This window comes from Corvus hawaiiensis, chromosome 2 (assembly GCF_020740725.1).
Source record: "Corvus hawaiiensis isolate bCorHaw1 chromosome 2, bCorHaw1.pri.cur, whole genome shotgun sequence".
Classification (NCBI taxonomy): Eukaryota; Metazoa; Chordata; class Aves; order Passeriformes; family Corvidae; genus Corvus; species Corvus hawaiiensis.
In genome coordinates, this window is record NC_063214.1 from 23,720,490 (window position 1) to 23,863,149 (window position 142,660).

General features: G+C 39.8%; 6 protein-coding genes across 20 annotated transcripts; 3 read left to right on the forward strand and 3 right to left on the reverse strand.

The window, feature by feature from the left end:
* Positions 1 to 447: 447 nt before the first annotated feature.
* LOC125321257 (PEST proteolytic signal containing nuclear protein) lies at positions 448 to 12,711 on the reverse strand. Its single transcript, XM_048293802.1, has 5 exons — positions 12,613 to 12,711; positions 8,888 to 9,108; positions 6,898 to 6,972; positions 6,350 to 6,405; positions 448 to 4,997 (listed from the first exon to the last, which is right to left on the reverse strand). Exons 1-5 carry the CDS (start codon positions 12,665 to 12,667, stop codon positions 4,868 to 4,870), a joined length of 537 nt encoding a protein of 178 aa, XP_048149759.1. The 5' UTR covers positions 12,668 to 12,711; the 3' UTR covers positions 448 to 4,867.
* Positions 12,712 to 14,552: 1,841 nt separating this feature from the next.
* Positions 14,553 to 18,298, reverse strand: TRMT10C (tRNA methyltransferase 10C, mitochondrial RNase P subunit). 3 transcript variants are annotated; one of them, XM_048293804.1, is made up of 3 exons: positions 18,222 to 18,298; positions 16,298 to 16,440; positions 14,553 to 16,112 (listed from the first exon to the last, which is right to left on the reverse strand). In XM_048293804.1, the coding sequence occupies exon 3, from the start codon at positions 16,079 to 16,081 to the stop codon at positions 14,828 to 14,830; it is 1,254 nt and encodes a 417-aa protein (XP_048149761.1). In that variant the 5' UTR covers positions 16,082 to 16,112; positions 16,298 to 16,440; positions 18,222 to 18,298; the 3' UTR covers positions 14,553 to 14,827. The 3 variants fall into 3 exon arrangements, with proteins under 3 accessions (XP_048149761.1, XP_048149763.1, XP_048149762.1); XM_048293806.1 differs by lacking the exon at positions 18,222 to 18,298 and adding an exon at positions 17,969 to 18,061; XM_048293805.1 differs by lacking the exon at positions 18,222 to 18,298 and adding an exon at positions 17,819 to 17,940.
* Positions 18,299 to 18,317: 19 nt separating this feature from the next.
* TXNL4B (thioredoxin like 4B) lies at positions 18,318 to 20,174 on the forward strand. The gene is made up of 4 exons (XM_048293808.1): positions 18,318 to 18,419; positions 18,720 to 18,885; positions 19,222 to 19,373; positions 19,815 to 20,174. The coding sequence occupies exons 2-4, from the start codon at positions 18,754 to 18,756 to the stop codon at positions 19,978 to 19,980; spliced, it is 450 nt and encodes a 149-aa protein (XP_048149765.1). The 5' UTR covers positions 18,318 to 18,419; positions 18,720 to 18,753; the 3' UTR covers positions 19,981 to 20,174.
* Positions 20,175 to 21,222: 1,048 nt separating this feature from the next.
* Positions 21,223 to 22,530, reverse strand: LOC125338174 (putative protein FAM172B; the record flags this gene model as incomplete). The annotated part of the gene is given in 3 exon segments (XM_048328563.1): positions 21,223 to 21,965; positions 21,968 to 22,285; positions 22,288 to 22,530. Coding segments are annotated over 3 exon segments (729 nt in total), but the record flags the coding sequence as incomplete, so codon positions are not given.
* A 3,362-nt stretch (positions 22,531 to 25,892) lies between these two features.
* On the forward strand, positions 25,893 to 70,849 carry SENP7 (SUMO specific peptidase 7). 9 transcript variants are annotated; one of them, XM_048293810.1, is made up of 25 exons: positions 25,928 to 25,965; positions 27,370 to 27,416; positions 27,938 to 28,000; positions 30,376 to 30,483; positions 32,712 to 32,806; positions 41,120 to 41,317; positions 42,975 to 43,172; positions 46,434 to 46,549; positions 47,289 to 47,458; positions 48,428 to 48,779; positions 49,342 to 49,514; positions 50,455 to 50,601; positions 51,995 to 52,028; positions 52,819 to 52,986; positions 55,236 to 55,498; positions 56,501 to 56,634; positions 57,333 to 57,449; positions 58,966 to 59,085; positions 61,589 to 61,681; positions 62,496 to 62,692; positions 63,112 to 63,164; positions 63,481 to 63,518; positions 63,742 to 63,810; positions 66,392 to 66,542; positions 68,664 to 70,849. In XM_048293810.1, exons 3-25 carry the CDS (start codon positions 27,971 to 27,973, stop codon positions 68,799 to 68,801), a joined length of 3,162 nt encoding a protein of 1,053 aa, XP_048149767.1. In that variant the 5' UTR covers positions 25,928 to 25,965; positions 27,370 to 27,416; positions 27,938 to 27,970; the 3' UTR covers positions 68,802 to 70,849. The 9 variants fall into 9 exon arrangements, with proteins under 9 accessions (XP_048149766.1, XP_048149768.1, XP_048149773.1 ...); XM_048293809.1 differs by lacking the exon at positions 27,938 to 28,000 and having other exon boundaries at positions 25,893 to 25,965; XM_048293811.1 differs by lacking the exon at positions 27,938 to 28,000 and having other exon boundaries at positions 25,893 to 25,965; positions 48,428 to 48,749.
* A 3,968-nt stretch (positions 70,850 to 74,817) lies between these two features.
* Positions 74,818 to 130,662, forward strand: IMPG2 (interphotoreceptor matrix proteoglycan 2). 5 transcript variants are annotated; one of them, XM_048295160.1, is made up of 22 exons: positions 74,818 to 75,163; positions 76,518 to 76,778; positions 86,967 to 87,133; positions 96,676 to 96,707; positions 96,797 to 96,820; positions 101,622 to 101,651; positions 106,548 to 106,594; positions 107,053 to 107,144; positions 109,668 to 109,829; positions 110,873 to 110,931; positions 112,262 to 112,279; positions 114,263 to 114,507; positions 115,150 to 115,232; positions 118,891 to 119,203; positions 119,682 to 119,846; positions 120,252 to 121,336; positions 122,229 to 122,448; positions 123,650 to 123,860; positions 126,004 to 126,192; positions 126,378 to 126,576; positions 127,472 to 127,551; positions 128,442 to 130,662. In XM_048295160.1, the coding sequence occupies exons 1-22, from the start codon at positions 75,091 to 75,093 to the stop codon at positions 128,452 to 128,454; spliced, it is 3,768 nt and encodes a 1,255-aa protein (XP_048151117.1). In that variant the 5' UTR covers positions 74,818 to 75,090; the 3' UTR covers positions 128,455 to 130,662. The 5 variants fall into 5 exon arrangements, 4 of the variants coding, with proteins under 4 accessions (XP_048151117.1, XP_048151114.1, XP_048151115.1 ...); XM_048295157.1 differs by having other exon boundaries at positions 119,682 to 121,336; XM_048295158.1 differs by having other exon boundaries at positions 76,521 to 76,778; positions 119,682 to 121,336.
* Positions 130,663 to 142,660: the final 11,998 nt, after the last annotated feature.

Genomic DNA, 142,660 nt, shown 5'->3' on the forward strand with positions numbered 1-142,660 from the left:
GGTCACTGTTGTCACCCTCAAGTGCAGGGCTGTTGGGGAACATCCTTACAAGTCTCGTGTGACCTTTAAAAGACTTTGCAGAAAGAAGGTTTTTCTTGTTCCCCTAGGAAAAATTTTGTCCTGCAGGCTTTGTCTCTTGTCAGGGGTCACGTGCCCTGCCTTACAGCTTTGCTGACTTAAGTGGTGCTTTTAGATGTGGAGTAGTGCAAGCTCTTGTCCTGGCTTTAAATTTCACGTGTGAACAGGATTGTTACACAAGCACCTGAGTAACAAAACTAAAGCACTCCCTTAGGCCTTCGTTCCACCGTTACCTGTTCAGTGCCTGCAGCTGTAGAGAGCTACACTTCTGTCATCACGGCACTGCTATGGTTCTGTAATGAGCTACTGAGCATCAGCAAACACCTTATATGCAACTACCATGTTTACAAATTAGGGGAAGCTGGGGGAGAAAAGGAAAGACAATTACATTTTTATTATAACTTGCATTACCTTTAGGTTAATAGCTTGGCATCAATAAACATCAATATGGACTCATAATTTCACGTTTCAGTGGAGCTCTTGCTACCATAAACACTTTCTGTGTATCCATCTCATCAGGAGATCCAGTCCCAAGAAACAAATTTAAGAACTGAGCCACACGCCAAGCAGAGGTTTTCCAGATGTTGCTCCATGCCACTTCATCAGGAAGTTCATGCTCTGATTACCAGCCATGACGTCGCTGCCACTCCTCCCTCCTCCTTACCCAGCCTGAGGGGCAGCTGGCATTGGAGTGTACAGACCTCAAAAAGCTGCAGAGTTGAAAGGTTTGGGCAGTAAATCTTGGGCTCCCACCACTGCAGATTACTAAATGTGAACTGGCAAACATGAATTGAACATGCTGTGTCCAGAGTTCAAGTGTAACAGCTGATGTTCTGTGCTTTTGAGTCCATGGATAACTACACACCTACCCCCAGGCAACGGCTCCACATTATTAGACATGAACAGCTTTCCTAAGCACTACATAAAATGCCAATATTTCAAAATTAGACAACAATAGGAGATCTTTTTGCTAATGAAACCAGAAGAAATAAGGGATGTGTTAACAGGATAAAGTAACCAATTCGTTAATTGTCCAATACTTACGGTGTTCTAGTGTCTCATGCCAGAGACACAAGACAACCAATTCTGGTGAGTTTAGAACATAACCTTCCCTTTTGTAGCCTAAGGGCAGAACTACTCAGCATTCCTCAGCTTGTAGTTTTATAAGGAATTCAAAAAACCCCAACCTCTTTGCAGAACACCCTTTAAGGCTACCAACTACACAAACAATAAACCTTCTTGAAACTCTGCTGCTTCTCCAAACAGATTTATCTTATCTTACAGCAGCCCAGAAAGAGTTGTAGTGACACCAGTGAATTCCAATAGTTTAAAACCCGTTTGCCCCCTCAGGAACCAGAATTTGCCATTTTCTCAAAAGCTGACTTCTCCTCCCAAGTCTCTTTGGAAAGCCAGCTTTGGTAAAGCCACTGCAGCACACAGAACTCAGCAGAGCCCTGTGAGTTCTGACAAAGGGCTGCTCTGCAAACCTGGCAGCCGTGGAGATGAAGCTCAGTGGGCCTGACGGCAGCTGTGGCTGCTGCCATGGGGCTGCCGGGAGGACCACAGTTGGCTTTGCCAAAGTTCAATGAATACCATGATTGGGTCATGTCTGATACGGCACAAGCTGTGAAACAGCACCCCTCAGTTACCTTAGAGACAGGCTGGGGACTCCTTCCTGCTGATAAAAATCTTCATTCTGAGAATCTGGATGATGCACCTCCCATACTCTAAAGGAACGAAATTAGGTAAGGGGCTACACCCAGCACTGCCTGAAACACTGCCACCAGTAGTTCACCACACTGTTTGGTGGGACTGTTTTGTTTTGGGTTTTTGGGGGGCGAGGAGGGGGGCCTTCTTGCCTTTTGTTTCCTTTTTTTTGTGGGGGGGTTGTTAGGCTTTTTTATTATTTTAATACAGTTAGATGAGTTTGGATCCATTTACAAGGCAGCAGGCTCAGAAGAGCCCAGCTGCAGGGTAGCACAGCGAAGGTTACTGGGTAACTACTCACATCTTCACCTTACGTCACCAGTGTTCTGCAGGCTGCTCAGGTGCCAATTCCTGCTAAGCAAGCATGAGCTCCCTGGGAAAAAACTACACAAACTGGCATTTAAACCACTGACAGGCACACACATCTTGCTGTACTAAGCAGTTCAAGGTCTCAAAATACCTCCTGGAAGCACTTCAACATACCTAAATCACATAGTTTATCATGAGTTTCAGGATTCTTGAACATCCTTTGAAAAAAAAAGCCAAACCAACCAACAAAAAAAAAATCACACCAAGAACAAACAAACAAACAAACAAAAAGGCTCTGCATGCAAAAACCATGACTACTCTTAACCAGAGCCTACAGCTTCAAGTTAGTCCCAGCTAACATTTGCCATGATGCTATTGTTCAGGTCAGTCAGTTTGTCCTGCAAGCGTCAGACATTAAACACCAGCAGACACCTCGGAGCAACAAAACCCAGCTTGTTTGGCACTCAGTCCTGAGGCCATCCTGATGGATTTCCTTCCATGAAGAAGGAAGAGAACACTTACATTGGGTGAGGCAGGATCACTGCTCACCTTCAGCTGAGATTTAGAAGTTTCTGCAGTCTCTCACAAGGTCTAGGACTATTTATTGACCGTGGAAGTAAGAAGATAAATATAACTTTTCCTCTCTCAGTTGCATGGAAGGCATTCCATAGCATGTCTGCTCTTCTGCCTAGCAATTTCCTAAATGATTTTGAAGTACAAGGAAATTCTGGGTATGAATAGCTACTTGAGTCAAAGATGCGGAAGACAGTGGTGGTAGGTTAAGGTTAACTAAAACAAGGAATAAATTTCCAAGTCATTCTCTTATTTGAAGTTCTGTTTTTCTTTGTTCCTATACAAGTGACTAATATAGTATGAACCACCTACTGAGGAGCACGAGAAAATAGCTATTCAGTATGAATTACCACTATCTTAAAGGGATTTATTCAGACAAACATAACCACATGTGATGAAAATAAGTGAAAAGTTTGTCTTGCCTAGTTCCAGTAATGCCCAAATTGCTTTTGGAAGTCCTGAAAGTCAGTTTTGAAAGTGTGTTTTGTTTTAAATAAACCAAATATTTCTGCTATGGAAAAAAAAATAATGTATACATTTTTATGTTAAGTTTGTAACAAGGCTTTTAAAAGAAAACAGTTACAGGTATTCAACTGCATCAGACTTCAAAGAAAAAAGATTACACATACAATACAAAAATACAAAAAAATATTTTTAGAACTTACAAACTCAAAAGTCTAAGTGGTCAGAGCTTTCCTAAAATAATAATAATAATCATCATAATAATAATCATAATAATAAAAAAATACATTACAAGATGCACTTTCCTTTCTGTACTTGCAAGTTCAACTTTAGCAAGAAGACGCTTTTAGAGGCAGGATGAAAGCAATTAATGTATTGAATTCTACAACCAGTTCCCAGAAATTAATTTAGTGGTTGACACTATCAGGTATTTGAGTTTAAAAAGAACCTTATGTTTGTTTGGGGTAGGGGAGGTGTTGCTCTTGGGACAGGTGGTGGTGTTGCTGTTGATAATGTTCTATTTTACCTGTTCTGTTAGTAAAATGTTTTACAAATATGCAATCTAAATTAGAGTGAAATTTAGATGGTCACTACTAGCACTGAAATCCTACAGCACTGTTCTGCAGTATGAAAGCTAAGAAATAAACTGACCAGATTTATGTCACTGCTGAAAATCACTGCAAAAGGAAGACAGGCAGGAAAAGGTCAAGTTTTATTTCTGAAGCTGACACTTGTTAGAAACATCAGGACTGCAGATACAGCATTCTTTGACCTGATAGTGTCCACTGAGGTCACAGGTATCAAGGCATTTTGTCTTAAATGGCAAGACAGGGAAAGTGCATCTTAGATTTTTCATACTAAGCAGTGAGTTACCAATTTTTGGTGTGGCTTTTATTCCTTCTAGGCATCGTAAAGAAAAATATTCAACCAAAGGTGAAGCTTAATGTACATTAGCTTGTATTTTTGGTGGTGGCTTTTGTGTACCACTAGGAAATGCTAACAAGCACTACTCAAGGCTAATGATTTAAAAGGAGCACACTGAAAATACTGATTTACCTTTGTAGTGAATATTCTTTACAGACTGTATCTAATATACAGACAAGGCCCATTTCCTTAGGACAGAACAGGCCACTGAAGGTTACACATCCTACATGAAATTTTAAACAAAATCAGAGCTAAGTTACCAGAGCCACTCAGAGCAACGTAATTCCTAGTTTGCAGAGACTTAACAAAAGGTGACTGCAGGGAGAAAAAAATACAGGTTCTTATTTTTTCCTGTGTAAGATTATACTCAAATTAATAGTCCAGTAACCCCTCTAGCACAAGACAATGCTCACTCCTAGGAGTCAACTGTTTCTCCTGTTATGAAGAGGGAGCCAGAAGTGAGAATGCAAGAGCATTCAATTTTGACCTTATTAAAGAGACAGTAACCTTTTTCATCCACCTTATTTAATCACTGACAAAAAAAAAATTATCTTAAAAAGGTACCACTCCAATTTCTTTATTATCTGTAACCTTTTGAAACTAATCACATGAACTACAAAATTAGCAAATGCCTTGAAATCTGTATACAAAACATAAATTACCTCTAATTTCAAACTCATTTATTAGTGTACCACTCAAAATCTTAAAAAAGTGGCTCCAAAGATAGTCTCATACCATTCTTAAAAAAGGAAACTGTTCCTTTAATGTTACACCCTCCCCTCCCCCCAAACACCCAACTTGTAATCCACATCATTTAGTTATTTTCTTGGTCATGGACGTTTCCAAGATGAGATTTTATATTTCGTTCCCATAGCTTCTGGTTGTCAGAAAATCCATGCTTTCCTTTATTGAAGGAATTTGGTCCTGCTGAGGTTGGTGTATCCCTGTGAGAAGTAAAACAAGAGCAGTTGAGAAAGTCAGCTCACCTACAGTAGTCCGTGCCATGTGACACTGAGAATGCCAATTACAAGCCAAATCTGCCCCAGAAACTACCACACATTTCCTTCTGTTACATCAGGAGCCCTCACTATTAGCAAATGTAAGCTGGCCACAGACCTGATCTCTCCACAGTACACCAAAACAGAGCTGGGGCAGGAGGGGAGGTGGCAGTGGCAGTAACTGCTGCCAGCTGCGAAGAATTTGTTGCAAGGATTAAGAAACTGAGGATCCAAATTTGCTACTGGAGAAAAAAGAAAAACCACCAAACTAGAGAACTTCCAGAGTGACTGACTTTAAAAGCAGTCTATCATAATAAACATTTCTAAAATACAAATTTTCAAAATTCATCCCCAGTTTAAGTGAAGCCTCCTCTGAAAAGGTCCCTACTTATTTTAGGACTGGTCTTCTACCCTCTCACATCTGTGGCAAGCAGAAGAATTACATAATTTATTATAAAATAAAGAATTCTTTGTCTTTCTGAAAGATGATTCTCATCTTCCCCTTGCACATGAGTTTAAAAACGTGACCAGACTACCTACTTCAAGGCAATTTATAAAACTGAAAACTAGAAAAATACAAAGTAGAGACAAGCAGAATTCCTACCTATTACCTTTACAAGAAAAAAAAAAAGAGCTTCTGTTTAATGCAGACTCAATTTCTTCCTCAAAAAAAGGCAAGCATGAGTCAAAGTTCAAATGCAAATGTACTACTTTTAACCTGTAGATGAAACATTTGAAAATCCTGTTTCTGGAGAAATGCTTCTTTAACCTCTTCTATTGATGCCTTAGGTTTTAACTTTTCTATTTTTCAAATCCTGTACTGCCTGGTGTGTAACTCTGAAGTTCCTTGTGGCCTGTTAGCTGCTGTTCTCTCATGCTGGTTGGACATAACAAGACTCTCTAGGTTTCCACCTCAAGGACACCAGGCCTTAAAATGTGTAAACTAAAAGCCTCTAAAGAGGGGAACCCACTTGGGGTAATTACATAATGAACTGAAGTTATAATTGGAGAATTAACCCTGATATGCAAACGGACCAAACTTATAAAAGTATGAAGAACCCGTGACCCAGAGTCCATCCTGGGTGGATTCTTTGGCCTGCCCATGGTGTACCTTTGAAGGCCTTCAAATAAATACCTCCTTTTGTTCTCTTATTCTTGTCTAGCCTCTGTGTTTTAGGTGGCCACTCCAGGCATCACTTTCTCCTCGTATTCTTAAGCCATCTGCAAGACCTGCCCTGAGCTGGGGAGGTACTTCACACGCTCACCCTTCCCCAAAGCCCAGTTCAAAGCTGCCCTACCTTCCGATGTTCTTCATGCGCATCTTTGCTTCTGGGGGCATCTCCTCTGGTTCGCTCTGCAGGGACAAAGGAGGTCAGAGCAGGGCTGGGCACTAGCTTTTGAACACTTCAAATGCCTGACAAGATAAAGGCCAGACTACAGCCCTACAGGACAGCAAAGTGACTTTGGACACAGTGGAGGTCCTACAAGGTTATAGAACAAAATACAAATTCCTTTGTTCGCCTCTATGTAAAAAGGAGCAGTAAAATGGTAACAAAATATTTAGCAAACCAGAAGCACAAGTTTCCTTTGCCTCCCCTTAATCAAGCCTAGAGAAAGCAACTATTAATTCAAATTATGCTGTGCATCTTATTTTCACGGAGAAGTTACCAACATTTTAATGATTTCTTGAACCAACACAAAGCTATGAAATTGTACATTCTTAATCAGAATCAAGAGATGCTTCTAGGTTGAAAATTCCTGACAGTTATGTAAAGAACCATAAATAACCCACTCTCTGCCTACCACACCAATGGTATTTTGTGTTTGTCACTGGTTTATTACTCACATCTTCATCTTCATTGAATGCTGCTGCTACAGAAAGGGTTTTTGGAGCCAGGGTTGGAACAGGCTCTTTAGGCTTCTGAAAAAGATAAAATTCACAAGTAAAGTAAGTCTACTAACTCAAAAAAAACTACCCTTGGCTTTTTAAGCATTTTGGTAAAATTAAGTCAAGTCAAACATCTTCACTGAAATGGGCAAGCAGGGGGAAACATTTTTGTCTAAATCAAGCACATAAAGGATTCTCTAATGAAAAACGAAAATGACTGCTCATTTATGTGTGATCACTCCGAGCAGCAAGCTGAACCCTCTCATATTACAGCTCCCCACATGCAGGTCTTAACTTTCTAGCACACTGCAGGGGTACTCAGCCACTGGTGCATGACATGAACAATTAAAACAGAACCTGAATAACTTGTGGTAGCTCAAAATTTTACTGCGTCACTATTTCCATTATTCTTTTGGGATATTCTTATCCATCAATGTCAGAAAAAACGAATATATTTATTTTCTTCTATTTTAACAACGTGACAGCTTTCTGGCTTAAAACAATTCAATGCTTTTAAACTACTACCAGTGTGTATCACACAGTCCAATTAATACAAAGTTCCTTTAAAGAGTATGTTTTTTATTTCCAATTTTTTATTCCTCTATCTAAAGTGTAGGAAGCTGTCAACTCACAACTGTTCCATGTAATACAACAGTGGCACCAAAAGTTACTTCAACACCACTGAGAAAAAACAAGTTACTAGTAACAGTTTGCTACTATAGTACTAAATCAATCCTGTACAGTGCTTTCCCCATTTTGCCTTTACTGGCAATTCTTTAATACACACTCCCAGAAGCTGGTACTGCAGCAGAGCCCTTATGCAACTGCCTACAGCTGTTCTTCACCAATACTGTACAACACATAAATACCATTTTTAAAGCATCTGCACCCAAGGAATGGGTAACGTACTAGGGGAATAAAAATGACTGAAAAGAAACAGGGCAAGTTTCAGCACTGTCCCATCTGGTGCACTGTCAGTCACCCATTAAATTCAGTGAACCAGAAATCCTGAGCCAAATTTATTGCCACTTTGGACATGAGAAACTGAAGAATGCTAGAAGCTCAGAGACGTCAGCTTTGTCTATTTTTCCAAAGTCTGAGCTGCCCTGATTGCATTTATATCCTAGAATGCTGCCAGCCCACATCTCCCATCTTAAAATAAGAGAGATGTCTAAAATGCTGGCATTGCGGGTGCAAGGCTTTCACGATTAGAGTTTGAATTTAGTGCAGACAGCTATTCAGAATGTATCCATCACAGTGATACGTGGGAAATGTAAATGAACTGTATTAAATAGAGAGGCAGCCCCTGGCTTGCCCTTGGCCAAGCCAGCAGAGGACTCGGAGAGCTATCAGATTCACATGGAAACAAGCACAAGGATACCTTGTGCTGGACAATCAAGGAGATCAGAATTCTTAGAAACCTTTGTAACGAAGCCTCATCTCTTGCATGTAACACAAGTAAATCACAGTGACCTTGCAAAGAACACGCAAAGACATGGAAATACACTGCAATTCCTCATGCTAAAATAAGATCTTTGGCATGGAAGACAACCTATTAGGCCATCTAGATGCTTTCTTCCAACTTTAAGCTCCTATGCAATGAAGCTTCCAGCACTCATTTCAAAGTAGCCTGAATAGCTTAACAAGTCTGCTTATTTCCCTCAGGAAATTACTGCAGACTTACCAAATCTCATTACAAAATTATTCTGTATGTTTAAAGATCTACAGTTCATTTCAATCAAGTCTTATGCTTCTTGAGACTACTGACCTGTTATTAATCACCTTGAAGTACTTACACATGCATGACTAGCTGGCCCTGCAATGTCTGCTTAAACTTTACCCACGTTACCCTCATGGGATTCAAGGTTTCCTTCTGCAAGGAAGCCTCCCCAAAGTATTTCCCTTTTCCCTAAGATTCCCTAACATGAAAAGTCCTCAGTAAACTTACATTTGCTCCCAGTTTGATGGATATTGCAGATGCCTTCTTTGTTGTCTGACTGCCTATGGAAAATCCAAACTTGGACATTTTGGCAGGAGCAGGCTTTGTGGTGAAGTCTTCAGCTTCTTCATTAGCTGCCCGTTTCTCTGCGCTGCGACTCGAACTTTCTCCTCCATTACTGGAAGAAACAGTCTTAGTTTTCACAGGTTTTTCTGCCTCTTCTTCAGGTCCTGGTGAAGTCGAAACAACTTACCAAGATGAGCTACTTTTACTGAGCAGATTGATGGGAGCAGCAACCTCAAAAAGCATTATACTTTGGGTGCAATAGGTAAGATGTTTTTAGTGACAGCAGTTTCCACCAACGTATATTTAGTGGACAGCAAAACACAAAGAGGAGAAGAAACTGCAAGCACTCCACTACTTGTAAAGAACTTCTTGTATGAGCCAGGAAAACAATCTTGAAGCATCATCTCTTTATTTAGTATGGAAGTCAAAGTTCATGTAGTAAATTAAATGTAGATGACTAAATCTTTTTAAGTTTTTAAGTTGCCACAGATAAGCTTTCATAATTGGAATCCCAATTCCAAATCTAGAGTAGATAATCTAAGTTAAAATTAATTCTACTAAATTCCTACAAAATCATGTCCATGCCAGTCTCTAGGCTTGTCTGGCACAACTCTAAAATCATGGGAGTGACTACAGTGAGGCCAGCTGTCTCAATCATGCTTCAAGTCACTGCTTGTCCGCATCTCATCTGTAATAAATCTGCCAAGCTCTGCTTGAGGAAGGAATCAGCACTAAAAAAACATATATATAGATTTCATCTTTTCTGCTTTTGTATAGTCATGGAAAACAGAGCAGCTGAACAGTGATCCACAGAGAAAAAACATTCAAGTAACATTTTCATTCCTATAAAATCAGTTTCTTCAGCTACACCAAGAGACAAAGGTGTCCTTGGAAAACTCACACTGAACAGAGTAAATGCTTCAGCAAAAAGACGCTTCCCTGCTGCTGCAATAAGCAAACCACTGCAGTAGCAGAAGGGGGGAAAACCGACACATTAGGGAATGGACAGGCAAGTGCTCTCAGTAGCAGTTTAAAACAACTGGAGCTAGCACAAGTTCCTCATCACATCAAGTGGAGAACAGCACCTTCCATGCACAGCAAATTCAGACCATCAGGGAATAAAGTTCTTTGCACTGCTAGTGCAAAAAACTACTATGCAAGATGAAGTAATGGGAGAGAAGAAAGTCTGAACTGGGGGTCAACAAGATTGTAGCTCTGAGAAAAAAAAAAGAAGCAAACAATATCAGGAAAGAGAAAAACTAGGGACTCAATCTATATATATATGTTTGTCTGCTATTTCCCAAATCATAAGCAGCAGAATATACCACTTCTACCCCACTCTTCCAGGTATCAAGATAGTACGTGATTGAAACCAAAATGAATTTATCATTCACCTTCAGAAATATGGCAGATCACAAAAAAACCTGTCACTTTAATCAGTTTCATCATATTTAAAAAATGGTACTGCAAATTTGATCCAGAAAACATAGATATAAAAATGAAAAACAAAGGAGGAAAGAGAAACAATCAAAATTTACACAAGTGACCTTGGGTACTGGTAGTGGTCTTAGCACAGTTTACCAAAAAGCAATCTGCAAAGACTATGAGAACATCCTTACAGCTAATCCATGAAATCACATTAAATAAAATATTCCAAGTCCAGCCTAGGTACACTAGAGACTGTGATTCAAGGGTAGGTAGAAGACTCACTGGCATTAAAAGTGCTGGAACCATAGAGCTAAGTCTTCTTATTCATAACATACAAAACCCATAGCAGCCCAAAATTCAGGACACAAGGAACCAGTCTGGGTTCCTAAACTAGGGCTAGCTTGAAGGTTAGGACACTACAGCTTGCTTCTTTTAAGTGCAAATTCTCAAATACTGCTGAGCACAAGGTGAAGCCTAATACAATCTACCCATGTCTGTTTTCTCACCAAATCTTAAAGAGCATCTCTCTCAGAATTAGTTCCTATCAGCACTGCATTCTGAGTGCTATTTCTACTGGGCTCGCCATGGGATGAACTCCAGACTGCTGAAAGAAACACTCTTACTTGATGAGAGAGCTGTAAGGGGCACTGGACAATTGGGGAAGGTGGGGAAGGAGCCATTGTGCTGTTTAATTTCTGCAAGAAACAAAAATGCAGACATTTTTATTAACTATTAAACAGGTCTCTACTATCTCCCATGCCAGTCCATAAATATATTCCAAGATATGAAGACTTCTTTATTATTTCCTGGTGGTCACACTTCACCTTACAGAAAGCACCTATTTCCAAACTAGACTAGCTAGTGTCCTTTTCATGGATTACAGAAATAAAAAGTTGTCCTACTTCACAGTGGCTTCACTCGTGTGTATCAACAAACCACACGAGTGGACAACTTCCCCTGTCCAGGTGGCTGAAGTGACAAGACTGACAGTTCCAGCTGCACAGCATTTCAGGATCTGTTGTCCCTGGGAGTGTGACCACTGGGACATGTGGGAACAAACCAGTCACAACTAAGTTAATTTTAAGATAAACCCCACTATCTTGGCAAAAACTAAAGACTGCAAATTGCCTTCAAAAATCATCAGGGAACAACTATTCATCCTTAGGGCCAACCAACACTCCTTAACTCACTCAGATCATGTTTCAGCACACCAAAGAGTACACAAGACAGTGTGAATTTCTGATGTACTGATGCTGTCCAGTTACTGTATAACCAATACAAAAAAACCCAATACCATCACCAAAAAATGAAAACCAAAACGCCACCAAAGCCCAACAGAGAACCAAGAGTCAAGGAACTACCTAAAATCAAGTAAAACTGTTCAAATGTCAGCAATTATCAGAAATAACATTCACTGTTGAGGCTATCCTGATTGGTTTCCTGATTTAATTTTTCAACAGATCTAAGAAGTGCCCTTTCCCTTACAGATACATTGAAACAAAAAAAAAAAACCAAAAAAAAAAAAAAAAAAAAAAAACCCAAAAAAAACAAACCACCACCAAAAACCACATCAAAACCTAACTAAAACAAAAAAAGAAACACACCAGGAAAGAAAAGCTTTATCTTTGAAAAGACAGTGTCCTTTCAAGTTTAAGTTAAGGGAAGAAAGAAGAAAAGAAACATCCAATTAAAATCTTCGAACCAAACAGTGCAGAAATGACAGGAATATCCAGTCATAATATAAATACTGTAAGACCAAAAAGCAAACTTACAGATTGCTGCAAAGCAAAAAACCCCCAAATGCTTAAAACAGCAATTAAAGAATATTCACTGTACCCATTTATAAATAACTTATACCATAACTGTTGAAAGTTAATCTTTAAGGCTCTGTCTTCATCCTTGCAGACAGCAACAGTCATATTTCTCTCAAAACACGGTGTAAGTATTCCGTGTATTTTTAAAGGAGAGAAATAGCGCATTTGCGCCAACAAGGAGAAGCTGGTGTAATTTTACAAAAGCGCCTGTAAAGCTGAGGACAGCAGGCCCAACTCGGCCTCTCCTCCAGCGCAGCCCCCTCAGGCCCGGGCCACCCCCTCTCCCCGCAGGGCCGGGCACCGCACGGCCCAGCCCGGGCAACTCACGGCCGGGTGAGGCACACCTGGACCCCCCCACCCCCGCTGGACCAGCCCGGACCCCGTTCCCACCCCACAGCTCCCCGGCGAGAGGCGCTACATGTTCACCTCCTGCGGGCTGCGGCCGCTTCGCCTTCTCCCCGTCGGCTCTGCCGTCCGCCATTTTCCCCCGCCTCCGCCGCCTCACGCGCCGCGCACGCGCGTGCCTCGGGCCCGCCCCCGCGAGGCCCCGCTGGCGGCCGCCCGGCCCCGCCCCTGCGGCGCGCGGCGATGCGGGGCGGGAACAGCTCCGCACGTGGGCACGGCTCCCCTTCCCTTCCCTTCTTCCCTTCCCTTCGGAAAGCGGCGTATCGGAGTCACCCCCGGCATCGCACACTGAGCCGCTGCATCACGGGGCTGCGGAGGAACCACGTCCGCTGCCGCGCCCTCCTCAGGGCGCGTGGTTTAACGATTCCGTTTAACCTTCCGTGATTCACAAATAATCATTACCTCATTACCTCCTCGGTGTGTATAGGTATCTAAAGTGTGTGGAGCGAGTGCGCCAAGAAGATGGATCCAGGCCCTTCTCCGTGGTGCCAAGCAATGGGACAAGAGGCGATGGGTAGAAACTGATGCACAGGAAGTTCCACCTGAACAGGAGGAAGAACTTCACTGTGCAGTGACCGAGCACTGGAACAGGTTGCCCAGAGAGGCTGTGGAGTCTCCCTCACTGGAGATATTCAAGAACCATCCGGATGCAATCCTGTGCCATGTGCTCTGGGATGACCCTGTTTTAGTCGGGAGGTGGGAGAGGTGATGCGCTGAGGTCCCTTCCAACCTCACCCAATCTGTGATTCTGTAACACGAGTTCAAGTGAGCAGTGACACCACCTTCCCCCGCCCCAGTGTGCAAGCCAGTCTGCAAATCAGAAGAGGCTGTTTGTATGGAGGAACAGCAAATGACAGAAGGGACATGGTACCCAGCCCACAGCAGATGGTTGGAACTAGATAAGACCCCTTCCAGTCCAACCCATTCCATGGTTCTATGACACTCAGCAGCATGTAGTTCCACTGTTGTCTCTTCCTCCCCTGAGGAAAAAGAGTCTGCCTGAGGTACACACACTCACACAGCCAGTCCTTGCACTTCAGGGCTTCCCAGGCAGCTCTCAAGCATCACCTGAAACACCACCCTAGGGTAAAGCTTTGTGTACTTCCCAACCACACACAACTGAGAGGAACCAGGTCTTTCCCTCTACCAGAGGTTATCCATGCCTGGAGGCCCCTGCACCTCACAACAGACAGTGAAGAGCAGTATTGGGTAGTGAATCTTCTGCCTTCCAACCCCCACCTTGCAACAGCATGTAGGAAGAGGTCACCAGGGAGTGGGTCACCACCAATTCCTGGTATACCTGTGTGAAATTATACTCCCTGCTCCTAGTCTTTGAATTTTCAGGACCCAACTCATCATCTGCCATCACTGACTTTAAGCATCACCCATAGGGAAAAGCCCTCCTTGCCCTACAGACAAGACAGCAGAACTGTATTTAACAATACGCCCATGGCAGCTCTGCAGCCTGAACACAGACTTTCAGAGACATCAATGTATTCTGAGTTGTGAGAAAAAAGGCTCTCTGCTCCTCTAAGTATTTACTAATAGGACTGTTTACCATCTCAGAAGTTCCAGCACTTTGGGAAATCTACATTACATGGCCTGAAAACACAGGCACTCTGGGATAAAAGTCTTACACAGAAGTATGTAAGATTATTTTTTTAGCACAGTCAAGAAATTTGCCTTATTCCTTCCAAACAGGGACTTGATTTGTGCCAGACAGAACACCCAGAAGTACATGGTGCAGCTCCCCAAACTCATGCAAGGTTTTAACCATTTGTTTTCAGTTCAGCTATCAAAGGTCAATTCGTCTGCACACGAAAGGATTCAGGAAGTAATGGGAGAGGTCTCTTCTACTTCATCTTAGCGATCTTTTAGAATAAAACTTAGACAGCCTCCAAAGCAGTGAGCTCTGAAGAACAACCTCTGCATTCAGTAATCATCACCCTTGTCCAGCACAGTTCAATTGAACACACTGATATTCTTTGTGTAGAGTTATTTTTTTTAGAACAGATGATCTCATTTCTCTTACATAATTTCAACATGTGAATAAATTTTAACAGCTGGACTACTAAAGTAATTTTAAAAACCCAACTCTTAACAATGGTCATTTCAAATGTAAGCAACAAAACATGTTGTGAGATTAAGAGCTGAACAGAGTTCCAGATGTACAGAGAAGCCAGAGCATTAAAGGACACAGTTTGCATGTAAAAAATTCATTCTCCTCCCCATTACTCTACTTTTGCTTTAGTTTATACTTCTTGGGGTAGCTTTTGGCAAATTGCTTTTGTACTTCTTCCCGTCCCTTTCCATGTTTAAGTATGTTGATCAGGTCTAAGGTTTTCTTCAGTTCCTTTACAGGTTTGCTTACAAAGCCACAGTATTTCCTTTTTGGAACAAATTCCAGAGCCTTCTTCCAGTCAGCAGTATCTTTCAAGGTTAATAAAATATGCATCATTTGATCCAGTGTGAGGTTTTTGGCACCAGTACTCCAGAGCAAATACTTGTCCAGTGGAAGGGCTGCAGTCTCCAATCCTAATCGCTTTGCCCGTGCTAAAGAGACTCCTGTTTTTATGCTCTTGTCAACCATTGACCCAACAATATAGATCTTATCATGATCAAATGTTTTCATCACTTTGGGAGAATCAGCTGTCAGATAGATGAGCTTATCCTTTGGAAAGATTTCTGTGTAGCACTGGTCTGTCACAGTGATAAGCAGCTTGCCCCATGCCTCTCTATACTGCTTGATAAATTCCCTATGATAGAGGCTATCATCTTTGAAGTTACAGAAGTGGATGTGGAACGGGTCCACAGATCTCCGATTGCAGCTCTCACTCAGTACTATCTGTCTCACTGTATTTGTGACTTCTCGGACAGACATTTCTTTTTCATAAGACATGTCAAATACTAGAGGTTGGCCAAAGATCATGGACTGAGCAGCCCTCCAATTGTATGCTTTATCCATAGTGCTGGACCACATACATACAAATGAACTCTTTTTGGTCTCATCCATTTTTGAAGCTTGATTTTGTGCTTCCAGCCTCCTTTCCCTTTTCTCATCCATCTTTCTTTTGTCATTTTTCTTTTGAAGTTCTTTGAGATGCAAATATTTTAAATACTTCTTTTTGGCTGACTTAGAAGGGCACTCCATGAAAGTCTTTAGCTCTTCTTCACAGATATTTTCTGGAACCGCTCTGCCAGCTAGCCTCCACATCTCCAAGGTCTCACGTGCAGCAGCCAAACTGGAAAGCTCCTTAGGCTCTGAGACCGTCTCACTGGCCTCTTCTTGCAACCCAGATTTCATTACCTTTTTCCACTCATCTAAATCTAATTTTTCTGAGGGTTCACATGACTTGTCCTGCTTCAGACAAAGTGATAAACTGAGAGCTCTACTGAGTGGAAACAAATCCTTTTGCATCCTATGTTGTGCAGCAAATGGAAGGACAGAACTTCTCACAGTTTTTCTCAGAAGCATGTTAGCAGATTGCATACTTAGAGACGTGCTGTGTTCCAACACTTATCTATAAAACACCAATAAGATGGGAAAAAAACTTGTCAGAAATCACAAAGAAAACACTTGCAGATTTTTATTCTTAGTAATGCTGACAGAAAATAGGTTACTTCTTGGAGGATGCTAGAAATTCCTCCTTCCACTATGAATTTTTCTGTTTCCTGAATGAAAACAGCTTAAACCAGCTATACTTACTGCAATTCAAAATGTAGGCAAACAACCTCCAAGAATTGTCCAAGATCTGTTTAAGTTATCTGTATCATATGACAAGCCTTCACAACCAAAGTCAGTGAAATGCTGCATGGAAACCAGAAGTATTTTTATGTAATTTATCTATCCTGTGAAAAAAGAAGAGATGGAAGAATAACAACTCGTCCAGAAAAAGACCAAAGACCATCTTTTTTTGTTTTTGCTAAATTGTCTGTGAAGTTGGCATTTGCACATAAATCTGAGGACCTAAACCCCCCCAGTCCCATTAATTTTATCCACATTTGTATTTAAATATGAAAGAAAAACACCCAAGAACATTTAGTATTTTCCTTGGCCTATGCACACTACTGAACTAAGCATCAGTGAAGCTTCAATGCTTGAGGAAACACGATTTGGACAAAACTAGAATTAGTTCCTAATTTTTAAATCAAAATTCACAATCTTCCTAATAAACTGAAAATAATGTGATATATAGAACCAGAAGTTAAATCTAAGGTTTGTAAGTATGTACCTGCTCATACAGAGGCACAGAAGGAGCAGTGTATTATTTAGAAATGTTATATAACCTGGCATGTGTTTCACTATACAGTAATTGGTCAAATTGGTGGCTGACCTCTCATGTTCTACCGTTATTAAGATAAAAGTATCAAGAACAACCAAGCAACCCAACAATGCGAAAATTTGTAAGTGTTACAATAGAGGTATCCCTAATTTTACAATGAAGCGTTAAACCTACTGGCAAAAGTAATAATCAAAAAAATACATTGTCTAGCATGGAGAAATCAAGGGATCGGGTCCTCAATTAACTTACATTACTGGAGCTCCAATTAAGTCAATATTGAACACCAGATTTACACCATCAGAATACTTGATGACAGCTTTTGATAGAGCCAAATTACCTTCCAGTGTGTCATTCACACTAACACCACTACTGCACGAATTAGTCTCTGAAGAACCTAGATGCGTAGCACTGAAAGTATTTTTCTTGTTTTTTTTCTTTAGCATGACTTCACTGAAACTCATCTCAGTAACAGAAAGGCTCTTCACTGATACTTCAGAGACTGAACAACTTGCCTTACTTCCCCAGCACAGCTGCCCACTCAGAATCACGGAATCACATAATAAGTAAGGCTGGAAGAGCCCACAGTGGATCATGTGGTCCAACCTCCCTGCTCAGGCAGGGTCATCCCAGAGCACAGGGCACAGGATTGTATCCAGAGAGGTCTGGAATATCTCCAGTGAGGGAGACTCCACAGCCTCTCTGGGCAACCTGTTCAGTGCACGGTCATCTGCACAGTAAAGAAGTTCTTCCTCATGTTCAGGTGGAACTTCTGTGCAGCAGTTTCTGCCCGTTGCCTCTTGTCCTATGGCTTGGCACCACGGGGAAGAGACTGGATCCATCTTATTGGCACTCCCTTCAGACACCCTCACTGATGAGGCCGGCTGCAGGGGAGCGGCACTGCACATGCACGCTGCTTAACAATTTTTAAACCAGCCCACGAGTACCCGAGCCGCTGAGCGCCAGGTCACACCCGACACATCCGCGCTGTGCTCCACAGCCCTCCCGGGGACACCGGCGCGCCCGCTCCCCCAGCTGCGGCGGGGCCCGCGAGGACCGCGGCCTCCGAGCACCGCGCCGCGGGTGGCGAGAAGCACCTGCCCGATCTCCGGCCGCGCTCCCGCCCGTCGGCGCTCGGGCGGGGCGGGGCGGGCCGGGGACGGGGCCGGGCGGACCCCGAGCCACGCCGCGCTCGGCCCCGGCCCCGGCCCCGGCCCCGGTCCCGGCCCCGGCCCCGGCCCCGGCCCCGGCCCCGGCCCCGGCCCCGGTCCCGGTCCCGGTCCCGGCCCCGGCCCCGGCCCCGGCCCCGGCCCCGGCCCCGGCTCCGACCGCGCCGCCACCGCCGCTCACCTCGCGGAGCCGCTGCGCCTGCGCGGGGCGGGCCCGCCCGGGCGCGGTACGTCCCCTCGGCCGTCCCCGGCGCTCCGCGGCCGCACCGCCAGTGTTCCGGGCTTTCTGCGCCCCCACGACGGCACCTGCGGCGGGCGGCGATCCGAACTCTTCCATATTCCGTTCCCGGGAGGCCCCCGGGCACTGAGGGGGCTGCCGGTGGGTCCTGCCGCCGGCCCTGGTGCGGGGCAGCGTCTGGCCCCGCCGCCGCGCTGCGCTGGGGCGTGAGGCAATCGCTGGGGCTGAGGGTTTTGTCAGCCCGGCCTGGTGACCTGTGATGTCTCTCTCCCCGCTTCCCTTTCTGCCTCTCTTCCTCCCTCGCTCTCTTCTCCTCCCTCCGCCCCCGCCTTTTTCTTCCTTTTTAAAAAATTTAATAGCACAGAGAAGTTTCGCTTATTTTTGGCATGCTGGTTGTTGTTGTTTGATGGTGCGTTGTTTTGTTGGTTTTTTCCCTATCAGGTGGGGATTTTAGTGGAGACCGTGATCTGTCGCGATGAGTTTTCTGCTGCCCAAACTGACCTGTAAGAAGGAAGTGGATCAGGCAATAAAAAGCGTGGCTGAGAAGGTTTTGGTTCTCCGTTTTGGAAGAGATAATGATGCTGTTTGTCTGCAGCTCGATGATATTGTAAGACCAATTTTTTTTTTTTTTTTTAAGAACTATACAAGTATACTTGTTGCATAAAAGAGAAGAGAATGTTGCTTTTGGCTAATATGGGGAGTCATGAAAAACTTGGTGACAGATATAGAATGAAGTGCTACTCTATTTATAAAAAGGTTTGAAAAGTAAGCATTGATGTTATTATTGTAGTGGCTGAGCAAAGTGCTTGAGGTAGACAAGATGTGATATTCTAAGCCCTGCTTAAGCTGGTAACACATAAGAGAAACAGGCTTTATAAAGCTTGCCACCCTTTTTTCCTCATGTCTCAATCTAATTGTCATCTACCTTTCTCACTCTTTCCAGCTTGCAAAAACAGCTCATGACCTAAGTAAAATGGCAGTCATTTACCTGGTGGATGTGAACAACGTCCCCGTGTACACCCAGTATTTTGACATCAGTTATATTCCCTCTACTGTATTTTTCTTCAATGGACAACACATGAAGGTTGATTATGGGTAAGTCATCCTACCATTGCCTATGATGTCTGTAAGAACTATCAGTCTTTCTCTATGTTACTGTGTCTGGGGAAGGTAACATTTGAAAACTATCATGTTGTTACCAGCATCTGCATTGAGAATTCTGTAGGAAGCCAGAAGGATGTAAATTAGAGAAGTATTTTGAAATATGCTCTGATGCAATAAGTAGGAGAAAGATGTCTGACTCTGCAAAAAACAGTAAGAAATCATTAAAGTCTTAGACATGATGCTGCACCTGTTTGACCTTTGGAGGTCACAGCATATTCCTGACTTGGTTATGCCATTACAAAGTTAGTGCATTCTTTCAGAATGACCAGATCAGAACCCCTTATCTCATGTGCATCTTTTCATGTTTTTAGGTGTTTTTTCTCTGAATACTTTAATGTTACAATTCTACCTTTGTCTTATGCTTATATTTAGGTCTCCAGATCACACCAAATTTGTAGGAAGCTTCAAAACAAAGCAAGACTTTATAGATCTGATTGAAGTGATCTACCGCGGAGCAATGCGGGGAAAGCTCATTGTGAGAAGTCCCATTGATCCCAATAACATTCCTAAATACGACCTTCTCTACCAAGGAATTTAATGGGTTCACCGGAGATGATAAGAATTACACAAATGGACGATGTTCCAGATCCCTTTTCCTTTGAGCACTTTTCCTCCTCTGACACTGTGGGGCAGTTTGAGCATTTATCCTGAAGGATCATATTGGTCTCCTTCTGAAGACAGACATTCTGTCACCTCATGCTTTGCTCATAAATAAAGCTACATGTTCATGCACAAGTGACTATTCTTTGAGTTGTGTGCTGACCCCTACAAAACAGGCAGGCTGTGGGCATCCTCAGCTATGGGATCTCCAGTGCAACCTTCTTCATGGAACCAAGGCACTCTGTTATTTGTCTATTTAGTACCACTTTCATTCAGATTTAAGAACAGTAAACCTGACATAAATAAAAAAAACTATGCTTGCTCTCACGAGCATTCAACTGAATGTGCCTTTCCAATAGAATTTTACACTTTTACCCATTGCTGCTTAATAGGAAAGAAGTTTCTTCTGAGGGAGTGATAACTGAAATCTGAAATGGATATAAACACAAAGTTGATGCTCTCATCTCTCTGATACCCATTATTACTGTTAATGGCTTTTTTGACTGAGAGTGGAATGTTCTACACTTGTAGGAGAAGGTTTTGTCAGCCTTCTGAAGGATGCTTTTTTGCAGCCATTGAACACTTTTGATTCCCATGGGCTTGAACTGGAAATTAAGAATAATAACTCTTTTGTTTACATTCACTTTAAAGATTGTTTGAACTTCTGCTTGTACACATTGCATGCCTCGAGTATGTACATTTATAAATTGTGTTTCCCACCTCTGTCAAACAGCTGAGAGGAAACAGCTATGTCATTCCTTTGCATCAGTTTGGTAACTGCAGGTTGCTAGACTATTGTATTTCTACAGCAGCACATGTCCAGTATTCTCATTGGCTTAGTTGGCCTTAAGATGGAAATCACTTTACCTTCATGTGTCATGTTTGGGGCACACCGACTCTGACTGGAGGGAAGGTAGTAGTATATACTTCCCTGATGCATTATTCGGCTTAACAGTAAATGTTTCAAGGAAGAAGGTGGATGTTCCAGCTCTTGAAAGACTTTAAACAATATACGGTACATAGAAAGGAGGAAACAGATTGTTTACATGCTTCTTCTATTCCAGATTTGGCTTCTAATGCAGCTAAGCACTTAAGCAAATGTTTTCCTGATAGTTTAGTCTGATTATAGAGCCATAACTATAGAATGTTTATTATAGAAAATGATACTGCTGAGAGTTGATGTACCTTAACATCTTTAATTCAACTTTAAATTTCACAGCTAGCAAAAGGATTGTGGCTTAAGGCTTTCAACAATACATTTCTTTCCTAATAGTTAAGTTTTGTGGTTTTTTCTCAAAACAAACAAACTGGTTTCAAACCTAGAACTGTAAATTGCTCCGCAGTGAGATGAAGGTTCTTAGGTGATGGAAAGGTACAGAGGAAGTTACAAAAGGAAGAGACCACTATCAAGAACAAACCAGTTGTACCTTTATTTATTGCCTCTCTTCTTACTTGTTCTGCTTCTGGTTGCAACAGGTGAATTCCTAAAGGCTGTCGTGGTCTTGGCTCTCAGCATGCTCTTCAAGTACTTAAAGACGGCTTGTAAGCAGCAGGAGGGTGCTAAGCCATACTTTTCTGTTCGAGCAGAGAAAGTAGGACAACTTATTCTCATGAGAAAGCCCACAGTTTTATTTAGAGGTTTACTGTTTGACACCCATTCCCAGCAGTATTTGTGTATCCCTTCCTGTATTTCTGGATCGTGTCTGCTCTGGTGCTGCATGCTGTGCGTGGAGTCGATGAACGCCAGAGTACACTTTATTCATTCGTCACCTCATGTTTTCTCTGCACCAGCTGATCAGCAAACACCAACCCACCATAGCCATGGGCAATGAAGGCCACATTCCTGGCTGCACTCTTTGCAATGAAATGATCCCATACATACATGGTATGCTCCTCGGGGCTGCTGCTGCCCCTCTTGGGGATCCACCAGACAGGCTGCGTAAAAGGAAGTGCTTCTTCCCTGGCAGAAAATCTCTCCTTTTCAGTGTCCAGATCGGTGTGAAGTTGTCATTGGGGTTCAGTACAATCACTTCCCAGTGGCTTTGCAGGGCCATTTTGATGAATGGTATTTGTGTTCCATGTCTCAGGCCCTCACTGACAATTATCCTACACCCCCACTGTCCAGCACAGAAAACTCCATGGTCTTGAAGAAGGATAATTAGGCTAGAGGAACTTGTTAGTGCATTCTTGCTCATGAAAGAGAAACTTCTTGGTTCATCCTCTGTAGCATCAGTAGGAATATATAAACCTTCTGCAGTATGCAGACTCTTTCCAGGAGCTCATAAACATACTGGGTAATAAAATGTCCCAGAACTTCATAGCGTTTATGACTCTACTCATGTCCATTCTTGTAATAACTGAAAACAAAGGACTCATTTGTATCCAGGTGCCTCAGTTCCCCTTTTATATTGAAGTCATATTTTAGTTCCTCTTCATACTCCGAACCCTCTGTTAGTTTCCTCAAACTGAGGTCACGCTGTATTTGTAACCATTACAAATTAAGAAGGCTATTATGTCAAAGTAGTGATAGACCTCCACACAACACCTGCCTACCCACACCCCCATTGCATTAGAATTTAGATTTAAAAGCTGTTACAGATGAAATACTTGTTGATCCAGAGTATTTAGTGGTGATGTATAGTAAACCAGCTGCTTCTAAAAAAGTCTCTTAGAGATTTCAGTTGCAAAGTTCCAACAGCAGTAACTCATCTGCCTTTATTATGCCTTATTTCAGTTTGATAGTTAAAAATTTGTATGCTATCATGTTTATTTAAAGATCTGTTTAAGGTAGTTTGAATTAAAGGCTTTAAGAAGGAGGCATATGTACATGGTTCATTGTTCACTTGAACAACTTTTGTTGTGCTGTCTCCTAGCCATTATCTTGAAACACCACTGAGTTTCAAGGGTGCCTTTGAAATACAGGCTTTGGCAGCTGGAAATAGTCCATGTGTTATACTGGATCCTGAGTTTTTAAAGAAAATCAAGCTGCGCTTACTAAGGACTTCAACCTTCCCGTAGCTTGTGTACCAGCATACTCTCCATGTTCTACCTTCAACTGCACTAGAACAGATAATACATGTATGTGTTTGCTTTCTACTAATCACTCCAGTTAGTCATTCATCCTTGAAAGCACTTGCCACATGGAAATACAGGAATGGATGACAGAATAAACTAGCCACTGTGATCCAGGAGCAGGAGAAAAGAAAGTCCATGCAGCAAACTATCATGAGGTTGGATTGAGGTCTCCAGTTTCAGATTATCTCTAACGACTGATATGAATTATACCAGGAAGAGATTTTTGTGCAGCTGAAAAATTAAGCTTAGCAGAACCTTCTATTTTCCTAGTAACTCTTCAATCTACTACTGACTGTTACTGGCCGTAGAATGGCAAACAGGATATAACCTTTGGCGTGGTCAGAATCCTATCTTTACAGGAATTTAGTCCTAACACAGTCCTTATTTTTTTTCTGTAAATGGTCTGAATCAAGTTATATTCGGCAAGTTATACTATATACCTTTAAGTTTTTCTTGCTAAACTAAAATAAGTTTTTCAAAACACAGTAAATCACATTCTATGTTAAAAGTCACTATACCATCTGATAAAGCCAATTACTAGGACAAAAAGTGATCTGAATATTTTCATGTAAGCAACTTGAGCTGGAACCCAACTCCTTCAAGGAATGCAAGTTTCCTTGAGGTAAGGTGCTCAGCAGATTAAAAATTATTTCTTACACTCCCAAATTAAAAAACCTCAAAACCCAAACAAACACATTTTTGCTTTTCAGCACAGCAACACCACATGTATTTTCCTTTTGAGTAATCTCCACTGGGCTAGTGTTATTAAGTCCTCTCTTCAGAGTCATTCCTGTCTTCTGATTAATAGAGAGCAGGCTAGAAAATGTTACTTTCTCCTTTTTTATCTCATATAATCAGTACACATAGAAAAGGGGAAAAATCATATGCTATGATATATAATCCATTTACTGTCTTGCCAGTTTCTTGAAATGGAAACAGCACAAAGAAACTGCAAGGGCACCCATTCATCTACGATTTTTTCATTCTGCAGGAAGGCACAAAAGACACAAAGGATATGGGAGAAGAGTCTGTTATACTACTGAAATACGGGCAATTAATGCAAAAGAGATAATATTTAGTAGGAAAGAAGCTACCCATATTCCTGTCATTGTTCCCATGAGATGAAGTGGGAGAAAAATGGACATATTTTAAGGAAAGATGTGTATGAAGAAAGGTGCAGCTTTCTGTAAGAATTAGGAATAGGTAGATGCAGTTTCCTCAGAGTGGTATGCTGTGGAGCACCTCTCAGTCGTTTTCTCTCCTCACCCCTAAAAGACTGGAGAGACTAATTTCCCAACATACTCTGAATCGGAAGTTACCATTCTCTTACTTCAGCTACTAACAGCAACGTTGCTTCTTCAGTTCCAAAACACGGATATGTGATTCCAAATTAAACCCTGAACACCTACTTTACAAAGCATTGTGAAAGGTTTCTGAAGATTTCAGGAGGCAGAAACAAACAAACACAGTTTTACACGGGGTGCACGTATGACTTTCCTTCCTAAAATTGCCTTCAAGATGCGAAATGAAAAGTTTTGAGGCAAATTGTAATAGGTTATCACTTAAGAGTTCACTTAAATAGCAGCTTAGAATTATATACTTATTAGTCCAGAGGACTGATTTTATTGTTGTAACACAATCAATTATAGAATTAAAAAGTAGCAATTCTAGATTGTTCTAGATATAGCTGCATAACGCATGTATTTTTTTGTGGTAAGTCTGCATTCTAAATCAGTGTTGATTGCTGTTTGTACTTCATTGTCTGTATGCAATGTTTAAGGCAGTATATGCTAGCAGCCTTTACAATTGCTACCTTAATTTTAAAAAATCGCCTTTGGGGCAAAATAATCCCTCTTTCCCTTCTTCTCACTTTTCTGTTCGGATTCTAAAATGTTTCAGGTGTAACTTCGGCTGGTGCTTTTTACAGCATTTGGCATATTCTAAACACTACTGCAGTATAAGTACTATATAAGATCCATAAAGATTACTTTGTTTTCCATTTAAAACCACCTTATTCTAGTAAAGCCCAATATTACTGTATGCTCTCCTGTAAAATCTGTAATCATCATAGACGGAAATCTTTTTCACTCTGGGAGTGTAGACAAGTCCTCTGCATGAAAAAAATAAACCCAACCATGGTTTCAGTTTTCATTACTTTACGTACTGGGGTGTATATTTATAAAACCTATCAGTAGCTGATAGTTGCGGCCATCTAAAGTGCTCCAGATAGTTCCAAGTTACAAACTAACCTCTCATGTTTTTAATTTACATCTCACAGTAGGTTTAAGCTAAACCTCGAGTATGAAACTAAGCATTTGTCCACACCAGTTTTAATTCCCACTAACAAGAAAAAAGTAAAACAGAAAGCTCCATACAAAACTTACAATTCTGAAGCCGCCCTGAAAAAATACACAAAGCAAAAAAACCCCAGCCAACAAATCTTCGTCTCCTCCTGGCTGTAGAAGGATTTCTAAGGGCATCAGCTGCAAAACACAGCCAGCCTGGGTTATGAGGGCGCTGCCCGGCTGTGCATCCCCCTGTCGGGGGAATAACCTGGCGGGGTCTGGCTGTCAGCTGAGGGAAACGCCATTAGCAAGGTGCAACTTAAACCTGGGTCGGGTTGGGTTCACTATTGCTTCTTCAGAAGCAGTGCGGTTTCCTCGATTCTTTCCCCAAACGGGTCAGTACGGAGCTCTAGCCGAGCAAGTTAAAGCAGGGAAGGCCTGAGGGGCAGCGCCGCGGGCGGGCGCTGGCTCCGGCGGGGCGGTGCCGTGCCCGGCCCGGAAGTACCCGGGGAAGCTGCGCGGGCGGCGGCGGCGGGGCCGGGTAAACAGCTCCGGCTGTGTCGGTGAGTGCTGTGTGCTGCCGCCGGGGCCGCTCGCTCCCCCCCGCTCCCGGCCCTTCGGCGGGGGAGGGGGCAGGAAGGCAGAGCTGCAGCCGGCCCGTGGCGTCTCAGGGGGGCCTGTGCGGCCGCTGTCCCCACGGGGCGGCCGCGGTGTCTGTCGCGAACGAGCGAAGCCGTCAGGGCGGTTGAACGGAGGGCACCGAGGCAGGGCTGGTGGCGGCGTTGCTGCTCCGCTGGGAGAAGGCTGAGGGGAGAGTGTGAAAAGGTGGAATTGCTGGCTCAGGCCGCCGGATCTGCGCGTTTGTCAGAGGGAAACTGTTCTCCTTCTAGCGGGAGAAGCCGGGGCCGGGGCTGCGGGGCCGGGGCTGCGGGGCCCGGGCAGCCCTGTGTCAGGGCCGGGCTCATGCGGTGACAGCTCGGGCGCTGCCGCCCCTGGGTGGTGCGTGTTCTCCCCGAGCTGTCAGGCGGCCCCGTTTGTCGGCTTTTCCTCGTCACAGGCGTCGGAACTGGCAGTATTTTGGCTTTTCTTTATCGGTCTGTAGCTGTTGCTGTTGCCCACACCGGGGGACTATGGCTCTAAGTTAAAAAAGCGCCGAGATAAGTAAAAAGTCCCCGAACTTGGCTTCTTGAGAGACTCCAAACCAGCTGTAAACTTTGAAGGTCTTATGCCAGAATCATATAGAATATGTATAAAGAGAACACCTATAAATGCTGGAAGCTCTGAGGCTGTGTTCTTCCAGTGATGAAGTTTATGGATTTAACAGGAATCTTTGAATATTATTTATTCTTGGAGCCCTTGCAGTGGCCCTTTGTAACTCCTTTCCCCTCTATAGTCCAAGTGTGAACTGCTCATTAGTTGTGTGATTGCAGTGAGGAGTTAATCAGTAAATGTCTTAGCTGAGGATAAATTCTAGGACAGTTTCATTAACAGTTCTGTCTATGCTGACAATCTAGAGCCTTTCGCGAGTGTGTGGCTGTCAATTGCTTTTTTCCAAGGCCTATAGTGACAGGACAAGAGAAAATGACCATAAATTGAAAGAGGGTCAGTGTAGATTGGACATGAGGAAGAAATATTTTTTACAATAAGGATGGTGAGACTGGAACAGATTGCACGGAGAAGCACTGGATGCCCCATCCCTGGGAGCGTTCAAGGTCAGGCTGAATAGGCTTTGAGCAACCTGATCAAGTGAAAGGTGTCCCTGCCCATGGCAGGAGAGCTGGAATATAAGATCTTTTAAAATCCGTATCCAACCCAAGCCATTTTATGAATGTGTTTTCTTTGTTCTAGTTTGCTCAAAAATTATCTTCTTCTTTCGTAGTACCTGCTACTGTGGTCCTGCTTCCCTCTTAATCAATAAACCAGAAATTGTTAAGTTTGTTTCTTTTTTTGTTGTTGTTTTTTTCCAGTAGAGAAAACCATGTCAGGAAGAACATCATCTTCAAGTCATGTCAGTGTAAGTGTTCCCAAAATTTCCAACAATTTCTTTTGAGGCTGTGGGTGTCCTAGGCTGTTCTGATGTGTTTGTACAACCAAATTCATTCTTCACTGATCTAACTTTTGCTTTCTTGGGAAACTGTTTATTATGGTAGCAGTCAATACTAATGTCTATTGTTGAACATCTATTGATACATGATAGCATTTGATTACACATAAACAGGGTGTTTTCCAAGTTATTTTAAGACCTAGACTAACCTCTAAAATTTTAGAGTAAGTTGAAGTAAGTAGAACAGCTGCAAAACTGTGTAAAACTTGGTATCTGCAGAGATGTACTCAGAGGCTTCTTATGCTGTGTATATTTTTTCCTGAAATATCCCTATTAGCAGTAGTTTCTAGCAGTGGGAGTACTGGTGAGAACAAATGGTAGACACGGCAATCACTGGTGTGATTGGGTAAGGTCTAGGAGGTCTAGTGGTTTAGAAATAAGCTGTTCCCAGCACTGTGTTTATGCACTTTCTCTGGCCCTTCCTCCTACAGGTGGAAACCTTCAGGAAAGTATTGCTGGTTTAGATGAGGAGTCTGCTGAGTGCGTATGCACATGTATGTGTAGAGTTAGTCACTTTTTGTTTGGGAAAAGCTGAGACAGCTGCATACCTTGTGTTTAGCATAGATTCAGACCTGTCTTTCCTCTTGACTTTGTGCTTGTTCTCTAAGTTAATAGTGGACACTGTAAACCAACATCTTCTTAATGAGTGCAAGCATTGGGAAGATGCTGTATGGTGAGCTGGAAGTGTTGCTGGTTAATGTATCTTGTGCTTTTTATCCCTTTCTGTCAGTTGTCTCTTCTTGTTTACTGTGTCTGACTTTATGTGTACTTTAATGTTGTCTGTTATGTCATTACAGAGGTTACCAGAATCTCTTTAATTTTAAATGTATGTTAAAATTCTAGATAACTATGTGTTCTTAGGAATCTCATAGCAGAAGCTGCTAGTCTGGCAGCAGGTGGAGGTCTGAAGTAAGAAGTCTGTTCCTAGCCATTACAGCGCAGATCATTAAACATGCATTCTGACTGATAAACGTGTTTATAGGCCACCTCTAATACAAAACCAAACAAATTTGGAACAACCTACTTGTAGAAGTTTCCGAATAAGAAAATATCTTGTTTCAATCCTTACATGTTGATTGAAAAAGAAGGGAGGTACTTGTATGGGAAGTTGTTGCCTCTGTGTAACATTTGCTTCCTTTAGACTTTGAGAAATCTGTTATTAAAGGCGTATTTGTTACAATGTTTTACCAGCAAAAGCAACTTGAGGTGCTGTATAGAAATTCAGGTCTAATTACAAAAAACTTTAATCTTACTTTCACAGAAGTGTAGAGAAGGAGTTAGAGCACTCATGATTCAGACTGAAGGATTGAAATATTATCTCCTTATGGTGCAGCATGCTTCGTTGTGGTCTGTCTGAAGGACTACCTGCTGAGCTAATTAATGCAGTTGTGGTGTTAGTAATTAAGTTGTTAGCGTCACTGTTCTGGAATCCCTGCTTGTAATTTCATGTTACAATGCAAGGCAACTGGTGGCTTGCAAATCAAGTTCATAGGATACTTTACAGTGTCCATTGATGCCTTAGGTTTTAACTGTTGTATTTTTCAGATCCTGTATGTAACTCTGTATGTATGTAACATACAGGGTATGTATGTAACTCTGACACTTCATATAGCCTGTTAGCTACTGTTCCCTCGTACTGGTTGGACATAACAAACCATCTCTTGTCCTTGCATCTCAAGGACACCTTGTTGTCCCAGGCCCCAAAATATGTAAACTAAAGCCTCTGAACAGGGGGGAGCAAACTTGGGGTAATTACTTCATTGCCTGAGATTGTAATTGGAGAATTAACCCTGATATGCAAATGGACCAAACTTATAAAAGTGTGAAAAAAGTGTGACCCAGGGTCCATCTTGGGTGTAGCCTCTTGACTGCCCAAGGTGTACCTTTGAAGGCCCTTCAAATAAATACCTGCTTTTATTCTCTTAATCTTGTGTAGCCTCTGTTTTCAGGTAGCCACCTCAATCATATGGAGTGACTTCAGCTTTTTCCTGGCTGATCTAGACTCAGTTTGTCTGAAAGATGTAAATGTTGCATTGCCTCTCTGATACATTCTCATCTGGTTGTATCTGCAGTGTCAGGTTTTGCTTCTCAGGATGCCTGGAGCAATAGCAATGCTTACACTTTTATTCTTTCAGTTGATAGTATTTTAACTGGTTTAATTAACTGATAGGAAGTATGATCCTGTTTCCTTGTCTTGATGAATTAGTACAAATTTAGTTTGATCATTTTTGGTTTGATTTTCAATGAACAAACCTTTTTTCCTATATATTTTTTTCTGAATTGGTGAATTTCTGTGAATTACTGCTTTCTCTTTCAATAATTACTTTCAAAATGCTGGTTCCATTTCTGTGAGAGTTGGCAAGGACAATAGCTGATACCATTTTGAGTACATGAAAATCTGTTTGATGCTAAGTTATCATACCAAAATACTTGTACTATTATAAGATGTAATTGTTCTTCATCCTGAATTTTTTCTTTTGAGAAAGCAAACCTGGTCCATGACATTCAGCTATTTTGTTTTCTCTTTATCATTCTCTAAGCTGAGACAGAGTGTAAACAAATCGGATTGAAATAAGAAAACTGTGCCAGTAGATTGGCTGTCACCTTTTTGTCACGTCTGAAGATGTAAAGTTAATGAAATAGAGCTTTTTAGATGGTTCATGTGTTAAAACTAGCTCATCATATGGTATGACACATGATTTGGGATCACGCATTAATGAGGAATGCATTTAAAGTAAAGGCACAGGTCAGGGCTTCCCTTACAACTTTATTTTGTCCAGTTAAAAAAAACTTTGTACATGGCTGTATGGCAGCTCGTAGCAACAGTGGCTAATTTAGTTTTACCATGTGTAACATCATCTATTTTCAGTTTCATATACCAAAGAAGAAAACAAATGCCAAGTCAGAGGATGTCCAAGTTCAGTCCCCTTTGGCAAGGCTCCCAGGTTCCCACCATTGTGACTACCCTTTAAAAGAGGTAAAGAGTTCTTCAGAGTGTAAAGTGTGTAGGAGAATGTTACATGAGGCTTTGTTTTGGAGGCTGGGTTTTTTCAACACCAAGTGCTGCCTTGTGATAAGAACTAATCCAGGTTGTCTTGAGAGAGACAAGTGTGTAGGTCTGAAATCTGCTTGCAAGCATACATTTACAGAATTGGGAGTCTTAGTGCCATGCTTCCAGCCTAAATCATTGAAAATAAGAGTTTGTCCTCAGGTGTAGTTTGAAACTATCTTGAAAATCATTAATTTCAAGGTAAATATTATACTATTTTTTCAGTTGATTGTCTTCTGACTCCTGAACTTTTAGGTTGTATTTGAATCACTTACCAAACTTCTTGTTATGATATGGACATAACTTTTACATTGAGTTTTCAGTTATCCAAGAGCTTAAACTTTTAAGAGAATATATGAAGTACTGTATGACTCTTGACAGAATTTTAGGTGCTCATACAGAAATAACTGTATTAAGACCAAAAGACTGTAAGAGTCTTATGGCATCTATTGTGAGTGAGTGTCTGGATCATCTCAGTCACATATAGAGGCAAATATTTGCCTCTATAAATCTGTTTCAAATTTAGTAAGCATTTCAAATGTCAAGTGTTGGAAACATGTTTTGCTATGCTTGTTTCCTTCAGCTCAGCATCCAGAGTTTGTTGCTGGCTTTAGTGCTTTCAGAATCATGGGCCTGGACAAACAGGCTCCCCCTCAGAGGAGGTTTAAAGATGTAGTGAGGGAAAGTAGGAGTTTTTTTTGACTTACAGTAGTGGTGGTAATGTGACCCAGGTCTCTTGGTAGGCCAGGTCATTTGAGAATGCTGCAGCAGAGGCTCACTGTGGGGTTGTGTTCTATACTGGTAATGCTTTCAGTGAGCAGAGCATCCAGTTGCAGTCAGGTTTTGAAATGGGAGGTAATGTCTCCTATGGCTACAAGCAGCAACCTCTCAGGCAGATCCAGACAGCACTTGAATGGAGTTCTTCCTGTATTTCTCTCTGCCTGTATAAAAATCATTATTAGACTGGGTGAATTGTAAAATACTTTATTTCCTTGTCATTTCCTGGATGTTGTCTAATTTTCCATTTCTTATTTTTCCTACCTATGTCTATATATTTTGAACTTTTCCATGTAGTGGGGGATTTCATATGCTTTAAACACTGACTAGTTTTTATGTTCCACTTAAAAAAAAAACTTGCCTGTGAGTTGTCAGAGCTTGCACCATGTTGTTTGAGAAACTTTGTGCAGTTTTTAGTGATTTGGATGTATAGGTCTTTCCTGTGCTTGAACACCAGTGGTACAAGGTGAACTGGGTGGTGTTTGAAGGCAGCAAGAGGGGAGAGCACCTTCAAGGCAATTTCTTGCTGCTAACTTTAATAATGGGGGTATTTTCCATTGGAGTTAGTCCCCATGGTAGGGAAAAGTTTGATTTGGGAATGCCCTTTCAGACTTCACTAAAGCTTGTAAAATACATGTGGGCATGAACTTTTCAAATGCCTTTTCAAACCACACTTAGAAATGAAGATAAGTTTGTCTGCTTTCAGCCTGAGTGGCATAATTTTCAAGCATCTCTTGTGTTTATTATATTTTGAATTTTAAGAAATGAGGATTAGGAGGAGGTAATGGCAGAGGGCAGGAGGTTTCTGGAATTGCAGGAATAACTGTGTTTTGGTAGGGCTTCATTTATTTAATTTGAAAATATAAATACTTTCTGGTAAGAGAATTTGGAAAAAATGAAGTCTTGCTGTTTTGGAGTTTCCCACCTAAGTGCCAAACCTTCAAATTGCGTTTCCTTCTCAGGATTTTATATCTTTTATATCCATATTGTAACCTGCATAGTTTGCCTAAATGCATGGAGTTAGCCTCTACTTTCTGCATCCTGCATCCTGTGTATTTGTGGTTATATGGAGCAGGCCTAATATTTAAGTCCGTGTTTGGTATAGTCCCCCTTGAAATAGGGAAACAATGGAATTGTCCTGTATTTACATATTTCTTCAGGAGAAAAACATTCTATTCAAAGATCAGGTGGTATGTGGCCACTTTAAACCACGCAAATTAATTCTTTGCAAAATTGCTGTATGTGCTCTGCATGGCTTTGATATAATTGGTCAGTTGCATTGTTTCAGTGTCTGGCATTGTCTCATTTTTCCAGTGCATTATCCATTATGACATATTCATGTCTGTTGAAATCTGCCAATTTGATTTGTTTTGTTTCAGTGGAGGTCAAGTGCCAACAACAGAAAGCCTTCAACGAAAGGAAAACGGCAAAAGGAGTGCCACAGACACAGCTCTAATGATGAAGAATCAATTGGGTAAGAAGTCATCTCAAAATTAGTTTATCTCTGTATATTCAGAGTTTCACAGTCTTTCTTGAGGATGGGTGTCTCTGGTCTCTAGCTAATTATTTGTGTCATGCAGAGATGGTTTTCAAGCTCACCTTGAGAGAATCATGCTTCAGTGGTCTAATGGCAACTGTAACCCTTCCTTTGGGTAATCCCAACACAAGACATTAGAATGAGAGTGCAGCACTTACTAGAGGAATTACTGCTTGTTAACCTGCTTGGAGTCCTAAAAGGTGTTCATTACTTTCTAAGTGTAAATTGTCCTTCTAGTCCTAGGTATTTTTAGATATTTAAGAAGCTTCCCAGAATTCTTTTTCTTATCCCTTTTTGTTCTGTAGTCCACACTCATTAACCTAAGCTTTATCAGCTCTTACAAACAGTTAAAAAAACCCTTAAGCAATATGGTGATTAGTAGTGGAAGGAAGTAAAAAAATGAGACCTTTTTCACCTCTGTGTTTGTCAAGGCACTTAAGTAATTAAGACTGTTGATGTGCCACTTGTTTATTTTCTGTTGCCAAGAGCAAATACATTGGTTTCTTTGAGATTATGGCACATTATTTTATATGATAAAATCATCTTCTGCAGAGTTGTCAGCTAGGTAATTGTTTTATCCAAGAAAATTTTGAAGCTGTAATTCCTGTAGTTGACAAATGGAAACAAAAATGTAAAACTCAATTTATTAGCAGCAGCTAGGAAACATAATGGCTTTGTGACAAAATGAATATGTTTGTCTTAATGAAACAGTTGTTATTTCCCAAATCACTTAATTCTAAATAAATGAAAAAGCATTCTCTGCCCTATTTTCTGACTGCAACTAAACTTGCCCATAAGTGGTTTCTTATCAGGAGAGGCTGTTAAAAATAAAGTGCACAGGTAATGAAAATGAAGGTGATTTTGACACTGCTGAGTTCTGTGGGTTTGAGATATATGAATAGTCATTGTTTAGCCTGGTCTGTATATTCAGAATGCTTCAAAGTGTTGCAGGGAAGAGCTGAAATTATAAAAGATGCTGAATTTATTTTTCATACCTCCTCAGAGGCATAGCTGTCAATTTACATGTACTTAGCTCAAAAAGCTTCTGTCAGTAACTTTTAACTGAGGAAGCAGCTCACAGGGTCAGCCTTACAGAATTTAATTGCAGTTTTCTGAATTTTATTTGTGTTGTGACATAGTTGATATCTGATATCAATCTCTAAAGGTCTTTCAGTAAACTTTGAACTGATTTTTGACATTGAGGAGTTTGGTTTCTTTAAAGCTAACTTTAGATCTGGTGTGTTTTAATTTTCTGTTATATATGTTTTTTTCAATATGTGAATAGCATTTATAGGTGTTCCATAATTTTTACCCAAATTGTTATCAGCCCAATTTTCTCATGATAGTGAGAAATTATTTAGACTACAAAGACAGCAAATATTCAGATATTAAACATGTGCATTTTTCAGTTCCTTGAAAAAAGATGTGCGTCTAGAGAGTAGCTGGAGGCTCTCTGTAAAATAAATTTACTCTCCTATCTGCAACGGAGGTTGTACTAAGTGTTCCATTTGGATACTCAGTGCTTCTCAGAAAGTCAAAATCAACATGGTGACCTCATTGCATAAGTGGAAAGAGCACACATGTTCTAAAGGGGTGGTTTTTGTTGAGCAAGAGTCTGAGAACTGACAAAATTCAGAAGAGGAAACAGTGAGGTTGTGTGCTGCAAGTCTTTCTGATGCAATAGTTTTTATTCCCAGTGAGGATTTTTTTTATTTGCATTGCAAAGCAGGAAATAAGTCTTAATGACAAACTCCTATTAGCTTCTAGTATTTTAAAAACAGTCTACTTTATTGATAGGAGCCAATCTCAGATGTTTAGGGAGGCATGTTTCATCTAAAGTGTTGCTTCAGGATTGTTATTGCCACTTAATTTTAGTCAGAAAGGACAAAGTAGATATATTAGCACAAATCTACCTTCACATGGGTGGGGGTTTTTTAACTTAAATTCTGGATTCCAAAATTTGGTAGTTGGTTGTGCTGTGATGTGAGACCAGGGGGGTTTGTAGCAGCAACTGCAGCTGCTCTCACTTGTACAGGTCTGCTCCTGGGCTTGTGAAAGGTGACTGTCAGGGGATTTGTCTGTGATCTCAGAGACGGCTCCTGGGGCAGGTTAGTTCCCTAGTTAGGGGGGAGGGTGGAAGGAGTACTTAAATAAGATGTGTGCAATTCTTTCAGGTCAGCAATTTAAATGTTCAGTGAAATACATGTCACAGCTGAATCAAGTACTGGCCCCGTAGCAGTCAGGTTTTTGTTTATATAGCAGTCAGGCAATCATTTACATACTGGTCCCCCTTGCTCTGACAAGTGCATTTGGTCAGTAATAACCACCTAGTCCAGCAAAGCAAGGAGGTTCATAGGGATGTTGATGCTTGCTGTTTGTTGGTCACTGACTTCTCATCAGCTGCTGGAAGGTCAGGACCTTGAATCTGGGACAATCAGAAGCTTTCCTCACAACCGGGTGTAGCCAGTAAATGTATCAATCAGAGTTTCCCATTAATGATAGTGTATCACATTGTTCTTTTGGGCTCTGAAAGGTCAAGGAGCTCCTGGGCTGTGCATCTGCTGCAGAAGCTCAGATAGCTGAATACACGTCAAGTCTATCAGTGGCTTTATTCTGTAAACACAGGACAGATCCTCAGCTTGTGTGAGAGCTGAGGCAACAACCCTCAAATGGTATGTGACATCCCACTGCCAAAATATTTATTTCCCAAAACTTGGGTTTACTAGTAAAAGAATATAGGCATGAAGATGGTGGTGTATACAGTTAATAGTAATTTAGTCCCAAATGAGTCAGTAGCCTCCTGGTCTTATTTTGATCACTTTCTAATACAAATTTGAATGAATTGGAGACAGCAGGTACAGCACTGGTGAGTATATGTGTGTACGCAATATGATCATTGAGTAAGGAACCATATCAAGCAGCTGTGACTATTGTGTGAAATAGAGGTCAGACATTTTCCCCAAAGAGATATAAACAACTAATAGCTTTTGTTCCTGTGGTTTATAAGGTAGGATAATTCCTTTTTTGCCTGTGAAAAGCAATATGAGACTTGCTGGGAGCAGCTAACAGCATTTTTCATAATATGTTTTTTGCTTATTCCATCATTACATGCATAAGTATGTTTTCATTACCTTTGCTTTTGTATTTTTTTCAGTTTTGGGGAGGTAAATGAGAGACTATGGTAGGTACTTGTAGAAACAGAAATAATTGCCTTTGGTTTTCTTTCACCAAGATGCCTCCAGTTTTACTGTTGTACAAATTACTTGCTGGGTCTGCTGGTGGGACTTGCTTTTAGTGTATACTTTGCTTTTTTCTGCTTGGCACTTACTTTAGTCTTTTGAAGTGTCTTTTGCTTGAGTTGCTCACTTTATTCTGGGGACAATTTCAGCAGATAATTTAGGGATCTGTGTCCCAACCATTGTTTACAGATGTACAGGCTGGCTTAAGTTTAGGTGTTTCCCTGAATCTTTATACTTCCAGTCTTAATGCCATGATTTTCAAGAAACACTGCCAGAGGCCATTCCCCTTTCAGAAAGGGAAGCCATTGAAAGCTCTTATGCTACTCTTCTGCTCTGAAGGTTAGGTCATAACCAGTTCAAGAACTTCAGTCCAAACCTGGCACCAGATAAGAAGTGATGCCTTGGCCTGGCACTGATCAATGTATACTATTGACTTCCTTGTTTGTTGAAGGTTCCTCTCCTTTGCATAGATTTCCAGAGCCAAACTTGCTTCAGGGTATGTGTGTGTGCTTGAAATTATAAGATCATTTTTGCAAAAGTACTTGCCTGAAATCTGTAAACCCCATTTAAATTAAAGGAACGCAAAACATTACAAATTCAGTGCCAAATAACAATCAGTAAACCAAATTACAGAGGAGCCTGGAGCCTGTTAAGGTCTAGCCTGATGTGAGTGTGAGCAAAGGATGTCAGACCTGAATTTTCAAGGTGGCCAACAAAATATAGGTAGTGAAATTACCTCCTGCTGTGGACTTTTTTGTCATTATGTTGTTTAAACACTCAGTGTTGGAATATTTTCTGTTACATTTACAAGTCTTGATCATACATGGTCACAGAGTCTTTATTTTAATTGTGTGTTCCCACTGGACTAATTACCTTGCTGTTTGAGCCTAAATTTAGTAAAATTTCATTATGATAGCATGTGTTTGAGAAATAAAAAGAAAAATATCTGGCATTTCTGTGAGGTGGAACAATGAAGACTGAAAGAATTGAGATCTGGGAAATTGATAGGCTTGGCTTGTTTTTAGTCAGGACAGCTGAAGTGTTCCATGGAGAACAGCACATTTATGTTGTCTCATGATCCCCTGCAATAATGATTTTAAAGCATTTGTTTTTAAGAAGCAGCAATTTTCTGGATCACATCCATAGTGCTAGGGCCTACTTCTACAACTTTTTTCTATTTGGAGGAAAAAACACCATTTAGTTACTTCAAGATTTGATTTTTAATTTTTAGTCCTGTTAGAAGAGGAGGAGGGGAAATATCTGGCTTAATCTGGATTAATCTTTCATTACATCATCTCTTCTGGCATCCCAAGAGCTGAAGTGACTTCAGTTCTTTAGTCTTCAGTAACTGGCCATCAAAAGTAGTTTGGGTGTTTCTTGTCTCTTAAGGAGGAAATTTAAAGTGCAAGAGTGAATTTCCAGTTTTATAAGATAACTTGTCCAAATTTACTTGATGACTTTTGCCTTGAAATTTTCTTTAACTGCTTCAGTAGTTGTGAATTTTCTTAACAGTCCAATAGATTCTTGTGAAGCTGAATTTTTAATTGGTCACATTTCTTAAATATATATATTCTCTATTTCCTTAGGTATTGCTTATTTATTTCTTATTTCTAATATACATTACAGTGGACAAACAATAAATGATGTAGAAGTCTGGTTGCTATAAGCTCTTCTTAATGGTGATCTTACAGATGTATTAAACTGTGGCTCATATGTGAGCTCAGTGTATGAGAAGTCCAGAGGAAAGCCAGAACTTCTGATTCAGTGGGGACTTCTGTAGGAAAATAAGTCTCTTGCTTCCTGTACTGAATCAAGAACTTGCCAGACTTGGGATGTGCTCACTTAAGCTGCTACAGTTGAGCTCCACTATTTAAGACATTAATGTTAATAGACTGACTCTCAGGACCTGTGTTCACTTTCTAAGCTTTTCAGTAATTAAAGCATATCTTGAGATGAATTCCAATCTCTGGATCCTCAGAGTGTTGCAGAAGCCTCTATTACATCTACAATATTTGAGGCACATACTCGGAACACTTTTTTGCATTAACATTCATAGGCTATATACAGAACTAGTGAAAGAACAAATGTCCACCTGCCTTTTCCAGACTGCATAAAACATTCTGGAGCGCTACTGTGCTTTAGGTTGGTCTTCAAATGAGACTGTCTTTGCCCATGTGACTTTTTATTCCCTCCACAGAGCCAGTGTCTCAACTGAGAAACCCTGGATTGTTTTTCCAATAGCTAATTAGAACCAATCTGTTACATAACGCTTTGTCTTGGGTCCGTGTCCTTGGCATCAGAGTGCCTTAAGTGGGTTTTGGGGTTCTTTTTTATTGGTGCCCTTTTTTTTGTCTTTTGAGATGAAACTTTAGCTCTTTACGACCAGTTTTCCTTTGGGAAACTTCTAAGAGAAGTTCAGAGAGTGAAGGAAACTGCCTTCACTTGAGCTTAAGTTACTTAGTTTTGAAAGGGAGCCATTTAGATTTATTGTGCATTGTCTAGACAGACAACCACAAAGTGTACACAGCACAAAGTGTGGTGTGTACAAGACAGTTCACTGGAGTACAGGAAGGAAGTCTTGTTGTATAATTACTAAATATTTATATTGTCTTTCTTGTATTCCTTTTAAACTTACTATTTGTGTGTTTTATAGTCATAGAATTGAGGTTGGAAAAGACGTTTAAGATCAACTTGTCACTAGTACATCTCTGTAGATTTTAATTAAATCAACTTTGTAGAAGGTACATACTCAAACTACTTACTGCTGATAGGGCTGTGTGATTAAAACATTTTAGAGACCGCTGGTCTGGGAAAGGCGTAGCAGAGCTCTAGGAGAAAGCGGCTCATGGCATACACATTATGGCATTCAGGGGTGCAGAGATCTCATCAGGCTGACTGCCATTCCCAGCCTATAGGCAGCTTGTCCAAGCTGTGTGTAGGAACATTTGTCTTTTCAGGTTCAGTGAGGGGTTATGTATCTTGTCAATATGGTAAGTAACTAGGGAGAGAAGTCTCAAAGTGAAGTAACGATTGAAAGAGCAAAATAAAAGGCTTATATAAAACATCTGCCCCAAGTTTGTTGTGTTTCACTAGCATGGCAGTTCCAGATCTTTTTTTAGGTTCAAGCATGTCTGTCCTTCAGCCACAAAAGTTTTCATGCCCTACCTGTGTTGATTTGCCACTCGGTGCTATGTAACCAGGCTGCTGATCTGAATGCAGCATGTCAGTGGGACAATTAAAATTGCTGGCAGAGTTGTAAACCCACTGAGGAATGGCAGCCCTTTGCTTAAGAAATGTTACTGTAGCATGTGTGTAACAGCTAGTAAGTTTTTTTCCTAGCTATTAAAAGGATACTTGCTCTACAGCGAGAACAATTTTTTTTGTTGTTATTCAAGACATGCAGTAGAAAAAAAACCCAATTCTCACCTCAGTAATCTTTTAAAACCAACATATTAGCCTGAACTGCAGTGTCTTCGTAGGACCAGCCCTTGGAAAACAAGTCCAGTTCTCAGAGGTTTGAAAATAAAGTAAATCCTGACAAATTTTCTATGATTTATAATGCTTATCAGCTTATAAATTCAATAAGCTGAAGTTGGGTCCTGCCATTGGGTCACAACCACCTTATGCAGCACTACAGGCTAGGGAAAGAGTGGCTGGAAAGATGCCTGGTGGAAAAGGCCTTGGTTGTGCTGGTCAACAGCAGGTGAACATGAGCCAAAGTGTACCCAGTGGCACCTGGCCTGTGTCAGCAGTAGTGTGGCCAGCAGGATCAGGGCAGTGATTGCCCCCCTGTACTCAGCACTGGTGAAGCCACACCTCGAGTGCTGTGTCCAGTTCTGGGCCTCTCATTATAAGAAGCCTTTGAAGTGTTGGAGCGAGTCTGGAGAAGGCAATGGAGCTGGTGAAAGATCTGGAGCATAATTCCTGTGAGGAGTAGCTGGTCTTGTTCAGTCTGGAGAAAAGAAGGCTGAAGGAAGACCTTATCACTCTCTAAAACTACCTGAAAAGAGGTTGTGGCAAGGTAGGAGCTGGTCTCTTCTCTCAGACAACCAGTGACAGGACAAGGGGACACGTACTTGAGTTGTGCTGGGGGAGGTTCAGGTTGGATATTAGGAAAAATTTATTCACTGAAAGAGTGGTTAAGCAATGGAATAACCTGCCCAGGGAGGTGGTGGAGTTACCATCCCTGAAAGTGTTCAAAAACAAGTAGACATGGCAGTTTGCAATATCATTTAGTGGCATGGTGGTATTCAGTTGAGGACTTGTTGATCTTGGAGATCTTTTCCAACCCTTACATTTCTGTAAGAAAACTGTTTAAATTTCTGGCCATATTGCAGAATTAATTCTTCATGTGAAGACTCAGTACCAATCTAGCAGAATTACCAAAGTATAGATACTTCTTTAAAGAACTTTAGTAGGGCATTTTTACTGACTTTGTAATTCATAATTCTAAGTGATCTGTTTTAGTGAAAATGAATAGAAATAGTTGGAGCTTCAGAACTGGGAGATTTGTACTAACTTCTTGACCTTTTTCCCCCCAGCAAGATCATGATTAATCTGCTATATGGGAACACATAATATTCATGGTTTTGAAATAAGGTGCCATGAAATGAGTACTTGTTTTCATATCCTGCAAATAGTCAAGTGTACACTTTCAGAATAGCTTGTAAGGCTGTAGTAACACCACTTCCAACATTTTGTGATAACAAGATGCACCAAAATTTCCATTTCAGTGCTTTTTGCACTGAAAGTTTACCTTTTCAGAATTGCATATTGATATGTTAGTCATTCATGCCAGAAGAAGAAACCTTGAAAGGTTGTCCTGATGAAAAGATGAGTTTGTGGTTGCTCTTCTCCAAAGAGAACTACTTAGTAAATTGTCAGGGCAGTGACCTTAATTCTAGAAGATATGATGCAGAGACAGTGAACTCATGGAATATCTTTATTGAATTCATGTGACTTAAAAAGTTCTCAGCACCCTATTATTAATGTATTGTTATATGTATGGCAGGCAACCCAAAGTTATCTTGACGAATGTCCTGAGGATGAAAATAGGAAGAAAATATTCGCAGGCGCAACCTAAAACTGGTGTTAATTTTTCTGATGCTGGCAAGCTGCAGTCAGATCAAGCACCCTCATCATCTGCTGCCAGCGTAAAGATATGGCAGATTTTAAACCCTACTCTCCAAAGTCTTTTTCTGTCTAAAAGGTATGTTGTCTTTGCCTCATGTCACTAAACAAAGTAATTTTCCTTGCAGTTATTTCTTCATGAGAAAGTGTTCTTTATTGTACCACCCTGTTAATGAACTGTATTTTATCTCACTTCACTGAGTTCACTTGTACCTGGTTCCTTTAGATAATCATTGAGAGAGATGCTGCCAGGCATGCAGTAGTGTTTTTTTCTGACCAAGTGGCTTCTAGATGGTCCTGTACTGTCAAGACCAATTAATTCTAATTTAGCCATTGGTTTCTCAAAATGTTTTTGGTTTTTGTTTTTTTGTTTTTTTGTTTTTTTGTTTTTTTGTTTTTTTTATTTTAATGAAAAGAATACACTTGAATTTAACTGCATCCGTTTTCTCAGAGAAGATATTGAGGTGTATTTTCACTGTTAGTGCTTTAGACTACTCATGAAAATGGGAAAACTGGCATAAATGGTCAGAATAAAAGCATATCAAGTCTAGTGTCTTCTTTGCACCCCTGCAAGCAATGGTGAATTGTAGATATTGAGGGAAAAGTATGGCTAGAGTGAATGCTTTATTCTCTGGGTTTTCTCTCTGAGCTTCTGATGACCGACAGTTTAGGGGTTTCCTTTATTGGAGGTTACATCCAGTCTACATGTTTTTCAGTATTAAACTTTTCCTCTTTAAGTTGTATCTCTTTGATTGTTTGTCCCCTGTGGATCTCTACAATCTTACCTGGAAGGTGGTCTCCTGATTAAAAGCAAATTTATTTACATCTTGGTGCAAGAGGAGATCTGAGTGCTCTCCAGGCATCATGTAGTCTGTGCTGGAGTGTGCTCTGTGGATGAATACAGACAACAGGAGAATTATGCAGTCAATACCTAAAAGGCAGTGTTGTTCAAAACAGATTTTAAAAGGCCATAGCCTTACAACCTAATCCAAAATAAATTGCAATGGAAGTGGTAAAATTAAAATCCCAGTGTGAGAAAGGAAGTGGATAAATCATGGTCTATACAACAGGCTGGCTGCAGTGGCATTGTTTGAAGCAAGTTGCATTGCTCTTACGCATCGTATGTGTTCAAGTGGGAATTGCATCTTCATATTTCTGCTTGGCTTATTTTTGATGCTTGTCTGTTTTAACACCCAGGGGTATTTTTCTGAGCCTTGCTATACTGTAGAGTGCCACCTCATAGTTGAGAAGTGAAATAAAATCTAATGCTACCTTTTGTGTACGTGCTACTTTTCTACCTGTTCACTAAATGCTTTAGAAAATTTACTCTGTTTTACTGGAGGCTTCTTGTTCACAGGAAAATCAAGATTGTTTGTTCCAGAGTTCTGAGAAATGTGTACAGATACTGCGTGAAAGCTTTTTAGAGATAAATATTTACCAGTTTTTAAAAAATACTACATGATACGTTAGAGGCAATGCAGTGTGCGTTGTATCTGGCTAAGGTAAAATCACGTGGCTAGTTTTTCTTACCCTGGTTGTCTTTTGTGTTTATCTGCTTTCCCTGTATTTTAAGTTTCTTAATGAGATTTTGGTTTTGTTGGTTTTTTTTTTGGCTATAGGGGACTAAAAATACTGATGTTCGATTATCAAGACCCTAGGATACATGAATTTAACAAGAAGTTTGTTCCTCTAGAGTTCAGTGCAGTACTTATGATTTACTGTTATATGTATGGCAGGCAACCCAAAGTTATCTTGACGAACGTCCTGAGTACGAAAATTGGAAGAAAGTACATAGACAGCCACGTAATAATTGATGCAAATTTACCAGCTGCTGACAAATTGCAATCGGGCCAACTACCCTCATCAGCTGTTGCCAGCCTACAGACATGTCAAATATTAAGTTCTCCTCATGAAAGTTCTTTTCCTTCTGAAAGGTATGTTACTGCTGATTTTGCCAGTCTTCCTGAAATGACATAACTTCACAATGGAAAAGAATTTCCCTGAAACAGCTTTTGTTCTACTCTTTCCTTGAATCAAGGGGTCAGTTTCCTGAGTGCAAACTAACATGCTTCTCCAATGGGCCATTTTAACATTACATTTGTTCTGGTTTGCTGGACCTGGTGTTAAAGGGCTACTTTCCTTTCTTAGAAGGAATTTCTGTTTGCAATAGATCACTGTTTTGATTTGGGAAGATGCACAAGTAATTCAAACACATCTAAGTTGGTTCTGTGTCCAGAACCAAAATCTTGCTTTTCTGTGGGTGTTAGTATGTTCTAGCATGATTTCAAATAACTACTTTTGCAAAGTATCTTCAAATTCCTCTCTGTGATAATAAATTTCTTTTCACATTAACCCACTGGTGGTCTCAGTATTCCTAACAGGGTGGCTTTGGTTAAGGGCTATGTGTGTCCTCTTACCACTTAATATCTACTTTTCATCTTTTCTTCCTATATTTAGGTTGACTGAGCATCACAGTAATATTTGGCATATAAAACTAGCAGAAATCAGATATTAAAATTAAATAACATCTGTTTTGGTCTAAGATGGAAGTTGCATTCGAAGTAAGCTGTCTCCTTTTGTCTGTCATGGCTACATCTTTGCTCAACAGCAAATTTTCCACAGGAGAAAATAGCAGGAAATTCTGAGGAAGACAATGGAAAGACGAAGAAGAGAAGAATGATGTGGGGGTTTTTTTAAGGCAGGAGTAATTAACAATTCCCAGGTTAAAGTTGAGAAAAGTCAGTCATATTCCTTATTCTGATACATCAGCAGCTTAGAGAACTGAAATTAATAGCAATTCCTTTTTTTTTTTTTTTCCTATTGTGTTACCCATTGCTGCTTAAATTAACCTGACAAAGTTGCAATTTAAATGAGATATTTAGAGAGAACAGTTTAATAGGCTGTCTCATTTTAAAGCATCATATATGTTGCTAATTGTTTTCTGTAACTTAAGGCATACTAAAGTTTGGGGTGTTTGTTTGGATTCTTGTGAGTTTAGGGGTTTTGGTGGTTTTTTGGTTTTGTTTTTGTTTTATTGCAAAATCTTTAAGATCAATTTTCTAGTATCTGATTTTTTCACTTTGTAAAGTTTTGGATGATGGGGGTAGTGGATTTATAGAGAGGAAAGCATGATTTCTTGTATTTAGCTCTCTAAATCTGAGGGTGCATCTTGTGTATTGTTTCCAGCTCATATCTGGAGCACAGTATCATATATTAAGCACAAGAATGGTTTGAGCTAGTAATTTTTTTTAGTAGTTGTGAACTCAACTTGCTTTAGATTTGGAGTGGTTCATTGTTTGAGTGATTAATATTCTGTTCCTGTTACATGGTTTTCTAACGCATTGTGTAAAAGGCATGTTATCAGGAACCAACATTAGGATGATTTTTCACCCTTCCCTAGTGACCAGCACTTTAGTGCAATTTGTAATAGATACCATATGGGAAATGGAGAATTTAGGAATGATTTCAACAAAGTCATGGCTTGATCCTGGTCACCTCACTGTAAGTAAAGTCACTGCATTACACACACTTGGCACTGATTTTTTTGGGGTCTCTTCTTTGGAGGAGACTAATAAAAGCTCCCCCCTTGTAAGTGTTATGCATCTATATGCACATGGTCATACAGAGAGTCTTTTGTACCATCAGAGTAGCTAGAATGCATGCTTTGTATTGCTGAAAATTGTGCTACTTTTGTACTGTGGAAATTTCAGATCAAGTCAGAATTGTGTGTCCTCAGAACAGGGTGGTAATAAGTCAACTTATCTCTACCAGCTAGATCTTACTGCCAGCTCCCTCTCCATTCTTGCTCTTGGTATTACAGAATTGGTGGATTTTTGTTGCTTTTCTGCAACCCAGTGTGAAATGCATTTATTTAACTGAGCACTGGCCTGTCGGTATAACTAATGAATTTGAGGTGGGTTTTAAAGTGTTTAAAGTACTTGTTTCTCATGGTTGTTAAGAACACTTTACAAAATACATTGTAAATATATACTTATACCTTCATAGGTGATGCATATATTGGTTAATGGGTGCATTTAAAACTGAATTATCAGCAAAGCTGGAATGAATTGAAAATAAAATGTGCAGAATTTATGTACAAAGCAAATATGTTTAGGAAAATCTATTGGCTGAAACAACCCTATTCAGGTGCTTTCTATTGTTAAAATGCCCGAAAGTTGAGAGAGGTGTGGGTTCCAAAATAAAGTTTTCTGTAGTCGGCTGCCCAGTGTATGGAAGACTCTTGTTCCATATACAGAATTAGCAATAGCACTTACTGAAAACTACTACTGTATGTGGTAAAATTCATTATTCTTTGTGAATGGAAAGATAATCAGTAATTTTTTCACAGCATTCATCACTGTAGTATCAGAACCCTCTGGAAATCTTTGTCTTTGCAGAATTCCCAAAGAGCACTGATACTGCAATCTACAGATACATCACTAAAGATCAGGCATCTGTTCAGAAAGTGTCCAACAGTTTTGGTCTAGTTAGAGATGTCAAGAATGTTTTTTTGATGTGGCGGGTGATGACTTTTATGAGTTGAAGCTTGGCTGTCAGTGATGTCAGACACTGTGATGATCACTTAGCTCTTTGAAAATTTGAGACTGAAACATTCTGAGTTAACCACATTATAAAACTATGAACACAAAATCTATTTGGATTAAGTACTGTAATCCTTTTCTGTTTCTTTTTTTTCTTTCTTTCTTTCTATGTCCCATCCCTCTCCACCTCCTTTAAAGTTACTGTTTCAGGCCCTTTTGAGCAGGAATTTCTATTTCAAATAATTTCGCATTGCAGGATCTTACTCAATGGATTCTACTAGCAGTTCTGAATCTAAATTAAAAATATACTACATTCCCACCATATTCATTACAAAGGCAAGGATAGTTAACTGACTGGTTTTTTTTTAATGTGTTCTTGTTGCTTTTTTACAGCAAAATAATGTTTCAGTGTCTGATCTCAAGCATGTCAGATTCTCATACTGTGCTTTTTAGAAGTGTCTGTTTAATTAATAATATTGGAGTCTCTGTGTAGTTCCACAACTGGACTGAATTAATTTGTGTTTCATTTGCCAAGGTCCACATGTTTATGGGAGAGGCAGAAGTTTGTAGTCTGACCGACTCTTGTTTCTGTTGGGATTCTTATTCAGTATTTTTACAAAATTAAAGATAAGTCATAGTTAATATTATTTACAGGTCTGAACGTTGCCTGAGAAAGACAGATGATGAACTGTGTAAATTGACCAAGACTTCTAAGGAACCAGAAAAAACTAATGCTGTCACTTTTAGAAGACGAGAACTGCAGAGGAAAGGTTTGTAGTGAGCAGTCATCTGGCAGTTTTTGGAGAGTGTTGGGACATTTTCCTTTTATACTCTACTATTATGAGAAGAGCACAGAAATAAATTAGGTTGTTGCTCACAGCGTATGTGTTTCTTCAAAATGCAGTTTTTTACAGGTACAGGAATAATACATCAAATGCCCGGTTTTAAACAGGGATAAAGCTATGGTGAACCAAATCTGTGGAAGAAAAATGAAACTGAGTGCAGCCTCACTGCACTGTTATAATCTTGATTTTTCTAAAAAGTCTTATAATAAAGGATGTAATCTGTTAAGAATGCTCAATGGTTTGTGAACCCTGCTAAAATGTTCATGCTAGACAATATTTGATTTCACTGCTGAAGAATTATGACCCCTATGCTCAGTCTTCAGGCATAATGTGCTGTCTTTTTATACTAGTTACTAATATTTGCAGATTAGAACAGGAAGTTGAGAATATTGCATTTGGCAGAAGATTGAAGAAAGACTGTGGAGTATAAAGTGCTAATTCTTGCTTGGAAGGGAGCTATGAATTTGGTTATATCCTTAACTAATTATGCAAAAATAATAGTAATTTTAGGGAATATGTTTTGGCAGCCACATACAATTAAAAAAGGAAAGAACTTACTGTGGAGGATACTTGCTTCCATGCATTTTATATAAGACATAAATGATGTGAAGAAATGTATAGGTTTTTAAGGACAATACATTACTTTTTTTTTTTCTTTACACAGAAAACAAGCACTGTGGTGAACTGGAGAAGAGGAGCAGACACATGAATAGCACTACTCTGAGTCAGAAGGAATCAGGTTCTTTTGATCCTGAGAAAAGGAAAAGAAGATATAGTGGCCATATTTCTGATGATTGTAATGCACACATTCCAGAAAAGTCACTTGTACTCTCTGTAAGTTGCACTTAATTTTAAAGTATGTGTTTGTGTGCACACCTTCACACACACTTCAGTAGCAGCAGTAGCAACATCCCAAATAAAAGGATTATGCTAATAAACAGGGTTTATTATACAGGTATATTAGCAGGTATTGCCTGTTGAGGGAGAGTAGTTCAGTGATGCACCACAAAAAGTGAGTAAATATGCTTCTGTCTCCATCATCACAATATGCTTATTGTAGCAGAAAGGTTGTGAAAGATGAATGACAGTGTTTCCTTCAGACAGGAGCATGGATTAAAACAATTTTGAAAATAAGGCATTTAGCTACGTAAGTAAAGCTTCTTTCACAGATGTTCTAGAATTAGGGACTTTAATAGCAAAACTGCAAAGTATACCTGAGATTATTGAAATCTTGCAGATGTCATCTTTTTCATTCCTCCTTAGTCTATTGTACTTTTCCCTAAAGTTTTCTTCTTATCCATCATTAGTATTTGAAAAAAACCCCAACACATAAAAGACTGAGGGAATCAGTCAAGTACAAAGTGTGATTTATATTCAAGCATTTGAATACAGTAAAGGCATCTCTGTAACCTTCTGATTTAAACCCTACAGAGACAGGCAGTTACTGAACCTGCTAAACTTAGCTGACCAAGCCACACTTCTGTAAAGTAAAGAAGAGAACACTGATTACTGGTCTCTCCATGTCTGACACTGACAGAGCTGCTAAAAATCAGAAATAGTTCCTTATTCAATTTGAATGGGGGTCATTCTAGCCTTTTAAAGGTTGTCCCTCGTGCCTTTATGTAATAATAATGTTTGGAATATGAGGAGGGAGAAACTATCCTGAATTGAGCATTAAATGTCACTGTGTTAAGCTATAATTATTTTTTCTAGCACGCACCTAGATATCAGTGATCACTGATCTGAACCGTCTGGAAATGTCAAGAAATAAACTTATATCCTGTCTCTGATTCCTGTTTCTAGGAAGAACAAAGTTTGGGTTCAACTCAGTCTCCTGGCAGCAGAATACCCTGTGAGGATGGACAAGATCACAGATCTAATACTATTCTGGTGCCAGATTGTCCAGCAGAGAGAGACTCTAAAGATACTTCCACCCACAACCACTTAAGGGCTCCTCACAGCTGCACAGAGGAATCTGGCTCTGAGTCTCCTCTGAGAAATTCGTCAAAGAAGCAGCTTTCTGCCACCAGTGAGGATGTGATTTCAGCACAAATTAGTACGATCAGGAAATTAAAGATGGACAAATCTGAGCACCTGAGCAAGCTGCGGAACAGAATCTGCAGGGGTAATCAGCAACTTGTTTCCATTGACCCAAGTATGTACTATGTCTGTGCTGATGACAATTACTGGTGGTACACTTAGGCACTAGGAGAACTCGAGTGTAACTGGCTAGTTGAGACAAATGCAACAAAAGATTGAAGACTGGCATCATGTTGCTTCTAATGCATTGTACAGGTTAGAGAACAGTGGCTGCTGTCAGGGTCTTGTACCTGGGAAACAGGATAGACAGCAAGATTCTCAAATTTCAATCCTCTTTTTTCAGCTGATTTTGTGGCTATGGAAAAACTGAGCTTTTACTTTTTAATGATGCTAAAACTGAGAAAAATTATTCTCTTCTTTGAAGCAGCTGTGCTGTGTCCTGTTTCATTTAGTAGCCAAATAATTTTGAGGATCTGGGATAAAAGGTGTTCATAAAGATGCAAAGCAGTGCTTGTTGCCTACAATTCCATGGACGCAGATCTTGGCTGTTTTGAGCAGTGTACTTTAATATCACATACTGCAAGAGAGAATTCTTTACTTGTCTGAAATCCACAGGGAATGAAATACTCTCCTGTCTTTAATTTGTAGTATATGTCTCCTTGTTTTTTCCTTTTTAGTCGTCCTTTCCAGTGATGATGAAGATGGACCTCCTGAACCACAATGCACAGAGCTGATGCAGGATAACATCACTGAATTATTTATCACTGAAAATAAAGAAACAGGCCAGCAGTCTGACTTCTGTTTCTCAGGCAAGCAATTAGAAGACAAGATGAAAAGTCACACAGAGCAGGTACTCCAGTTTTTGGCCTATGTATTGTTATGCCAAGCCTTTAATTTACTTCTGTAATGTGTGTTATAGAAAATGATTGTTTATTATGGTCCCAGCCACAAGCAGAAGTTGCAGTAATTTATTTCAGAGATAGAATTCTGGACGTCTTCAGAGAATATCTGTGGTTGTGAAGCTTGGGTGTTTTTGCAACACACAGTGTATTTCCTATTTTAAAAATAAACTTTTGGAAGTGTTTAATATCAGAAAACAGGAAGGATCAAATAGTAATGTGAGCTAGAAACAGACATGATGAAGATACATCTGTGGAAAAATTTGTTTTCACACCATGTTTTACGTTGATCATAGGTTTTTTTGTCATCCAATCCTCTGTTGTAATTCAGTGCATATAGACGTTCAAGGATCTTTGTTGACTGCAGACAGAGATAGGGTAAAGCTCCCTTTCCTGTCTGGCTAGCTATAGAACTTGAATCTAAAAGTAGCCATAAAGGTTGTTGCCCCATTTTGGATTTGATTAGATTTTGGCTGCTTGCTTTGACCTGGATCTGGGTTATCTCTGTAATCCTGAAACAAGTCAGAAGAGCCATTGCTGCCTCTTCTCATAGGTGAATTAATTCAATCATAAGCATTGAATTGGATCCTGAAGCTTTGATATGAAAAGAAGGGTATTATTTTGTTGCTCTGTTGTTTGAGTTTTTACTAATTTAGAACCAAGTCAAGAGCACAGATCATGTCTTGGTAATGGAGGTGTAGCAAGGTACTGTTAGACCCTTAAAGAAATTGTCAGTAATGGATGTAATAACACTTAGAGCTTTTCCATATGCATTCTTTATGTGGAAGCTGGCTTTGGGAGTCAGTTCTTACAAGCATGAAGAAAAATATTCCTGAGGTTACAGGAGGGGTGTATCTAACTAGTCCCGTAGCAAATACATTTTTTTTCCAGTTTTTAACAGAGTCAGTTGAAGATAAATGTCCTCTCAGCTTGCCTTCGGGAAGCACACCTAGAAAGCAGATGAACCTGGCGGTGGATGTTGAATTTGATAGACTACACATTGGGAAATTTAAGTGTTTATCAACAGGTCCTGCTAGGGTAAGTTGTTCTATTATGATATTTTGTGAATATTTAAAAATTCTAGTTAAACAAAGTCAGTGGTACTTAGTGTGGAAGCACAGAGTTTTTATTATTGTTGCATTGAATTCCTTTGGCTAAACAATGGAGTGTGTGGTCTATTGCCTTGTACATTTGGATTGCTGTCAGTAGAAAAGCTAACTGTGATTTGCTGTGGCCTCAGTTTTCATGTGTAAAGGTTCTGCATAAATGCTGTACTGTAACACAAGTCATACCGAGAACGTTTTTATTGAATTCTAACAGAAAAAAATGGCCATGTTAGTGGCCAATTAACTTCACTTAAAGACTAATTACTTTTCTCAGAAATAGTAACCATGTTCTAATAAAGTAGTCCATAATGACCAGAGTTAAGATATATACCATGCTTTTGCCTTTAAACAGAAAATTGCTTACTTTGTGGCTTCAAAGAGCATAAAAACAATACTAAAAGCATTAGTGTATAGACAATGTGCTACTCACAGGGTGTAGAAACATAAGTGAAGATGTGCTTTAAATGGAGCACCAGCTCCCAGGAGTTTCAACAGGTTTTTGACCAGGTTCATTCTCTATATATTGCAACTGAAAAAGAAATGTTTGAACCTATCTTCTTTTGCCTTCAGCAAGACATTTTGAAGTCTTGGATTGTAATAACAATTTCAGCTTCTCACAAAACAGCAGTTCCAAAAACATTTCATGGAAATTTCCTAAATTAATAGGCAAAAATAATTTGAAAGATGAGTTGAAATAATTTTAGGATCAATGCTCTTAGGTGTAAAGTAGAAATTTTCCTTAGTGGTAACACAGGGGAAACCTCCTGTGTTAATGTATATAACCTTTTGTCAAAGTGACAATAAAGCTCTCTTTGTTTAGCAAAATCTCTTTAACATAGCAGCAGTGCAAGTGGAATCTTGAAAGGCTTTTAATTCGAAGGTTGATGTAAAGTAGCACCCCAGTGTTGAACCATTTCTATCATGTCCTGACTTCATGCAGTGCATCTGATGGCTTCTCAGAGGTTGCTTTAGCTCCTTCTGTCCTGAGTGCTCATCTTTTCTCTCCTTTTTAAGGAGCCTGTAGGCAGTTCTGCAGCTTTGTGCTTATTTCTCAGTACATTGCATCTCTGAAAGTTACTTGCTGTCCTTTAGGTTCTGCAATGTCTTTAGGAATGTTGTTTTAGGTGAAATAGGCAATATGAAGTCTCAAGCTAAGCATATTTGACTTGAGCTTAATGGTGTTCTCCAACCTGAATGATTCTACTATGTTATTTTCAGTTTATTTCACTATAAGGAAAGATGTGCAGATATTTAAAAATCCATATATTGTTTTACTCAATTTGTAAAATGCAAACTAATGTATATATTTTTTAATCTTATTTCAGTTTACAATGAAGAATATTGTGATCCCATTTCAGGGTAAGAGAATTTTCTTTTCTTTAGCCTTCTCTTAACTGTATCTGTAAAGTATGGCATTAGAATGCTAAGTATGTATTTCTGTTATGAATAATTTATAATCTTACTTCACAAAGACATTAGATAGTTTTTAATTATTTATGTTTTTCAATAAATAAAAGTTCTAGTGTCTATAGTGTAAGCATTAATAACTTAGCAGCTTCTTGTACTTTTAACATGAATTGTCATTTTAATGGCTTGCCTCCCATGGTGTTGAACTGTAGTAGATATGACTATGCATGTTTTTGAGGTGAAATATTCAGCTTTTCAGATTAGGGTTTTAGATCCTTAGGTTTACAAAAATGTATGAATAGACTAAAGCTAAGAGGAATATAACTACAGATTTGCATTCAGTTGATTCCCAAAGATGATGTGTGGTAGGAAAGGGTTTGAGCAGTTCTGAGTTGAGTTGACTGAAAGCAAATAGGAATTAATGATTTGTAGTATTCTTTTTTCCATATTTGTAGGTACTAACTGTGGTTATTTTGAGGAAAAAACCCAACTTTTTTCAGGAGGAATCCTGCATGCAGGTGTTTAGATTTTTGTGTTACAATTTGGTGACTTTGTTTTACACAGTTTGATGTAACTGACTTTAATATTGAATTCTCAGTATTTTATGCAATGCAAGGAATAAAATCTATAAGTACTATGTTAACACACTCTGTCATACCTCTCAGCATGTAATTACTGTAACATGTATGACTTTATCTATGGCTGTTAAGAGTATGGTTCTTTTGAATTCTGTTTTCTATAGTGTCGCTTAAGAACATTCAGCTGACAGTGAATACCCTAGATCTAAGAAGATTTGGCTGGTGGAAAACTGATGGTGGCTGTTCTTCAACGATTATTTTTCTTTGGTTGTCTGAGGATTATGTAGAAAAGATTGAAACCCAGTTGGGAAAATTAGTTATCAGCAAGCCATGTGAGTAATTGAGTGCAATGAAAAGATCTAATATATGGCATGTCAGTAAAGTGGTTGTTTTATGGCTGTGTTTTTTGAGTGCAGAGGAAAGCCTATAGCATTTTAAAGATCACAGAATCAGAAAATAAGCTGAGTTCGAAGGATCATCAAGTCCAACTCCCAGCCCTGCACAGCACCACTCCCAAGAATCACACCATATGCCTGACAGCATTGTCCAAATGCTCCTTGAGCTCTTCCAGGCTTGGTGCTGTGACCACTTCCTGGGGAGCCTGTTCCAGTGCCCAACCACCCTCTGGGGGAAGAACCTTTTCCTAATATCCAACCTAAATCTCCCCTGGCTCAGCTTCAGGCCATTCCCTCAGGTCCTGCCACTGGTCATGACAGAGGAAAGACCAATGCCTGCCCCTCTGCTTCCCCTCATGAGGAAGTTGTAGACTGCAATGAGTTCTCCCCTCAGTTTCCTCTTCTCCAGATGAAACAAGCCAAGTGACCTCAGCTGCTTCTTGTATGACTTCCCCTCAAGGCCCTTCACCATCTTTGTGGTCCTCCTCTGGATGCTCTCTAATAGCTTAATGTCTTTTTTATATTGTGGTGCCCAAAACTGCACACGTATACTCAAGGTGGGGCTATACCAGTGTAGATAAGTTGGTTACTTTTGCATTTCTAAAATGCCTCACTGTACTTATATTTGGAAGAAAGAAACCTAATATGGTGTGATTCAAAACCACTGCTATTTGATAAAAAATCCTCAAAACACAATTTAATTGTAGTCCCTGTCAGAAGGCCTTCTGAAACTAGACTTGTGTACAAAGCATCTTTCATATCAACATATATGGATGTTGTAAATATCCTTACTCTTGAGCATGGTATATGCTTGGCAAGTGAAGATTGAGTTGACCTTTGACAAGACTGCAGTGGGCCACTGCGTTATTATTGAAGAAAATTTCCACTAAAGGCCAAATGGGCTATTTAGTCTTAGGGTATTATGGACTCACTGTATTTGATTTTCTAGCACGAAGCTCTGTAAAACAGTGCATAATTTTGGCTCATATATTCAGAGTGGCACAATCATACAAGGTTTTTACATAAGCAAAATTGTTGCAAGTAGCATCTACTAAAAAGGTGATTGTCAGCATTGTCTGTGTGATGTTTAATAGTATCTATTCCCTGTACAGTCTCCACCTGTATGAAGAAAAATTATAAGTAATGGTACCTTTACATAAGGAGTACAAGTAGTTTGAAGCAAAATACTGAATGAAATTTTAGCAGAGAGCTACCTTTAGTTGATGCAAGTTATTGAAGTTACTGGTACCTTCTGTAGACATAGTTCCCAGTGAAACGAGTGGAATGAGTATGAAGATGCAAGGACTCTTTTAATCTTAGGTTTATTTGCCTTGGTTACATTCTCGTTGGAGAAACCTTTAGGAGTTTTTATTAAATTTCTATCTTTGACTGTTCTACACCTTCTAATTTTACCTAGTAATGTAAATGTTTTGACATGTTTTTAGAGACATTGAAAAAATCAGTGATGGTTTTGCAGATTGTGGAAATGGTTACTATGATTCTGCTCTGCTGCCTTGGTGTGTTAATATTAGAAGAAAATATATAATGATGGATCTGACAGCCTGAGAGGGGTCAGAGGAGTTCCTCAGTGGGGAGAGTTAGAAAGGACTTTAATAAGAAGACAGGATAGGCTGTGCTTGTACATGCTCATGGCATGGCCAGATAAGTGCATTGACCAGCAAAGTACTTAGATGTGACTGGTCCTTCTTATGCCCTTAGCCCTCTCTTTTTCCCACACTACTTCTTCCCTGAATTATCTGAATGCCTCTCTTTGCTGCCCTTAGGTCTTTTCCTTAAACAACCTCTATTAAGTCCTGTGTAATCCCAAAATACTCTTCCCCTGCATCCCATCATGTGTGCTGTACACCTCAAGTAAGACTCATCTTGCTGGGTTTTGGGTCTGGACCCTTGGGCTGAGACTCTCTTGGGACAGCCCTGGGAAGGGCCCAGATTGTGTGTCTCTTCCTCAGCCCTTAATTTGGGTTCCTACTTGCCATTTTGCTGTGCTCCTCTGGGTCTGTGAAAGTGGGACTTTTGTGGGCTGATGGCCTCAGTGATGAACCTGGCCGGGCATTGTTTGGGCTTCCTTTCATGCCACTGTCTCTCTAAGTTCCTTTTTGGGTGTTCAGACAAGTTTCTATCACATAATCTAATAGTTACTATTATCCATTCTTTCCTTTTTTCAGCCAAATCCAGTGAATTTGTATTTTTTGAACTATCTCAACCACTCACAGAATGGGAAGAAGACAGACTGACTGAATTGATTACAGGTGTGAGCAAGAGGAACAGAGCACCAGATCTTGCTGAGTTTTTGTCTTTGAAACAAGCATTACCATTATTTAAGGATCTTTCTCCTGAAGAAAGCTCTTTCATAACTTACAATAAGGATCTACTAAAACAATACATGCCAAAAGAGAATACCTCAGATGCCTATGAGCCTGTAATTCAGGTCAGTGCGTAGCTGTTGCTTCATTCATCACCACTGGTTAGCATTCACACATTCTAGTAAATTTTAGGTCAACCTTCTTTCTTAACTCATACCTCAAAATTATCAGTCAAAAATTTGCAGTCAGCTAGATTATGTCCACAGAGGGATAGTTTGTAGACCTCATCAGTAAGTGACAAGTATCAATGCTTTAGATAAATTCATGGTTGTGTAAACTTAGAACCACAGGAGTGTTCTGCCCTTGTGGTGTCTCTAGGGCAGCAAGCAGGAAGTTCATCAAGTAATGAGCAACGGCACCATCTTTTGGATAGATCTGGAAGTGCAGCAGAGGAGGAGCTGTGTAGGTGGCCCTCCGGACACCTCTTGCACCACCGTGTACTTGTGGGGTCTCCACAGCTTGAGAATGCTGAATTATTCCTCAGACTGCTGGGGAGATGAGTCTGCGCAAGTTAATGTGTTGTCTTGGTTTAATCTCTTGAGTAAATGTCTAAACCCAACCCACATCGTTGTCACTTCAGAAATTGCATCTTTGTTCCTACCAGTAAAAAGCCAAGGGACAGCAGATCAATCAGGCCCATGAAAGTGGGGACTTTAAAAGGAAGTCAGCCAGCTCAAATCTGTATTGTTTTTAGGCAAAGGACTAGATTTTCAAAGCTTCCAAGCATATACAGCTCCTGGTAAGACAGTCTGATACTTGTCTCCAGCCTTTCAGGTCATGTTTCTTCTCCAAAACCATTTCTAAGACACTTGGCTAAATAATGTTTGAACAGTTTTAGAGGGAGATCATGATCTGTCATCATTTTTTTAAAGATCCATAACTTTTTAGTTGTCTGAGCAATGACACGTTTGCCCAAATACCAAAGTTTCTACTTTGGATCTTCAGCAAGAATCCTCTTTAGTGATGCAGGGTACTCCTGTGGGCTTTAGGCATGGGTTTTGTGTGTTGTGTTTTCCCTATCAAGCTGTATAATGCTTTTTACTATTGTTTGTGTTTTTCTCTGGTAGGAGTCAAAGCTAAAAGTGATCAGGCCCAGTTATGCCCTTGCAAATAAGCAGAATAGTGGTTGCTATTCTATATCTTTGTCCTCTGCACTGAATGAAGAATGGAAAGAAGTAAGAGAAACAGGAGCAGTTAAGAAGTAAGTGTATTTCATATAGAGAAAGGGAAGATATAAGAAATTGAATAAATGAATTACTGGAATAAAAGCCCTCACTTAACTGCCATTCTCTAGTTGATTTAAAAGTGTTGTATGAAAGTCACTCTTCAAATCTAAAACATCAGCAAATATCAGTGTAGTTACCTGTTAAAAGACAAAATGGATGTGTTATAGAATGACAGTCTCACAGAAATTAGAGCACATCTGATCTGTGACTACAAGGTCATATCATGGGTGCATCAATGGGGAGGGTGGGGATCTCTTGGGTTCTGTGAGTATCCATTTAAGTCTATCTTAGCAAAACTTACTAACTTAAGCTGATTTTTTTATAGAATCTGAATAATGTTTTTTTTTACTGTTCTGTCACACTCAATCTTTTTATAACCATTTGTCGTCTCGTATTTCTGCACATTTTATATAGCCATTTGTCAAATACTTTGATCAAAAATAGAAAAACAAGATGAAGGTAAAAAATAATCTGCTTTTCAAAAGTTTTTATCAAAGTTTCAACGTGCATTGGGGTCTAACACCTAACTGTTGGAGGAGGAAATGGTAAAGTTTTGAGAACTATAGCTTTTCACAGGTTTTCTAGAAAATCTTCTACATATAAAACAGCCATACTCAGAACAATGTCATGTAAAACAGTTTGTCACTGTTATGACATGATTTCTGTTTTCTAGTTTAATTGTTTATCCACCCCCACCTGCAAAAGGAGGACTGGGAGTCACAAGAGAAGACCTAGAGTGCTTAGAATATGGAGAGTTTCTCAATGATGTCATCATTGATTTCTATCTTAAGTAAGTAATCTCAGCCCTTCTTGTACCCTTCACACTCTCTGGGGCGTGATGTGGACTTGAATGTTACTGGAAATGTTAATCACTAAATACAGTACAACAATTTTAGAAGTAACAATGGGATGCATTGGACTTTTTCTTAAAGGCTTTTTTAAAAGTTTCATGTTTTTAAAAAGTTTTTTTAGCAGTTTCATTTGTTTTAGTTTCATTGGTTTTGTCCCTCTAAAAGGGCTGTGATAAAATCTAGACAGAATGACTGGAGGAAAAAAGCTTCTTGGTGACCTTACAGAACAGAAAGTGTTAAGTAGGCAGTTGAAAAAGGTAGAGGATCTGTAGTAGTATTTTATTTACTAAGTTTGCCTGAAGTGGAGCATCCTCTGCTGTTCTGTGCAATTTCAGGTATTCTTCTGATGGAGATCTGCAGAAAGGAACACAGTTGATACATCTTGAGGAGGTTGTGCTTGGCTTAGCTACTCCAAGCCATCCTGCTAAAGTTGCTCGTGAAAGCAATTTTTCAAGAACTGGCTTTGTGGCCACCAGTCCCTAAAGTTGTGGTTTGTTTTCACTCTGCTGACTTAGACATAAGAAGAAGTCTAGTTCTTTTGTAGCTTGTCAGCAGGAATTGTATTTTATTTGGCATCTGGATGGATGCAGGAACTGTGAGCAATAGGAAGGCTTGTCTAGAAGATTGGAAAAGGAAACGTGTAACAGTGCTTCAATGGGTTTTTCCAGCGAAGCCTCTTGTATTTTGCTCTAAACTAGAACTAAATAATGCATCATGGTCCCCTGAAGAGCTGTAGCTTCTCAACAGAGAAGGAAGATTTAAATAAAAGAATTTAATGCAGTTGTGGTAGAAATCCTTCTGCTTTTAAAGTTTGTTAGACTTCCCACATTCTCAGTTTTCATTCTGTTGCAAGCTGTATCATGTGTGACTGTGTTACCCAAGTCATCAGGTGAAGCTAGAGGCATGTTGTGTAGGATAACTGCAATTGTGAGTGCTTTGGCCTTCTAGAATGACAGCATAAATACTGAAGCTGATGTTTATAATAAAATTATCAGCAGTGAAATAATAAGTACTTAGCTCTCACATGGATAACCTATAAAAGTGAAATGGTCAGTTTAACTGACCTGTTCCATGCTTTTTGATTATGCACAAGTATAGCATTCCATAGGTTTATACTTGGTTAAGTTTTCAAGTCTCTCTTAATTGTAAGGGTAATTGTAGGTACCTAACTTTCAAAATAGATTCAAAAGCTTGAATACTGGAGAACAAATCAGGGACAAAAAATAACTGCATTCTTAGTAGCTGCTTGGCTGTTACATGCTCTGATGATGTGCACCCATGTGAATAGTTAAAATAGAGAGAAAATTTTGGCGTGATTAGTGTCTGTGAAAGCAACTGATACTAAGCATAACCCAAATTATGATAAGTCATTAAAATAACTGCCTTTTTTTTTTAGCAGTAATGGTACTTTCTAGAACAAGAATTTAATAATTTTCTTGGTTTTTTCTTTGGTAGGTATCTATTATTGGAGAAGGCACCAAAACATGTTGCTGACCGTACGCACATTTTTAGCAGTTTCTTCTACAAGTGCCTGACAAGGACAGAAAAAAACCCTGAGGGGGATGTCAAAGTTTCGTAAGTTCATTTTAGATGCCATTATGACCAGAAACTATCTATCTATCTATTGATGAGAGATCATCTACTAATCAGCATGTAAAATAGTTTTTGGTGTTTTCCAAAGGGTTAGTGATTAAATGTTGTTACTCACAATTTAAACATACTGGTGTTTTTCCTTAAAATCAATGTGATTCATACTGAATAAGAATGAAAATGTTACCACCTTTTTCCAACTTTACCTGGGTATTTACTTCAGACAATTATTTATTTGATATTTTTATCATAAATGCACGGTTTTGCAAGATATGCATAATTTTAAGAGGTTATGCTACCAATAATATTTTTATATGTACTGCATATTTCATTTTACATATTGGTAATAAATTATTGACCAAAGTTTTAGTAAGAAAATTTAGTTGTACACCAAGCTTACGCATTTGGTTTGTAACACATGCGCTCACTGAATTGGAGAGTTTCCCAAAAAGACATCATTAGCAGCCCAGGAATCCTGTATCACATTGTGTTTCCTGCTAACTGGCTAAAGGGTAGAAGCATTCTTAGCTCACTTTCAGTTTCTTCTCAACACCAATGTTTGAGAGCAAAGCCACCAACATTCATTCTGTTTTCAAAGAGTCACAGAATCTGTTAGGTTGGAAAAGACCTCTAAGATCATCAAGTCCAACCATTACTACCCAGCACTACCAAGTCCGTCACTAAACCATGACCCCAAGTGCCACATCTACACATCTTTAAGATATCCCCAGGCCTGGTGACTCAAACACTTCCATGGGTGGCCTGTCCCGGTGCTTGGAAAACCTTCTGGTGAAGGAATTTTCATAATAGCCAATCTAAACCTCCCCTGGCACAACTTGAGGCTACTGCCTCTTGTCCTGTCGCTTGTTACGTGGGAGAAGAGACCAACACCCTCCTCACTAACACCTTTCAGGTTGTTACAGAGAGAAGTAAGCTTATCCTCAATGAGCATCATCATTCAGCTTATTGAAGGCTTTTTTGTTTCTCTCTGAAGTGATTTTTTTTTTTCTTCTGTTATCCATGAAATCCCCAGATTTTTCATTCTACTGGCAAATGAGGCCACCTGCACAGAGAGGTGTGTGTCTTCCATCCTTTTTAGGTGACAGTCACTGCTGGGTAAGAGCTGTGTTGAAGGGAAGAAAAATGAGTTTTCTGTAATATTCTCAAAGATGTCTTGAAAATTCATGTAACTGTGTTCGAAAGAGCGTCTTCCTTGATTTTACTGTCTTCTGACTTGGAATGTTCTGCAGTGAAGACAAAATTATTCTTGATAAGAATGCTGTTATGCTTTGATCCAATTCCTTTTACAAGGCTGGACTGTCCATAATCTTCTTGAGGAACAAGAATGACACCCTCAATTTACCATGTTTCAAGGACTGTAGCTTTTCTGGATTAGGAGATAGTTTTGGAAATTCTAGTTTTGTGTTTGGGCCTAGATACTCACCTGGTGACTACAGATGGTTTGGGTTGTTTGTTTCAGTGGGGTTTTTTGGATAAATGGCTAGTGAAAAACCTGGCTCTGTACTGTTGTAAATGAAATTAATCTCAACAGATGTAGCTACTTGAAGACTCTTTGCTTTACTTCGTTCACACAGCTCGGGCACTGGATTGAGAAAGTTGCTTTTTTAGGTGCTTTCCCAGATTGTAAACAGGCCTTCCCCTTTGAAGTTCCCAGTGCTTCTACAGTCATGTAGCAGAGGAAGTTTGCAGCAAGTCTTCACTTAGTGGTGGCCCATGCAGAGTCCTATACCCGCCTGGTTTTCCACTCCTCACTCATTTTTTCCAGTTCCTACTACAATGAAGTTTTGTTTCGTAATCAGAGATGAGGATGGGATCACAATGGTAATAGGGATGTCTGCTGAGTAGAGTGAATTTTGCTTTCAGATCATATTGGACCAAAGTTCTGTGAAATGTTGGTTTCTATTTCAACTTGTGCAGACTAAGCTGAAACTCTAAACTTAAATATCTTCTCAGATTTTTCTTGTTCTCGTAGTATTGTGTCCTCATGCTTTGTCTGTAGAGCTGTAAATGAAACGTGGTCCAGCATTTAAATCTCAGGACTGGAGGGCATATGTTTGCACAAGACCCTGTGCAAAGCATTTAGCTTTTTCCCTTCAAAAGATAAGGTTGTTCAGATAGGTCTTCAAAAGTGGTATTGTGAAGCTTAATTCATGGATGTTTTTAAATTATTATAGACTTGTATTTACACTGACTAGTGTTTAGATGGTTTGCATTTAGTGTAGTAAACAATAATTGCAAGAAATCCATTCAAATCTATGAATGATTGTGGGTTTTTTCGAGAAGAGCTTAAGGTAGTTCAGAAATGGCTCATTAGTTACTTGGGCTCAATGGTGCTGATTTATTTTTAATCTGTCTAGAGTAAATGAAAAACCCATTGAAGCGCTGGGGAGATGTAGGAGTACGAATCCCTATGCCTTTTTATAACTAAAAGGTACAAAACCAAACAATTGTCACTTGTTTTTTTCAGAGCGGCACAGAGAAGACACAGAAGAGTAAGAACATGGACTCGCCATATAAATATCTTCAGTAAAGATTATATCTTTGTGCCTGTGAATGAGGAGTAAGTCTGTGTTTTCAACACCTTTTCTGATATTTAAAGATTTTAATATTTGAACATTAAGGTGGTAAAAATTTATGCCTGTAAGGGTGGATCATTGCACATGATAGATTAGATTTTGAAGTAGTAACATATGTGGAATGAGTAATTTTGGAGTCTGTTCAAAAGATAAAATGGTTATTCAGTTGTCATCTGTCAACTTTGTACCTTTGGTTTTTCTTTTACTGAAAATTGCTGTTAGGTAATTTTCAGAATAATTTGTGTGTCGTTATGATGATTCCTGTGCACTTCAGTAATGTTTCTATAAAGAAATCACAGCAACTCATAGTGTCAATAGATAAAAGTAGAACTTCCACAATCTGTGCCTTGGCCTGGTTGAATAACTGACCTGTACATGGAAATTCCTGTAAAACTGAATAGTCATCGAAAGGTACGTAATGTAAAACAGCTGTGGAAAGGTGCCACACCTTCAGCTATATTCAAAACTGGGATCACCATCACAGATATTAGTATTTTTTTTATTTTAGATTTTAGTTGGAATGTGGAATGGGTGCTCAAACACTGATAAATTGCTGTGGCGGGTTTCTTGGGGTTTTTAAAGGAATTGATACTTATGTTTGCTATTGTGCCACAATGCAAAGTAAAAAGTGAGTGAGAGGATTAGTATGAGATGCCATGAAAGAATATGCAACGATGGCTGTGTGTCACAGAACAGTTGTCCATGAGCTCTTAATATTATAAAAGCTTTTCATAGCCTTTTCAGAACTCAATGTTAGAGTTTTGATGTGTTTTTCTCCCTCTCCCCACTGCTGGGCAGGTCTCATTGGTACATTGCAGTTATCTGTTTTCCGTGGTTAGAAAAAGCTGTGTATGAGGAGTGTCCCCATCAGAATTCATTATCTCACTGGCCTCAGCAGTCTCCACTTGAGCCAGAGAGTGAGAACACTAGAACTGGTTCACTGTTCCTCAAGGATGAAGAAGAGATGGATGGTAACAGAAGTTCATTTTCTAAAGGTATGTAATCTTAGGAGAAAATTATGTCAAGCCATGAACAATTCTAACAGTATCTTAATCCTTGAAGGAGGGAAATTATGTGAAAGATAATTTCTAAGACTTCAAGACTGATTTAGTATGTTCTTATATTATCATGCATAGCAAGGACTGCAAGTTGTTTGGAATTCTGGAAAATACTGGAAGAGACATGTAAAATCAGTGATGATTGGAAAGTTATTTGGTTTCAATAAGAATTTTATCAGGAGGAAAGACCTTTGGTAACTGCTATTTCAACATTCAGAAGGGAATGTTAAAAACTGGTTTATAAATTACTTCTTCACTTTCATATCTTGAATACTAATAATCATGAAGTTGAAAATAAAAATACTTCGCTTAGGAATTATTTTCTTAACATTTTTAAATTTGTTCTTTTGTACTAGATGGCAATGAAATTGCTGCTTCTGCTTCAGTTCTATATTCAGCTATTTCTAAAGTAAGTGCCTTTTTGTATTGACAGAGAAAACATGTTACTCAATTTCTGAAGGCTGCGAGACTTGACCAAGTGATTTTGCATCATCTTTTTTTGCCGTAGTTATTGATGCCTGCATGGCCTGCAGCATGTGCAAGGCATTTTGAATTAGCATTGTCCTCCTATTTTCTCTGCTATGATTTCACCTGTGTTTAAAATCAATTTATCAGTCTACATTTCTGAAATGAGAGCTTCTCTAACTACCTTTAAATTTATGAAGATCTTTGGGTTTATAATTGTTGTTTTTTAAGATTTATTTTTATTTTTTCTTTTGTCTCAGATCTCCCTAAGTAATTCCAAAAAGCAGATTTGTAAAAGGTATGTTTCTGTTTTCTTTCTGATATTGTAACATTAAATTATGAAATTCTGTAGTAATTCAGTTATTGTCATAAAACCACAGCTGTAGGTACTTGTCTATTTTTACCACTTTTTTTTAAGATATTGGTACTCTTGGGTGGGCTGTATGCAAACAAAATACTTCCTTCACTAGTGTTGGTAATGAAAGACTGCAATAACTTGTTTTTGTTTTTGTTGTATACAGGCCTTGTATACTCATCTTGGATTCCTTGAAAGCATGTTCTGTGCAGAAAACAGCTCAGGTTTTGAGAGAGTAAGTAACTACAATTTCTACCTTTTAGCAGTAGGTGCTGCTGGTCATATTTCCATATTCAAAATACTTTTCTCTGTAAAGGTGTATATTTCTAATGGTAAAGGAAAATCCATGAAGAGTCATGACTAATGAAATTGCAATTATAATGCAGAGGCTTCCCTGAAAAGCCTATCTGTGTTCTGCAACCCACATATAATGCAAAAACACTAAAGTGGAGAGTGGAGAAAAAAGAAAAATAGAGCGGTTTTTTCTGGTATTGTTTTTGTGGAGAGAGGATTTATCCCATCCAGTCTAGTAACTTAAGGTATTTTTAAGGGTAGAAAAACACTTTAAATGAATATTTTGAAATTTGAATGATAGTTTTCTAAGGGGCTGATATTCATTTTTTTGATGGTGCTTACAGAATTAGCATTAAATCCACTCTTATGTGCAAAAATGTAGAAACTTGACTGAAGCTGTCTAAAAGCTTGATGTGTCAGTAGAGTTGTAGTGGAATGGTATTTATTTTGAAAAGTGAGCGTAAAAACATATTCAATTTTGTATGTGATAAGTATATAAGTATTGGAAGAACGTCCTAAAAACTTTCAGTACTTTTACACACTCCTAATGACTTTAATGTCTATCAACAACTTTTAAAAAAATTGTTAAATATCTGAAGCTAAATGCAATTTTTCTTTCTCTGTGGTATTCATTTCACTGAAAGGAACACAGATCTGCAATCCAAATACCACCACCTTCTTGTAAAAGTAAATTCTTCAAAATGCTATGTAAGGGTTATATGAGATTCAGAAATTTTTCTGAAACCATCTTTTCCCTTAATAGAGATTCCTCCCTGCCATGTATGTCTTGTGAGGAAGAATGAAATAGCAACTTCTATTTATTTATTTATTTATTAAAATCTCTATGGGATGTATTATTTTTGTGCACTGTGCCTTGAGCTATTCCCGAGGTTGAAATTCCAGAGTGTGGTTTCATGGAGTTTAGAGAGATGTCACAAAAAGTCAGAAAACCAGTGGAGAGCTATGGAGTTGTGAGATAAGGGGAGTTTGGGAAGCAAACCTCTTATTCCTTCAATTTCCAGTTACACCCTGAAAGCAGAAGTTTAAGGAAACTGGTGCAGGGATTCTGTGACACTTTCTTTTCCTTGAGTTGATTTTTGCTGTGTTTTGGGCAGTGGTCAGGCTCAAACAAATGAATTACAAAGTCTACAGTCATAGGTTATTGTGGATGCTCAAAAGCAGGAGCAGAGGAATTTTCCAGCTGCCTTTGCATTTTATGAAGTTTCTTTCTCATACAGCTAGCTGAGAAAACCAGCTGCTGAAGCACTTTGTGAAGTTTTTCTTTCTTATGCTTCAGCTGAGAAACAGTGAAAGATGGTTTTGTAAACTAATTCTGTTTCTTGTACCTGGGTTTGTTTTCCAGCCTTGTTTCGGTACTCTGGAAAAAATATTTTGAATGGGCGTTAGAGAACCTCAGCCAATCCCTCTAGGGGGTGGCTGGTCAAGGGACCAATCCATATCATGCTCTCTCACGTACCAAGATATATAACCTAGCATGTAAATAATAAAATAATTCCCTTTTCTCCTTGGATTTGGATTGTGTCATTTCTCGCCGGTCCTCGGTAAAACAGCGACAGGTTCTTGCAGTTCCTAGGAAGTGTGCTTCACTGAAATGTCTTAATCTTTGAATTGTTTCATGTTTGATGCCTTTCCATAGTTGCCATTTCCCCCAAAAGCTGTTTTAAGTGTTCTATATGTATTTTTATTCTCATGCCTGTAAGGACTTGGGGCTTTTAGAAACCAACCACAAGGTCTGACTTAATGCATATATATTTTATTCTCTTAAGTCAGACCTTATGTTTGATTCGCAGAAGCCCTGAGCCTTTGCAAGTCTGGCTAAAGCCAGGAGACAAATATAGGCAACTATTGCCTTTGAAAAGGAAACCCTTAGGTTTTCAATCCCATTTCTGAAATCAGCAGCCAGCCCTGAACGTGGGGTCAGTGAGTTGCTACTGAAGCACAAGAACAATAGAAAAGCCTAATAACAAATAAATCCTAATCACTATATAAGAGCTTTGTTAAGGTTTTCAACAAGTCTTTAAATACCTTGGGCACTATTAGATTGCAAGGGTTATATTGGTGCAATTGTAACTGAAGTTTTTTGTAAGGTGAGTTTTAAGAGGGGTTTAATGGTTTGCTTAGGTTGAGAAAACGCTGCTGGCCTCTTAGAATGAAGCCAGGAGAAATATGTGATGGCCAAGAAAATTATTCCTTTAGTTAAGGTATAAAAATATATTGGTATCCTAATAGCTTGTAGAAACTCTGCACAAGTAGCTGATTTTAAATGACATGTATATTTGTTTTGTATGTTGCTTGTTGTGTGGTAGAAACGCCTCTGAGTGCAACAGAATATTGGAGAGTGGAAATAGTATATGAGTTTCTTTGACAAATTCTGTGAAATAATTTGGCTAAAGCTATTTTAGCTTTTTAGCCAACTTGGAACAATATTGACTAGTGTCCCAAAAGGCATTGAGCTTGGGAGTTATTTCTCAAGTATTTCAGCTGTTTGCTTTCTTCTGTAGGTACCTTGAAGTGGAATGGGAAGCTAAACGAAAAACACACCGGGAATTCAGTAAATCCACAATGATTGACCTGTGTCCCAGAGTGCCTAAACAAGATAACAGCAGTGATTGTGGGGTCTATTTGCTGCAGTATGTGGAAAGCTTTTTCCAGGTACAAATGCAAACTACCTTCTCCTTTCCCCCAAAATTACCTTAAACCACAAACCCTATTTCTGAGCAAAATAGCCAGATGCAAAAAGGCTGTGATGCAGTGTCAAAAGTGTCAAAGCCATTTGAGAAAGAGATGAAACCCATTCTTAAGTAATGGCAGGGATCCTTCTGTCTGGTTTCTCATGTGTGTCTATCCTCAAATATTTCTGACCTCATAGTTTAATGTTGCTTTGACATTGACACATGCTGACTATTTGGGTGTATTTGCAGCCTATTTAGTGTCTGCACTCCTGCCCTACAGATGTTACAAAAGTATCTTTGCATCTCTTCTTGCAGTATCTAAAACTTTGTCATTGGTCTTTGAGTGGGTCTGCAGGCAGCAGCTTCTGTAGAGAGAGGGAGAGGGGGAATTTTTAAAAGGGAATGTGAAGAGCTAAGGGAGCCTCTTTTTCAGCACATACCTTTAAATATCTGCAGATCCTGGGCTTCAGGCACTGTCTTCTAGGGTGTCCCCAAGTCTTCCTGCCCCTGATCAGCACACTGCCCTTTGCTCTGTCGTGTGAATGGCTCTCCTAGTTTGATGCTTGCGTGTGTGGCTTGAATTCTCTGAGATTCCTGTGCATGCAAAGCCTTGTGTGAGGCCTTGGGCAGTGAACAGGTTTTTCTGCTGTAGAACAGTTTGCCATTCCAAAGCACCTGTACACAAGTACACCCAGTGTGGGGGTAGATTGGAGATCTGTGTGCATTTTCAGGGCTGTGATCTTTTCGAGGTCATGGGGATGTTGTGGGATACATCATGTATCTGGCAGGAGGCTACAGTGGATAGATACAGGCTCTTTGGAAAGTACAGGCACAGAACCGAGGAGGTAGAGCTGTCCTTGATGTGAGTCAGCTGGAAAGCATGGATCTATGCCTAGGGTTGGGTGAGGAGCCATCTGAGAGGTTATGGGTAGTGACTAAAGAGCAGAGTACCATGGGTAGCCGTGGGCATCTGCTGTCAGCCACCTGATCAAGAGGAACAAGTGCACGAGGCCCTCTTTGGACAGGTAAAAGCAGCCTCACATTCACAGACCCTGGACCCTTTGGGTGACTTTAACTTGACAACTTCCTGGAGAGTTCCTGACCTGAGTGACAGGTGACCCCGTGAGGAGAGGTGCTGTGCTGGAAGCCAGGAAGGTCTGGTTGGGGGCATAAAACTCCAGAAGTTCCTTAAATCCCCAGCCATTCTGTGGTTCTGTAATAGATGGGTTGAGCTCTTGTGTAGGTGGAAAATTAAATTACTTACCAAAGCTTTTGAACTGCCCATTCTCTAACAATGAGGACTTGCTCCTCTTGAAAAAGCAAAGCTTGGGACAAAGTGGTTGTAACTTGTCGTGAGCATGCCTGCACTCATAGACTGCAAATCATGATGTGTTCTTTGCTTTACTGTTTCAATTTATCGTATATTACTTTATTCAAAGGAAGGAGAAGATGAAATATAAGCATGGCAAAAGAATGAGGAGGGAAAAAAGAAACAAAATTGGTTTTGGCAAATCAGATGTGTTGTTGTGATCTTAACTGCCAAAGTTGCCAGCACCTCTCAACTGTTTCGTTTTGCTATCCTCTTTCATTCCAAATTTTCCCCTTCTCATGTCCTGAAAGTGTTATCAGTATTCTTACTTTTTGTTGTCTTCTTTCAGAGAGACTAGCTCACAACAGAAAAACCACATGCCTGAGACAACTAAATCTCAGCATGCCTTAACTACTGTATGCTTGATTCTTTGCTATAGTGTGATTGTAATTATGTGTTTTGTGACTAACAAGGGACAGATGCATTTTAGATATCAAAAGTATGTCTACTTTGTCAAAATACATGAAGTCTGCCTTTAATATGGGTTAATACTGATGTATCTTTAAGAGAAGTGATGATAACCTGTTTGGTGTTTACCATGGGTACCTTTTGGTAAGGGCACATATATGTCATTGTGACGAAGGAACTGGAATTTGACTTCAAAGGCTGTCATTCTTGGATGGAAACTTGTTTGTACCTCCTTGATCTCAGCAGCAGTGGAAGGGTTTGAAATTCTTTCTGAAAGTTGTGTTAGAAAATTCATGCCATAAATATTCCTTTTTCTCTTACCAGAATCCCATCGTTAATTTTGAACAACCTCTGCATCTGGAGAATTGGTTCCCTCGTCAGCTGATCAGAAGCAAAAGAGAAGAAATTCGAGACCTGATCTTGCAACTGCACTTCCAACAGCAGAGTGGCAGCAGCAGCTAATGAATCCAATAAATGGCAGTCGTGGCAAAGGACACTGCTGTATAAAATAACTAACTGGAACTCTGCTTAGTGGTGTTTGGTCTCTTCCTTCCTTGCAAGGAAGACAAAAAAAAAAAGGCACAAGGAGTACTTTTTGTTCAGCATGTATTTATTTAAAGATTTTTTTTTTTTTCTGGTGTTGTGTGGTCTAATGATGCTGGGATGGGGAAGGGAGGAGGTTGTAGATAAGAGTGTAAATATGTAAGTTAAAGCTAATGCCATATGGATTGCTAGTTGATTCTTTACTTGGAATATGAAAGCTGCTTACAGGTATATGCTACAAGGATGTAAAAATACTTTCATCTTTTGGAGCCTGTTCTCTATAATTCCGTATAAACATGGATCATCATGTAGGAGTCAGGCCTGAAGACAGGATTTGGATCCTGTATTGTCTCTTGATTTTGCAGCTGATACAGATAGAATGAATACTATGTATTGTTTTACTTTAAGGATTTAATACTGACTCTCTTCAGAGATGTATTTTTTGTTTTGTTTCTGATTATATACAGAAGTAATCTGCATGTGTCAGAAAATTCTGCCAAGATTTGAGCCTGATGAGTTTTGATTATTTTTTTCTAAATTATTTTCCCCTTTCCTAGCATTTTCATAAAAGTGTATTTCCATGAGTGGAAGATATTTGCTCGAGAGTGACTGCTGATGTACTTTAAAGTCTGGAGTGTATGTTTTTAAGTTTTTTTTTTTTTTTTCTTATCAGATTTGAGAAGCAAACTTGCTCTCAGAGTACATACCAATACAGTATGGGTAGGCAGTAGATTTTTAACGCTGCTCACCTGATTTTGGGGAATAATTCCTACAAATCTTAAGGCATCACTGCATTAGCAAGGCAAGCAGGCTGTTGCTTAACGATCTCAAAAGTCTGAGGTGTTCTACTGAAAAATAAGGTCATTAAGATATATGATTTACATATAAGGCAAACAGGATTTGTACCTTGCTTAGGAGAATTGAGTAAAGATGCCTGAATACTGAGTGTTTGAACTCAGATTTGCTTTGATAAACTAGCACAAGTTTATCATTGTCTTAATTTGTATTTATGCAGTTTTTCCTTGAACAGTGATCACATTTTGATGTGTGCATTTTTTTCTGTACTCACTGCACGATAGAAGGTGACTGTTTTAAAAGGATGCTTTGTCCTGTTCCCTGTTACTTAAGTGTCATGTCACCCTTCAGAAGGACTGTGTCAGATAACCACCAAAACCACATGTGTCATAAAACAGTCTACAAAACCAGAGCTCTTAAAGCTGGAAGTACAATAGAGAGTTAAAATAAAAATTGAGGGCAACCCAAAGATATGAACATTTTTATGTCATTGCAGAATTCTCAGGGCCCTTTCCCTCAAGACTACTCTGAAACCTGGCATTTGGAAAATCCAGTTATTATTTCAGGTCTGTACAGTCATCCAACCCTCCTCCACCCCCCTCTCTTATTGTTTCTCAAACTGGGAAGCATTCTTTCTGGGGGAGAGAGACAATTCTAAAACAATTTGCTGAGCACAGTTACCTTCTGTATAGCTGTGAGCAGCCTTGTGCAATGACTGTATGTTTTTTGGTTTTGTTTCTACTTTAATTCTGTAGTTTGTCACTACCCCTTCTTCCCCTGCCCCCCAGCATCTTCCCCTCTCATCCCAGAGTTTGTGTCTTTCAGCACCTAAATCACAACACCAGCATTACTTACAAGAATAATCTGTGTATTTATTGTAAAACAAAAGATAAAATGCAGAAATATGTTCCCTTTCTCTACACCTTTCTTAATTGAATAATATTTTCAGTGTTCCCTTATGAAAAACAGTTTGGGCTTTTTCTTATGGTGTAGAGTTAGGTTTTATCACCAAGTGATTTGTTCTTTTTTAGATACTTAAAAAGCAAAATAATGTATGCAATTTTCTAAATTGATTTTATAACACAAAAGGATTGCCTTTTTAGATTTCTTACATATGTGCTATGAGAATGCCAATGCATTTGATATTAAAATTATCTCCAGAAGCTGCTGAATGTGGTTGTTACCATTCTTTTCCCAGCTGCTACAAGTAACCCACGAGTTCAGTTTAAGACAGGCCATCTTACTGCTTTTAGGGTATATACACAGCGTGTGTCTCTTCACCTACGTCTCACCCAGTGATTATGGGACCATCAGCCACAACCCACCCCATTCCAGCCATTTGCATTTATCAGGTATGTGGTAAGTGCTAGGAGTGTCTGTGGAAGAAGCTACATTCCAGGTATCTTCATGTTTCCTTCTTATTTGCTAGAACTCCCTAAAGTTAACATTTTAACCAGACTGACTCATGGACCTTTTTGCACAGCTCCTGCATTTCCATTTCCTGTATTAAGCCCTGTCTAACTGAAATAGTGGAGTGACGTGATATTTCAAAGCAAACCAATCTCTGTAAGGCTCTTTACCCTAAGCTGTGTCATTTTTGTTTCAAGGCAAACAGTTGTACCCGAGGTGTTAAATGTGCCTGTCAGTTTCTTTAAAAGAAACTGCTGCATTCTGTCTGTGTGGGACATTGAGTCACGGAGATCTGTTTGAGGTGCTGCTGGCAAGCACAACACAAGAAGCAAGGCATAAGAGAAGTAATTTGTAGGAAGTAAATCTGCCAGGAAAAAATCTAAAAAAAGTCACCTAGTTCTCATCAAGAGCTGGAGAAGTGAATCTGCAAGTGTGATTTTTGGTTCTTTTGTTCATTTTTTATAAGTAAAAGGGGACTGGTGTGTTTTAGCAATGGAATTGCAGGCATAGATTAATTGCAGTCCATCAGGGCTTTTGTGGTACTCGCCTCCTGGAACTTGACCCTGAGATGAGCTTGCAGTGCTCAGTAAGTACTACACCTTAGAAAATAATAAAAACTGGAAAGCCACAGTAGTAACACTTTTACCTTGGTTAGGACCGAGAAGCAGAATATTGCTTCTGGCACCTATCCTTCCACCCCCCCCAGAAAAGAAACCCAAACAAACAAAAAAAAAAGGTAACTGTTTTCCAGATGGAAAAGCAGGAATTGTAGAATGAGACTTGAAAAGTGCCAGGATTGAAAATGTGTTGAACCAATACTAATAGTAATAATTCTGCCCAATTAAATTGAAGTTGGAGTTTGAAGTTCAAATAGAAGCACAGACACTGGGATCATCTTTGACTGTTGAACAAGGTAAGAGATTTCTGGTCAACAGTTCAGAAAAGGAGGAATGCTGGGAGTAAGTTTACATTACATGGACAGAGTTGAGTGTGAGATTAATTTGGTTGACCTAACTTCCTAATTTTTCTGCTCAAAATACTTTACAATACTTTATGATGGAAGAGGTGGCAGTACAACAGGCTATGGTCGGCTGAATTTGGTCAGCTGGAAGTTTAAACAGCCTCAGAACTTGTTTATTTTTGGGACGTGTTCACCAGAGAGCTCTTCAGGAGCACAAGCAAGAAGTGCTTGGCACTTGTCGCATGACAGTGAATGCTTGGCAACAGCAACCACAGAAACTGAACAAGGGAAAAGGCTTTGTCTAACCTAATTGTCTCTGCTAAACTGATTGGGAATTTTGTTGGTGAATCCTGTCAAATGCCATAAAATCGGCTTCTGTGTCATCACGGGAGACAAGTTAGATTAGATTCTGGATATTAAACCATGTGAGCTTGGAGATAGTGGGTATCTGCCATGATGTGGCTCTTTACTAGAGGCATGTTCATTAAAGTATTCCTTTATTTGGCATTCTTTTAGTTACACTTGGATTCAGCTTTTTGAATAAACTGCATTTGAAAAACAGGGACATTATTTAGAATGACATGTATGCTGCAGCAGTATTTCAGGGAGTGTTACCCTCTAAAGAGCTGTAATTCAGATAATCCCATTTGCTATATGAAAATACATGTAATTTCTTCTCAGAAATGCAAACTGTCAGAAAACTGTCTTTATTTTTGGAGGTACTGGGGTGACCTTGGTGTGTTGTGTCACTAGAATTACACTTTCCTCGTTTTCTCATTAAGCAAGAATGTTTTTCATTAATAGTTTTGGACAGATACAACTCGGCTGCTCAAAATGAAGTATTACACATTTTCTGATACAAAGTGTTACTTTAAAGGCTTTCATCAAATCAAGGAAAGAGTTAATTTTCCACAATTATTTTGAAAATCTATTGCAAGAGTTGTTTCGCTTGTTTTAAGAAACTTTAAATGATTGTGCTTTTAGTTATGCCTTGCTATTATAAATGTAGGAGATTTTCAGCTGTTACAAGTCTACATTTCAGTGCTGAAATCATTGAATATGAAATTGACAGCAAACTAACACGAATAAAACTGAATTTACACTTTTAAAATATTTTATCATACAGAAGCTGACATAGCCATACCATAGAAAACGAATTTTGACAGAGATGGTTTTAATACTATTTCCATTCTGAGTGCCTTTGAGTACTTCATTGGCGAAAGAAACAATACTGTAAATCTAAAAAACTGTCCAGGAAAACTTTTAACTTGGTTTCATACTTTTACTGAAGTATGTGTGTTCTAGCTTTTGCCTTTATAAGCATGTGTAGTGTTTCTAATCTTGATCCAATTGCATTTTTGCAGGACAATGCAAGCAAAAGCATTCATAACATTGAAAGTATGAGTCTCTGCAGAGGATCACAAAATAAAGGCTGGTCTGTGTTGAGTCCAGGATCATAGTAAAGGTTCCCAAGCTAGCTCAGAAGTTGTTCTCTCTACCCAGAGCTGCTAAATAGGACTTTGAAACAGTTTCTGGGCACCAGTGCAGTCTTGTCCCTGTGCTGTTCCGTGTATAGCTCCAGCGTGGTGCTGCCAGCATCATGGTTGTCTTGGCAGAGCCTGACTAGGTCAGCAGTGATGGTTTGATAGATCCAAAATGTCTGATTGTAAGAAAACTGGGGGTGTTCAAGCAGCTCAGTGGTTAAACTTTAGGTGTAATTTAATAATTTTAGGGTGGAGAAGGGAGAACCAAAGAAAATATGTTGCTGTTTTGAAAAATATCAGCTGGAGTCTGTTAGATGTCAGAAGACAGAGCACAGAAACAAAGGTCATCTTATTTGATTCCTGTGAGTGTTGTATGTGTAGTACTGCTGATAATTCCTGATATGTGAATTGCTGACAGCTAGGAGAGAGAAGTGAGCACTGCGCTGCCTAAGGAGCTCTGTGTAAAAGCTCTGCAGACAGACACCTGGGAATCCAGCTTTGAAATACTTACACAAAACCACTACCAAAAATAGTCACTTCAGCCAAACCAGTGGTTTGTTTAGAATGACCTGAACACAGTAACCAGCAAGTCCTGAGTAACACCATGCAGAAGACAGCCCTGAAGGAGATTTCCTAGTGGTCTGAATGCAGTCTGCCATTGCAGGACTGCTTCCATACACATTTCCACAGTGAGCTGACCCTGGACAGGATGGGAACTGAGAGTGCTGCTGCTTTCCTCTACTCTGCCTTTTCTGCCATTTCCTTAGCTGATCATCTCTTCAGGTATCTTCAGGTAACGTCCTGCTGCTGCTCATGTCAGGTAATACCTGAACACAGAGGAAAGAATCACTACTTGCCCTGGCTTTATCTTTGGAGGAAGCACTGCTTTTGGGATGCAGGGGATAGTGGTGTAACAGCACAAGACTTCCTCCTTCAGCACAGACTCGGCAGCAGCCTTGTAACCAGAAGAATCAGTCCCACAGAGAGGTTGCTTCAGTGTTTATGTATGCCACTGTGTTTAAGCCAGTCATACATTTATATATGTGAGTATATTTGTACAAGCAGAAGACAAAACACACTGAGACTTTTTACTGGAGATTAGTGTGCTCCCCCTGATGTTCTGTGGTCAGTAGGATTTTTAAAAAGAGCAGAAATTGAAAGGCCAATGAAAAGTGTTGTTAATTAAACGTGGAAGGTGCTGTCCTTGTTTGGACTGTCTGTTAATGGTATGAAAGCCCTGGTAAAGAGCTTAGCTGGCCAGATTAAAATTAAAAAATTGTGTCAGTCCATCTGCTAGCTCCAAGGAGTCTACTTCGATCATCTTTTCTTGTTTCTTCACTAAAGCAGAATACTGTCTTTGAAAAGAACAGTGCCAGGATGTCTTGGTTGACTTTTTTTACCTAATGCTTTCTCCAAAGATAATGTGTGACGTCAAGACATTTCCAAGAAGGGCAATGCTCTTGGTTGGTTCAAGGCTACTGTAAAGACAACAGCTCTCTTGCTAAAAGGGATTGGGGTTTTTTGCTTTTATAATTTTTTTTTTATTACACAAATAAGTATGTTTGGCTTCATTTGGAAAATCTTTCTTTGCCTTCCGGGAATGATTAACACAGATCTTCAAATAGTTGCAGGTAATGCAGACATCTTTCTTACGTTCGCGTTTACAAATTTAACTATAGCAGTGTGTAGAATTAAAAATATCTCTCTGATTTAATTGTAACAAAGGGGGCTAATACAGAGAAATGTTTGGTCAAATCTGTGTTGTGATAGCAGTGTAAATATGGAATACTTTGAGTGATTGCCAGGTGGTATAACTGCACAATTGTCTTGTTTTGAGTATAGAAGTAGCTATAGGAGGCAATTTTTTTTCAACTTTGAGATGTTAAATACTGGTAATTTTTTTCAATTTTTATTTTCTTTATTAGTTTTGTATTAAATCTTAAAAAGTAAGGTTCCATCTTCTGCTTTTGGGCACTGAACATGTGTCAGTTTGGGTAGAGATTGGGGGTTTACCTTAGTGACATTTTTAGATGTTCTTTTCTGCCTCTGATAGACCGTCTGGTGATTTTGTGCAACAGTGCTCATTATTAATATACTATCAAATAACCATGCCTTTCATCTTTCATAAAAGTCAAAGGTCTACTGACTTTGAAGTTGCAGAATAAACTCATAATCTGTGGGATGAGAAATGCCATAGAGTTATTACTATTCTTTCTCTAATAAATGGTTGGTTGTGATTGTTTTTCAGGCACGTTTTCCAAGGAAAAGGGGGAAAAAGTGAAAGAAGTTGAGCTAAATAATTTCAGATCAGCTAACTGTGAAGGATAGAAAATTAGACTGTCAGACTAAATCTCAATATACATGTTCTTACCTCAGCTGTTTTCTCAAGTTTCTTCTGGAATGATGTGGAACAACTAATATAAGAGGAAATTACAAAAAAACAAAACCAAAAAAGCCCCGCAAAACAACAAAAAAACAGATACAACAACAAAAAAAACCCCAACATAAAGCTGATGAGCCTTTTTATTCCTCTTTTTTTTTCCCCTGCTCTAGAAGAGTAGGGACCTGCCTCAGTGATGAAAGGTTAACTGTCCTTTCAAGCAGCTTTCTTTTTGCAAGCTATAGAGATGGTTCTTGGGGAAAGAAAGTATGGAGTAGGATTATTTCTCTGTTTTACTTCTGGCCCTGAAAGCTTCTAAATACATGTTTATTTACAAATATAGTCCCATTGACCTCAGCCTAATGACAGAAGGGAAGTTAAACGCAAAGCAGTAGAATTCAAAGGGTTAGAGCCTTACACTATGTTACCATTTGATGGGATACTGTCAAGAGCGTAAGGTTGTTGATAACATCGCAGTCAGAGACAGGTTCTGTTAACAGAAAAAAGCACAGCAATGTCCTTCAGAGACTACAGAAGTGGAATGAAGATACTAATGATTGCATCATTATCTCATCAGAGAAATTTGTGTGGTTTTAATTTCACAGCAGAAGCTTATTCAGCTGCAGAAGGAGGACAGCCTGAAGAAGTTTCACCAGCCCCTCAGCTCAGTGACTGGCAGCTGGCAAACCCTTCTCTGCCTCCTGGGTTGAAAAAGCCTAACAGCATCATGGATGCTGAGCAGTTCCACAGGCATTTGCAGTTACGAAGGAAGCGGTCCATTCTGTTCCCCAGTGGAGTTAAGATCTGCCCTGATGAATCTGTTGAGCAGGCTATTGCCAACCATCTGAAGTATTTCAGGCTCAGAGGTAAGTACATCTCGTGGGTAATTGATAAGGAACATTCACTTATAAAAAAGTTTAATTAAACTTTTAAACATAGTAAATATCAGGCTGTAGGAAATACATTATTACTAGAAGAAACTTTTCTGTGATAATCTTGCTTATGAGAGCTGGTCTGGGCTAAAACCCACTGTCTGTCTACACTCATATAAGAACTCTTGGTCCCTGAAACCACATTGTTTACTAAAATAATCCTTTCTCAGAACAGTTTGAATGCTGAGAAAAACAGGTGCTATGTACAGAGTAACTAAATAGCAGAGTCTGTTGGGTTTATTTAGTGTTCTTAAAGTGCCAGTAGAATTCATTGAGGCATCAGTCAGAAGAGTCAAGTCACCTCAGCCACGTGACTTTTGGCTCTGGCTGGTTGTGTGAAATGCAGTGTGTTTTGTGTAGGAAGCCAATCTCTGTGTGTTGGGCTGTAGTATAATAGACAGGAAGCCTTTCTTTTAAAGTGTGGAAGTTGGTGTGACAGAGCTTTCTCTGAAGAGCTGCAGTATTCCCACTGACATCTTTCACCAGATGAAATATTACAGTAACATGATGTATTTCGAACCCTTCTGTCTGACAGCATTGGAATGGGGCATCACAGTCACACAGCACTTTCTGCTCTGTGTGTCTGTACTGCAGCATTCAAACAATCTGTCATTATCTTAACATGTTTGTACAAAACTGGCAAAATGACAAAGAGCTGCTGTCAGAGGAGAAGGAAGGGTGTTCAGAGACTCATGTTTGATGAGATTTGATTACCTATAGAGAAACTCTCACTGGTGACAGTTTATTTACTTAGACAAGTGAAAAACAATAGCAACCAGGAGTTGCTTAGTGTTTACATAAAAGTAAACATAAACAATGTATTTGGAGAACAAAGTGGAATTATATGGGGTTTTAGAGCATCATGCAAATATTAATTGGGCCCAGCTTGCAAGGGATGTTGACACTGATGATGATGCTGCTGGTTTGACAGGCTTTGCCAGTTTCTTATTTCCACCCAATAGGACTCAACTGTTCTCTGTTTGCTCCAAATGAATCCACATATACCATGGGCTTTAACTTTAGTCACCCCTCACTTACCTGTGGTAGGGGTAGATTAGGGCAACACCAACTAAGCAAAAGTGTGAGTGATAATAAAGAAGAAAGAAATCTGTAAATTAGGTTGCAAAAGTATATTTAGGTCTTAATAATCCTAGGCTGAACCAAAAATCCACCTAGTCCATCTGTTTCCTTACTGGACTTAACAGCTTCCACAATCCACAAGGTTTCCTTGAGCAGAGAGGCTGTGACTACCCTTAGTGCTTTTAAGTTAAAACTTTTGAAAAAGATCTCTGAAAGGAGAAGAGGTGACTTAAATTAACAGCAAGGCATGCAAGGTCTGGTTCAAGCAATTTGTCATCTTCATTCTGTCAGCAGAAACTGCTGTTCCAGGAGTGTTGGGTGGTGTCTAATGATGTCTCGAGTAGGCACCTGAGGTGATGTAAGTTAGCGAAGAACTGTTTCCCATGGGAGAGACCTCACACTGGAGCAGGGGAAGAGTGTGAGGAGTCCTCCCCCTGAGGGGGAAGTAGTGGCAGAAACAGGCCCACTCCCCCATCCCCCTGCACCACTGCAGGTGAGGAGTTAGAGGAAACCAGGAGTGAAGTTAAGCCTGGGAAGAAGGGAGGTGAGGGGAAGGTGTTTCATGATTTGGTTTTATTTCTCGTTGTCCTGATCAGATTTGATTGGTAATAAATTCAAGGAATATCCCCAAGTTGAGCCTGTCTTGACAGAATTTGGTGTGTGATCTCTCTCTGTCCTTACCTCAACCCAAGAGCCTTTTGTTACATTTTTTCTCCTTTGTCCAGCTGAAGAGTGGAGTGATAGAGCAGGATTGGTGGGTACTTGGTATCTGAATTCAGTGTTACTGAGTTACATGCAAAGCTTCTAGTAGCCATCCAAATTGCCACAGTCCTCTGTCAACAAAATAATCCTAGGAAAAGGTGGGGTCACTGTTTAACACTCAGAGACCAGCCACTATGAGTGACTAGGAGAACAACTGACCCCAGAAGGGAATAAATATAAATGTACACAGAATCTGCTGATTTTTCAACCTCAGTGTGTATTTTTTAGAATCTTTTTTTAATTCTGTATATGTTGAAGTAAGAAATTACCTCAATATCAATATATACTTTCTCTGGAAAGGATGGTTTTAATACAGTCTATTCTTTCCTTGGTTTTGCCTTACTGCCAGCAGTGCAATGCCACTACCTTGGAAGGAAAGGTTGATTGCTATTTTGATCTAAAAGCTTGTTAGAAAATCAGAAAAGGTTTGCATGTGCTGCTTATCCAGGCTGTTTGTTCCATCTGTGTCAACCTCAGAAGCGAACAGGTGGGAATATAATTACCTGTCTGTAGCTCCTAGCTTTGTTTACTTTTGCTAGCTTGCAAAAGCCTCTCTAAGTGTTAAGAATGACAGATGAACATTCCTGTCATAGGCTTTAAGGAAGTGCTTATGTCATATTGCTGTAGGCTTAACAGTGTACAGCTTTTTGTTTTCTGACTGCAACATCTGGATTGTTTGAGCCTTAAAAAGATACAAGATGAAGAATATGATAAATATAAGCCATTAAAAAATCAAAGTGGAACAAAATGTGGGGATCTGGAGAAAAATCAGTGTTTTCTAAAACAGCAGTATCACCCTTCAACATATGGAAGTCCAATTAATGGTATGATTATTCACTGGTGGTTTTATTATTGTGGTATTCAGAAGCACCAGCCTAGAACAGGGGTGGAGTTGTACTTGTTTTTCTACACCTGAAATCTAAAAGAAAAATTTCTGAAGTGCTGCTTTATTCTTACAGTCAATCACATGCAGAACAGAGTTTTGCAGTAGCAGATGATACTATTTTCACTCTTTTGAGATAAATCCTGGATTATGATTGTCTCTGTACTGCCCAGTCTCTGTATCTCTTGTAGCTGTATTTGGAGGTTACTGTTGTCTGATTTTCTATTTCATTTTTTTCAATATGGGGATGGAAATCAGTCATAGATGTTTACAGATTCGGTACTGTAGGCCTATGGGTTGGGTCTTAGGGTGTTTTTAACTGATGTCCTTTTAAATGGTGTAGTGTTATGGTTGCTGATGGAAGAGTCTTGTAAGTGTAATGGTGGTTCATGGCTAGACTGCTGTGACAAACACAAAGTGTGTCCAATGGGCAGCTGGAGATTCCACAAAAAAATGTTGTGGAAATCTAATAGTGGGATTTCAGACAGTGAGTGGTCTAGACATGATAATGTCTGTTATGATGTTCTTTGCTGCTGACAGGGAAATGGTAGCCCAAGCCACAGGTAAATTAAATTTATTATATGAAAAATAGCCATGCCCACTCAGACCAAGTCTGTTGTGACCAGTCACTCTATGCAGACAATTCAGTGAAGCTCTCCATTCTCTGTTGTGAAAATTGTTGGTAGAGGATTGTAGTAGACTTAGAATTTGAATTAGCATGTAAAACAGAAACAATATAAGGATTACAAGATAGCATGGCTTGTACTGTTCACCTGTCTCATGCCTGTTAATTGGGTAAAACAAATGCTGCTGGATTTTGTCGCCATGGCTCAGGGTAATATGCTTCTTTGCCACCTCTGAGATGTAATTACTCTGGTGGCTACCTTTCCTAGTTCTCTTTGCAATTTTTCCTACTGTGACCCTCTTTCTTAAACTATTCAGTGTATGCTCATGAGTACTTTTTGGTTTTGTGAGCACTGATCCTCTTTTCACATGATTAGATCAGATAGTCTCTCTGCCAGAACTGTTCTTGTCAGCCAGAGCTTCAGATAAGCTGAACATCTAAGGACAGCTTTTACAGATACTGACCAAACAACGAAACAGATGGTATTGCAGTGGGCTGTACCTGATGAGACACATGGGCATTTCTGAACTTTGGAAAGAATTCCTGTTTCTCAGGAATTAAATTCTATGCATGACTGTAGTCCTTAGACTGGGCATAGCACTATGCTTGCTCATTTTCCCCTTTCTTCAGTCCCTTCAAATCTGTTTACTGAAACATTAGAAATAATGATGTTATTTTCTGCCTATGAACATAGTTAAGAGTAAAGTTTCAATTTGATACAGAAATCATAAATGTTACAAGTTATTCAGATCTTGCTAATGACGAAGGCAAAGAGCCAAAAGTCATAAAAACTACCTGGCTAAATAGAATACATTAAATAATGAATCTAGCTGGGTGAGCCTTTTTTCCCTGTTTCTGCCCCATCCCTGGCACATATTACTTATAGCTCATACTCAGCAATTAGTTTCTGAAGTTTATTTGTAGAAGGTCTGTCTCCCTCTATGTTTGAATTTTTAGATGCCAGCATATGCTTCTGAGAAACTTGACTTTTTCCATGAAGGACACTTGTTTGCACTGAAATATTATTGGTGAGAATAATTTATTTGCTAGATTTTAGTATGGTAATGTTCAAATCAAAAATCTTTCATGTGAATTAGCTAATTCACATTCAAGCCTTTTTCCGTTTAAACCCTTTGTTTCTTTTATGTATCTTTTAAGGGTTGCTTTAAGGGTGTTATAGGCCATAGACAGTAGCATTGCAGCAATAGATGAGTGATTTCTTTGCATGTGTGTATTAATTTAACAAAGCCTTTGCAGCAAAGACCTCATAGGAGGTATCTGTCAGTGTGACTGTAGTCTTCATCAAACCCCTCTGCCATTAAGCTGTTCAGTTGTGCAGAAATTATTAGAGAGGAGGAGGAGTTGGTCTCATGTTGCCTCAAAATAGAATATTCAGCCTGATTCAGTGCTCCTAGTCACCATACACGGTTCAACTCTTAAGAAGCACTAATGAGATTTAATTGGGATTAAACTCCAGCACTGCCCACTTACACAAATGGCCAGAAAGCCACCCTACCCCCTACAGGGTGCTCAGTGCTGTCATGTGGTGCCTCTTCTGTTAACCTCAGAAATCCCTGAGCACACACTGAGTGTAATAGGCTAATTGTCTCCCGTTTGAGAGAACAATGCATCCCCAGTGGTACAGCTTGAGCCACAAGGATGCTGTATCCAGGATGCTCCAGGTGTGTGAGGGGTAGCCAGGCTAGAGAATTTCAGAGCAAGAGAAAAGTCATTTAATTACATCACAGATCTTAGCTGGAGGTTTTGAAAACAGTGACGATATCTTTAGGAAAAAATGCTTCAAATCAATTTTTTTTCACTCCTTCCTGCAGATTAGTAGGACTGAAAAGAGCTTGTGTCTGCCTATGAGGAATTTTTTGGGTTGAAACACAATTATCTTAAGCTTTTCAGGATATTGTCTATTATTTTTGAGTATTGCTCGAGCATAGACACTGCATTTGACATAGATAAGCTCCCAAGGGCTGGGTGTTTCTGCTTTTGAAGCAGATATGCTGACAGACAATTCCCATTGGAATTGTCTTATGACATGTCTGGCTTTCTGAAGCAGCCTTTGAAACCTGCCTTGGCCTTTAAAGGTTAAAACATTGCTTACTTCAAGTGCCTGTGACACCTGGCTCAAGTAGAAGCTTGCACAAGGGCGTGGACCAAATGTGCTGATCTTTTAATTTTTTCCTACCTCCTCTTTCACCTGAAGATGATTATTTCAGTGATGAGTTAAGTGACTTCTAATTTGTGAAGATTTTCAGGATGGGGAGTACATGGAAAATGTAGTATATGCATGCAAAATATACTTTGGAGACAAAACGCAGAACAAGCCATGTGATTTGCATTCTTGGTTTGAATTCTGGTTTATTGTGCCAGTCGGTTACATTTCTTCAGCATACCTGTTCTTTTTCCTGTAGTCAGCTGGACCTGATCATATCTCTTGTAGCAGGGAGCTTCTCTTTATCTCATAAACCTTCTTTTTTTTTTTTTTTTTTTAAACACTTGAATTCTTTGGTGGAAAATTGCAATGTAGCCGAGGGATCAACTAACACTAAAATACAAGTTAGTTATTACTGCAGCCATGGGATGAAGGAAGCAATTTTCCAGAGGAGCTTACCTTCCCACTCACATGTAGCTTCAAGACTCTTAGCTCACTGCCTTAAAAGATTGATCTCGATTTTATGATGCTTTTAATCAGTATTGTTTGCTGGGGATTAGAGGCCTCATCACAAATCCCGTCTCCTCCTGGGCCTGGTGTTGCTAATGCTGTCCCACACATCTGTGCGCTGTAGCGGGCTAGTGAAAGTTTGGTGTGAGATCCAGACATGAAGAGCAGCTCTTTGCATATGGCCCAAGGGCAGAGATGCTCTTCAGGCGGCAGTGGCAGTGCTGCTGGGTCTGCTCAGCAGTTCTTCCTCACGCTGGCAGGCCTGCCTGCTTGGTCGGTTTTTTAAGAATTTTGTAGCTAGTCTTAGAAAACTAAATCCTGGAAAGATCATAATGCAAAATGCAGCAGCTTCAATCATAATTCTGAATTATTGGGCTCCTGGCAATTTATTATAAGCTCTTATGCAGCAATTTTTTTTCCATTCTCTATCTCCTTTAAATGTTGTATATTTAAAAGTCAGAGTTGCATTTCTGCTTGAAAAGTTCAGTGGTCAACTGTTTGGTCCCCCCTGACTCTCATTTTGTTTCAATTTCTGTTTAGGTTTCAAGGAGTTGCTATTTTAAATCTTAGTCAAATTTGCTTAATTTATTGTCAGCATATCTATATAATGTATTTGACACAGACACTGGCAAGTTTCTGGAAGGACAGAAAGGAAAGATAATAAATTATTTTAAAAAGTAAGTTATAGTTATTTCCTGAATCTTCCAGTTAAGTCCTGTTTAACTTCGGTTTTGTGCCTCCAACTTTTGTCTACAGAGTCTCAGAATGCTTAAAATCTAGTTAATGAAAAACATGTTTTTCTTTATGGGAGTTATCAAGAATTTGTTGTAAGAAACTCTGAAAAACCTCCCTCACCTACAGATAGCTGAAAACCCATCACAGGGTGTGCTTACCTTCAAGTTAAAAGAAGGGTGATCACACTTACTAGCCAACTTGAATGCACTGTGAGGGTGGTGTCTTTTCAGTTCCCTGGGTGGCCACATCAAGTCAAGGTAAGAATTGGCTCCCTTTTCGACTTTGCAGAAGGAGAGGTGGAAGATAAATTGTGCTTGTCTCTTTCTTTATATGTCTGTGATTTGAACCACACTGAATAAATTGTATTGTTCTGTCTCTATGCTCGGAATGGCAACTCTCTTCTAACTGTGAAACAATGAAAATATTTATGAGAAAGAAAGAAAGAAAAAGAACAATTTTGTTTCACTCTTTCTTTGCATTTACTCTTGAGCACCCTATAAGTAAGCACATCTGAGGCTGGTTCTTGTGATGAACACTTACAGCCTGGATTTCTTATCCTGCAGAGCAATCCCCTGCTTTACGAACTGGCCAGCTGGAATAAGCAAGACAGTGACAAGACAGACTGTGTGTCAACAAGGTTGCAGGGTGATTGTGTTGGCAAGCTGCTCACCATGGCTGAGGGTATGGTTTCCTGGACAGGGCTAACAGAAGTGTTCAAATGGCAGTTGTGGCAGATGTGTGCTTGGAGTTTTTTATCTGTCCTCGTGTGTCAGAACTAACACACTCTCAGACTCTGTGGAGGGAAGAGAATACAGAAGGAATTTGCACTATGTTGTCCAGCTTGTTGCTCACCTCAGTGGAAACAGCTAGATAGGAGAGGCTAGAGAGGACAAAATGTGACTGCTTATCCATATCTCATTTCTTCCTTTTGCAGAATACATGGCTGTGGTGACAGCTTAGATCTAATTAATGGGCTTGGAGCCCACAGATGTCACAAAGCCTTTGGGGCTGGAATTCAGTGGGGTGTCTAATTCCAAATGAAAGGACACACAGAAAATCCTTAATCTATTGGGAGCCGATTGGAACAACTGTTTGTATGGTAGCAGCTTGCATTCAGGCAAGACACTGTCTCATCACATTTATTTTAAACTTGTTCAAGAGCATTAAGGAAAACTGTATTCAATGACTTGCAACTGGGAAGCCAGTCCTTTGCCTGTTGGCATTTGAAAACCAAAGCATTAGACAGTGTCCCTGGAATGTATTTGCAAGCTATTGCTATAGCTTCAGTCGTTACTGAGAGTCTGCTGAGGACTTATCCCAGCCACAGGAAGTAATCTCATTGCAGGATCATTGCTGTACAACGCGGCACCTAGAGTGAAAGATCCAGAATGTAGGATATAAGTACCACCAAAAGAAATGTGAGCAAGGGATATTCCTTAGTGTAGGCTTCTGGATTTGAAACTAGACTTCAGTTTTTTACTGGGTGCCTAGCTCTTACAAGTGGGATGGTAGAGAGAATACTACAGATGTTATTTTGCTTCAGGAAGCTTATTAGTACTCCAGCAGGAACCAGAAATCCCGGAGCAGGATTATGGCTTCATTGCCTGAGGTCTGTGCAGAAGTCGGATGGAAATGTGGTCCCTGCCTCAAAGGGTTTGCAAGTGTAGCTTGAGGGGGGGATGTGAGATGGTGCATGGATGTTTGTCAATTTGTCTGTCTGTTTCTGTTTAATAGAAATGCGTAAGTGAAACTGATTGGAAACGTGGACAATACTTTCCAAATGACTGTGTCTTACAGATAAAGTTAACTGCCTAGATGCTGGAGGGGTGCTAGAACAGTAACATCCTACTGACAGTTAATAATGAAGAGTTTGGGGACTTTATTTTTCTCTGGTCACACATACCGGATGAGCTACAATGCTAATCTCCATGTCATAAAGCTGTTGGGAGCGTGGCATGGACATGAGAAATGTCTTTGTATTTGCAGAGTTCCACAACAGAGAAATGGTCTCAACTGCTCTGATGAACTGAAATGCAGGGTGGAAAAAAAAACTTCTTCTGCATGGTGCCATCCAGTGTGCCAGAGTCAGCTAAGCTTTAAGGGTGCTGCTGCATAGGAAACAGTTCCTTAAGGCTGTTATTTGTAAAGCCTTTGCATTTAAGAAAAATGTCCATGTCTTGGTTGAATGAAAATATTTCCATATGTGATCTATGTGTTTTTTACATATGTACATTTAAACAACTTTGGAATTTGGAAAAAAAAGCATCGAGAAGAAATAACAGCAAGGTACTGGGTTTGGCAGCCCAGAGCTAATTTTAAAGCTGATTGAAGAAAATGACTTCCTGAAGATAGATTTAGTCTCCTGTAAGGGCTTGCTTGTGATGTCAGGACTTTCCTGGAATGCAAAGCATTCCTCTGCTGAACTGTCTGCATAAGTAGTGAAATCAGATTAAGGTCAAAAAGCAGGTTTGTCCACTACTACTTCAGGATGGCATTTGGTGTAAATTATTTTGAGAGTTTGCCTTTTAATGTTGCTTTCTTCCAGGACACAAGGGAAATCCTATAAATCTTTCTCTCTTTGAGTTATGCTGGGTCACAGAGTTGTCCTTGCTTGAGCATCATGTGACCAACTGCTCTGACTGGCAAAAAGAGTTTGTGCAAGGTTGGGAGGTTAAAGAAGACAGTGTAGTGTATGATATTAAACCTTAATTCTCAGGCTGACTGTTCAGAGCTGTCCAGTTCTTTCTCAGTTAACACCTACAGTACAGTTAGAGCTTGACTTCTTTCTTACTGTATTATTTTGTGTCATCATTCTGCCCTGTTTTTTGAATTATGAGTGCAATTGTAGTTTCTGAAACATATTTTAAATTCTGTGTAAAGGTGAGTCCAAAGGAATTGTAACTGACTGAGCCTACTAAACTTTGATCAGTGCCACTATCTTTCTTACAACTTAAGCTCCACCTCTACTTCCTGTGAGGACATTTGCCATACTATTTTGGTTTTCTAGGTTTTCTAAAAATTTGATTCATTGATCAAAGGGCAGTTTCACTCACTGGAAATACTGTTCTTGATGATTGTTAAGAGACAAGTGCTTTCTCATGTTCTCTTATTTTTTTCTTAAATTTTGTTTAATTATTTCTGTTTAAAAAGTCAGGGAGAGAGGTAGTATGAGTGTGGAAGATCCATTATGTCTTCATTTCAGTCCCTTCAATGCTTTCCACATTTCTATGTAGATGTCAGGTCGCTGTGTTCTATGTGTTAATGTGCTGATAAGCTTGCAACATTGGGACAATAATATCCTGGCCACTCATGCCACAGAAGCACTCCTTTTGTACTAACACCAGACTTTTCTTGTGCCTTCAGTGTGCCAGGAAACAGTCTGGGAGGTCTTCAAGACATTCTGGGACAGACTGCCGGAGCGTGAAGAGTATAATGCCTGGATGAGCCTGTGTGAGGAAGGAATAATGAGCATCTTTGAAATGGGCACCAACTTCAGTCAGTCTGAGGAGCACCGGAGCCTGATCATGAAGGTGGGTGCAGCACCTGCTTGGAGTGTCCTCATGGGCAAGGGCATCATGTCCTACTGCAACATGCAACTTCGGCATATCACATTTGGCAGTAATGGACAGAGCCCTTAAAAGAGACAGGCGTGGGTATTCCAGCTCGAGGATCCGTAGTTCTGAGATCAGTTCCAAAACAATGCTGTGGGTGATCCAACAGAGGGAAAAGCAGCAGTGATGAAGAGAATGTTGTCTTCAGTAGATGTGCTCTTGACAAGTAGATGGTGTCCAGATCCATGATGTGAGTCAGGTTGTGGTGCATTTAGCAGCCTTCCTGCTCTGAGCTGCACACTGAGGTGCCTTCAGCCCAAATGGCACTCAGGAGCAGGAAGTTCCGAGCTGTAGTTCTGATGCTACCAAGCCCTGTGGCATAATTGCCTGTTTAATGTTCTACAGGTTTGTGATGTCTGTGTATTGCTGCCTGACTGAAATGAGTGTAGTTGTAAATAAAAAAACTTCGGTGTCCTATGAAGGCAATAAATAACATTAGGTAACTCACCATGGGAAGTTGCAGGTTAAAATCAGTGTACAAGTGTAAAACAAGTCAATAAAAAAATGCTGAATATCTTAGTATCTTTTCTGTTGATTCAAGTTCATTTTAGCTTAAAGAAAACAAAAGAAATATGTCAAACTTAAAAAAGCTTGTCTCAAATGAAATACAAAGATGTGTTTTCAGGAGTTTGTGAACTTTAAAATTAAGTGCTTAACTTTGTATTCATCTAAGATACAGTAGATATCTTAATTTCTCCGGATAAAAACCTTCTTAAAATGTATGGCGGCTTATGGGTCTTCTTTTATGATTACCTTTGCAAGCTAATGAATGGTAAGTCTTAAATGTGTAACCCCATAGAATCAGTAATGTTCAGTCAGTGTGGATGCGCTGACTTTTTCCTCTCCTCCTCTTTTATTGCACTTCTATGCTAGGAATGTGCACTAAGGCACGTGAATATGGAGACTGTTGTGGATCATGGAGACAAGTTTTTTTTCCTGAGCCTGCATGTTAGTCTTCCCAGGTGATGCTAGCCAAAGTTTGCTTCTGTGAAGTCTGATGATGCTGTTGCCCCTAGAAGACTTTGCAAAAGGATGGAGAGAAATAAAATTAATGTGATTTTTTTTTTTTTTAATGCACACAGCGCATGCAACTGTTTTATGTAAAATTTTGGCAATGAGATGATCTATAGTGGGAATTTATTAAAAGAAATCAAAATGACTCTTGGAAACGGGTTGATGCATCTAACTTCACACTGCTGCTCTCCTGTTTTGGGTATGGCTCTGCAGCATTACGGTGGAGTCAGCTAAAGTGCTCTGTGTTTGGCCTTTTCAGAAGGTTTATATATAATTTAGGTTTCCTTTCTCCTGTAGATGGATATATTCCCTTCAGCACTGCAATATTCTGGAAAAAGCACTTTTCATTCTTCTATTTTCTTTCAGCACAATTGGTAAAAGGTGATGGTTCTTGGGCTGATTTGATAATAGATTAGTCTGTGGTAAGAGGGACTGAATGCTGGCACCTCTGTACTCCACAAAATGTCACAAATCTGTCAGGTGACTTTTTTTTAAATAAAAAGAAGAACTCTGTTTAACTTTGAACCAAAGACTGAAGGCAAGAGCACTCTATTCTATCCCCCAATCAGTCACTGTCAAAAGATCCAATGACCTATTTTTAAATGAATAGGTCAGAGAGTGGATTTAATTGCTAGCTCGAGTACTGACTCACCTTTCTCATATGTTCTTGTGCGCAAAATTCTTGTCAGAGTGTGAAACCTTTTTAAAGCAGCAGTGAGAATGTTAAGTCCAAACAGATGTAGTGGATACATCTCTGCTTTTAAGAACATCCTTCTTGCTGCTGGTTGCTTGCCCCAGTCTAATGTGGTGGTAAGAACTGGGGTTTAGCCTGTGGGACCAAACACCCTTCTAAAGCCCTGTGTCCTACCCTCTTGTTCTTTCCACTCTCACCAGCTAAGAGGACCAAGTTGCATGGTCAAGCCTTTCCATTACTTGTGGGATTTTGTTTCCCTCTCATTACGCCATGTTCATTCATTTGGTTGCTGTCAGCTGTTGCTATTTTTTTCCCCATTCCTTAGGTTTGACCTCTAAAGCACTGAGCACTTCTCACCAAAGGGCTGCTGTCGTTTCACTGCGTGCACAGCACTCTGTAGTGGCCAGGTGTGATACATCTAATAGGCCACACTCTCTTGCTTAAAAGGAAGATTCACTTTTCCAGTGGTTTTTTTTGTTTGACCATTACACTCCTCATTAAATACCACTTGTTTCTAATATTCCTCTGCTCTCCAATGTCTACAAATCATCTGTGGTTAATTTCAAGGGTTTAGTTTAGAGCCTTCAGTGATAAAAGTAATTCTGTTTTTCTTTTGGTATATATTGGCTGTTACTGCCATAGCATTGCTCTGCTGCCTCTTTTGTATGGGCATGTTGGCAGTTTCTGGCAGTCTTATTTCAAAGTGTCTTTTTGTATTGCTTTTTGGTAGATTGCAACACGAAATTTAATTTTTAGAAATGCTGCATGTCCTGAATTTTCCCCTTCTCTCTCAAAAGAAGTCCAGGGTATCTGAAAATTAGGCAAACTAAATCTGTGGGGTTTGCTTTCAATAAACAATAATTCAGCAAACTGATTGCTTTCATGCTGTTTATGTAGTAGTGGGGAGGAAGGTCTGTTATGAGCAGTGTAATTAAATGCAATCTTATTAGCCTTCCTCCTTGTTTTTTTCTTAACCTTTCCTCTAAACCCCAGTAATCACTGTCACACATCCACAGATGCTGCAATGTCTGCTCCAACCTAACTTAGTTCATGCAGATAAAAATTCTCTTTCTCTTACTTTTAACATACTTTCTTACTGGATATCAGCTGGAGCTTAGACCAGCTGATCTCAGCTTTCATGCTTCTTTTTTTTGTGTTGGAGATGTGAGGTGTGTCTCTGTGGGTTTCCCTGTAATATCTGTATATACATGCATGTGCATGTGCTAATACAGAATGTATATACTAAATTACCTGAGTTTCTTATAGCAGATCACCTGCCAGATTTTCAGGAGGAGCAGGTGGACATACTCGTGCCAAGCATAAAAATGGTTTTAAATATCCTTTTTTTTTCCCCCTTGAATTTTCCATTTTAATTTATGTTAACTGACAGTACTTTACATAGGAAGAACACTATCCGAACTAATTTCTTTGGATATTAAGTAGATTTACAAAGTGTGAGATTGTTAACCTCTCTTTTCAATTCCTGATGGAAATGCAAATGGAGAAGGTAATTCCAGTCCATAGGGTGGGGTTTTTTCAGTATAAATCTTCATGTAAACCTTCCTTCCTACAAATTAATTTGGTTTGTGTTCCTTACTGTGTAGCTGTATTTCAGTGGGGAGTAAAACCATGCTCCATAGAATGTCCTCATTCATCCCATTCTGCAATTTGAGACAAGTATGTTTGGAATTCCAGTATTGCCAAATTTGCCCTGACTCTGCCCTGTGATTTTGGCCATGTTCCCACTTGTGCTAGGCAATTTTTGGAAAATCCAAGTGAGGAGAAATGCAAACAAATTTAATACTGGTTTCCCAAGAACAATGGGTAACTTGCCATGAGATTGAAGCACTGCTGCCAAAGCACCACAACCTGTGTGTTCATAGGAGAATTTACAGCTGGCATATGGTATACTTTGTTAGATACCCACATAGCTGCTGGGCACACTTTTTGGCTTTATAAATTACTGAAATAATGCAGCAGTTTTGGAGCAGTTGGTTGAACTGTTTTGACACTGTTGTCCTGCAAGTAGCCTTTTGCACAAGTTGCATCAGAAGATGCCGCACTGAACATTTAAGTGTGGAGGAATAAAGCTAAAAGAACCACGGGTGTGAAAAATATGGAGTGGTAGTAAGAAAAAAGATATCTTCAAGAGGTTTAAAAAAAGGAGATCTACAGTCAAGCACATCTTTGTGCAGTCTGTGGTACTTTAAAAAACCCAGAGCCATAAACCCACAACTTGCAGAATATACTGCAATCACTGAGCTTCTGTTGAAAGATACTGGTGAGTGTCTTTCACCCTGTAGCCACCTTGCCAATACCTTGATTGCTTACATTCTTTAATGGAAACTCAGGTGAATTCAAATTGACTAGAAGTATAAATGCTCACATAATTAAACCCAGTATCAGATCTTGTTATGAATAGAATCCATAAATGTATCGCAATTAGAAGAGGAGGGAAAAAATACAATTCCTTCCTATGGAATATATTAAAAAGAAACCCTGTTACTAAGTCATGTTTCAAATTTTTTTACTTTGAATTTTTTTCTTTAGCCTGACATAGTACAACAGAAAACAAGTAAATAGAACAGAAGTGCATGTTGAACTTCTCCTGGTTTGTAATGGAAACTTTATTATAGAATGTGGCTGTCACACAGGCTGACATTTTGCAGGTGGCCTTTGGCTGTGGGGAAAGAAACATGTCAGTGGTTTTCTTGGGTGATTACTAAGAGCAATTTTACAGCCTCTTGTTTAATACCCTTATCAAACAGAATATATTTTATTTAGCAAAGCAAGTAGAATGACTGCAGAACAAAAAAGTGACAGTCAAAATGTAGAATATATTTGGTATTTCTGTGCAGTTGTCAAGTTCCTGCTGGCACACGAGGATCTCTGAACTCCATGATTCTTCAGCCATTTGTTATTTGTGGCAGTCTCAGACCCCTTATTTCCAAATGGGAGAAAAGACCTTAGTAAACAGGGGAAATGTAGATCATGCTGAGGAGGAAGTTTCCTTCTGGAGCAGGAGACGTGAGTCGGTGCCATGCCCGCTGCTTAACCCTGGTTTCTGTCTGCTGCTTCCCATGTGAGGATGAAGTACAGCTCACCAGTACCTGCCACTGGGAAGGCCTGCAGGATCTAGACTGTGTGAATTATCAGTTTGGTGGATATCTTGGAAGAGGTCTGATACTATTCCTTGATGGGTAGAGAGAACCTAAACTCCTGATGGTCCTACTTCCCTGTGTAATTGCCACACGTCTTGTTAAGTCATGGTGGGCTGAGATAATTGTTGTGACCTTTCTGTTCATCAAAGCAGTTAAAACAAGCAAAGATGCCTTCTGACTTGCATGACTTTGGCATTGTTCTTTTGGTCAGTTATATTGGGGCCATTTTTAATTCATAAAAATCCTGAAACTTGATGTTTTACCAATCCTGGAGAATTCAGGAAATTTAGGTTTGGCCAAGAGTCTCTAATTTGAATTTGAAGGTAGGTAGACCCTCATCTTTCTAGGCTGTATCTCCTTCCCAAGTCCATAGCAAAAAGCAGCTTAAAGCCTGATACTTCAGGGCTTTCAGTGTAAAGTTTTGTCTGCATCCTGCATTTCCAGTGTGGGCATGTAATGCATGTCACAATTTCTATTTCTCCAGATTTCAATCAAATTTCAGAAAATAAAGTTTTAAGGAGACATTGTTCCTTACAGGTCTGATGACAATCTACAATGCCAAGACGTTGGGAAAAGCTGTTATGAGAAATGAAGCATTAAAAGAACCCATGTAACTTAATCTGCTGAGCAGATACTCAGCCATACCTGCTGAGGGCTCCCATACAATCCCATGTCCATAACTAAGCATATCTGAGAGTGTTGGGCAGATGGGATGGGACAACAGGAATTAGGTTATGAATCCTTTCCAAAGGAAGCAGGTCTGTGGGATTTTTTTGGTTGCTGGTGAGAGGGAAATTTGTGCCCTGCCCACTCTGGTGGGTCTGAGAGCCAAGAGTTAAGCTGAGACTTAGTGTGGAAAGGAATCTGTAGCAGAGCTTTGCCTGAGAATCAAAAGGCAGACAATTTCCCCAGGAATCCCCAAGACTGTGATGGGAGGTGCTAACCTATCGAAAGGCAACTTGAAAAGTTCCTGGGACAAGATACAAACCCTTCAATGGTGTTGACTCCGCAGTACTTTTATAAAGTATTGACTTTCCAGCCCCTGAGCAGCTCTATTTGCTTCAGTGTGTTTGCAGCACGAACTGCTCAGTGAGAGATTAGTGTAAAAGGGCAGAAGGCAAACCTGCCCGAGGATGTCTGAATGGGTAGTGTAACAAAACACCTTCTTAGTACGCTGAAATGGGTACTTAGCAATGTACAATAAATGATTCTGCCTGAATTCTAAAAGCTGTGTTTGAAAGTGGGATGTAGCATCCCAATGATATGAATTACTTGGAACCACTTACTCCCAGTGCTGTAGTTTGAATACCTCACAGAAGCAGATTATTTTGTCTTCCTCAGGTTCCTGTGGAAGTCCTCTTCTGCTGTCTCTCCTCTTCCCCTTTTCTGTGACCTTCCTTGCTAACCATTGCCTTTCTCTGTTTACTTAAATGTCCTAACCACACTTTACATTTTTTTCTTTGCACAGAATACCTCCTTTTGTTTCTTCTCAATCTGGAAAAATCCAGATCACATCTGCTCTTTCACATCCCCCATCCCCTCATATGGATGCAAAAAAACATTTTTCAATTGCCCTCCTTTGAGCCATGTCAGATTTCCTTCACCCTTTTTCTTATCCACGCACTTGCTGTTCTCCTATTGACTTTCATTCTTTGCATTACAAGTTTTAGCCTCCTCTAGCTTAAAAATAAAACCCCTCCACCTTTGCCATATATATCTATATATATCTAGATATAGATATAGATATCTCTAGCCTTCATTTCAAGTTGCACCTAGTTGAAACAATATCTGTTCCACTAAGCTGCTCCTGCTATCTCTCCTCTTACTCACTGTAGACTGTATTTTTACCTTACCTGCCAGGGATGTGCCTCAAAGCACTGCTTCCTATTCTGGCCTTTCTCTATGGCTTCAGTTCTGGACATTGCCATCCATTTCCTTGAATTGTGCCCAGTGCTGTGGCCTTGTCTTCAAGGGAGCTCTGCTACGCACCATAGTGGGGAATCAGGATAGGCAGATAGAGAATCATTTCCAGTTGTATCACTTTCCTATTGTAAATGATGTGTATAGGTGGGTTAAATCAAATATGCTTGGTACAGTACTACACAGATGGGATTAAATTAATATGGGATTATTTCAGATCTCCTTGGCATCTCCTCTGTCTTTTTTTCCTGCCTGGGATTACCCTCAGGATGCTTTGTCTTCTATGCATAATGATAGTCTCTTAGGATCAGGCAAGAATGTCCTATAATTGCTTTTCTGCAAGCTCATGAGTTGACAGAAGCTCCTCTGGTTGGTAGCATATGTGATTTGTGGTATTGCGGTAGCCTGTGTTTAACACATTTGTAGTAATGCACAATAATTTTGCATTATGTAAAAGTAACTGTTGAGAAAGGGGAGCACTACAGCAACTGACACAAAACTCAGCTCCTAGCACTAGAAGAATTGGTACAACAATGATGTCAGGGAAGGTCTTGGTTCAAGTATTCAAAAGCTAAAGATTTTAAACAATCTTTGCAGGTCCATGTGCAGTAGGTAAATTTCTATCTCCATCTGAATGAAGGAACTGAGTCAGAGAGGTGAGGTGTTTTGGCAAAGGCTATTCTGTCCTAAGTGATTAAAGAAGCCAGTATTAGAACTCTAGAGCCCTTGGCTTCTAATTAGGGGGAAAAGTTGATGTTTGCCATGGAGTTCAAATATATCATCGCTTGCCCACCCCAGGCTGGAAAGCAAATTAAACATTTGAGAGAGAGGAAGACAGTCACGCTACAAACTATTGCAGACCATGCTAGTTTAGCAATAGGGGGTGCTAGTTTACTATGAAATTGGATGGGAACTTAGTAATTTGATGCCTTATTAAAAATGTGGGTGTGGAGATTGTGTAGGGTTTCTTATTCTAGGCTTTGGCCATTAAAATAATAATTTGACATTTCAGGTTTGGTTCTTATAAGTTCTCATTATAATTTGTTGAATAGATGACTTGGAAATAGCAAGGCATATTGGTTAAGTCCAGGGACCCAGACTCAGGGAACTTGGGAGCCACCAGCTCCTCAGACTGCCCTGCAATAGAGTTTTGGCCCAGGCAACCCCCACTGGGGCGCCCCTATTCCTTTGCTCTAGGAAGTGGTCAGAGCTGAATATACAGGCACTGTACAGACCAGCATAATGACACCTTAAAAAAACTACCCAGAGTCCAACACAGCCTTAGTGGCCTCAAGTTAGTTTTCACTGTAGACTACCTGGTTTCTTTGTCACTTAAAACTAGTCTTGCTGTGTCTTAGTTTTTCATACTAAAGGATCTCCAAATGCTTCATTAAATGGAGTTGTACAAGAAATGTTGGTCAAAGAACATGCTGAAAAGTAAACTGACTGAAATTAGTATTTTGGCAAGCCCTGCTCAGGCTGATATCCAAGCTGTCTGCCATTCTAGCTGTGACCGTAATGTCCATGTGTCCTACAAAGAAGAGAAGGGTAGTCACTGACGTGGCCCAAATCAATAACAGCTGAGTTTCTACACTTTCCTAGAAACACAGGTGAAGAGAATGAGCAGGCCAACCTGCTCAAAAAGTCTCTTTTGCCTTTTCAACCCTCTTTCACAAGAAGCATCAGGATAGCTTAGAGTGACCATCCTTAGGTCACTGAATATAAATGGCTGTTCTTCAGAGGAGCTTGCAAAGTGGAAATAGTATGTTTAAAGCTAATTGTAATTTAATTTCAAAGGTGATACCTGAGTTGATCCACTTTGTGTTGTTTTTACTGAAAAATATACCTGCATTGATTACATAAAGAAAGCCAGCCCAATAAGCAGTCCACCAAACCATCCCTTTTTGCCCCTCTAAAGCAGAGAAGCAGAAATTTTGTGGATGGACAATAATTTTCTGTAAGTATTTGATACTGTCTTTACATTGGTACAGCAGCAGGATACAGCATTATTTCTCAGCAGCTGTCATGCTGCAAACTGCTCAGGACCTCCTCCACTTCTTGTAGTATTCCTCACAGAGCCTTCTCTGACTCTCCTCAAGAACTAATGGCACTAATACCATGAGAACTTTGAGGAAAAAATGTGAACTGTGTGGCCCTTCTTAGTCTTTTTGAAAAAGAATTGCACATGAAAAAACATCATCCCTGCCACTTGTCTAACCACAAACAAAGCCATCAGATTAATCATGCTATGGTACTTTAAGCTGTAACTTTACTTTCAAACAATGGTTTTAAATATATAGACAAGTAGCAGAAGTAATACTGAATTTCTGAAGACTGCTTCCTTAAAAGGTTTTTCTTGTTGGCCTCCTCTAAGGTGGGAGATTGTTGTACCTGCAGAACACTACAGGAAATGCAGAAATGTAGAGGAACTCTAACAAACCTAATGCTCTTTACACTGTCTGACGTTGAGTTTCAGTTGTATTTTGACAATGTCAAATGTATTTCCTCTTCAGCAGGGACTTTGTTAATAAATTTTGAACTTAACAAATGACAGTACAGAGAATAGAATTATTTCAGCATACAGAAGGAAATAAAGTGATATAAACTGCATTTCAATTTCTTTCACCTTATATTACTCAAATATATTTTGGATTTGTTTGTTTGCTTTCCAGAAACTGTCCTATACAAAGGAAGCAATGGGGAGGTGAGTATCTGTATTCTCCTTGTGTTTTATTCTCTCTGGAGATAACAGGCCAAGACATTTTGTAACCTTTTCTCTCTTTTTCTTGTCAGTTCCTGCACTGATTGGTCATGTGGGTAAGTAATTTTCCCTTTCAAAAGGCTTCTGATAGGTAGATTCTCTGGTTCTTGCTGCTGCTGGCATAGATTTGTGCACTGAAGATGAACAAGATTCATCTTTGTTCAAAAGGACATACAGAAAAGTTTGGTGGAGAAATCCGGTGGTTCTTGCATGTGAACCTCTGTCCTGGCATGGTTGGCATGCTCAAAATATCTCAGCCAGTCTGAGGCTTGTACTTCTGCTTAAGTGTGTCATCACCTTCTTGGCTGTCAGGCTGCCAGGCACAGACATGGGCTATTTACCTGAAGAGGTTTTATGAGGGAAATCTGTTTTGGGAAAGAGATGTGTCCATAGTTACTTGTGTTAGTGTTCTGGTTGTCTTGAACACCTTTCCCAAAAGCTTTCAGGTAGTCCTGGTTATCATCACTAAAACAATAAGGAAATGGAATATTTTGAAATGCTGTTTTTAAAGAATTTCAAGAGAAACACAGTTACAAGGGAATTGGTTGCTTGGGCTCCTCATACTTTTAAAAAGGCAATAAAACTGAAAACTAGTCTGGTTTGTGGCTTCTTTGTACCAAAGCAAACCTGAACTTGACCTGTTATCTTCGTGTCTTTTATTGAACTGAAAAACAAGTTCAAATCATTATTATTATTATTATTGCTACTCAGAACTTCCTCTAAACTGTTATTTTTAGGGTAATTCAAACGCAAACAATCTGATGCTGAACTCCTGTGAAAAACTGACAGGTTCAATTCCCTGCTTTAAAGGCCACATAAAGCTATGATAAATACGAGTAATTAAAATTCTGGGAAGAGTAATCATTTAACAGACTTCTTAGGAAAGCCCCCAATGTCCCAAATTAGGTATCCTCATAGTGATCTCATAACCACAGCATTTATTAAAAGTAATAATGTGAACTGGTAATGGCAAAAATGATTCCTAAAAGGTTGCTTCCTCTCTGTCCTGTGGAGCTAAGTGCTCCTTTGACAAGAGCACTCCCTGAAGCTTCCAAGTCAGCTAGACAGTGTACATGTGTTCTGAAGAAGTTTGTTTGGAAACCTACTGCATCCCTCTGTGTGATCATTCAGGAAATCTAGTAAATGTAGAAATGCATGAGAGGCATTGGAGTCAACGCTAATGAACCTAGAGTCTGCATGCACTGGGCTGAGCAAAGGAACAGTGCAAAAAGCCCAACTGTTGCTCGAAAGCTGGATCAGAGTGATTAATGTTGTACTTGTCAAAAAATCATCTTATGAAGTGTTTTGTGGCAATATTAAAGGGGTTGCAGTAGACTACTGGGAAACTTTACCAAATTCAGTTCACTGTGGGGCTGTGCTGCATCTGTCTCAAAAATACACTGCTTTTATTTCAGTATTTATTGCTTCAGACTGTTTATAGCTTTAGGGTGGGATCTTTGTTATTGCCATCAGTTTAAACTTTAGGTTTACTGTATCTTTTCCTCTATAATTTGTTGTTTGTCTTGTGCTTGGAAATGGCAGTGTTTTATAATAAAGAGAGTGATACAGGACTGAAGCAGTGACAGAAACAGGTAGACTTATTCTGGGTAATAGAACATCAGGAAGAAATGAGTAGAAATAATTTTGCCATTATTATAAAATCCAAACTTACTCTAAGAGCCTTCTGGACATCTTAGAGCATTCATGGTTTAAGATGTGAAGTTTGTAAGCCAGAGTCCTACAAAAAGCAAAGCTGTGATTTTCTGTCATGGGTAGAAGATGTCTCATCTAACTCCAGATGTCTTCCCCCAAGAGGAGCAAGTCAGCCATCTCAATACTGCCAACAGCCAGTGTTATTCCCTGAAAAAATAACCAGACCTCCCAGTAAAGATTAGAATAAATGTTCTTCTAAAAATATTCTGTAAGAAGTCAGCATAAGTACCCAACCCAGGACCACCATCAGCTCTAAGGCACAGGGTGGTAAATCCAGTGTCAAGTCCTTCCTGCAGAAAGGAGAAGTGAGTGCAGTTCTACCATCTCCTGGGCATTGCTGCCCTCACCTGCTGACCCACATGTGCAGAGAGAGGCTGGTCCAGTGCAGGGCAATGCTGGGATCTGAACGCAGCTGACTTGTCACCCAGCTGTGCCATCTGTGTCAGAACGAACAGCTGTTCTGGTCTTGAGGGATGGCAGGACTGTCCTAAATATCTAGATATCCAGGGTATCTAGATGAGATGTTCAGGTGAGATTCTGACACTGCCAGGGAAGGACAGGCTTCTCCAGGCGGTGCCTTGAAGTGAGGATCTAGCAGGAGTCTCTGACTTGTCCTGTGGTGAGATCCAATGCCTCTGATGACTGTGCAGAAGCAGCCATTTCACTTTGGAGGCCTGGCACTGGGCATATTTCTTGGTCTGTTTTCCCACTGATAAGAATAAGAAATTTTGCCATAGGTTCTAGAGCACAGCCCCCACACAAGAAACTCTCCCATAAGCTTTGACAAATCTCTTTCTTCTGTGAAAAAAAAAATTTCTATGAAATGAGCTCTTAATTTGAGGTTGATCTGGAATGGAAGACAATCCCTTGATATCTGTTCATCATTATAACTTTCTAAATCAAACCAAAATTGTGCTGAAAGCTATAAACCACTATAGAATTGAAGCTGTGACTTGAATAGTTTAATACAACTCATGTAATCCTGCCTAGATGCCAATATGGTGTCTCTCTCTAGCTGGAAAAAGCTGATTTCATCTAGTTAAATGCTGGGATAGTTTTAATGTAGCCTATTGAAAGGTGCCTTGTACTCCTGTAGTTCAGTTCCGGGAATAACTCCCAATCCGGCATTACTGGCAGTGATGTAACAGCAGGATGAGAGTTTGTTCCCGTAAGGTTTAGATCGTGCATTCACGTAGGCTAAGTGCTACCCTGGCCTTTTAAGGAACTGAGGGATTAAACTAAGTACCACCAAGGAGAAAACCTCAAAAGGAAAAGCAATATATGGGACACAATCCAGTTGTGTACAGAGCAGCGCAGTGGAAATTGTAGAGTTTTTGCCCCAGTTGGAAGTGTCAGAGCACTACATCAGCTAAAGGCTTTTACTGATTGCTTTATTCAGTAGGCCACTGGCACTTCACATAAAAATGTTCTGTCTCTTAATATTGGAATCTGTCTCTTTACAACAGGACAGTCCTTTGTCTAATTCCTGGGGGGTCAAAAGCCAGATCTTGAGAATCAGCTGAGAGCAAAGGAGGAGCACAAAATTGTTGAAGCAGAAAAACAGAGCTGTTAGGTCATAGCCTTGCTTGAATGCTGTATGCACAATAGCATACTGAGGAAAAGAAAGAGGACAGGAGGATAGTTGAAAAGGATGAGTATAACACACTACTTCTTCATTTCTTCAGAAGCATTTATTAATGTAAAATGAAATATGTAGAGGCATGTGTCCTTTCTGATGGTACTTGCTGATTCTGTACTCACCGAAATTAATTGTAGTAAATCATGTCCAGACCTCCTGTGTTCTGTCCATGTTCTCTGCCTTGAAATACATGGGCAAATCTAGAATCCATACTTTATCAGCAGTGGCAGCAATGGTTCGTGTATCAATTCAGGTTTTGTACTATTGATCTAAATGTGCTTCATGAAAGAATAAGAGTTTGTCTTCTGCACTGGGCTCATTTCACCAGCTCAGCAGTTCTGTCTGCAGTGACATAGAAATGTGCCTTAGATTCTTTATAGTTTGCTTGTGGACTTGGCAGTGATATTGCTCATTTCGGAAATTTTTTTATCATCTGCACAGCTTTACCAAATGTGAGGAGTTCCACACTGCTCCTTTTTCAGTTGTATATTTTCTTTTGTGCTCCCTACTGTCTGGTAGCAAATATGAAAGGATTGTCCTGCTCTAACTAGAAGCAAAAGAGATGAAAATTCAAGAACTGCCTAAATGAAAATTAAGATAAATGCATGTAAAATTTAAAAGGAAGAGAATCTGAATACGAAGCTTTGCCTTGCATTCTGAAATTGCATAAAAATGCTTCTTAAATTGTGTGCTTAGTTAGTTCAAGGCTGTGTGATTAAAATATTTAAAAATTATAAAATCAGATGATGAAATTTTCTCTCCTTTGTGCAATATGAGAATTGAAGTAATATTATTCAAGAAAAAGACATGCTTGACATAGCCAGTTAGACTTTAGAACATTCAAACTGACCAATAATCTTATAAATATTAGATAAACTGGTGGATGTTCCGAACATGTACAAATCTGAAGATGTTACTTTCTTCAACCACATAGTTGGGTTTGTCTTAAACCTTGAGGAGAAATGTAGAGAAAAATCTAACTAACACCTTCATAGAATTTCATGGGGAGCTGTGAAATGATATTACTGTGATGGCCCATTTGACAGGTCCAGGCTGTTGCTTCTCCTTAATAACACAGTATGGCTGCACATAAAGAACCAGTTTGGGCCTATGAGTCAGTGGAACTCTCTTTATGCTTTGGTGGACTGGAACCTGTCAAGCCTTCTCCTGACATGACAGATGTCACACAGAAGTACGTACCATGGGCCTTGAAAAAAAGGGGAATATGGGCTGTATTTGTGAGCTGTGATTGCTGTACTAATATGTATAGGCTGTCCATAAGCACTGTTTGCTTCAGATCAGCTTCCTAGGCCCTTATGGATCTTGTCTTACACCTGCCTAGATCCTGGTGTCTAACAGAGCTGTGTGATCTGAAACTGGTTGTTTCTGCCAAGGAAACACAAGTGCAGTGTTGTTCGTTCTGGTGCTTAGACATCTGCTTGTCTGTATTCTTTCCTGCCTTTCCATACATATGTGTATGTTTTTATATTTTGCTTACTGCTCAGCCAAGATGATCCAGGGAATCACTCATGCAGGTAGGACATTAGAAATTGCATTTCATATGTCTGTGTCTCAAATTCACACTAAAATCTTGTTGGAATACAGTCCCTCCACCTCAAGTGGTGTGCTTGTGCAGGTAGAGTTATAAATCAAGTGTGGGTCCTGGATTAATCCTGGGGCAAAACCATAAAAAACCCCGTGTATTTTAAGTGGTGCAACTAAACAGGAATTTGAATCTGTGTTTACATTGAAAAGTGATGTGTTCAGATAATTCAGTATATGCATTGCCATGTGCATTTTGAGTAACTTCCTTAGAGGTGTCCAGTACAATTGCTGCTTTTTTAGGTGATCAATAAAGTGGGCATTTGAAAAACTAAAATGTTATGGGGAAGTAGAAGGCTAAAAGAAACACATGCAAAAAGAAAGCAAACCTCACCACTCTGGTAAAGTAATGAAAAACCAGTGTTGCACATAAGGTGACTTTGGTTAGAGCATGGCATTCTTAAAACAAAATTTTTATCCTCTTGGAAAAAAGTGATAGCTGATCGTTTGGCCAAATTTGGTGCTTGACTGGTCTTGTTTGGTTAGATTGATTAGGGTTTTAGTAGGTGGTGTTTAAGCACTTGGTTTTTAATTTTCAGCCAGCTGTGCACTGGAATTCTGTCAGAAAATTGGTTAGCTCCTGAGGGCTTGTGTTTAAAATCCCCTCAGTGCCAGTAAGAATATATTACCTGGCCTTGGCAAAGAGTGGGGTCTGTTGCTGCTTAAGGACATGGGTTTGCTCCATAACCTTAACTCTCACCTTGACACTGGCCTTACTCTCACCTCACCTTTCAGCACTGTCACAGCTGCCCCAAGGCCTGGCTTGGGCTGTGGTTGTCACCATGTGGCTAAACCGGTGCCTAAGGTGACGTTTGTGACAGAAGTGCCCTGTTGGAGAACTGTCATTTCTTGGACTCAGTGACACAGAAAGTCCTCTGGGACTTTTGCAACTTGAAGAACCTCACTTTGATGTGTCTATAACCAGTTATCTGATCTAGAAGTAGAACCTGAGAAAGATATTAGGCCTTTCCATTTGCAAACTACTCCTCTTTTGAAAGTGTGATTTATAACACAGCATTTTGTTTGGGTTTTCTTGTCTTCTTTGAGGATTTTTCCTTTAAAAACTCAAGCAACTTAGTTAAAGCTGATCTCATGGACACAATGGCAAACACAGCTGTCCTTGGGCGGGTGCCCAAGGTGGTGGCAGCAGGGGCTCCCTGTGGTGCTGGGGCTGCCCTGAGGTGCCTCCAGATGGCTTTGACGGGCAGGGCTGAGCCCTACACTCGTGGCAGTGGCAGGCCAGGGAAAGCCTGTGTGAGAAAGGGCAAAAAAACGGCACAGGGAGAGGAGGAGGGAACAAAAAGCATGAGAAACAGTGGCATGGGGAATGCCAAGGCCAAAGGCACCGCCCCGTGGCAAAGCGTGTATTCCCTGCAGCCAAGGGAGGGCTCCGACTGGAGCAGGCAGACCTTTCCTGAAGGAGCTGCTGCCCCTGCAGAGTGTGCCCTGGGTAGAGGAGTCAGGAATGAAGTTGGGCCTGGGAAAAGGTGAAGGGTAAGCGGTGTTTTAATGTTTGTCTGCTTCTCACTACCCAAACATACTAAAATATGCAATAAATTAGTTTTCCCTAAGCTAAGTTTGATTTGCCCATGGAGGTAATTGGTGAGTGATCTTCCTGGATTTATTTCAACCCAGAAGCTTTTCGTCTTATTTTCTCCCCTGTCTCATGGAGACGGAGGAAATGAGAGTGGCTGGGTGGGTGTTTGGCCCTTGGCCATGGCTAACCCAGCTCAGAACTGGGTGCTCAGTCGGTCAGATAGTAATTTTAGTCCTTTTGAGATGCCCTCAGTTGCAGCACATGTGTGTAGAAGGCTGGCAGGGACGATGTGGGATCCGTGGGTGACCTGTGCCTTGTGGGGCAGTAGCTGGAGGTCAGGAGTGCCTGGAGGCCCCTCAAAGTATTCTGGGCACCAACCTGTGGGCAGCTGGATGGAGTCCTGCGAGTCCCAGGTTGGAATCAGAGCTTACCACAGCAAATCATGTTTCTTATTGTCCCCTTTGATAGAAAAGGGGGTTGATACAAGAGTCAGCTAATGGCTATAAATAGGTTTGAACTGAACAGGACATTAAAAATCCTGTAGCAGAGTTTTTACTGTTGATCGCTTTGCTTTTGTTGAGGTTTTTATTCTGACCCTATTTACACTGAACAGTTTTTAAGAAATAAAATCCCAGACTGACTCACCTCTCCTGAAAAGTAGAGTCATGCTTGGTTCTGAACATTAGACATGATGCACTAAAATGCTTTATTTACTGATGCTGTGATTTGGTCACACTCTGGTATAGATGTAATCTACTTCCTATTGAAACTGGTAAAAGACACATCTTGAAGTTAGGTGAACTTAATTGGAAAGTATTTCATCAGACCAATTAATAATTAAGCAATAGTTTTGATTGCAGTTCTAAGATGATAGACAAGTAAGGAAACCAAATCCCTCTAAAACATGACCGGCATTCTTAACAAAATATCCTTAAGAGAGGCTATCTTGTCTAAATCATAGTCTTAAGTAAAATTTTCCAGTCTTGGAAATGGTTCCAAGATTTACTGAGTTTGTCAAAGAATTGGCAGAGCATTATCTTGCACTGTGCTGGCTGAAAACAGGTGCTGGTGTCCATGAGATGGAAGCAGACGCAACTGCATTTCAAACCTTGCATGGAGCTCATTGATTTTATTTGTGCAAGAAAGTTCATGAACATACTGTGTTATGAATGGATTGAATGGATTGTGGGTTTAAATAAGTCCCTGCCTTTTGCCCAGGCCTCTGGTGGCAGGCAGTAGCTTTTTTGAGGTGGCCAACACCCCAAGACCCACTCTCATTTGCAAGTTCTTTAGTAATTGTTGATTCAGTCTATTATAGAATGAATTATTTATTTAATAGACACAAAACTAACCAAGATTTAAAGATTTAAACCAGACTATTACTACACAGGAATAAGACAAAAAGAGGACAACTAGTATTATACATGTGGGGTTAAAAGTACCATTAATTTTACTGCTAGCGAAGAAATAATATAATTTAGGATCCAATGTTTCTTACCATCCAGTTTCTGATGGACCACACATCGAAATTCTTTCCCTCAATGTCCAGAAAAGTAACCACAAAGTTGCATCCAAATTTCGGGAAGAAATAGTCTCGCACATTCCCAGGGAGTCCAAGACTTCTGCCTCTGTGATAATCTGTAGTACTTTTATAGTGTAGAACAGGCCTCTAGGTCACCTATGGTTTTTTATCTCTTCCCACATCTGTTAAGCTTGCAGACCTTTTGGCACCAGGAGATGATACCTGCTGGGCCTTGCCCGTCTGGGTTATCTCTCCTATCTGCACTGGCCACCTGTGGTGCGAGAGGGGTGATATGCCCTGCTCCATACTGTTTAAACTCTTGAATAAGTATTTTCTGATTGGTTCATGTGGAGGTTTTTATTTTTTGTTTATATTTTAGATTTGTTGTGGAGATCTCACCCTGTCAGTTTAACATTCCCTGAACTACATTTTGGTATAGTTAATCGTTACATGGAGGATTAGACTGTGCCTCCTGGGAAAGGATGGGTGAAAAAATCCTTGACTTAAATAGAAAGTTCAGCAGGTTTGCCTTCAGGTCTGTTTATTGGCACATAAGTCTTGTGTCTGTGAGGGGCAGAGGGAGAAAGTGTTTCAGACATTAACTCAGTGAAACTATGGTCTCTTTGATCATATGCTGATGCTCTGGTATCTGTAGTATGTAGCTGTGAATCTGGTAGTCTCCTGGTGCAGGAAGCCTTTTTTGGAGTGATACAAAGACTGACTATACACCCTGAGGGAGGCAAAATATCCATCACCTTTGAGTGGAGTTTTGCTTGAGGATAGACTGCAAAACCAGACATAGAGTATGTGAATCAAAAATCAAACCTTTCAAGGCCAGGAACCATGGCTGACATTGCATATATTAGAGTGAAGACTTGCTGCAATGAGTGCTTAGTGGCACAAGTATGACCACCAATAAAAAAAGGAGATCCTTTAGAAGTGAGAGGAATATCTCAATACAATGAACTTCAGTAATTTTCAAGTTCAGTTTCTCTCCAGCACTTAAACTTCCAGTCTTACAAATTAGAAAAATAATTTTTCCTTCATTCAGGAAAGATTCGTTTCTGTCAGAGCATGTCTCCCACTCTTGGTAACTTGACAGTTGCTCCAGGCTTACAGAATGGATTCCAAGCCTCTTGGGTTTATTTTAAGAGTTGTGTCAAAACTGCTAGTTTTTCTTCAGGCTGATGGTCTTCATCTGATTGTTTTTCTGAAATGTTTTTCGCATTTGACCCAGAGTTGTTTTATATATGCGTGTGAATCCCATAACTGGATTTTGAAACTGATGTGTTTTGAAGATTTCCAAACAAGCAGAATAAAATTAATGCTGAAAAGAACCCATCTTCTTGCAGTGATTTCAGTGCATTTACAGTGTTTTAGTGCACTGGGGAGTCTTGTAAAAAACTGAGTGGTTTATAGGGTATTACCAGTTTTCTTTGTGTTTTATTTCTCTGCATTTGCTTTCTTTACGGAACTGCTAGAAGGCAAAATGTATTTTAGTGTGGGACTCCATGTCATTTGGGATATAAGAGGGTTAGCAACCCAGAGAGGCACATGATGTGCTGTATGGAGCAAGTGACCCAAAATCTAAGTTGCAAAATATGACTGAAAAAAGCCTTATTTTTATGAAGTTATGAGCAAAATAGTACCATGAAAAATTTGTTTTGCACATGTGCTTCTTGGTGTAGCATCAGAATCAAGGAAATAGCAAAAATGACTGCATTTATCTTACCACATCCAGCTTCAATTTCTGATTTTATTTTTATCTAGTGGGACTCCTACTCCACCTTTGGATGCTGACGTCACCACACTGAGAGGTCAGTTTTAATCTAACTGCTGTTAAGGCTGATTTTGAAATATCAGAAAATTGAGAAATGAATGTGTTTGGATTTCAGAAAAAAGCTCTGGATTTTTGCATCTCTGTAATGTTGTTTGTAATCTGGAGATCGTGTTAACTGCTGACAATTTGTTATTTTATGAATCGTGAAAATCCTACTTGAAAAATTAGTTCTGTGCCCTTTTTATTGCACTTAAGTTCATGTTTCCAAAAATACATCTGCTTAGGCAGAATGTTATAATTTTATATTGATTAATGTATTTGATACTTTTCCTCAGGCCCTTAAGGTGTCTTCTCTGCTGTTGCTGTTGTGATGATGGGAATAGGAATCAAATTTTACTATTGGTTTATGCTTGCTGAACTGCTTCTGTGTGTATCTACATGACCATGGGTATATAGAAAAAAAAACTCAAACAAAATAATACTTTTCTCTTTCAGATGCAGCTGCCAATGTTCCTCCCCCTCATGAGATCTCTGTTGAGACTCTTGCAGGTGATACCATCCATGAGCTTGACAATGTAGTCCCTACTGTGAGTGGTTTTTTTCATTTGGTTCAGCATTCTGTTGCCTTCCCTACATGATGATATTTATGGTCACTTACATATTTCTAGCAATTAAAGGTGTCATTAACATAGTGTGTTAACACAAACTTGAATTTCATAAAATCAGGGCGTGAATTTCTAGTTTTAAAATATTTTCCTGAGGAGATATTTTTTTCATTTGGAGAGGCTTTGAAATGCCTCTTCCCCAGCAGTCGGAGATAACAGATCAGTTGAGCTATCAGATGAGGATTTTGCTAGTGCCGTAGGATGAGAAAGGGAATGCCTGGTGGTTCTGAAAGCTCCAAGAAGAATGTGGAACACTCTTATTCCTATGGAAGCACGTTATACCTTAGGTTGCTGTAGTAGTGTTTCAAGGGTCTGAGTGGTACAACTGTGTAGGACAGCAGAGAGGTGGCCTGGACAGCCTTGAAGACGGATTCTCTGCTCCTTTTCTCTGTTGATATAGGCAAACTTCTATTTATCATCTTACAGGCCACCTTTTCTGTGATATTTAACCAAAGCTCACAACACTGGGAAATCTAGACCCCATACTTAAAATATCTCCATAGAAGTGAGCTGACCACCACATAGGTTCCAGGGAAGTATTTCCTTCTAGGAAACAGGTCCTCTGGATAAATTTAAATCCCACACTCTAGAGTCCAACTGCAGTATTCATGGGCCAACACGACTGAAGAAAATTTTGCAAGCCAGTGGTATAAATCAGCTGGCTTTTTTTTTCTTATAAAAATGAAACTCTCAATGGGTAATGGAGAAGTTCACAAATTTGCATATATGCATGCTGCATATAACAGCTGATTTATTGTACTGGTTTTAACTGGGCCCTATTATTCAAGAACCTAGTGTGGCCATGAAACAAAGCTGATCCAAACTGTACTTTCTCCTAGAGCTTTAAGTGCTGACTGGAGCTCTGATGCTGGAATAAATACAGAATATGAAACAGACAGTTTCTGACTCAAGTGCAGGGTCTGGCCTTATATTATGCAACAAGAACACTTGTGGTTTGGTCCCAAGAACAGCATTATTCTTTTTTTGAAACAGAACTGCCTGGAATATTTCTACTGGAGCAGAGAATAGGGCCACTTGGTAAATTGGAAAGGAACCAGAATTAGATTGCTGCTGCTACAGCGTTTTCACTCTGCACAGTTACATCCCACCTCACTGTTCTCAGCAGCCAAAAGGCATTGCTGATTACAAAGCCAAGAGTGAGCAAAGCTCATCTTCTGCGCTTTATAGGTTGATTGTGCCAGGTTTTGGGGGGCTTACAAATGATTTAAACTACATAGTGTTGCAAACAGCCATATGGTAGCACTATATATATATGCCTGCTGTGTGTATCTCTCAAATGCTAACTAACCTTAAGTTATGTGCCAGTCCTTATGGTCTTTGGACAGAGTTAACCAGCGAAAAAGAGATGTGAGGGGCCAGAAAGAGAATTTAACTAGCAAATTTTAGAGGGTTCCTAAACTATGTAGAAATTGCTCACTGATGGCAGGTAAACTTTCTGGAGAAAGTTTTTCCATTTCCTGCATGATTCATAACTTAGGCTGCAGTTTTGATGAAAAGATCTGTTTTGCTGGCTCTTTCTCCTTTTTAACAGGAAAAAGGCAACAACTATGTATGTAAATAGTCAAAGGGAAAACCTCTAGCAAAAGACATTTGGCTAAAGTTAACAAGCCAGCCTTCCCTTCTCTCCCAGACAAAGCTCTGGTTTTTTTTTTTTCTGATGTCTTTCAGTATACCACAAGGAATTGTATGCTGTTTTAAAACTGCTAGGGAAGTAAGCAGAAAGCATGCAGACATTCAAATTAGATTAAAACTTGGCATTCACTGCTGCCTGTGGCAGTGTGCATGATTGCTACATGCATCCCTGATGCACTGCACAGCCACTGCTCTGGGGCTTTTTGGGCAGCTGTAGACACAACAGTTGAAGCCCACTGCTTTAGCTCAGCAGAGCTCCTTGCAGTTTCCCAATGCCCATTGTGTATCTGGGGGGATCCTTCACCTCCTGAGGCTGAACAACGCAGGATGTTCTTCCAAATGGAGAACTTGGCAAAGGTAGCTTGTCTTCCTGCTGGAATAGTAAGTAGGAGTAATGTGATAAATTGTGTGAATTTTGGGTAAATCAACCTTGGTTGACTGGGCTCAAGTGAGATGTTTGGGTATCCATGGCTGCACTTTAAATTGCTTCATGAACATCCCACACAACTGTATTTCTGTTTGTACCTGAGGTCAACTAGATGGACTTACACTGAAGATGTCCAAATAGAAAACAGAATTATCTTCAATATGAGAATTCTCAAGAAATGTTCTTGTTTAGTAGATTGCCTTATTAGTTGCTGCCTCTGTCCCTGAGGTTTCACAAGCACTCCATTATAGTGCAAGGCAAACAGGTGTGCTGATGGCTCCAGTGAACACGCTGTGCTTTGGACTGCAGTGTTCAAGTGTCATTCATAAGTGTATCTCTTCTCTCCCTTCTTCCTTCCTTTCCAGATCAATAATGAGATAAAGAAGCAGGACGAAAAGCTAGTCAGACCCGTAACAGAGCAGATGATTGAGTTCAACATTTTGATTGTTGGTGAACAGTACAGTGAGGAGCTGAAGGATCCATCTGCTGCTGAGTATCAACTGCTGTCTCAACGATTCATTTCTCAGGTGATTCCCTTCCCTTAACTTTCTTTTTTCCTTTTGCTGGCTCTGCAAAGCGATAGTAGCAAGAAGCCTCTGTGCCAGGGCTGATTTTTGTCTCCCTATTGTTTCCAATATGTGTTTTTTATTTTTTCTATAATGGTGGTAATTATATTACCATCATCTTTTGGGGGCAAGGTGTATGTCTTCCTTTTCTCTCTGAAGAGGCATCTAAGTTGTCATATGGTTGCTTATCATGAGGCTTATCTTTTCTCTAGCTTTGCCTCCTTCTTAGTCCCATTTAGTTGGGGATCTCTGAATCCTTTTTACTGGAGCTAACCCCGTGCCAGATCCTGGGCCAGATGGGAAAGAGATGTACTCTTCACTGCAGCCAAAAAGCATCACCACAACTGTCACAAGTTGCTAGCGTAGGCTAGACATCTTAGTTTTCCTAGTTGTGTGGCCAAATAGCAATGCCATGGTATGTGTGTGTATAAAAAATATAAGTTGGGACAAAGTCCACCTGGCACATGGATGTTCCACTCCTTTGATCCCTTGCCTGGTTTTCTCTGAATAAAGAAGCTCTTGGAAAAAAAAGTCGGCAGCACTGTGATAAAGTCTCACCAGAGTTTAAAAATAAGGAGATGGCGGAGGGAAACAAGAATTTACAGAGTAAAAAATAATCACCAACTGGCAAGGATCTTTGGGAGCTAAAAAACCCTCTAAACCAGCATGTACTTTAAGTATTCTCTATCTTGGTTTTGTCTCCTGTAGCACAGTTAATTATCTTGGCAGTCTCTTTCCATTTCTCCCCTTGGAATGTGTCTATACAGTTCTTGGGGAACACTGGATGTTCTTCTGACTTCTTATTTTCCCCTTTTCTAATAATGAAACAATGCCACCAAAACTACTCTTCCATAAAGAAAGAGAATATTTAACTGGTTTTTGCCTATTAGATATAGCAGCTCAGATATATTTTTGGAAAATGCTAAAAACACTTCCTGATTTTTCACCACATGAGAAGAAGTGAATGGAATCTGTGTTAATTTTTTGGCTTTCCCTCAAAATAGATTAAAAGCGTGTTTGAAGGACTACCTGGATACAAAAACATCCATATCCTGGATTACAGGTAAAAAGATACTGATGCATATGTGGTGATTGAACACGATTGTGCATGGTGGTGCAATGAGCTGACACGATGCTTAGCAGAATGTCAGGCATGTGTGTGGGAGTTCCTAGGATGTATTAACCAAGTGCTTTCATATTTGCTACCTCTATATATGCAGCTGAAATAGAAATACAGAACTATATGTAAATGCAATTTTTTTTTTCTTCTGGCATTTACCAGAGGATCTCACATGAAATGTTTGCTGTGATTTTAAGACAAGGCATTCTTATTCAAGATTCTTTACTAAAACAAAAAGATATATTTGTATCTGATACTTCTTCTAATATGTCCAAGTGCTAAACAAGGAAGGACACAGAAACCTTTTTGGAAAAAGTGTGGTGTATTTAAATTTCTTTTTCAAATTCTTAATGTTAATTTGGCATGACTCTAAAGGTTAGTGTTTAGGATACATAAGGTTTCTCTCTTGGATCAAAACAAAGGTGGGAGATAGTTTGATAAATGATATGGAATGTTTTAACTCTCTGTATTCCTATAAATAAATTTTAAATACCTGATTTCCTCAAATCCATTTGTGCTTCAGAGTGGCATTTAATTTAAGTTAATGCATCAAACATAAGATGTCTGAGTTTTGCAGCACAGGGCTCACAAATTGTGATTTTTCTTGAATGGACTGGATATAACTCTCAGAATCTAATGAGTGTGTTCATAAATTAATCTAGATTGCGTTTTCTTTGAGACTGTAAGCTGTATTTATTGCCTGGGGTATTTTAGCTAGAATACACACAGTAACAAAGCAGGCATAGTGAGAAAGGTGTTGTGGTTGGAGCCCTAGACTATGTCCAGCTTTCAGCCTGGAAGGTAGCAAAACCTTCCATCTTGGTATCTGCAGTCTAATATGTTTGCAAGCACTTGGTTCATTTGAGAAGAAAAATAAAGGGCTGATATTTCTAGCAAAGTACTGGAGCTCTGTGCTCTGCTGTGCATGACAAAACCCATTGGTTGTAAGTCAAACCTTTAGGTCAAATAAGTGAGCCTTGATCTTCTTGGTACTGACAGCAACTTAACTGCATTATTTACAATAATCTGAGATGGCTCTGCTCTGCTGATTCCTTGGGATCAATAGGCAATAGTTCAGTAAAAGCAGAACAATTTGTTATGTAGCAGAATAGCTATGAGTAACTATGCAACTTAAAAGGATTTTGCTGTATGTGTTTTCAAATGGGTGTGCCCTGTAGAACACCAAAGAAAACTTGTTAAAGCTTTAAGACTTAAAGGAAACTATGATATTGATTTAACAGGTTTTGCTGTTCTATTTTGTTTTTGTATTCAGCCCTTCAGAGGAAGACAGGTAAAGACAACTTTTTTATAGATATTGTCATAATACAGATAGGAAGAACATGTTTAGCTGGAGGACATAGTTTTCTGGGATTTGTAGTTTTGGCTTCAGAGCATGATAGTTATCTAACATAAATATTATGAGAGAGGGTTCTGCCAGAAACTGCAAGCAACTGATCTGGTTTCATTAAGGATAAACATAACTTGTTTATTTAAGTCCTAATAATAAAAAAACCCTCAGGAAAAATCATCGTAAACACAAGTCAGCTACTGGGGTAACTTTTGTATAAGAGTCTCTTTCGTGAAGAAAACAAAATTGCTTAACAATGACTCAAAGTCTTCATACTTTGCAGCAAAGTCTTGAATAGATATGGGACTATTATCATTACTGAAATTGAAGTAGATAAGAAACCCACAGTTCTCCAGCAAAGGCTGTTGGCTTTGCTTCAAGGCCAGAGGTGCTGCAGATCTTAGCAGAACTTTAATGTTCTTTAGCAGAACATGGGATCAGTCTGGACTTGTTTTTCATCAGACATATGCAAGTTAAGAATCCAGAATTTTCCTTCTTTAGTGTGTTAAGAATTTCACAAGACACAAAAAGAACTGCAGCCTTACCTCACTGAATGTATTAATTTGTTTCGTGTGTATCTCAGCACAGGCATAGCCAGTTTCTGTGAACAAGTCTAAAAAGAATGAGAATTCTAACTTTTTAAGAAAGGTTAGATAACACAAATCTCTTCACAAACTATAGTGACTTAAAGGCATCCCCTACTACTGGGCACTTCTGCAGGCTAAGATGCATGCCACTGTTCACAAGAGCTATGTTCCAGGCACCAGATGTTTAGCCCTTTCCAGAAAGAGGATGGTGTTGTAGTTATTTGTTAGGAATTATGAATGACAGCACAGTTGTATTAAATCTAAATGTTATGTTTGAGGAGCATATTCTGTTCTACCTTTCCTGCACCTTTTCACTACTGCTGTCCTTTTTAATTTCCTCTGCTGCCAGTCAGTGCCCATGGTGAGCCTATGGTGGGCTCATGTCAGTGATAGAGCCAGCAGCAAAACCTCATGCTCCTGGGTTTAGTCAGTGTGTTTGCAGATTGTCTCTGTTGTATCTGGCACTGGGGCTTTAAAGACTTCTCTGAACAGAGCCATTGTTTCAGAAATCTAACCCAGCTCTGTGGAATGAGGAAAACCTGTATTCAGAGCACATTTTTCTAACAATTCATGGGTTACTTAATTTTCTTGCTGTGTTCTGTGTACAGCCAAAATGCATTATATCTTCTGAAGTTCCCTTGTGCTTATGCCCAGTGTATGGTAAATCTGATTGCTGCCTAAGCTGTCATGTGGAAAAGGGCATCCAGATGCATTCAAGAGAAGAAAATTAAGAAAATGGAGGAGAGTTAATATGAAAAAACTCCTAAACTGTACACAGATCCAAAATTGAGCTATAGAATAAATGATCAAATGAGTCTATATAAATGTTCCCAATTATAAAAAGAATTAAATACTATTTTATTGTTATTAAAAACATTCTTTCAAGCAGGCTAACACTGCACAGTGACAGAGATTAGGACTCTCACTTGCTATTATAGATTGCTACTATATACAGCCTGTTTTTCCTGGCTATTTTCATACCTCAGAGCTGTTCCTACTATTGGCATGACCTTAAAATCCTCACTCTTGCCACTGCATGCTGGTGGACCCACTAATAATGCTTGCAGACAGCCAGTGTTTTGGTCTGCTTGTGGTCTGTCTGCCATTCACTAGCAGAAATACAGGACTGCGACCAGACCAGATGTCAGTTTTTGGTAGCATTTCCCTTGAGAATTTTGTGAAAAGAATGAAGTAGTTTTTATTTAGACTCCTTTTTATTTTCTTTGTATTTTTATACTAAAAAGGGTATTGACATGGGTTCTTGTGAAAAAATATTGTTTGCTTGCTTTGGAAAACCTGGCATTTCTCATCTGTGTTCCTTCTCTTTGTACAACTGAAGTGGGGTGGAAGTTCACTATGCTGTCACATTTGATGGAAAAGCTATGAGCAATGCCACCTGGGACCTCATTAACCTTCATTCAAACAAGGTGGAGGACAACTCCTTTATGGGCATAGAGGATAATCCAACAGTTGTGTACACCATCAGTGATTTCCAAGATTATATTGCTGAGATCCTCCAGAAGAATGCTCTGCTTGAAAATGCTTCCATGATTTTAGACCCAAAATCTCTCCAGCTTACTAATGGTGGGTATTAATTATGATCCATTGGTGTGCCACACATCTGACTTCTAAAATAAATCTCAGATGAGTGAACTATTCAGCTATCTTCTGAAAAATGAAACAGAACAAAATCAACTCTGTTATAGCCTGTTTTGCTCTGATCTTAACCAGGCCAAGTCATTAGCAGTAGCATCCCATTCTTGAACCATTAGCCTAGACCCCCACACACACCTTTTTTTTTTTTTTAATTTTTGTTTTGATATGAGGTTTGTGGTGTGCAGTTTCAGTAATACTTCCAAAAGTTAATAGGAATTAAAGGAGGAAATGTGGTTCACATGGTGCATATTGCATCAGGGTGACCTTCAGCTTAGTATGTCTGTGTTTGCCTTAGCAGCACAAAGGAAATACCCAGGCTATTGTTGAATATTCAATGATCCCACTAGAGGTGACGAAAGAGTGCTGTCACCCCTTTGTTCTCATCTTTCCCCTCCACTTCCTGGCAGTGACTTGGAGCCGTTTCCAGAAACAAAATCTCTCTGGTAAACTTTTTGAAAACATTTTACTCACAAAACTGAAATCAGAGAGGGTTTTTCACTCAGTCTTCCAACACAACTTCCTCACACTGCTACTGCAGCCTTTAGATCCCAAGTGTTTATATTTCCACAGTGAAAGAAATACTGCATCCCACATCAGAAGTCCCGTCCTGGATTACTGAGAATCCAGTTGTGCTGGCGCGCCCGGAGTTTGATGTGAGTATGGTTCTGAGCAGTGGCCTTTGGACACATTTGAACAACTTAACCCAGCCAGATAGAATTGTAACCAACACCCAGAGTTTCTCTATGCTGTTGTTCGTGCAGAATAAGTACTAATGAAGGAGTACCTTACATTGGAGTAAAAACTGGGGAAATCTCACATGTGACAATTTTGGTGTCTGTTGCCCAACAGTCTTCTGTGATCATCTTGTTTCAATTGTAAACTGCTTTAAAGATGTGATTCTTCCTTCCATTTCTTTGCAAAGAAGAACTAGATGTAAACCCTAAACCTGGCTGCTAGAAGAGATAAAATGCTAAGTTTCATAAACTCCTTTTGCTACTGTATTTCTTTCACAGAAAGTTCTCAATTTGGTTTTAAAATGATGTCCATCCTCCTAATACCAGCAGGGGAAAATAACAGGCACTGGTTTCTTTTCTTGTCTCTTGAAATTGTAATTGTCTCCTCTGAATACCTCCGGAATAATCCAGGGTATTGGACAGGAGACTTGGTGTCCCTGACCATGTCTGTACAATGCAAAGGGACTTCAAGCAGAGATACTGAGTTAGGTGCCAGCGATGCTGAGATCAAGTCAGTCAGCTCTGCCAACAGTGAGATCTTCCGAGCACTGAATCATTGTCTGGGCAGTTGGTTTCTGCTCTCCACTCTGTTACATAACACAGATTATACTTTCACAAAGAGATGAGCTCAGACCATGCCATAACATCCAGGGCCACCTGTGCTGGATGGTAGGTTCTCCCTCAGTCCATTATGAGATAATGTTATGAACACAGACACATTTAATTTCAGCCAACTTCTGAAATTTTTATGTAAGCAAAATTTGTTTTCACAGAATTCAAATATTGTTAGAATGGATGTATGTATAATGTCCTTAATTTCATGCCAGTTTTCCCTGAGTTTTAAAAACTACTCATTGATGTCTAAAATACAAATTCATGTGGATTTGCCACGTGTAGATAAACATGAATTTAAGTTAACTTTCAGAAAAGGGCTTTCTCTTTACTGGAGACATCTTACTGGAGACATCTAACTAGTCTAAAATGTTGTAGATGTTTATTTTAGTAAGACAAAGAATTTTGCCGTTCTATACTCTGACAGATGTGCAGGCAGGAAGGTATTTTAGAGTAGTGGTAGCTTTGCAATAATAAATTTTAAACCAGTTTTTGGGAATGTTACGAGAAAAAGTGGTGGAAGTTATATTTTTCTAATAATGGACTATGAATAAAGGCTTCTATGCCTTCACTCAAAAACTCTGATTATGTAAAAAGTATCAAGAATATCCCCAAACCATCTGTGTACAATCTGCAATACACAGGTAATTTGGATTGTAGCTTCACATAAATATAAGAATAAGATTGTAGCTGTAATTGGAAAGTAGCTTCACATAAATATAAGAAAATCCTAAATATGCTTAAACAGTACACAATTGATCAATTATTTCCACAGATGTCAAACCTTTATGGTTCAAGTAGATACTCTCAAGTAGAACTGTTACCTATGGAAAAGAATTTTGCTGTAGTTTGGTGATTTGAGAATGAGCTGGATTTGTCTTAGCATACCAAGATCATGATATAATGTGAGACTCTCATGTCTTCACCAGCCATTTGCTAGTAGATGGTACAACTAATTATTTTCTTTGGGTTATGCAGTTCTCTTTAAAAGAAAACCAAAAATCAGGTCTAGTTTTTGAAATCTGTATTTTCTTGTTGTTTATGTTCAGTTGTAACAGGTAGAATGCTCTGGCTTGATGAATACAATGCCTCTCTGGCAGCCAAAAATGGAAAATCAGGGAGGGGAGTTCTGTGTTTACAGCCATCTATCATATTTGTAAGCCTTTCACATCAGTGAAAACCCGAACTTGCCAATATGATATTAAACTTGTTAATGTAATATATTGCCCTGTAACAATAATCTTTCAATAATGTTAGTTGCCATAGGAACATTTATCCACATTCTAATAAATGATGAAGTGCAATCCCTGGCAGCTAAACGCTTACATTAAATAAATTTATTGAGGAGTGGTTGCTGGTGGTCCTAATTAATTTTTTATGGAATTTATATGTGTAATTTATTTCTAATTTTTACAGTAACTCTTTTTACAGATTTATTTATAGTGGTTAGTCTTGCCAAAATATAAAATTGCTGGAGTACATGTCTCTATGGTATATATACTTCTCAACTCATTGTTACCACATAAATTAAAAAAATTGATGAGACTGTGGTGGCATAACAACTGGCATTTTTAAATGTGATCAATACACGCAAACAAGTAATTGAAGAAAAGAAAATACCTTAACTGGCCTGTTTCCAAAGCATTCAAATGCAGTTGGAATTAAGCTGAAAATTTAATTCACCCACATTTTAACCAGGAGAAAAATTTCAAATTGAAAAGTATTTGGATTCTTCCTGTTATTCCTGCTGGTCAAGCAATAGAAAGAGATTTGGCAGGAATGGTGAGCTGCAGAAATGATTAGAGTGGTTTTGAACTGTAATACATATTACAGAAACCTGTGTCCACTGCACACGTAAGTTTACACATCGCCATTAGCGGTTTGTTAGTCCTTAGTAAATTGCTACTTCTTGAAATTGCTTGGCAGTTTTTCATGCCCCACAGGTTTTTGGGTCCATATCCCAGTACTGCACAGCATTTATATGCGGGCAGGTATCCATGCAAAGCACTAATTCCTGAGTTTTAGGCTATCAGCTTGCTTTTGTAGCCTTGACCAAATAACTTAACATCTTTATTGACTTTTTCCAATATAACTACTGCATCAGACAGTAGGAGATTAATACTCAAAGATGAAATATGCTAACTACTTTAACTGGAAACCAACTAATGATTGGGATGTGGAGTAGTAAGTAAACAGTGTGGAAATTGGAGATGTAAAAAAAGTATTATTTTTTTCACATTTCAAATAATTCACAAATTCATTCTGCATATGCTTTGCTGTTCATCATTACTGCTGATAGATTTTTTTTTTTTCCTGCACAGGTATCTTGGCTTTGAGACTAAATTATTCCAAGTTCTAAGTGCTCCTCATTACATTCTGGTCTTTGTTATCCTCCTGGGTTTTCATACCCATAAACTAAAAAATATCAATAAATGATGACCGGGCTTGCATACATCAAAGTTCACTTTCTATACTGTTTCATGTATCATAGTAACTGAAATATTAGAATTACTGTATTGGTTGTGTGGCTGATGAATAGTAGCTGTTAAAACCTCATCATGCTTCAGGAAAGCAGACATTTATCTTTGATTTAATTAGAGATGGACAGATTCATTTTTTCAGCATAGGAAAGGAGATGGGGTTGGATATTGTTGGATGGTAAATCTCTCAATACCATAAGGGATGCTGCACTCCAATCAATCTGAATGTCTCCCTTCCCTTTTTGATGGACATGACTGGGTACGACATTTGTCAGAAGGATGTGCATTTTACATGTATATTGCACAGGATTAGTAAGGGTCTATATTTGCCACTCATCCTGCTGCTGTACATCTCTCCCTCAGAGGCAGTAGTCCAAGACTTGGCCACTGCCTGCTGTTAACCCCTTCTGTGTGTTCAGCCCAATGCAGATGATCGGTATTTCCCCTGTAATAGTGGAAATATTAATAGTGGCTTCGTGTTCCAGGACAGCACCTTTTTAGCTGAACGTCCTTCTGCAGATGAATCAACTGTCAGCAATGCTTTGCCCTTTGATTACACCAAACCAGACTCCACCTCAGACAGTGAGCAGTCTAGTGACAATGAAATCCAGCCAAGACCAGAGAATATTGACTATGAGGCCAGTTTGGCACCTGAAGCTCCACTTTCCTCAGAGGCTGACATCACTGCTTTGCCTGATGGGCTGAATTTAGAGACTTCTCGTTTAGTCACTGTACCAGTGTTAGAGCACGGTTCTATGGACTCTCAGGAATGGCTTTCAGCCCCCAGTTCTTCAGAAGGTAAGTTAATGCCACTGACTGAAGCTTAAATTTGGCTACCAGTGTTTCCTGATGCTCACCAAATTATAGTTCACCAAAATGAGTTTTTAGAAAGGTCTAAAAATTGAGTATCTTTCTCTGCCAGTTTTTGCCTTTTGTGTGTGCATGTATCCAAGAACTGTATACCAAGGTAAAATGCTTGTAATAGCTGATAATGCCTGTTTATCTCTTCTGGAAATGATACATACGTGGCACTTGTTAAATAGCAGAGAAGTAATTTTGTGTGTCTTGACTTGGCCCATAAAATATCTGAATGGAAAGTAGGAGAGGTTAACAGGGATCCTTATGATACAAAGGAATCCTTTGGCATACAAAGGCCAGGATATATTATGGAAAATGTGGAATACAGATCTACAAAAAATAAAATTAATGAAATTTGACCCTTTTTATCATCACCAAGATCTAATTGTAAATTTATTTTTATTTTTAATGTTTGAAGATACTGGATTATCTGAAGAACTTTTGCCTTTAAGTCCTTCTCACCTTGTGCCTGAAGAATCTCCATCTACCGATGACTATGTAGTTCCTCTGCTTTCTGCACCAACAGTGGCCTCTTCATCAGTTGTAGAGACTGATATTAAAGAGAAGGAAGAAGTAATCCAAGGTAGTCCTGAGGGCAGTGACAGTGCAGACTCTGTGGAAGAAATTCCTTTTCCCTTAGAAGTGCCCCCTATGGAAGACGAAACTGATATATTTCTTGGAGATAGAGTTATATATGATGATGGGTCTGGTTCAGCTTTTGATGGTTCAGGAAAAGAAATGGAATCAAGTATCTGGCCTTGGGAAGAAGCAACCTTGGAACCAGTTTTCTACCCTGGTCCTGATAGCTGGCTTGAAGATGACAATGACTCTTTGTTAATCAAAACTGAGGATATTCCTGAAGGCATGATTTTAGACTATATTCTTAACTCTGGGAATAAATTAGATTATGATCTTTCCAAAGATGAGAATGAAGGGATAGTCGATATAAAAGATTTCCTTGATGAATCTGAAATATTTGTCTTTCCAGAGACTACAACTCTGCAAGTACCTCTGTTACAGACAGAAGAGCCATCGTCTGTGGAACCATCTACACAGACAGAAACCCTGGGCATGTATGACTCTTCTTTTGTCATGCCAGCTGGAGAGGCCCCTGTCTCACCACCATATACAGATCTGTCTGTGGAAGATAGTCTCGTTATATCCACAGGGACTGTCAGTATGGAGCAACCTGAGGAGTTTAGTGTAGGCCAGAACATAATCTCTGATGTAGTTGAACACCAAAGTGAAGACAGGGCAATGACAGAAGAACTATTCACAGTGAAGCAACCGGATGTAATGGAAGCTGCTACGATAGGACACTTGGACACAACCTCTTCAGGAACTATTCTGACTGCAGGTCCTTCCATGGTAAAGCCTGATGCTTCCACAGAAGAGCAGCAAGCCCTAGATTCATCGCTGGCAGACCAAGACACTCCTGGATCAGCAGTGAAGGAACCAGCTGATTTTTGGCCTACTGACAGGGCACTTGAGACCTCCTTAGATCAGACAGTGCAACCAGCAATGCCAGCTGTTACTCAAGGTTCAGCTGAAGTTCCTTCTGTAACAGGTCACACCACTGTCCTAGAGGGCTTTGCTGTGCAGGATGGTACAGACCATGACACGCACGTTTCCATGAGCTTCAGCACTGTTATGGATTATCAAACAGTGAGTGTAACAACAAGCACCGCTGAGCTTCCATCCCATCTCCCTCCTGTGGCATCCTCGCCATCATTGTCTGTGGCTACCTCAACAAAGCTGGGAGATGAAACAACAAGAGTCCTGGATGTTTCAGTAGACCTGGATGGTGTTAGCACTGTCCACTTTTCTCCTGGGAGGACTGAGGAGGGAAGGAGAATGACGGAAAGTCACATGGAGCTAACAACTCGTGTCCAGTCCACAGAGATGGCCAGCGTGGCTTGGGCCACACATGAAACTCACTATAGTAGCACAGTCCCGTCCCGAGCTCTAGTTGTGTTCTTCAGTCTTCGCGTTACCAACATGATGTTTTCAGAGGACCTGTTTAATAAAAACTCCCCTGAATACAAAGCCTTGGAGCAGCGATTCTTGGAACTGGTAAGAGTCACTTCTATGCTAAATGTCCACTACCAGATAGACAAAAACTGTTGGTAAATTATATTTAGTCATCTCTCTTTCACAGAGGGCAATTCAAAACTAGTGTTTACACATCAGATTTGTGTCCCTCTGTGGGGAAAATTCTGTCTGGAAATGGGTGGTGGCATGCTGTTCATCTTTTATTCAGTCAATAGTCTCTCTAAGGCAGAACTCCTTAGCACCATGGACCAGCTGCCCTGCTGGTGCCAATAAATATAGCAGTGTAGCTGAAGTCACTACCACACTCCCCCTACTTGCTTCCAGAGTGCTCTGTATTTAGTTTATAGGGAGAAAGATGCAAAAAAAATCTGGGGCTGTGAGCAGGTAGCTTTTCTACAACACATTCCACCTGTCCTAAGTAAGAGGTAGCTCAGGGAATTAAGCTGCTCCTAACCTGGCTGATGACTAGGAAAGCCTCACAACAATTACACAGCACCGACTGCCAAATTTTAACTGGGAAATTCCTCTCTTCTGACTGAAACAAACATTCTGTTGTGAGAGATGAAGGGAGCAAAGCAGAGAGAGGGAAGGGGGACATGCTTGAAAGAAAAATCCTGTGAAATGCCAAGTATTCATGGTACTTAGATCAAGGGTGAGCATGACGTATGTCCTGAGAACTGTATTTCTGAATTGTAGATTTTTAGAAGTCCTTGCAAATTGATATACTCTTAAGTATTCAGGCTCCTGGCAGGCTGCCAGCACAGACCTCAGCTGGGTAAGGATTAATGCCCTTGATGCAGGATTTGGATAAAATCATTCAGACTCCCATTGTCTGATGTAGTAGCAGTGCAACTGGCTTGAGTAGAGAGACATTCAAAGATTCAGCTTTTCTGTCACATCCCCTGTGTTGCAGCTGGTGCCCTACCTTCAGTCAAATCTGACGGGATTCCAGAATCTGGAAATCCTGAACTTCAGAAATGGCAGCATTGTGGTGAACAGTCGAATGAAATTTGCCAAACCTGTGCCTCGGAATGTCACCAACGCTGTGTACATGATCCTGGAAGATTTCTGCAACACTGCATATCACACCATGAACCTGGCCATTGATAAATACTCCCTGGATGTGGAATCAGGTAAGGACAGCAGGGAATTGCAGCTTAAAACAAGAGATCTAGCAAAATTTCTGTATTAGGTACTAAGGATCCCAACAGCTCAGAGGCTGCCTACTGCTTTTCACAGGCTGGGCTTTAGACAGCATTTCATAGAGTGAAAACAAATGAAAATCTGCCCTGGGACAAAAGAGATGAAAATCAAGGTGCGACCCAGACAGAGAAAGCTGTATGGGGTCCTTATAGATTTATGGAGACAAATTAACTCATGGAATACTGTGTATAATGCCCCTGTACTTGGCCTGGGAAGTGAGGAAGCAGATGGCTCAGGGAGAACAGTGGTGCCCATCTCTCCTGCACTTACTTTAATGGTTTGAACTTATTCCACATGGTTTTTCCCCACAGGTGGTGGCCAGTTTACCTGCCTGGTGGGCATCTGCATAGGTAGCAGTTGCTGCCTCATTCTTGGGGTAAGGTCTTGGTTGCACTAAAAAGTGACAGGCCTTCTTGCTTCATTCCTCTGATACAGGGAGAAAGTTGTTTTAGTTTTTTCCCCTGCCCAAGTTAGCCAGTAGTTTAAGCAACCATATAAGCAACCCAGACATAGTTTTCTGTTTTAAGGTTAGAGAAAAATAAAGAGTGCTGACCTGTTGGCATATGGTAGCTGTTCTTCTTGGATAGGTCTCTTATAAAGATGGTCTAATTAGCATGGAAAATGTTCTGAAATTGGTTGTTTAGCTGTACGCCAGCCTCTTAAGCCTGATACAAGTGAGGTATCTTGAATGCTACAAGCTTGTGTTCCTTGCAGACAAAAAGGCAAATCCCCTCACAGCAGATGGTGAGTGCCCAATGATCCTCTGCCCATCCCCATATGCTGCCTAGATTTTCTGTAAGAAATACTGGAGATCACCTGTGGTTTACTCATTTGTAAAATAGAGTTTCAGCAGACAGAGAAAATGAGGTACTGCCTGTTCCAGTATGAAAAAGACCACTTTATACTTGCTTTTTTGCCTGTTGGGTGTTCTTAGCCATGCCACTGGCATGTGCAGACAGAGGAATACTTGCTAGTGCTTGTTCACCTTAGCAGAACCTTTTGTTTCTCAGGAAAGATGCACAATGGATTTTTGTGGATTAACAAGAGACATTAGAGAAGATGGCAGCCAGCACCTTGTCTCAGTTAAGGCTCTCCTCTTTCATTAATAGTTTTTGCTCTGTGTATTGTCAGGTGAGCAAGCAGATCCGTGCAAGTTCCAGGCCTGCAATGAGTTCTCTGAGTGCTTAGTAAATCGCTGGAGTGGGGAAGCTGAGTGTGTCTGCAACCCTGGCTACCTCAGCATTGATGGGCTGCCATGCAACAGCATTTGTGATCTGCAACCAAACTTCTGCCTGAACGATGGCAAGTGTGACATAAGCCCTGGGCAAGGGGCCATCTGTAGGTAGGTCACCCTGCTGTTGGAAGTTGTGCTTCCTGGATGAAAACTCCTATTGCCTCCTCTGTTGTAGCATTCTATAAGATTTGTCTAAACTTCTGTATAATATTGTGTAACAAGTGAGTAGACTGTGATTATCATTCATGTTCTGCTGCTCAGTGCAAGTCCCAGTATATCATCAATGAGACTGTAACAAATTAGTAGAATAGAAACATCAGAAAATAAAACTAATTAGGAATAATGGTTGTAATGAAACACAGCCAGTTGTTCAAATCACTTTTATTGACCTTTGGGGACAGAATTTATCTCCAGAGGTTTTCCCAAGTACCAAAGTTTCTGATAGTGTCATATCACCTATGAGAGTTAATTCTGAAAGAGAAATTCATACCTCAAAGGCATATTGATAGTGCACCAATAAATTAAATATAATGCTTTTGGTTTGGAAAAAGCATAAAAGTAAATCATTGTACATGTGGGAAAAATCATGTGGGTTCATAAATGGACAAAGGAACAGACCCCAGATTTTTGCTTAAAAAAAAAGATACAGATGCATCTGAACAGGATTGCTGTATTTTGCAGGTAACCAAAAAGATTTTGTGCAAAATACAGGCAAATTGTTGATGCCCCTGACACGGCACTTTATTTTTTACTTTCCAAGAAATGTAATAGTCTATTTTTAAAAATAAAATGTATATATCAACAAAAATTAAGAAAACTATTGCAAAGAAGAGTATTATTACTAGTAGTTATTTGTTACTTCATGTGATTTTTTTTTTTAAGTTTACCTAGCACATCTCTAAAGTCAATCTTTGAGTGCTAACAGTTAACAGAAGGAATTAAAATGGTTTTACAACTTTAAAAATGGGAACTATCATAGATGCATTAAAAATTTAATCATATTTGTGTGATAGTGTTAATTAGAAGCAGGTAAGTATCTGAACTCAAGCCTGTTCCAGCCAGTATTTATTAAAAACTTTCTGAAAATTTGAAGTATTGCTTACTACTTTCAGAAACTGTGTCAGATCATTATGTTAGAAGACTTAATTTACTGATGTTTCTTATTAGTAAGGTTCATTGCTGTGCATGGTCATAATACATTACAATACCTTGGGTTTTTATAGAAAAAACTCCCAAACACCCATAATGCAAATATATATTTTTACTGGTATACTTAAAGTTAATAATAAGAACATTATAGTTCCCATGTTCAAAACAACATTTAGGCAGAAATGCTGAATACTGTTTTGGGCAACAATTCCACAAATACACTCTTGGACATGCACGTCCATCAAGTCATTTATTTTATGTATCTGTTTAGCCATTGTGAAGCTCACAACACTAGGAACATTCTACTCAGCTAACACATCTCCATTAGCATTTGCATTACAGGATGATAAAGACAACTGCTTTCTACCTTTGCAGTATTGATATGCCACATGCAAGGCTCAGTCAAGGCAGGAGTTTTTCCTCAGTCTAAACACCTTCCAGTTTTGACACATCACAGGGTACTTTAACACATCATAGGAAGCTGTAAATTGCATAAAGCACAGGTGTTTCCCACCACAAATGCATTAACATTTTGCTATTTTACCTACCTTCATTCAATTTTGTGGTTGGGGTAGTTCATCCTGGAGAAGAGAAGGTTTCTGGGAGACATTTCTTGTGGCCTTTCAATACTTAAAGGCGTCTTATAAGAAAGGTGAGGACGAACTCTTTAGCAGGGTCTGTTGTGATAGGACAAGGCGTAATGGTTTTAAACTAAAAGAAGGTAGATTCAGACTAGATATAAGGAAGAAATTTTTACAGTGGGGGTGGTGAGACACTGGAACAATGTTGCCCAGAGAGATGGTGGATGCCCCACCCCTGAACTGGATGGGGCTCTGAGCAACCTGATCTAGTTGAAGATGTCCCTGCTCATTGCAGGGGACTAGATGACCTTTAAAGGTCCCTTTCAACCCAAACTGGTACATGATTATCTACCAGGAAGTATATCCATAATAATAATAAAAATAATAAAGAAAATTGATGATCAGACAATGAAAAGATATTTATTGGGGTGACTTAACTGAGGTCACATCATAACAGGAACTTCAATACATTAGACAAAGCTTTTGCTGGTGTGTAATTTCCCTGTGTTTCTTTGTGGCAGGTGCCGTGTGGGAGAGAACTGGTGGTACAGAGGGGAGCACTGTGAGGAATATGTGTCTGAGCCACTGGTTGTGGGTATTGCGATTGCTTCTGTGGCAGGATTCCTTCTTGTGGCATCTGCTGTCATCTTCTTCTTGGCCAGGACTCTTCGAGACCAGTACACAAAGAGTGATACTGGGGACTCACAGGGGTAGGTGACACCATCTAATATTTTAAAACATCGGCTACAATAAGGATAATTCTGTCGTAAGTCTTACATCAGACAGTTTACAAGCAACAGGATGTACAGGCACCTCCAAATGCCAGGCTTCCTTAGTCTATCTGCTGCCCCTCCAGGCTGCAGAGAAGCTCACAGTTTGTTTATTGCTCCCCCAGGCAGGGTGACAGCCTCTCGTCCATTGAGAACGCAGTTAAATACAATCCCATGTATGAAAGTGATACGACTGGCTACAGCCATTATTACCGGAGATATCCGCAGCTAACGTCCTACAGTTCCACCAGTGCAGAGACATCCACAGACTACAGCAGTGAAGAGATCAGGCACATTTATGAAAACAGTGAGCTTACTAAGGAGGTAAATGACCTTGTTTTCATAGTGGCATGGGAAAGATCATGTAAACAGTAAGCTTATTCCACACTTCTAACCTCAGAGGTGGGCCCAATCTTTCCCCAGTGTCTATGCTCTAGATAAACAGGTTGCAGCAGCTGCTGCAAATATTTAAAAGAATACAGAAAAGCTTGCTTTCCTTGCTTGCTTTTAGAGAAAGTTATGGTTTTGTTCTGAGCTGTAATGAATTTCACATAATGAAGGAGCTGACCCCGTAAGTAACTTCACAGGGGTTGGGGAGGTTTGATGTATTACTTGACACAACATTTACCTTTTAAAGCCAACTATCTTATGTAAGGGTAGTTACACAGTGAAAAACTGGTACATCCAGGCCTTTTCACAGGCTCCTTTTGTTTTGGGTATTTTCTGACTGTTTTTAAAGTTAAAGTCCTTCTATTAGCTGCAAGTTAGATCATATCTTCTTTCTTCCTGTATAGACAGTATCCAAGGTTTACTCTAGAAGGCTAAAGAGAAGGGATTTACATCCCAGAACTAACCACAGATCCTTAAGCAACTGTGAGAGGTGTGAATCCAGTATGTAGTTGGACTGGTAGGCAAAGTATCTCTGAGATAAATGGTTTTGTTAAAGCCTGTTGAAATGCTACACTCTGTCCAAACCCTGGTTTTGATTTAAAAGTGAAACATTACTGAATTCAAATGAAATGCTTCACTTAAAAAAAAATAAATTAGAAGAATCCTAATAAAATAAAGAAGAATTTTAGTATTGGAGTGCCCAGTTTCAAGCCCCACTCTTTGAAATAGCAATGCATAGGAGGCTTATTTCCCAAAACCCAGAAATCAGTTATTTCAGTAGCATTCTGATTCCTATTATGTACTTACAATTCTGTTTATTGTATTCTAGGAAATTCAGGACAGAATTCGAATTATAGAGCTCTACGCTAAAGACCGCCAGTTTGCAGAGTTTGTTAGGCAGCATCAAATGTGAGTGAAATGTCTTGTCTGGATAACTAACTCCTTTGATGTTTTCTCCTGTGGCCTTTAGTACATTAATGTATTATTTTTTTAAGGTTCTAGAAATGCTAGGACACTAGAGGCTAAGATTTCCACATTATTTTTGAAGAGGTTCAACCCTTTTACAATACTTAATAATCAGTGATAAAAGTAGATAGTCCCAGAAAAAAAAAAAAAAAAAAGCAGTGAAGAGGAATCCCAGAGTTAATGGGTGTCAGAGCTCTGATATCAATTTAGGTTCTTGAAAGCACAGAATCTTCTTCATTCTTCTAGTGTAGTTCCCATTGCCCAGTGCTTTGTTTAAAAATAGAAATTTTAAAAGCATGCTAGTTTAGCTTTAGTTCTCAAGACTTGGCAACTGATCAACACCTGACAGATCTCTGGCACAGTCCTGTCTGGTATGGTGGGCACCAACTATAACAGAAATTTTACAATTCCAAGCAATTAAGCAATCTGAACTGTGTGCTTTGATGGAAGCTAAGCACAAAGAAGGTCCTCAAGGAATTTATTGTTAGCATACACACTCACATGAACTGTACTCCTGCTGTAGGAAGCAGCAAACCACAGCTTGCTGAGTTACTTTGAAAGGTACTGTAGTACAATTCCTTGGCATCCTATTAAAAATATCTACAGTAGCAGAAAAAACTTGTGTTCCCAGATCTTCAGCAATAATTTTTTTTTAATTGAAAAGAACAGCAGTTCACATTTTTCCATGTCAGTCATTCATTTTTTCATCTTGAAAAGGCTTGGTGTCTAGATTTTCCACAGCTGGAAAGTAGTAAGGGCTGCCTTGTATAAGCCTTGAATCCAATGTTTGAAAGAGATTAAGTTAATCACTGCTCTTCTGTTTTTCGTTTCAGGAAGCTGCTTTAAGAAAAAAAGAAATTGATAGAATACACGTGGGCGATAAACACTACCATGCTGCCACAGCAATGGGCTCAGATGTAACTGCAAAGTTACTTATAGTCTTAACATTGCATGGATGGATACAGATGTTTTCTCAATGAATGGCTAAAATGTACAGATGCCTGTTTATCTCAATTTCTTCTGGCTTTTCCATGTAAAGTGACGTTTTTAAGAGGTGATCAGAAGGGGCAGAGGTTATGAAAGTTCATTTTTCTTTAACTTCAAAATGGACATTGAAAGATTTTGTATACAAAGGCAAAAAAAATCTCCTCGGATAAGACAAGATACATGCACAACCAAAATAAAATGCACATTGAAAATCCCTGCTTGGCATTTTATCCCCTCAATGGAGGCTCCAGTGGTGATTTCATTGGTATAAAACACCAGTGGAAGGAAATATTTGATTTGCAAGGGAATGAGTTGTAGGGGAGAACAATTGTGCTAGAATTTTGTTAGCATTATTTAAAAGCATTCCTGTTATCAACACAAACAAAACCTCACAGGAAAAGCTTTTCTTCTTCATCAGTACAGAAGCCTGATGTACATTTTGCCACCTGGCATTAGCAAAGCAGAGGATAGCACCGAGCCTGCAGCCTCCTGAAGGCTCTCCCCGAAAATCAGCATCACTGCCGCCTGTCAGTGACCCACAGGGAGCCTTGGAAAGGCAGGGCAGTGCTTCTGCAGCACAGTGCAGTGTCTCTAAAGCCAGGATGGTTGGTTCTCCAGCTTATTCTGGCAGACACACAAGCTGGGGCACAGAAGGGCTTCTATCATACAAATGTTTGTGGAGCTTAAGTGACTAACATTGATTTTTTTTTTGTATGTAGACATTTTGTTTCATATTTTGTAAGTTAATATGCATTATTTATTTGTTGTGTGTTTCCTTCCCAGCTTGTTTTCATAATGGATTTAGTAGTTGGAATAGAAAGATGACTAGTTTTAATAATGAAATACTACACTGGCATTTGTGCCCATTCTTTTATATCTATAATATATTTAGTGTTTACTCAGTGTTGAATTCAGCCAACTAATATTTCAAATTACTGAACTGGGCAATAGTCTGCCATGAGCTCCCTTTCAAAATCATGTACTTAAGTCCATGCACATTTGGTAGATGTCAGCATTTTCCTGCAGGGAAAGGAAAAAGTGAAATTATTCTTAGTTTAGTGGAAATCAGCATAGAATTACTTAAGCAGAAGAAGTCAGTCTAAAGCATTTTTAAATAGCTGAATTGAGATGGGGACTTCCAAGTAAAGAAACAGAATTTTATCTTCAAGTTGTGAAAAGAGTTCTGAATACTTTAAGCTGCGTTGGGGCTCTGCTCAATCACGCAGGGTCTCTTGTTTAAGTCATTAACACAGCTGTCAGGGTTAGGGCACCAATTACAATCACATTAGCTTGTGCTAGCAAAAAAGGCCAAGTGATTTATTTCTACAGCTTATGTAGTTCTCGGCCCACATGTGCCAACAGCCACCTGATACTTTCTAGAGTTAAGTGATAGTGAGAATTACTTGATTGTCTTTAGGGAGCTTAGCTAAACAACAGAATATTTTAATGCAATTTTTCTACATGTCCTGGATAACCTCACTGGATCGTTTGTATAGAACCTTCTTGCCTTGAGTGGCAGGGGATGGGTATCAGAGCCACACATCTGTCAAAGAAATGCTTATATAAACCACTGAAAACCAAATAATGCCACACAGCAGGAAATAATATGGTGCTGCTGAACATTGTGACCAGATGTTATGAGACAGAGGCCCCACTCTACTGGCTGGCCCGAGAGCTGTCAGAGCAACTGGTCCAGAGTTTCTGAGGCACAGCCCACTCTTCATGGCCCTACAGCAGCACAGCTGAGCCACTCTATAACACCAGGGCCCGTGATCATAGCAGAGAATTACTGGGCTCAGGGTGGGCAACAGCCTGGGACTGGTTTCTGTGCAGCTCAGCTGCCAGCCCTGGGAGACCTGGTGCCACTCCTGCAGAGTGCAGCAGTGGATGGCACCTGGGATCATAGATGTTTTCAAGGTATTCTGCTGTGCACAAGCTGAGAAGAGGTTTGATTATACTGAGTGTGAGGTATTTCAGTGAATATACAGCAATATTTTCTTTGTGTTTGTGTATACATATGAACATGATGGTATCTTTCCACTACAATAAAAAATTATTTCCAAAATATTTTTTCTATAACATTCATGTAGAGACTGAGTTTGACATGGAGAAGATGTCTTAGCCATGAGCATTTGTGTGTGTAGGATCAGAAAGCTGTGTTGTGTTGTTTTGTTTTGTCTTAACAGAGTTGGCTAAGCTGGTAAACTCCTTTGCTAACAAAAGTGCCAAATGTAGTTCATTAACACTTGCAAGGTTATAGTCTGAAATTTCATGCTGGAAAGCACATACCTGAGTGCTTTGCTTTCACTTAAACTCTTTTGAAGTTGTTTCATCCCTAATCAAAAAGACAAGAATTTAATGAATGATTAATTTTCTTTGATACTTTCCCAATCCAAGGTGAAGATAAAGAACTCTAAATTAAAAAATCAAATAAACAAAAAAAAAACCCCAAACCCCCAAACCAACAAAAAAAAAAAAAGCAAACCACCCCACAACCAGCTCTGTGTACAAATCTATCAGTCTATTATCAGTTAGCATGCACTTTTTCACTTATTAAAAGTAAAAAGTGCAGGTTTGAATGACTTGGTTTCATTTAAGAGCATGACAAAAAAGCACTTATTGTTTACAAAATGCTGACAGGTCTATCAGCAGCTGTGTCTCCCCTCAAGGCTGGAAAGATAGAAGAAAATGAGGTCCTGCAGGCCCCTACCAGCTGCCCCTTTAACAGAGGATGTCAAACACCCAGCAGCCCAGGCTGGATCTCTCAAGGCCTGACTTAAAACTCAAGGCACCAATCCACAGTGCTAGAATTCTATCAGGGTCAGAAATGCAAACAGAAAACAAGTGTTCAGAGCTGCAAGACTACCAGCATTTCAGGAATTGTGTGCTTGTCTTGTATTTGCTTTTTTGCAAAGTGCAGAGCCTTGCCCACCAAGTTGCTGAAAGATACCAAGTAACTGAGTATTCCACTAGGCTCCAGACTGTGAGCTTCATGTACTGCTGGGTAACAGTTTAATTCCAGAAAACAGACTTTTTCATGTTCTCAGAGACAGCTGAAACTATGAATTCCTCCTATCTCCTCCAAACCAAGGACATGCATGAATAAACTTTAGATTTTAAGAAGTTACAGCTTAAATGTTAGAATGAAAAAAGCCTTTAATAATCAAGACTTTCACTCACATTTCTCATCAGACCTGCTGGAGTCAGCCCTTGTTCCAAAGGGCTGCAGCAGTGTGAGAGGACTCTGTGGATTCTGTGAAGAGAGGCACAGAAAGGGGCTAGAGCTCCAGCATAGGAGCAGTCATCTCATTCTATAAAACTCAAAGCAAAAATATTCACCAATACAAATTTATCTATCTGTAAGCATGGTAGGACAGACACAGACCAACTCTGTACAGGATAGGAAATGGGTCAGGGCTGTTGTTGTTGTTACTGTTTTAAATAGTAGTTGAAAACACACAGGACTTTTGTGGCACTTGGTTTATTTGAAGAGTACTACAACACCAGCAACACTTCTGTTTTATCCTTCACTACTTGATCCAGTTTGGGAACAGATATATCACGTTTTACATAATATTGATCCATTTGCTTTTGTTTCTCAACTGGAAAAAAATACCAAAGCTCTTTCTGGGCCAGGAATGTTTTTCTTTTGTCAGATCAAGTGGGAAAGTTTTGGGTTTGCCATATTTACCACTAACTGGCTCTCCTATTCCAGATTATTCATGACCCCCAGGAATTTTAGTTGAGTTCCCATCCTCTTGGACTCTTGTTTGTGCTGCTACTCACCCTGCTTGTTGAGTCACCCAGCACACTGAGCACTCGCAACAGGCAGCTCTGCTTGGGGGATGGCAGCAGGTTCCAGGACTAAAATGTCATCTTGCCTAAGGTGCTACAGCTATTCGGAGCCTGTGCTTTTAGTTTTACTTTGTCTCCAATTAAACACAAAATCTGATTTAATCTCTTCCTTGTTTCAGGATGAGAAATACTCTCAATACTAGAATTTTATGAGACATATGCCAATTTATATTTTTTAAAAATCAGTTATACCATCAGCACATCTAAGGACTATGTTTCTATACTGAATATATAATTTGTGGTAAACCGCACTTAAAGCCTGACCTTTTATAAGGGGACATTACCCCAGCTCTCATTTATGCTACTAAACCAACCAAATATGATTATCTGTCTTGAATCTTTGGAGGTTTAAGTCTTGTTGAAAAATCTATTAAACACAAGTTAGAGTTGGTGTTAATCAGACTTGCAGTTGCATCCCCACACCTGATTACCAGATGGGGAAGCCATGCTTGTCTGGAAAGGGTGATATAGCTTGAACAGAAATGAAAATGGAAACAATAAAGGATATGCCTATACATCAAAACTTTATGTAGTAACATGGGCATGTGGCTGGATAAAAGAGAGCCAGTGAAGAGGGAAATTTTCAAAGGTGAGCTTACAAGCAATTCCAAGTGTGAAAGATTTCTACCTACTCATGGGAGACAGCTAAGAGGAAATTCACTCAGCTCCACCTAAAGAGGATTACACAGTGATTATATGATCTCTTGTCTCAGAAAGGGAGGGGGATGCAAAACACTTCCAGCAGCAGCACAGGGCTTGTCTCCTACCATAACCTACAGGTAACCGGCTGTAGTTACCTGTTTGTAGTTCCTGTCATCTGCTCAGTAAGGAAGTGCCTCTTCTTCCCATCCCTACTTTCGGGTGGAAAGATCAGAATGTTTTGATCAAAAAAAATGCTTTGTACAGTTCTCCAGTAAACCAGAGACTGCTGCACAGCTTTTTTTCCCCCTTTTTTTGTCCTTTATTATTTAAAGTTTTGATTAAAAAATTAAATCAAAACAACCACAAACAATAACAACAAAAAAATCAGCAAAGCCTTTCCACGCTTATTTTTAGTGTTTGCTTTTTATCTGCTCCCCTTAGGCATGGATGCAAACCCACAGCCATTTTGGGAAGGCAGTGTGGTCTACACAGGTCTTCCATATGGAGTTCTCACTTTGCTCTTCTTCCCACCACAGCAGCATTTATAATGTCAGCACATGAATATCTGTTAAAAAAACCATCAGGTTTCAAAAACGATCCCACACTGGAATGTCCTCCCATGGCTTGCAGGGAATGTGACTGGGAGCCTCATAAACACAGAAACTGACCTTTCAGGAGACTTAAACCTTTAGCATTATGCATATAGCTTCTGATGGGACACGTCATGTCTAATGCAACACCGAATACACCAAGCTAACAAAAGCAGAAGCAGTGGGTTTGTGACTTAAGAGTAAGAATGATGGTAAGTGCTTTGCGGTTATCTCTAAGAACATCGATGACACCACGGACATTTTTCAAAGAGCAAAGCACATGAGAGCTTTTCACTTATCTGCCAAGAAAAGAAAGGAAATAGCACCTGCTGGTAAGGTGTTCAAAGCAGAGAACCTGTCCACAGTTTGTAGGCAGCCAAAACCAGTCTCTAAAAAGGATCATTTAGCCTGGAAAGACGGAATAAGTGATGTCAGGAAAAACAAAGTAAAGAGGTTATATTTTAAAGGGTTTTTCCTATATAAGGAAGAGGAGAAACACCCCATAACCACTTTGATTTGATAAACCTTCAAGTCAATACTTTTATCTAATTATCCTTAATATTGCTTTGCTAAAGGGAGGGCAGCACTCTGACCATTTTGCCCAGTCTGGCCCTCTGCATCTTGCTGCTGCCACACCCAGAGATAAGCAGAGAGGAAGGATTAAGTACACTGAGCGCATCTATCAGTAGAGGTTAAATGGAAAATTTTACTTCTGAAATACTAGTGAGGGATGTGCATGACCCAGTAGAGCAGAGGTTCTGCAGCTTCACTGCTCAGCACCTATTCGAGAGCTGTCTTGTATCAAGTACTCTCAGCTGCCTGTGAACAAACTTGTAAAACATTTACTGCTCCTCTCCAGGTGGAGCACTGCAGCACTCCTTGTCATGATTTAAAACCTGATTACCTGTGATGACTAGTAGGTTCCATAAACACTTAACAAAACTTCCCACTGTTTAATTACTTGTGTGTAAAAAGCAGGTGATTTTATAACATGAAAAACTTGATCATGGGGGGAAAAACCCCACAAGACAACCCAACAAAAAACAGGAGAGCTGTTCAGCCCTGTAATATAGAAAACCAAAGATGCAAATTCTCCAACACTCGTGTGAACCTCTCATGAACAGTTTTTAAACCAGCTCTAGTTAACTAAGCCTTGTGACATACAGTGGTTGTGTCCTGTCCTCATTCTGCTCTGGGAAATGGGAAACCCCAAATCTAGCAAAGATTAGTCCTCAAGCAGAGGACACATTCAGGGACCAAATTTGAAAATCAAAAGTATTTATCCAGCTTTAAATGAAAGATCATGCAAAATCCCACATACAATTAATGCTGAAAAACCAAACTGGTATAGCAAAATGCAATTACTTACGCTGTCTTTGGCTGGATTTTCTAAGACTACCAGCTGACCAGCTGTCTCACACATCTGCTTATTTGATCATTTCAGGACTTCTGCTGATCTCCAGTGTGCTTGCCTCAAAATCCTGCCACTCTGAGCTTTCTTTCCTCTAGTTAGTATCGTAGACCTTCAGTTTGGAAAGCCCTAATCAAAACTTGGCTCAAATTAAAGAAGCAGCCCAGCCCACTAGCAATAGTAATACCAACTGCTCTACATCCCTGTCGATTGGATCCCGCTTCTGAGTGCTTTTGAGGCTAGGAGGAAGAAGCAAAAGATGGGGAGAAAAACAGATGAAAGACAAAGCTTGGCTACAGTGTGAGTCAGCAACAACAGCTCAGATACAAGTCTGTGTGAAACTGCAGAAATTGAAGGAAGTCCCATCCACCTAGTTTTTTAGGGTCTTACCAAGGGCAGGACAAAGAACTGATATCAGCCTACTCTAGTTACAAGGTTTTTGGTTGATTCCAACTGAATAAATCTGATTTGCAGCTGCCTTCAAAATACCATATGGACAAACAGGGTTCTTCCAAGCATCAGCAAGAAAGACCAAAGCAGCCACAGCCTGCCAAGCGCCAGCTCAGTAATGTTGCCATGTAATATGCAGACCACAAACAGTCAATATTGTACTAAGAGGGAAGACTACCAGCTTAGGTTGGGGTCAGGGCAATGGTCTAGGGGTAAAGATCCTGGGCAGCGTAGCACAGACTGAAGTTCAGTGAAGGCTAGCTTGCCCTCTCGGGTAAGCTATTCTACATGGACTCTGAGGTCACTCAGGTTGCTTCCAGACTAGGGGACCTCACAGAACACACAAGTGGTGGTTTGATCAGTACTGATCTGCTGCCTTGATCCACAACTGAGCTCTGGAAAAGCAGGTTGGCTGCAGCAGGCAATTGCTGGCCTGGAAAGGATCATCCCATGGGGCAGCCCACATCACCCTGGTCATTTCACCTGCACTGGCAGCAGGTGTCCTCTCAGTGATACCCCTATCCATACCTTCCCGTGGGTAGGGAGGCCAAGCTTGCTCCCCAGTGATGACAGGGCTGTTCAGTTTGGCCAAGAAGGGGTGCCCTGGCTTTGGTGGGTACTCACTTCTGGCGCACGCAGTGCTGCGCTGGTTCTCCAAATGGTGCAGGCTGGAAGGGTGCTGGGCACTGCTCACTGCCAAGGGTGGCATGGCAGAAACTGCAGCTGCCAAACAGCCCTCTTCTAGTGTCTTCTGAGCAGACAGAACCACAAACACAAAAGTGTTCTCTGGTTTCAGGGTCTGAGGACAGTTCTCCTCATAGCTTATTATGGAAAGTGGCTCCTCTGCAGAAGACATCAACTACAGGTACAGTCTGCTTCTCAAAGGAAGACTGAATAAATGCAGTCCTATTCCAACTGTCAACATAAGCTTTGACATTTTACTTGCTTTGAAATTATTTCTTTAAATCATGCTGGAAATCTTATGCCTATCACTTTTAAAAAGGAACCTGTTAACTCAGGTATCAACACATTAATGAAAAATCTGCTGCAAGGTGTTTCTAGAGGCAGTGTTGTTGTAGTCAGAGTGCTTTTTGCAGAAAGCTGGCTGAACATCACCCTGGACACTTACTAGCCTGAAGAGCATCCAGCCATTGAATGAACCCCTAAGTGTGTCCCAGAACTGATCATGACCCAGTCTTGAAAAATTGTGATCTGGATAAATTCCAACACTAATCCTTTCCTTCACACCTCCCTCCAAAACTGCCACCTACCCACACAGTCACCAAGGTCCAATCTTTAATGTCCTCCCTGTATCTTCAATAAGCTCTGCACTCAGAATCTCAAAACAGTCTCGTCCCAGTCTGGTAGATCCTTACCAGCAGGGACACTAAGCACTGGCCATTGCTCACAGTAAAACATTTTTTGGTAGAAATAATTAGATACTCTCCACCAGAATACATATAACTTCCCAAGCTATCACACTTATCTGCAGTTTGCCTCTCTGCTGAGGCTGGTGGTGACAGTCCATATCCACTGGAGACTGCAATGATATGACCAAATAATTTCACATAAGCCACCAAATCATTTTTCGAGGACAATTGGTTTTCTAGTTGGCACTGAATCTCAGGAACATTCAAATAAAACTCCATATACTTTAAATTACATTTCATCTGAACATTACCCATATAAATAAGTATGGACATTAATGAAAGGGAGATGTCAACACTAAAAAGTGTTGAAAGTTATTTTAGGAGTAATGAATGCTTTGGGGATTAACAGTAGCATATGGTACCTTTCACCTCCAATTTACTGGTACAAATCCAGCTAGAGCCGCATGGATAAAAACCTTTACCATCTGGTGACTTATTACTTTATGGAAAATTAAGAGGTGTTTACATCTCACACACAAAAAATACACCACCATGACTGGAAGTCTTGTTAGCTTTCTCAGTAGACAGATCAAAGAGGGGGAGAACACTCTTCCCCTCCCCCAGTATAACCAGTCTATTTACCTGAGAAGTGAGGACAGCTGAATGCCAAATACTACTACCACCCCATACCAGAAATTAAAATATGATCCACCATGTTTCCAGTTTTTACTAGGGAACAGGATGATTTATGGCTTTCAAACCAAAATCCCATCTACTGCTTTCCTACCCCACAACCCCCCAAAGCAGTAGGTGTAACAATATTTCTAAAAGCTTTATCTAGCTTCTTAAATCATTGCTGCTATAACAGTGCTACTTTACAATAATTCACATTTAGCAGCTCTCATATCACCCATAACAAGGAAGCCTGAAGTAATCAGCTTCCGTGCCTCAGTGAGTTCTTTTGAACATTATGCTTTTTTATTCAAGAGTACCATCCAAGTTTGAATTACCTGGTTTGTTTATAAATTTGCCCTCCTGTGTTCCAATTTCTCCCCATGAGTCAGAAAAATTTTTTTCTAAAAAGATATTATCATTATTTTTGTAGGAAACATGCAAGCAATTACTATCAATTTTAAAATTAATAGCAACAGGTACATAAATGTCCTTGGAGTTTCCTCTTAATTTATCACTTGGAAATGTGGAAATCACTTTATATAGAACAGAAGTTACTAGCTGTTTAATATATTTAATCTTTTTTAGTGGCACACTGGAGCTTCCCTGAATAGCTTGAAACTGGGATAGTCAGAAGATAATTTCCTTGCCCTCTTTAAAGCTCTATTTTTATCCCGGAGCAATTAGTGGTTTTTTGGCTAAGGCTGAATGCAGCTACTTTCACATCATGTAATGACCAGGAACACAAATCGCATCAGAGAAATCTCTTAAGTTTCCTTGGCAAATCTGCACCTGTTGTTTTGTAGCCTCTTAATAAAAAAAACAACCCAATAAATATTCTTGTTTCTTTACCCCATGTACACTTTAAACACTATTGATCAAAGTCATGACAATGCAAACTAGAGACTTTCAATTCTTTCTCCTTTGCCTGCTTTATCAGTATGAATAACACATGCCAAGTAAGACAAAGCTAGAAATAGCTAAGAGGGATTAAGATCTGCCAGAAACACCATCCTACACAGCAGCCCCCTGGCCTGACCACCTGTGTCCGGATACAGTGTCTGGCAGGGCTCCCCATGCATCTGCTAAACTTTTCCAGATATCTTTGAGCTTTTATCCTTACTCTGCCAAATACACACATATTAAAATAAAGCATCAGTGACTACTATGTCACGAAATATTTGGAGCCAAAAGTAGCCCTGTAAAACAGAGAACACTCTGCATTACCTCAAAGTGACCAAGCTCCAGGCCATAGTTTAAATACAGTGTGCACCTTGGTCTTTGTAATGACTTCTCCCTTCCAGCTCTTGCATGCTATTAATTATACAGCTGCTGAACCACAGTGGAATTCCTGGGCAAATGAATGTGCAAAGCTTCTTCTAAAAATGAAATGCAGTGCATGAAGAGTTACTCAAGAATTTCAAGGACCAGAAAGTGCACCGGCCCAGATGCCTGCCATATCTGCATGGCCTGCTAGAAAGAACCCAGTTTAGGATTTTCTTGGCACTTATGCATTTAAGATTTCAATCAACAGCCTTTGTCCTTCTTCTGTGTATGTGTGGTGCAGACAGAAGGCAAGAGTGCTTAATTTGAGCCTTGCTTTCAGATAGTCCTGAGAAGTTTCCTGTCTCTCATCAAAACAAAAAGCTTCTTTAAGGCTCTCTGTCAGCTGGTGCACTGCTCTAGCAAGTTTTCTAGGAGAAAAACAAGACAACCACAAAACCAGAACCACAAAAGCAACCATTTGACACATGTTTAAATACAATCACAAGCTGGCTGAAACTAGATGGAGTCCTAGAAAAGAGATAAAGGGACAAAGTCTGCTTTGAAATGGACCACAGAACATCAGCACAAGCTTGTGCACAAAAGGTAAACCAGAAGGACAGGATGTACCGGGGATTCGCTGTCATCCCCACAAAAGCAGCTCAAACCAGCGTGCTGTGGCACTTGCAAGGCAAATCAGGTGTCTTATTGCATGCTGAGTAAAACCAGGGCAAAGATCCCAAGAGGTTTGGTAAGCTGTCCAATCCACAAAACAGGCAGTCTAAGCTACAGATTGTGTCTTCCCACAATGTCCAGCTCCTTTGGCACCATGCCTTCCAAAAGCCAGAGAAATGCTCTGAAAATCCACTGAGAATTCATCATTGGTGCATCTGCACGTTGCAAAGGCAACGTTGTAAACTCTTAAGAAGCCTTGTGGTCCATGCTGGAGCATACATCATCATAACCTTGGATGCAATAACATTCTTTTGGACAAACTTAAACCCAGAGTTCAGGCCTACGTGCTAGTCACTGGATTTACATTTGCAGTAATACACAAGGAAAACTACCTCTAACTTTGTAATCAGCAAGCTTCCTCACTGTCAGAGCGAGACTCAGCCTATGGAACTACCCTACTATGTCTTGTTAACTCTTTTAGCTCAGTCTCCAAGTGGGAAGGGGGAATAAATAAATAAGTAAAATAAAATATCAAATGCAGATTTTTTATTAAATGACACACAGCTACTGCAGCAGACTTCAATGCTATTAGATGTACCAGAATACACTCAGAGAAAAAAGGGGTATGTGCTGAGACTATATTATCTATTTCTTGTCATTTTCCCCACCCCACTATCTTTTTTAATTTCTGATTTTTTGCTCCTTTAATTTTCTCAACTTCTCCCACTTCTTAGCTGAATTTCTTATAGTATGAATATAATCTTTCATTTTCTCCTGTCATAAAGTGGTACTTGAATGAGTGTTGTACACTGAATGGCAGCTGATTTTCTCCTGTTCTATTTCAGGTGTCTCAACTTTAAACAATATTTTGTGTCCCCTTATATCCAGTTGCCTTTCCTTGATCATATTGCTATGCCCTAAATTCAAAATCATGAGCTAGTAATTGAAAAGAAGGACTAAAATGTATCTGCCTTGTGTCTACGTATCTATTGACCTGGAAGAGATAATAAGAGAAGCTGTCTGAAACTGGAGGCATCTTCATCTTGCATACAAAGACATTTAACAAGATCCTGTGACCTGACAATGAGCTTAGAAGAACTGGACAACAAATGAGAAGTACTCAGGCATTTAAGCACACAGTGGTTCTGGAGGGGTTGCTCATATTCCAGACTCACTTCCACTTGGAGTTCTCAAACCCAAATACTCTTCCCCTCAGCTTTCTAAAATGGGACACCTTAGCTTAACTTCCAAGAGAGAAATGTGATGGCCACTCTTGAAGGCATCTGACAGCAATACCTTTTGGCATGAGTGTGTATGTGGACTTCATCCTTGTCCTCATCTGCACCCCCGATTGAGCTGACCACACAAAACTAACATACTGCTTCAGCCATCACCTCATCCTCTTTTGGCAATCCTGCTTTACATTCTATACATGACTACCATGATATAGATGAGTCTCAGGGTACAGAAACACTTACGTGAGACTGGGTTTACTTAGCATAAAGATCAGGATATCTGTGTAATACACATAAAAAAGCATAACTTTGTACACACACAGAGCTACCCCAGGCAGTACTGTCCTGTTCTCTGAAACAAAGGTGGAAACCAGCACCAAAGGGAACAAAGCTCTTGAAAATTAATGCACTCACACAGACATTCTGCTGGAGATTTTCTCAAGGACTCACATTCCTAATTCTGTTAGATCCTAAGGGGGCTTTTTCCCTCAAAAACTCTGCCTACTTACACAACTCCAATGTGAATTTCACAAAGGAAATAGGTTTTGATTCATCTTTTATCAGCTCCTGGATTCTGACCTGACTTTCACATTCTTTTTTTCCCCAGACATTCTGTAATGGTTGTAAAGACAACAAGGTCAAAAATAATCTTGGATTCTTCTTCTGTAGGGATATCACACTTGTGACACTGACCACAGCATTTTTTTGTGTGTCTCATCTCCAGCCTGTACCTGCTATTTCTTTCTTTGCAATTCCTACAGAATCTGATCTCTCTCATCAGTCTGGTATTCTTTTCTCTCAGCCCCATCACCACTGGCCTTTCTATATTCACACTACATTTCCTCAGAGCTATTCAGTGTAGTACTATTTAGACAGTTACCCTAACTAGTAGCTTCAGTTACACTTCCTTCACTGATCAGCCATCCTCCTAAGCTTGGGAGCTCTACCAGGACTCATCCTCTGCCTCCAGAAACATACTCACCTCCTCTTCCACTTTACTGCTTCACTGTACTGCCATCCCATCCCATTTTGTGCTACTACCCTTTGTTGTCCCACTGTCTGTACGATCTCCAACAGAAAACTCTTGTCCACAACTGTCTATGGAGATTTCCTTGTCTTCCTTTTTGAAACACTTTTAATGACTGGGGTAATTGGGGTGATTTCCCACCCCAACCCCCCAGACATGCTTTCCCAGCAGGAAACCTACCCAACAGATGTATCCAATTTGTGCTGCTAACTTAAAAAATCCCTCTAATCCAAACTTAGAAAACTAAGGAAAGGAAATTTAACTTCTTTTTAATAACACAGAGAAGAGTATCCCATTTCTAGTTTTTTATATAGCTCTAAACTCACCATTCTCATATTCTGAAATTACGTCCGGCCTTGTACATTTAGTTTACAGAATCATGGTCAATTTTCTCTGCTCTGGGACATACTCATAGCTGTCACAGGCTATCTATGTTAATCTAGGCAAGCTACTAAGTTGCTAAATATCTGGAAGTGTGAAGCACCTGCTTCCTCTTCAATAGAACCAAGAGAAGCACTCTACTTGCTCAGATTAATGGTAGGCCAAACAATACTGATCTGTATACCTTTCCCCAATCTATTAATTGTTCTCTTCCAATAATTAGACAAGGATAATGTTAGTGCCCCATTTGGGTGCTGAAGAGGTCCTCAAGCACTTGAGGAAGGTTCACACATAAGCTGTACAAATGAATCATAGTAAAAGAGCAAAACTAAACCCCAGCAAAAGCCATTAAATCTGGCCAACAGCAAAAAGAAGAGCAAAGCAGAGAGACACCTCAAACCCTAATGGTGCAGTGTGGATACAAAAATGCTGCTAGCAAGGATTTTCTTGCTGTTTTCTAAGCCCATGAGAGACTTTTCTCTCTCACAGAAGAG

Bases quoted from the DNA above. Each gene is read 5' to 3' on its own strand.
- LOC125321257 (XM_048293802.1), bottom strand. From the start codon at position 12,667: ATGGCGGACGGCAGAGCCGACGGGGAGAAGGCGAAGCGGCCGCAGCCC. The intron at 6,406-6,897 runs GTGAGTAATAAA...TTGTCCCTGCAG, and splicing joins CATTCAATGAAGATGAAGAT to AGCGAACCAGAGGAGATGCC. The intron at 4,998-6,349 runs GTAGGGCAGCTT...TACTTCTCACAG, and splicing joins CGCATGAAGAACATCGGAAG to GGATACACCAACCTCAGCAG.
- IMPG2 (XM_048295157.1), top strand. From the start codon at position 75,091: ATGTTTGGCTTCATTTGGAAAATCTTTCTTTGCCTTCCGGGAATGATT. The intron at 87,134-96,675 runs GTGGGTGCAGCA...TTTGCTTTCCAG, and splicing joins ACCGGAGCCTGATCATGAAG to AAACTGTCCTATACAAAGGA. The intron at 96,708-96,796 runs GTGAGTATCTGT...TTTTCTTGTCAG, and splicing joins ACAAAGGAAGCAATGGGGAG to TTCCTGCACTGATTGGTCAT.
- TRMT10C (XM_048293804.1), bottom strand. From the start codon at position 16,081: ATGCAATCTGCTAACATGCTTCTGAGAAAAACTGTGAGAAGTTCTGTC.
- TXNL4B (XM_048293808.1), top strand. From the start codon at position 18,754: ATGAGTTTTCTGCTGCCCAAACTGACCTGTAAGAAGGAAGTGGATCAG. The intron at 18,886-19,221 runs GTAAGACCAATT...CACTCTTTCCAG, and splicing joins GTCTGCAGCTCGATGATATT to CTTGCAAAAACAGCTCATGA. The intron at 19,374-19,814 runs GTAAGTCATCCT...GCTTATATTTAG, and splicing joins CACATGAAGGTTGATTATGG to GTCTCCAGATCACACCAAAT.
- SENP7 (XM_048293809.1), top strand. From the start codon at position 27,381: ATGTCAGGAAGAACATCATCTTCAAGTCATGTCAGT. The intron at 41,318-42,974 runs GTATGTTGTCTT...TATGTATGGCAG, and splicing joins AGTCTTTTTCTGTCTAAAAG to GCAACCCAAAGTTATCTTGA. The intron at 50,602-51,994 runs GTAAGTTGTTCT...ATCTTATTTCAG, and splicing joins TATCAACAGGTCCTGCTAGG to TTTACAATGAAGAATATTGT.